At 26.2% G+C, this 104,813-nt stretch overlaps 4 protein-coding genes across 7 annotated transcripts; 3 read left to right on the plus strand and 1 right to left on the minus strand.

Annotated features, from left to right (window-relative positions):
- The first annotated feature begins 4,638 nt into the window (after window positions 1-4,638).
- Window positions 4,639-24,326, plus strand: LOC145837387 (uncharacterized). Its single transcript, XM_082945114.1, has 8 exons — window positions 4,639-4,747; window positions 6,715-6,847; window positions 9,724-9,883; window positions 11,192-11,351; window positions 11,822-11,945; window positions 21,726-21,881; window positions 24,020-24,243; window positions 24,312-24,326. The coding sequence occupies exons 1-8, from the start codon at window positions 4,745-4,747 to the stop codon at window positions 24,324-24,326; spliced, it is 975 nt and encodes a 324-aa protein (XP_082801240.1). The 5' UTR covers window positions 4,639-4,744.
- Window positions 24,327-30,196: 5,870 nt separating this feature from the next.
- Window positions 30,197-51,748, plus strand: LOC145837403 (uncharacterized). Its single transcript, XM_082945115.1, has 20 exons — window positions 30,197-30,211; window positions 32,656-32,896; window positions 33,254-33,341; window positions 34,117-34,222; window positions 34,467-34,604; window positions 34,799-34,876; window positions 35,057-35,172; window positions 35,555-35,675; window positions 35,844-35,973; window positions 36,037-36,114; window positions 37,579-37,706; window positions 38,082-38,303; window positions 44,943-45,043; window positions 45,235-45,349; window positions 45,450-45,530; window positions 45,770-45,968; window positions 46,382-46,470; window positions 48,615-48,834; window positions 50,984-51,072; window positions 51,396-51,748. Exons 1-20 carry the CDS (start codon window positions 30,197-30,199, stop codon window positions 51,573-51,575), a joined length of 2,535 nt encoding a protein of 844 aa, XP_082801241.1. The 3' UTR covers window positions 51,576-51,748.
- Window positions 51,163-62,529, minus strand: LOC145829415 (uncharacterized). 4 transcript variants are annotated; one of them, XM_082937471.1, is made up of 8 exons: window positions 62,059-62,529; window positions 60,078-60,217; window positions 59,753-59,933; window positions 59,449-59,580; window positions 58,963-59,022; window positions 58,516-58,707; window positions 53,646-53,783; window positions 51,163-51,738 (listed from the first exon to the last, which is right to left on the minus strand). In XM_082937471.1, the coding sequence occupies exons 1-7, from the start codon at window positions 62,408-62,410 to the stop codon at window positions 53,665-53,667; spliced, it is 1,176 nt and encodes a 391-aa protein (XP_082793597.1). In that variant the 5' UTR covers window positions 62,411-62,529; the 3' UTR covers window positions 51,163-51,738; window positions 53,646-53,664. The 4 variants fall into 4 exon arrangements, with proteins under 4 accessions (XP_082793597.1, XP_082793522.1, XP_082793442.1 ...); XM_082937396.1 differs by having other exon boundaries at window positions 59,753-60,160; XM_082937316.1 differs by having other exon boundaries at window positions 51,163-51,696; window positions 59,753-60,217.
- A 27,421-nt stretch (window positions 62,530-89,950) lies between these two features.
- LOC145837419 (thrombospondin-type laminin G domain and EAR repeat-containing protein-like) lies at window positions 89,951-101,262 on the plus strand. Its single transcript, XM_082945116.1, has 14 exons — window positions 89,951-89,983; window positions 90,459-90,583; window positions 90,843-91,011; window positions 91,320-91,513; window positions 92,142-92,336; window positions 94,724-94,814; window positions 95,782-95,899; window positions 96,149-96,280; window positions 97,588-97,820; window positions 98,280-98,484; window positions 98,882-98,892; window positions 99,591-99,787; window positions 99,879-99,986; window positions 101,109-101,262. The coding sequence occupies exons 1-14, from the start codon at window positions 89,951-89,953 to the stop codon at window positions 101,260-101,262; spliced, it is 1,965 nt and encodes a 654-aa protein (XP_082801242.1).
- Window positions 101,263-104,813: the final 3,551 nt, after the last annotated feature.

Genomic DNA, 104,813 nt, shown 5'->3' on the forward strand with positions numbered 1-104,813 from the left:
GTTTTTTTAGAACTTTTGTTTATGTTAACCACGGATGAGCTCTTTTAGCGAAACTTAGTTTGCCAAATAAACTTTTGAAAAACTAAAAAACATGTCTTAGAGTTATTTTGCATAGCTTTTAACAACAAGTATTATAAAAAACTTTGAAATTAAAAGAAATAAATTTCAGCAGAAAAATAAATTTTTCTCAGGTTAAAAAAATGTACAAACGAATCTTGTAAGTTTTTTATTGATTTTTTAAAGTTTTAATTTTCAAACTTAACAACATAACAAAAAAACAATCAAATGATTACAAAATGTATACTTAGACTTAAACAATTATTTTTTTGGTTAAACAATTATAAGAGTTTCTTTAGTTAAAGACTAGCGTTTTTTCAAGTAGGATAAAATTTAAAAATCAAAAAATTAGTAAACCATTACATACAGTAGCTTCTCGCTTATTTACGCACATTGTGTCCACATAAAAAATGCGTAAAGATACAAGAGATCGTAAAGATACGAGAGGTACCAAATATACTTACTATAATGGCTGTTTTTTGATATTGCTTCAAGTTAAAAGCGGACTGGGGACTTTCCCTGTTTTTAACAATTTGTTTACTTTATTTAAAGTATGAAAACAAAATGTATAACTTTACATATAATAAAAAAAAGATTAAAGTTTATATAAAATAATAATACTTTTGAAAAGTTTTACTAACTTTAATAATAAGTAGATTTTATCTTTATCTTTATTTATATGTGACTTATTTGATACTCAACATTTATATTCTTTTCTACTTAGCAAATTCAATTATAATTAGGCATTTTTTTACATTTAAGAAATGGTATGGTATTAAAATTTAATTCTATAGCCTTTTAAAAAATATGCATTTAGTGCTGTAAAGGGTTTCTTCTTTTGAACAAAAATATATAAAATAATAGAAAAATAATTAATAAAAATTGTTTATATTATTAAAAATATTAATTTCATTAAAAATTATCTCTTATATACTCTCACTAGTTCACTATACATTCATTATTTAACACAGTCATATTTCTTTTAGAATTTAACTTTAATCTTTTATTGTTAGCAAAATTTCTGATATTCTATGGTAGAATTAAATGTTTATCAATTAGTCAAGGAACATAAGTTTACAAAGTCTAAAGATACAGAGAGGTGAGTTAGCATTTAAAAACATATTTTAAATTAAAATTAGACAACAAACCTAATTTGTGAAATATTAAAAAAACATTGATATTTTTTTTTTTAGAATTCTAAAATGCGTAATTAAACGAGAGTACGTAATGTCACGAGTGCGTAAAGATGCAAGAGGTTACTGTAAATTGAACTTTACCAAACACCTTAGAACAAAAAGCATATAAATATTAAAAACAATAACTTTAGAGTTTTTATCTTGTTACTTAAACCTACAAACAATCAAAAAAAAAATCTATATAAGTTCATAAAATTATCTTGTACAACTTTTTTAAGATTTGCTTTTTTGTCACATAATCTTAATATATATATTTTTTTAAACTAAAAACATCTAGTAAAAAGAAGTTCTTGACTGTGTTTTTTGTTTGTAAAATATAAAAAGTAAATAGTTTCTGTCGGATGTTTAAGTTTAAGTTAAAAAAATTTATTATAGTTAAATTAAAAATTTGAAACAAAATTCCTTGCGTTTTTATTAATCGCTAACAAATTTTATTAGTATCAAAATGTTTTACTTTACAAAGTGTAGCTCCAATTATTTTTTTTGTCTTTAGATTTGTCACATAAAAATACCAGTGAAGTGACGTTTAAACTTTTTTGGCTATTGTGGTCTTTGCATGGTTGTCTTTTTGGCGACTAGCGTGTAGATAAAAGATAATGAATTTGAAAGTTAAAGTCAAAAAACAAATAGTTAATTCAGTAACAAGAAATTTTAATTTTAAGCAACGCTGCTCTTAAGGGAAGCAAATTACATACAGTTTACAAGTCTTGAATGTTTAAAAAAATTTAAAAAGTTTACAAGTAGTTTGCGCCCAAATATATACAAAATTTCAAACAAATTAAATGCATTTAATATATTTACAAAATTCTCTAGTGACAGAATTACTCAAGCATTAAAGCGTGCCAAGATACAAACAATCAAGATATATTAGTTAACAAAAACATATGCATGCTAATAAAATTTTAAATATTTATTAACAAAAAATATTTGCATAACTTGTTTTTGAATTACTAAAAAAAATAGTTCAAGAAAAAACACTATAGAAAATATAAAGTTTAAAGTTAACTCTAACTTAGTGTATCAATTTACTTAAAGAAACTGACTTTTTAAATGATTATGTCAAGCTATTTTTAGCTCTTAGTATATTGCTGCTGTTAAATTATACTTGTAGAATTAGTTACTTGTAGTTTTGGTCCTTGAAAAGACTTTAAACTGTATCCATGGTGTGCAAAACGATAACCAAAAGGTTTTTTGTGCTTCAAGTCCTTTGACAAAATAAGTTGAGTGCTTTTTTGTTGTTCAATAAACTAGCACTTACTTTGAGATTTGGATTTAAAATTTTATCTACACTTTTTTTTTTTTTTTCAAATTTTGTTCAAAACAACACTTCATGTAGATTATTATATTTTATTGTTTATTAAAAATCAAAAAAACCACTTGAAATATTTGGTCTTAGGACCTGGTGCACAAAAAAACTAGTTGGTTATCTAGTTTATAATGGTCTAGTGTGTTTGGTTTTTTTTAATGTGTAGTGTTTAGTAACTTATAAAGGTTTTTGAAGCATCATATCTTATTTTTTTATTAACTTTATACTGTTTTTATACAAATTATTTTTTTTCATAGTTAAGAATACTATTATCAACTATACTTTAAATCTAAAATTGTGCATACTTTTTTCATTTATAAAAAAGGGATGTAAATTGTAGAGATTCAAAAAGTTGTATAACTTTATAAAAAGCAAAGTTTTTTTTTTGCATAAAAAAAGTGTTTACATGATTTTTATAATTTGTTATGTTGTTCTCTGTTTTACACAAAACAACACTTCTTCCTCTGATTACTTTCTTACAATAAAATTAACAATGTTATACTATTATAGCTTGATTTTTTTAAAACAATACTTAAAAACTTTATTTAGAATTTTATAAAAAAAAAAGAAAATTTTAGATTTGTTCAAAAAGGACTAGACTAAATAACTGTGAAATTTTATAAAGAAGTTTTAATTACCTCTTTTCTATAGCTAGGAATATTTTCAGCTAGTAAACTATAATTAAAAAACTGTATATATTATACCAACAACTATATAGAGGGTTGCCAAAAAAACTCAAATTTGAAAAAAAAAACCTTGAGTTTTGAACAAAAATCTCAAAAAAACCTGGAATTTTAGACTATGTACTACAGTAGTGAAGTTTTGATTTTACACAAAAAATCTATCACATAGGTAAAAGTTTTTTATCATCATTAATTTTTTTATTAAAAAAATATTTTAAGTAGCTTAGTATCTTTTAACTGTTGTTGTACTATTTAAGTCAGTTTATTATCTTTAACTTAATTTATACTAATAACAGACCCAAATAACTGTTATTTTGAAAACCTGAAATTCAGAAAACCTGAACAAAATTTTACAACAACCTTTAGCAACCCTTTATTTAGAGCAATATGTATATTTATAATAAAATTAAGTTAAGGGCATAGGGGAGGTCCAACATTTTTTACTAAAAATAACATTGGCTCTTATATAAAAGCTTTAAGTACAAACTACAAGATAGTATTCATAAAATTAAAAAATCTTATTTAACTTTTGAGATATTGTAATTTTTGTAAACAGTTCCAGACACAAACGTATAGACAGCCAATTTTTTGGGGTCAATTTTCTTGGAAATTCAAAAATTATTAAAAATATACCTTTTCCTTCAATTTTTGAGTTAGAGACGTCAAACTTTCAGAAAAAAATTCTTTTTATAGTTTAAAAGACTTTAAATGTTACGATTTTAAAAGTCTTAAAACATATAAATTTTATGTAAATGGACAAAAAAATAAGGTATTTTTTTTATAAAAAATTTATTTTTCAAACTTAAAAAATCCCTGCATTCAATCTTTTTTTAAATTAAAATGGACTTTATGTGAAAATTTGAAGAAGAATGGTCAAAAAATGAAGGAGAAGATGAATTATTAATGAAATCGTTTTTTTTTTGCGTCATTGGTTTGCCTTCCATTAGGAACCTATTGAGGTCACCGACTTTGATTGCTTATACCTCAAAAACTTATTTGAATTTTTTTAAGCATTTAAAAATGTCTGATAGCTCAGATACAACTCTATAAAGTAAGATCAACTTGTAAAAATCAAGGTGCCCTCCCCTATGCTCTGATAATTTTTGTGATCGTTATATAAAATATAAAAACTAAGCTGATATTAAAATTAAAAGTTAATTAAGTTTGTTTCTATTTGTTTTTGACTAAAATTGCATTATAAATAATGAAAACGGATATTTTAACAGCATTAAGTTTTTATTTATAACAAACTTTTTCACAGATTATTTAATTTTTATACTGTTTGTTCTTGTTTTGTAATTGTTTTGTTTTGGTCTGTCTTAACAATTCTAAGTAATGCACAAGCTTGTTTGCAAAGTAAAATGAGTTATGGAAGTCGTGTGAAGTTAGAAGATAAAGTACTTCATTTTGAATTTAATTTTCAACAAGTACAATTCAACAAAAATGGAAAGTATTTCCTAAGATTTACTGTTCAAAATTTTCATCGTGAAGATCTTCTGTCTATGGTAATATTTATTAGATATAATCACTATACAAATTTGTATTTCAAAAAAATAAATAAAAACTCTCTGAAATTTCTTAAAAAAAAGTTATTCTTTTAATAATTAAAAATTTTTAAACAAGTTTAATATTAAATAATAAAAATAATGTTAATTTTTTTGATAGTATTCTTATAAATTAAAGCTATAAAAAAAGCAACAAAATATTAAAAAAAACCTGGCCCCTTTTTTAAAGTAGGTTTGAACTGAGGGTCACTTTTTATAAAATGTATTAAAAATAATATTTGAGATAATGCTAATTTTGTAAAAAACATCTCATAAAAACATATGGAGCTCAATTTATAAATTGTGCTGTTTTCTTAGAAAAATGATAATTCACTTTTTGTTTTAGGGCTAAATACTTAAATTTTTAGTCAACATTTCTTAAATAATTTAAAATAGATAACATGTTGAAAAAAAATTACAAATAAATATTTTAGTTCTAAACATCTAAAGATATCCTTCATTACAAAAAAAGTCTCAAAAGTAAAAAAATTACTCATGTAGTTGAAAAAAATGTTAAAAGTAAACTGTAAAGTTCTGAAGAAGGTTAACAAAAATGAGTGAGAAAGTATATTTAAAGTACAATATCTTTTTTTTTCGCTTATAGTTTGTCCTTCTATAATAAACCTGTAAACTCACTATCTTTGGTCCCTTATATCTAAAAAATTCAATTGCATTTTCTTAAGGGTTTTATAGTTTGTAATATATAAGTCAAAAATCACAAAAACTGTAGGGCTTTGATTAAGATATTTTCAAATTTAATTCTATTTCTTCTAGACTTACATGGTTTTTAGAAATAGGGCATGGGGAAACCCTATTAAAAAAAACATTGGCTCTTATATTAAAGCATATCAACTACATTTTTTATTTAATAAAGAATTTTAAATAATTTTTTGTAATAAAGACAACTTTGTAAAAAGTTTCCAATACAAATGTATAGACAGCAATTTTTTCATTGTCAATATATTTAAAATTAAAAAATTCATAATAATCTATCTTCTCTTTCATTTTACAAGCTAGAGATCTCAAATTTTCAGCAATCATTTCTTTTATACTTTATAAGACTTTGAATGTTGCAATTTTTAAAATATTTAAAAATATAAAATTAAAAAAAAAAAAGTTTTTTTTTTCAAAGTTAAAAAAATTCCTACATTAAGTCTATTTAGATATTAGTTATGGACTTACTGTGAAGATTTGACAAAGATTGGTTATAAAATGAAGGAGAAAATAGAGTTTTAGTGAAATAGTTTTTTTTTGCGATTTTAGTTGAGCCTTCTAAAAGTAACCAATTTGAGGTGCTTATATCTCAAAAGTTACTTTGAATTATGTTAAGCAGTTAAAAATTTCTAATAGCTCAGATAAAACTCTACAAAATAAGTTCAACTTGTAAAAATCAAGGTGGAACCCCTATGCTCTTAAAATGTTCCAGTATTTGTTAATTACTCAGGTTTTAGGGAAAGTCTGTTTATATTGAAACTTTTAGTATAAAAAAATATTTCAGCATTGTTACAATTTAACATGCAGAGCCAAAACATTGCGCACACATTTACAAACAACAAGGTTATCAAAAAAAACTTAACTTTTGAAAACCTAAATACTACTTACAAAAATACTTATGCTTTATTAACTCTTTGTTATACTTAAATTAATAATATTTTCTTATTTATGTTATGTCCTAAGTAATAAATTTAAAAACGCTGTTAGTGGTTGACCTTTAATGTCTTTTTGATGAATTGCTTACATAAAATAGTTTAGAAAATTTGAGAACTAGATTGAAGAAAAAATATTCAATTTAAATTTTATTTATTCATTGCCTTCACTCTTTATTGCACAACTAATTAATATAAGTTTTTAAGAGTATGCTGTTATGAAAACAACTTCTAATTTTAAGTTTATTATATTTAGCTCTTATTTGCATCTATTAATGATAGGTCTACTTAGAGGAAAATAATAGTGGTCAAGTAGCTGCATACCGACCTGTGAGTACTGAAGTTATAACATGGGATGGTAGTAGCCAGTCTGTGACTTTCAAGCTTAAGAGTTTACGATATTTATTTCCTAAAGGTAATAAAACGTTTACAATATCTTAAACTTTGTTTATGTATTACAGTTTTGTATTTAAAAAAAAGATGTTTTATTTATTTTAAAGTAGGTTTAGGTTTATTAGATCCAAAAATACCACACTTGAATGAAGTATAGTAAAATTGTTCATAACATTACTTAGTACAACAATGATACTACTGCTTTATAATTTTTTTAATTAAACAGTTTTGTTATTCTAATAGAATTTTTGTGCATTTAAGTGTTCTAACTTTGTATTGATTAAAGTTACCATATTTTTTGTAAATACTAAGTAACTTTTTATTTATGTTAAATATTTTTGTAATTAGTATTTGTTTTTTGTTTATTCAATACTACAAGTTAAATTTTGAAATTGTACGACTTTTATTTTATTTATTTATTTACTTTTTAATTGCTTATTGCAAACATATATTTACGTCTTAATTTTGTTCTAGAGTTTTTCCGGGCTGAGTAATACTTTTTGTTTTTTATAAATTTTTATGAAATTTTTACTCGGTTTAGTTGTTTAATCTTTTCATCAGCTTTCTGTTACTAGCTTAGTTTAAACTTGTTTACCTCTATATTTTGTTATACTTCAAAAAATAATTTTCTCTTGAATCCATTTTAAGAAAACTTTGTTAATAACTAACCTTTTAAACATTTATTTACTCAAGTTTTATTGATTATATACTTTTGTGTACGGATATTCAAATTGATCTTAATGAAAGTTAAACTTATAAGTTTTTTTTAACTACTAGTTTATAGTTTAAATGTAAGAAAGATAGTTATCTACGCATATAAATATAGTTTGTTTTATGAATGATAAACAGTGTGAATGTTGTTGTGCGTTTTTATTTTTTTTGTTTTTTTTTTAAAGTAAGTACTTTTAGCTACTAATATCTATTTCTTTGATTAGTTTTTCAAGGTTTTTGTTTACTTTATAGTTCCTATAACTTTAAAATTATTCTACAGGTTTCTGTAAAACGCCTACCTCCTAACTGGTTGAAATAGACCTTTCTGGTGACTAAAAATTAAAATTAAGTGTTATACTTCTTTGTGTAGAGCAGGGTTTCCCAATTTTATTCTAAAGTCCCCTTTGAAAAACTTTAAAAAACTATAGCCCCCTTTAATAAGATTTCTCAAAAAACTACCCTTAAACACCCCTAAAACCTTTTATATTTTGTTCTTCATCATCAACTCCAGAATATCTAAGGTAAGTTTCAAATTGTAGCCTTGTGCCCTCCTTCCTTTTACAGCTTATGGCCCTCTAAATTTCTGAAAATTTCCCGTAATATTTAGTAAAAGTTTTAAATTTACCCTTAATACGTAAATAACATTTTTTGCTTTTCATCATCAACCTAAGAATATCTGTGTAAGGTACAATTTTTGGCTTCATGCTCCCCCTCTATTGTCGCTTTACTACTCACACCCCCTTTGCAGTTTATGGTCCCTAAATTTCTGAGATATTTCTATCTCATATATGAAATAGTTGTAAAAAAATGTGGTTTATTGTTTAACTAAATATATATATACTTATACATGTATATTGTATATTTTAAAAATCCCCAGAATAAGTACATTAAAAACAAATAAATAAAACATTTTAAATTAATGAATGTTTTTATACCATCTTGGCTGATGTATTCTTTGAAAACACCAAACAGAACTTATATTTTTAATTTTAATTGAATAGTTTTAGTATTAAGTGTTTTAACTTTTTATGATAACTTTATAATTAACAATTACTAAGTCTTTACAAGCTGTTACAAAAAAAATATATCTAATATAAGTTTAACCTGTTCAGTTTCCATTAGTGAATAAACCTATTAATTTATAAAAAAATACTTAAAACAAAAATATTTTAGAGAGCTACTACTTAAAGTCTGATAACTTTTGTTTTAATACGAATTTTTTTATTCAGGTAATAAATTTTATAAATATGTTTTTGAAATACATTAAAACTTAATCTTTGAAAAAGATTTTCAAATATTGGTTTTTTATAAAATTTCATTCCTTATTTCCATTTAAAAATGATTTAGGCCCACTGTGTGGCTTTTTATTTACCGTTTTATATGATATGGTTAAGCCTTAAAAAAAGTATAAGTTTATTGAAGACTTAAAACAATTAAAAGTATATTTTTTACTTATAAAATTTTATTTTTAAGGAAGTTTTTCGTCAGTTTAGGAGTATGGGTCACATAACTCAAATGTTATAAAGTAAAAATTCACTTATTTTTTCTTCAGCTTCAATAAGTTTTATAGGTAAGCTAAAGACAAACTTACAGACAGTTCTGTCTGAAGAACCAACATTTTATTTATGTATTTGTAAGCAATATTTTAAAAACTATTTACGTTTTTTGACAAAACTATCTATTTCAGTAAAAAAAGATCTAAAATATAATATTTTCAAACAAACAATTTTATTTTCCAGTAAGTACTATATACCACATGAAGAAAAATGGTAAAATGAAATTTTATAAATAAGTATTTCTAATGGACTAGTTTGTTTTTTCAGACCCTAAAAAAAACTTAATAATAAACGTAATTTCAAAAGTAATCAACACTTGTTGGCAAATAAAACTTCTGAAATGATTTAGCACATATGAAAGAAATCTAGTTTTAAAAACAAAATAACTATTTCTAACGAACAACGTATGACACTTTGTTTAATTTTGTACTAACCAAAAAAGTTGTTGGCCGCCTGACCTCCCCCTTTCAACCCACTGTGTACCATCAACTATTTATGTAATTATTTAGAATTAAATATTAGAAAGCAGTAAATCTAGTTAACTAGTAAATCCAACAAAAATTCGAAATAATCTCATTTTTAGTTTTCAATAAGTTGCATATAATGTATCTCTAAAATTATTATAAAACAGGATTTTGTAAGAATGACAACAACTATGATGTAAACTTAACTATTGAAGCATTAGCACTAGAACAAGCAGGTAGAAAATTTAAGCAACCTAATAAAGTGGGTGAAGCTAAATTTGCAATTTATCCTAGAACTGATGCACCAAGAGCAAATCTTCTTGTTGAGTAAGAGCCTGAAAGTTGTATTTTTTGTAACTGTATATATATATATATATATATATATATAGAATTAAGTTATTTTACTTAATAAATTAAATTTTACACACTGAGCCCACCTTTGGGGCTTTATTATTATAATTTATTTCAATTTGCATCTTAATTTTATCTTTATCTCTTTCAATTATCTGTCCTAATATATAGTTACTCACTGAAGTTATATGAATTTTTGCTAGCTTATTGTCGATTGGTATATTAATTTTTGCACAAGCCGTTTTGCATGATTTTTGATAGTTTCAAAATTACGTCATAATCTATTTATGCAAAAAATTTTTAACTTTCATTAGTGATTTTGTTTTGTGCTTTATTTTAAACTTGTTTTAAAGCTGATGAGTGAATAGTCACGAAACTCGAGTCCTTCGAGTTTTGCATCTTTAAATAAACCTTATATATATATATATATATATATAAAATAAGGTTAATGTTCAAACTTGAACACCTTCTACTGAGCCCACTTGAAGGGCTTTTAATTTATTTTTAAATAATTTATATCTTTGTTTACCAAAGTGCTTTTTATTTTAAATTTGAACTGGCTGAAGGTTAGAGACAATCTTTTTTGTCTTTATGAAAAGTATGTTCCAGCATTTTTAAAATGGTCATTTCAATAAATTATATATATATATATATATATATATATATATATCTTTAATGCTCTTTTTCATTTGTTTTAAATCAAAATACTGTTTAAGGTAATAAGGTGGTAAGATTTTTTTTTGCAAAAGTTAACAATGACTTTTTTATAAAATCATAAAGTGTAAACTACAAATAATTTTTATTTAGTATAAAAATTTTAACAAAATGTTTAGTTACAATCATTTTTATAAAAAGTTTGTGACACTGACGTAAATTCATGGACTGTAATTTTCATTTTATATTATCAAAAAAACCTATCTACATTTTTTGAGCTAGAGATCTCAAAGTTTGAGAAAACATTATTATATGGCTTACAAATTTTCTAGAAACAGGTTTTTAAAAATTTAAATTTTTTAATAAGTTTTCAGTGGAATACTTATTTCTCTACTCTTTAGTGTGCTTTATTAGGAGCCTATTGAACTCACCAAATTTAGTTCGTTATGTCTCAAAAGCTACTTTAATAAATTTAATAAAGCAATGATTTTTGTCTAAAAAATTACCACAGTTTTTAGTGAATAAAAATACTTTATCTATGTTTGAGTGTTCAGTGTGTTAGTAGGTTTAAATAACTAATGTTTTTTATTGGTTATAAGTTTTTTGTAAAATTTTAATCAAATGTTACAGCCGAGGAGAAAACTATTACAAGTATGCTGGTATTATAACACTATTGCGTCCTTTCACAAAATCTTCTATATCAATGCATTGTGGAAGAATATCTTATTCAGTAGCATTCAGAGAAGATGTAGAAGCTACAAATTTAGCTGATCAAAATGGTGAAATACAGGTATAACAATATAAGAAAAGCATCTTTATGATGTAAGAAATACTATTAAAACTTTACTTTACATGTAATTTCGTCTTGATGCTACAAGTTTTACTTGTTTAAATTTTATTTTATTTTCATTTTAAAAATATAGTTACTAAACATAAAGTTTATTAGTTTTTTAAGTCTCTTTGTTTATATTCGATTACTTTAAAACCTTTGAGTTAAATGATTATAAAGTTCGATAGTAAATTAAATTTTTATTTTCATTACTTTTGTTAGTTTGGTTTTCTTCAATTATACTAGATACTTTGAACTAATAAATGCTACTTTGTTTTATTTGTAAGCGAGTACTTCTTGGTTAAAAGTTAATGAATTATTAAATTCTAGGGTACATTTAAAAACAAAATTTTATAAAAACACTAAAAAGCTTGTTTTAGACTAGGTAATTATGTTTTGCTACATAAATATTATTTGAACGCTATTAACAGGCAAAACCCATGCCAAAACCGCGTAACACATCACGTAAAAAGACTAAAACTCCACCAAAGCAGACACCTTCTCCTGAGGTTATTGAAGACTTCAAAGACGATACTGTGTCAGAAACGCTTTCTGGTTTGTTTATTGTTTGATTAAAAACTTCAGTTCAGTTTAAATGTAGTGGTTTGTACCTTAGGTAAGTGGAGTGCAATAAAATAATAAATGTATAAATTAATTTGTTGTTTTTGTTATGTTTAAAACCGAATTACGTTTTTCAACAACTGTTAGCTTATTTAAAAAAAATATTTTTTATACTTTTGAAAAGTAGATAACTTAAAAAGTTTTTATGACTTTTCAGCTTAAATATTATTAACAAGTATGACAAGAAAACATTAAAATTTATTTTTTGTACTATAAATCGAAGTATTTATTATAAAAAATAAAAACAATAGATTATAATAGATTCATTGAATAGTCCTTATAATTAGATAGATTCTTTTTTTGCTTAAATGACGTAGTAAATAATAAACCTTCAAAAATATAAATTGTTAATACTGTATCATAATAGAATATTCAAACGCAACAAACTTGTTGGAATACAATAACAATAAATTAAAAAAGTACTTAATTTATTGAAGATTAACGACGTTTTTCTATTATTAATTAATAGAAAAGTTCTACATAGTTTTCATAATGTAGGTAGTAGTATTAATATTGAAACTTTTATTGCAAATAAATTGTGAAAATCCTAAGCTGAATTATTTTAAAACGTCACCAACATTTATCAATATTAAACTTTTGTATCAATTTTTTAGGATAATGTAATATTTTCAAAATATAAACACAAATTAAAAGACAGTTATTTATTTTTTTAGCTTGTTATAAACTGATTTATTTCATTGAAAACTTTGTATTTATTTAATTTATTATAATTATTATTTTCATAATAGTTTAGAAAAGTTTTTAAATATTGAAAGTTATTGTAAACACTTTATTATGAAATTGTTTATATGCGTATATTGTAAAAATAGTATTTTCTTGTTCATGATAGTTATTAAGTATGTTTACTGACTTAACCTCAACAACTTTTTGTTTGCTAGTCATCAGTTATACGAGTATTGGTTATGTTTATGCAAAAAGTTGTATTTGCCTTCTAGTTATTACTTTTATGTAAGGTTTTAAATGTACTTTTTTAATGACAAAATTTTAAATCCACAGTATTTTATAGTTGATTTTTTATTTAGTTTTTGTGTCAAAAACATTAGAGCTTAATGGTCTAGTGTAAAGCTGTTTATGCATGCCTGAATATGAATCGGTTTATTATTTTAACCGGTTTATTGCTTACTTTTGTAAAGAGACGAACATACTAAGGGTATAGATGGGGTCCACTTTGTTTTTTACGAGTGGGTCTTATTTTATAGACTTTATGTTACTTTTTACAGCGTAACAAAACTAAGTAGTAAGGGAAAATTGAAATTATTTTAGAGATATGAGGGATCATAGTTGGTAAGTTCAGTAGGTTCCGTATTAAACTTCATACTAAAATGGCGAAAAAAAACTACCTTATTATAAATCTGTTTTCTTCTTAACTTTCGAAACAATGACACTTATTTTTTACACTTTCATTTAGTAATTAAAAATATACTTAAGGAAACTATAGATTTGAGAAAAACATACATTTTTCTTAAAAAGGAGTTTTTTGTGAGTTCTGGTTAAAAAACTTTTATTTTACAACTAAGAAAAATCCAAGACATTTAAATTCTTTTTATTATAAAATAGTATTTTGGGAAATTTTTAATCCCTAGCTTAAAAGAAAATAAAAGTGTATAGTTTATTTCAAATTTTAAATTTAATTATAAGAAAGTTGTCAATAAAAAAAGAGGCCCATCATACGTTTTTATCAAAACTTTAAAAAAACAGACTTTTTCTCAGAGTTTAGTTTAAACTTCTGCATTTCATTAAAAGTATGTATAGTTTATAATTTAAGTTTTTATATAAAAGCGTGTGTTGATTTTTGTAAAACAATGACACCCTCTATACCCTCAAATGAGTTATAAGGTTTTACATTTGACAAAAATAGAGTATTTTTATCAATTAAAGTTATACAAATTAAACAAATAAATATTGACAATATAGATAATTTATAAAACACAGTGGTCGACTTATTTTATTAAGCTATTAAATTAAAAGTAAAATATCATTTATAAATAGAAATAATTCAGAATACACACAAGCTTGATAGTAGGTTAATATTAATTTCTGTAAAATATACAAGTTATTTACTGTTTTGCTCACTATTAGAATAATTTACTACTATGACAAAACTTATCTTTATTGCTTTTGACTATTGCTGTAGTTATAAAGTTTTTCAAAGATATGGAATGAGGTTAATACTTGTTTGATTTTAAGCAATTAGTGCTAATTTTTTAAGTGCTATAAATGCTTTTTGTGACAAAGATTACAGTTATTTTTATTTATTTGAGAATAAACTTGTTTTATACTAAATATATATTTTAAAAATAGTTGATAAATTTAATTTTTTTAAAATTTTTGTTTTGTTTGTTTAGAACAGGATGTCCAAGCTCATTTTCATAAAATCCCCTTAGCAGAAATGTAAGATGTAGTCGCCCATTTTATTTAACATAACCCATTTACTAGTAAACTATTCGTTTACTCTTCACTGCCTTATTAGTTATTACCCCAGTTACCCAAAATCACCCATAAAGGGCAATGTTGCCCACTTAGGGAAACCTTGATAAAGAATAATTAAAAGAAAGCATAGATTAAAATTGTAAATTTAGTTTTATTTTTAGTCTAAAAATTTTATTCAATAAAAGGGTGTATTTTATTAATAGCAAAAAAAAAAACAGATCGAGAAAGCACAATTCCATTTTCTATCTTTTCACAAGATGAGCAGGACGTTTTAAAGCTTAATGATAAAAACTGTCATGTCCAAAGTATTCAGTATCAACCTACTGAATACTTTCTTGACCGTCTTAAAAATTTCATTGTCAATTACTTTGGTGAGAATACATTACATTATTTAGCAGAGAACGACATAAAAAATTTAGAAATTCAAAACAAGGACACAAATCTTGCTTTAGAGTACAGTTGCCGCCCGAACGATATTTTTATTGATGAAGGTAATGATCTTAAAAGTTGCAGTTCAATAAAGAGCAAAGAAAGATCAAACTTTTCTAAAAATAAAAATTCACTAAATAAATCCTTAACCAAAAAAGTTTACAAGGCGTCTGATACAAGTTTAAACAGTTTAAATAGGTTTAGTACTATGGGAGAAATTAAATCAAAGTCTTCGTTAACGATAACATACAAAAGTGAAAGTAACTCAGGCAGTAATGATTCCAAAAGTGTTACTAGTTTAAAGTCCGATTATAAAAGTTTCTTAAACTCTGAGACAAAGGAGAAAAATAATGTCAACAGAGTTTTAAGATGTTCAGAAACGACAGTAGAAAATAGTCAAAGTAATTTAAATAGTATTTTTAGTGGAAGTGATAAAGTTAGTAATACGTCTTATAGTGATTTGATTTCTAATTTAAGTAATGAAAATGATGATGAGCTTTGTATAAACAATAGCTTGTCTGAAAATAGTGATGATGTTTTATACGAACAAAATGCTCCTATTAAAATTAGAAAAAAAATCTCAAACATAAAAAACACCAGTCAAATGAAAGATTTAAAAAAGCGTGTAATTGCAGTATCTAAGAAACCTAAAAAAGTTGTATTTAGAAAAAATGTTAGCTCCACTGATATTGAAAGTATAAACAATATACCTAAAAGTCATTCATCAAATTTGAGAAGTCATTCTTTAAATTTTACTAGCAGTCTAATTGGAAGTCAAGTAAACTTTGATGAAGAAGAAGAAGCTGTAGACCTCAGTAGTGATAATGGAAATGAGATACCCGTTCCTGATGGTGTGTTTGGCATAAAGTCAAAACACCCGCCAAAAGTCAAAAACAGTAACGGGTCTGTCTCCTCAAGTAAAGATACAAAATCTAGTAAATCCTCCAAAAGACATTGGTTTAAAAAGGATAAGTCTGCGCCTGAAAACAACGGTGTTTCACACGAAGATTTGAAATCATCTGAGACGTCTCTGGTATCAGCCATATCAGGCAAAATACATTGGTTTAAAAAGGATAAGTTTGCGCCTGCAAACAATGTTGTTTCACACGAAGATGTGAGATCATCTGAGACGTCTCTTGCATCTGCAAAATCAATAAAGTCTATGACAAAGTATTCAGAGGATGACCACGAGTTTGTTCAGAGTTTAACACATATCTTTATGCCGTCGTCAAAAATAGAAGACGAAGATTTGGGACCAAAAGAAGTTTTGAAACGACGCATGGCTTCTATAATGACAAAGCCTATAAATGAAGACGGTACTAGTATACATAACACCCGGTCGTCAGCTAGCACTTTTTTGCCTCCATTTACAGACTCACCTGATAATCAGTCTACTACACCTCCAAAAGTAACAGTCTTTGACCCAAAAGTTTCTAGTCTAGTTTTCGAAAACTATAATGGTAAGAGACACACTGTACCAGGTCAATTTAATAAATCTTCGCTCGATAATAAAAGACGAAGCCTTCCCGCATCTTATAATATCAATGCAAAATCTCCTTCAAATAAAATGGCTGAAAAAATGAATTTTAAAACAAATTATGACGGTAAGAGACATACTGTACAAGCTGTATCTGAAAATCCTTCGCCGGATATTAAAAGACGTAGCATCCCTGCATCTTATAAGATCAATTCAAAATATCCTTCAAGTAAAGTAGCTGAAAAAATTAATTTTAAAACAAATTATGATGGTAAGAGACATACTGTACCAGCTGTATCTGAAAATCCTTCGCCGGATAATAAAAGACGTAGCCTTCCTGCATCTTATAACATCAATGCAAAATCTCCTTCAATAAAAGTAGCTGAAAAAATTAATTTTAAAACAAATTATGACGGTAAGAGACATACTGTACCAGCTGTCTCTGAAAAACCTTCGCCCGATAGTAAAAGACGTAGCCTTCCTGCTTCTTATTACAACAACGCAAACTATTCATCAGATGAACTTGCTGAGCAGCAAAGTTTAGGTGAAGTAGTTTCATCGAAACTTCGAGAGACATCAACGTCTAATGGTAACAAGAGAAACAGCTTAGATGCCCCTGAAGAAAAAATAAGACTAAGCAGCTTAGAACCGCCAGAAGGTGACATCATAACACAGGAGTTGCTACACAATTCTTTGGTGTCTCTGATAGAGCTTATCGACGAGTACACCGGAAGAAGAGCATCTACTGCACAAGTAGACCAGAATGATAACGATGATGAGCTTGTAAGAGTGGTTAGAAGGTCTAGAGCGGAAAATGAAGAATTGAATAACAATTTTGAAAATGACCGTAAATCTAGCATCAGAAAAAATTCCGTCCCTAAAAAGATATCTCAGGTTAATGAAGAACTACAACCTCCAAGTTATAATAGAGAAAGTACTAAAAAAGAGTCTATCCTTGATAACATGAAAAAATCTAAAGTTTCAAAAGAAGAACCGTTTGAAGATAAAAATGACAGAAAGCATTTTTCACTTAGCAAAACTAAAAAGGAGAAAAGTTTTCTGAGAGAAGAGTCTTCGGAATTTTCCTTTGGAGAAAGGGAGGAGTCTCAAACAAGTGTTGAAATATCTGTCGATAGTTATTCAGAACAAAGTATCGTAGTCAAAGTATCAAGCTCTACTTTTAAACAAACTCGAAAAAGAAAAAGCAGTTCTAAGTCGGACGACGAAAACCTTAAAAATAGTGATAAAATAGTTGAAAATACTTCAGCTGAATCTGCTCCTGTAATTAAACGCCGAAAAATCGATAAAACAATTAACAGCTTGCAAAAACCTCCTTGGAACTCTAGTACAAATTTACAAAGTTTGTCTGCGTTGTCGAAGTCATCACTTGTGTTGAAGAAACCAGATAGGATAACCAAAAAGTTTGAAAAAAAAGCTCAAAAAATGAATAAAGATACAAAGTATAAGCCTAATCTTAAAATAGTTCCAGAAAAAGACACTAATTTAGTTGAAACAAAAAATAATTATTTAAAGAAAAAACCACCACCTGTTCCTAAATCCAATACCAAAAAAGACGATGTTGTCGAAAATCAACAAAAGCCTAATCCACAAAACAAAGTACCACAAAAATTCAATACTACTAGTGATAAAGATCCCGAAAAAGAAAAAATGAAAAATAAAGAAGAGGCTAAAAGCGAAAAAGTTAAGGAAACATCTTCACAACATAGTTTGAAGATCAAGGTTGCAATCAATAATCAAAAACCCCAAAAGAGTTTAGAAAGAAAGAGTATAGAAAGAAAGAGTTTAGAAAATAATAAAAGGCCAAGTAGAAATACTGTGAAACTAAATGATGACAAGTCAAAAATTGTTTCAAACAAAGTAGACGTTGATGTTTCATCAAAAATTCAAAAAAATAGTTCACCAGAAACAGCTAATACCTCTTTAAAAGAAACCTCTGTAAAAGCTAAAATTAAAAGCACCATTTCAAGCAAAAGTGATGTAAATAATTTGAAAAAATCTATAGGTGAACCAAAACAAAATGTTACTGATTTCAATATGCCGAAAAAAAGTGTAGATATGAATAAGTCAGAGTTTAAAGCAAATGTGCAAGTTAATCGAAAACAGACAGAGAGTTTGAATAAAAACAAATCAGAAACTAAGGTAGGTGTATTATTAGCTTCAAAAAATACAAGAAAATCTCAGAATTTGAATAAAAACAAATCGGAAACTAAGGTAGGTGTATCATTAGCTACAAAAAATACAAGAAAATCTCAGAATTTGAATAAAAACAAATCGGAAACTAAGGTAGGTGTATCATTAGCTACAAAAAATACAAGAAATTCTCAGGGAATTAGTAGTCAGCGAAAGTTAAAATTTGATTTAAAAAATGTTGAAAAGAATAGTAATACGAAAAGTGAAAGTAGTGTAGAAATTAAAAGTACGATTCTTAACCGTTTGAATTCTCAAAACAAAGCTAAACAACGAACAGAAAACTTTAAGGTTGACGTTGGAGTTTTTGCGGAAGTAGACAAACGAACTGAAAAAAAACCTGAAAAGGTTGCAACATCACCAGTACCAAAACCTACCTTTATAACACAAGACCCAAAGTTTAATCAAGTAAGTACGAGTACTTCTGATACAGAACCACAGTTTAAAACGCACAAAACCCAAACAAACCGTCGCGGCATTGACGTCACAAACTTCTATCACCCTTATCAGAGACTGGCGCTTCGAAAAGAAAGTCCAGACTTTGTTGGGCTGATAGACCAGATAAGAGCAGACTTGCGTCGATCCTTGAAGTTCATACGGCAGCAGAAGAACCCTAGCGATCAAATACGAATGTTCAAAGAACTGATTTCAAAGTACATTCCGACTGAAAATGAAATTCCAACTCAAACCTCTGATACAGACGCTATAGCTTTATTGTCTCTAGAAGAAGGTCTGAGCACCACTGTCGTTTCACCTATTAATAATCCAAAAAAATTTCCGGATGAAAGCATCAGGGCTATGACAAAAATACTAGAAAGTTTTCAAAAAAGCAATCCCAAAGACAACAAAATGTTATCTAGTCTGCATCCGGTGCTAACTTCACGCGGGTTGGAGTTAATGCCAGTTGAAGATGGTATTTCTAATATTGGACCAAAAAGACCAGTGCCATTTGAGGGTAGTTATGATATAATGACTAAGAAGTATGAACCTGTTCTGATGTCAAGTCCAATTAAGTTTCAAAAAAAGCATCATACTTACAGAGTAGACCCTTATGAAGTAAAGTTCAACTTTTTACCAAATAGAGAGGAACGAGTTCTATCTTCTTATAAGCCTGGTAGAAGAAGATTAAAACCTTCGTCTTCTTCGTTTAGAAAGTTTTTTAGAGAAAATCATAGAAGGGCAGCTATTGTACGCCAAAATAAAACCAGTTTAAGTTAGTATTGTTTTAAGTACGTAACTATGTTTTTGTAAACTTTTCTAATATGTTCTATATTTATTTTTAGTACTTATTTTAATAATTGCATTAATAATATTAGATTACTTTTTGTTTTTTTTTAAACTTATATTTTGGTTATAAATTTTCTTAAACATAGTTGTTAAACAAGTAATTTGAGTTGATTCAGATTGGTTGATAGATTATATTAGATAGTTAATTGTAAATTATTACTGTTGTAATTTAGTTTTGAATATTCAGAACGAGAAGAAGCTAAGTTACGAGAATTAGCTAGTATTAGGTTAAAAGAACAGCAATATGAATCATATATAAATGAAAAAAACAAAGCTCAAAGCTATACACCTGCAACCAAACTTCCTCCAATTCATGGTTTGAGTCATTAACAGTTAAAATACTTTTTCTATAACTTATAGTTTTTATTTCCTACAAGCAGTCTACACTTACAATTAATTTTTATTAAATCAATATTGCAAATTTATAGATTTGTAACTTTTGAGTCAAAGATTAAATAAACAAATAAAAAACTAACACTTTAAACTTATGATTTTGTAGTTTCACACATTTAAAAAAATTATTTGTTAAATAGATAAAAAAAGAATTATAAATCATACAATTTCAGTACATAAATTTTCACTGTACTAAATTTTGGTAATTAGATTATTTCAAGACTTTTTTTTTATAATACTGTAAAATATACATTGTCATTATATATAAAGATGATGAAATGAGAAGGCGTGACAATTTGTCAGCTATTGAAAGAAACCCAATCTTAGGATTTCTTGGTGAAAACACTTTAAAAAATACCAGCACTATTAGACCCATTATTGAAAGAGCTTGTGATAGTATGTTTTGATAGAGTTGTAATTTTTAGTCTAAGTTGTTTAGTACAGTGAACACTTTAAAATAATTTTATTATCCGTAACTTTAAAGATTTTTAAATTTTAAACAAAAAGTTTTTAATTTAAATTAAGTTCAGGATCAGTAACTTAATTGTTTACTAATTGATAGTAACTTAACAGTATTTAATTTCGAAATTTTGCAATTTGAAATTTGATTTATTATTTTTTTGAAAGTCTTTTATATTTATTTGTTTTTACAAAGTTTTGTTTAAGTAAACTTTGATTTATAGATAAACAAAAATGTGATCTCATTTTTAGTAATGAATAAAAATATAATGATCTTTAAAATATCAAAAGTTAGCTGTGATTTTTTTCAGTTATATATTTTCTAGAGTGTAAAGCTCTGTTATGCTCACTTTATTAATTTTGTTTAAATGTTAGTGTTTTAAACAGTGACAGAGTCTGAAGAGCATATGTTGAAACACAAAGAAATTAGTAAAAGGTAGTTGTAAATAAGACTTGTTCATTTGAATAGTTAAATGAATTTATTTTTGTAGTTTTTGTTATATCGAAAACCAGTAGTTACCACAGCTAAAATCTGCTTTTACCATGGTTTTGATATTTATTTTAAATATAAAGCGTATTAAAATAGTTTTTTTGATTCAGAACTTTTTTCAAAATTTATCTAAATTTTTTTATGGATAGTTTTATATATTTTTCTTAAGTTAAAAGAACTAGAAATATTGTTTTTTAATGAATTAAACAAAGTACAAATCCATTGGTTCAACAAAGCTTACACGAACTACTTGTTTGGATGTCCTGTTTTTATAAATTGAGCGTTGAATTAATTTTAATAGTTTAAATTTTACATGTACTTTATTTGATCAAATGTTTTTCAAGAAAAGTAGTCTTTTTTCTCAAGCTGTAATAAATTTTGCAACACACCTGTCACCGTCTTTACATTATCACATTATTTATTTAGTTATTTTACGCTTTGTAATTGCTTTGCAAGCTTGAAGTGTTTGTTTACGTAATCAAAATATTTTAGTCAACATAATAAAGTAAATTTGACGCAGCATTAGAAAGGAGACACGCACCCAGTAGTCCTCCCCAAACCATCACCCATGAAGACTCTGTTGTCAAGGAAACGAGGACGATCGAGGTGCAAACGTCCACACCAACTCCATCGGAGTTTTACCTTGCAAATAGTCCAGAAAACACTACAGTTAAAGGTGTGTAAGTGTATTGCGATGTACTTAATTAAACAATGACAAAACTCATAAGCTAATCAAAACGATCATCAAGCATTGAAAATGTTTATTTTAAATTGTTATTAGAAATTAATCTTGTATATTTTTCGTAATTTAGATTAAGTAATCACATACTTTAACAAGCACACTAGACGCAGACTTTTAAACTGTTACGCTGTGAAAGTATAATAATGATGTGCCATATGTCCTAAAATTAACACAAAAGTCATTACAATAATAAGTATTATTGCTATGGCAGAAGTAAAAAAATGAAATTATATTGTGGTTTTTATTAAATTTTTCAAAATGTGCATACTATAAAGTTTATACTCACAACAATGTAAGTATTAAAGATATTAAATAGTAATTTAACTGTTGAGGTACTTATTGCTTACAGCATTGTATTTACTTATTGTGGGTAGTTGAAAACACATTGAATAAATAAGATAAAAAGTAGCAATGTATAACCTATAACTTCTTTATTATTCTTAGAAAATAATTGATGTTTGGCTTGTATATAACTTAAGTTCATCGTACATAAAAAAGACTATTAAGTAAATGATTAAATAAAAAAAACTTTAAACCTTTTTTCAAACGTTAGCTACTCATCGTTTTTTAAGTAAAACATCACTTTATATTTGTCTTGTTACCTTGAAACAGTTAGTTATTTTTCGTGTGTGTTTTAACGTTTAACTTAATAAAATGTTTATCAGTTTTTATGGCTAATTTTTTGGCTGGGATTTCCACTAAGTTATTTTTATTTGTCGTAGCTTTTACAAAATTTTTTATTATAAGAATATAATTGTAGGTTTTAAAAGACATATTTAAATTTTCTCAATGTACAGTAGTCTGCTTTTTGTGTTTGAACTTTGTAGCCAAAAATATTGTGCGTAAAATGAAGTTTTTAAAACTTAAAATAAAAAAAAGTATTTTACTTTGAATAATAGGTTAAAAAATTACTATTATTTAAAGCAATTTGAATCATATTTACTGTAAATATGTACACAATAATACAAAGGTAAAAAACATACATAGTATATATTTAAATTTGTTAAAAACTCATGATTGTTTATGTATGCTTTAATTAATTCACAGTTGAATCATAAAAATAATATAATAGAGCCATAACAAAAAATGTATTAAACAAAAATAATGAACAGTAAAATTGACAATTACTAAGAGTTTGATGCTCTCTAAAAGCATGTCTGTTAAAGTATCTTGTCGTTTGGGTCTAGCAGATTCTTTTTGTTGATGACAAGTTTATTTCAGCACTCGTTAAAAAATATCAAATTGTGATTGGATCTTTCCAAAGTTGTTATCAACATCATCAGCTTTTATTTCCGCTAAATACAATTTTTCTCCCAGAATGATAGACTTTTCGTAAAAGTCATCAAGAATATTTTTTTTTGATTGTAATCTTTGACTAGTAGTACATACATCTACTAACTCATCCACCTCTGATGTTCTCATCTTCATTAACTGTTTTTGTTTTCTGTTTGCTTCTGCTGATATTTGAAAAACATGACTACTTTTATAATCAATAGATAAACCAACTACAATTTAATGTAAAAACTTCAAAATGTATAAGTAAATATTATATATACACCATTCTTAGAATAAATTATTTTTGTTTTTAATTTAGATGTTTTAAATTAAAAAAACTCGTCAAAAAATAAGGTGTAGGAATTTAAAAAAAAATATTATCCAAAATAAAGCTTTTAGTATGAATATTGTTTTAGTTTTGCACATCATTGTGTTTATTTTCATAATGTGTAACAGCATACAATTTTAAAAATAGAAATGAAACTTGAAAAGTCATTTTAAATAAATTTGTGAAGTTATACTGTTTATTTAAATATAATTCGTTCTGAAAACTGTTAGCATAATTTATATTAGATAAGCCTCTAGTTCAAATTAAATCATTATTAATTTAAACGAGATTTTTTTAACCACTTTACATAATAGTACGTTAAATATAAAATAGCTGTCCAAGTAAAAAAAAATAAGTATGCCGCTAGTATGTATCAGAGCAATGAATAAAGCGTACCTAAATAAACGAAAAATACAAACAAATATCAATAAAAGTACTTTTTAAAACATTTTCAATCATCATTGACTAGGCGGTGCGTTAGAGCCTCTCGTGCGAGATCAAACAACATCAACGTTTGAAGACAACATGATGTTGAATGGTGACATCCACATCAGTGTGGCCAGCATTCGTGAGCACGAGCTGTTGGAAAGGGAGCGGGCGAAGCTGCAGAAACGCCAGTTGACGCCGACTTCTGTCAGGTTGAAAAATCACACTTCTCCCAATGCACAAGCCAGCATGGCCGATAGCGAGGAGGTTCGTGTTTTTGAGCGAATGTGCCGAATAAAATTTATGGACTGTAAAATGATTGTTTTTTTTTCTAGGCTGTAATTGATTAAACGCGGATTGGTAGTTGCATTAAATTTAGACTTAGTAAATAATAAGAGTTAATTTAATGAAAAGAAGCATAATGGCTCTCAAGAAAAAATGCATGGTAGTAAGTAAAAAGTTAAAGGTTGAATTAACAATATAAGTTGAAAAATAATAAATTTAGATAAATTATGTTGTAATTTTTAAAATTCTTACATCTTAAAAAATTATAGCAGAAAAATAAAATTGTTTGCGTGTAGGCATAGTGATTACTGTTGTATTAAGCATGTTGTATGAGTAATCTTGGGTTAGGTTTCATTGTTTGCTGTTGGAAATATATCAGCTCATACAATTGATAGTTCTAAAGCGCTTGTAGTCTTTAATATTTTTTCTCATTACAAATGTTATTGTTTGTTTTTGACGAAGAGATTGTTGTATTTACGTTAAAAGGTATTTAATTTTGTATGTATTTGTCGTCAAGTACTAAAGCTTACTATTTCTGAGTTAAATATATAGCAAACTTTATTATTATTTTTAAATAACACAGTTTTATTTACTACGCACATGAAAAGATTGTAAAGCTAAACAATACTGATAAGAATGATATAAAAGAATAAAGTTGATGAGTTATTGTTAATCGACCCATAAAAAATTTAAACTATATATAGATGTTTTTCAACACTAATTTAAAAAACAGGATATATAATATAAAAGGAAAAAGTTACATCTCTACAAACAATACAAATGCATTTAAGCTTTGTAGGCATATTATTACATTTTTATCTTTATCCTCTATTCAACTTAAATCCGCTAAAATAACATTATTGTAAAATGTGTTTTTAAAGTCACAATAAAAAGTAAATTGTTGTATATAAAAATACAGACTGTTTGTAAATTATCCTTAAAAATAGTTTTTTAGTTTTACTTTGTATAAATGGAGGTGTTTCTATGTAAATTATTATAAAAAAGTTTAGAAAAGCATGTACTTTTAACTTTGGCAAATTTTTTCAAGTCATATTCTGTAACTATTAAGTTCTTCATATAAGACAATAAAACTGTTGTAAACTATAGACAAAAGAAATATTTAAAACTTAAGCTAAGTAAGGCTTTTAGCTTTAATATATTTAAACTATAATGAGTATAATTTTCTTTAATGTTTTAAAGTAGTTCTATAACATCTGCAACAACGATTTAATTAAAGGTTACTTTAAATCTTTATTTTTTTAATAAACTTTTTTTTAAGTATACTTCAAAGCAACAAGTCAAAATAGAATAAAAAAAAGAACAAAGGGTAAGTAAAAAACAAAAAAAAAATTCACAAGATACTAGTAGTTAAAAATTTAACACAAAATCTTTACTTATTAAATGTTAGGTATAATAAACAATATTTTGTATTAGAATTCAAATAGAATAAAAAACTCGATAGTGATACAAAATCAGTTTAGAAAAAAAAGATTTATTACCACAAAGTATTTTAAGCTAATAATTATTTAAAATATGTTATTCATTAGACCACAAATTATCAGACATGGTTCAAAACTCTGCCATCAACATCTTTCTCCCTCTACTCAAACATAATGCGTCAAAAAGTTTCACATTATTACGCACGTTTTGCTTCGTTCCTCCAGTTTTTTGTTTTCAGCAGCTAGCGTCAACTTATCTAGTTCTCGATTTAAAGTTCTCATTTCTCGTTCTATCTTCTTCCTGAACTGAGCTTCCTTTGCGTCTATCATATTTATAAACTGAGCTTTTCTTTCTTGAGAAAGCTCGTTAACCTTGGATAAGCTTCGTCTCAAGCAAATCTTCTTGTATTTCAACTGATGTCTGTTTTTTTTTCAAAAAGTTTGCACTTAAAAACAATAGATAAAAAATCGAAGCTAACACACTAAAACTACAACTGTTGTTATTATAACTTATAAATTTAAAAAAGTTTTAGGATATCTTAGTTTGTATAAATTAAAACTGAAAAGACAAATGTTAAAAATTTAACTTCACTGTTATGTTCAAAAAAAAATTGAAAAATAAAATCCAGGTCTTTTTGTATGCAAATTTAAATTTATAATCATCGTTCCAAAAATTTACTATAATTAAACTTAGATATTTTCATTGTTATTTATCCCTGAGTACACAGGAAGAAAACATAAGTATCACGATTTACATTCGTTTAATTTAAAAATATTAGTTATACGTTAACAACCAGTATTTTAGCCATGGTTTTCTTAAAACAGGCCATTAAACTTTTATTAAACTTATCAAATAAAACAAAAAAAAATTATACAAAAATTTTGGGAGTTCCGGAAAATATTTCTAAACGTGCTTTACATGTTCAGAAGCTAAATCATAATTAATAATTTTTATATTTATTTTACTAAGAATTGGTCTAAATGTGCCTAACTTTCTTATTTAGCACAACTTTTAGAATTTTAAAACGTTAATAAAACTAACAGTTTTATTAATATTTAATTTTAAGGTAATGTTTCTGTGAAATCTATAAAGTTCTTGTAGTCTGGAGGTCATTTCTTCATTTAGTTCATTTTCTAAATCATTAAGAATTTCTTCGGCATTATCATTAGCAACATTTATGTGCGAGTCACAGTGCTCATTTTGTAATGTCTGTTGGCATTAGAAAATAAATAAACTTTAACTCAAAATAAGAATTATAAAAAAACATTCTTAATTATCTTGCCTCTTAGATCTACAGTGTTAAAAAGTGCGACGCAAGTAGTGGTTTTAGCATAATACTTCACTTTAAAAACTATTTTTTTTTGTAATTTTGTATTTTAACCTGTAAAATTTATTAACATTCATAAAATAAAACGTAAATAGAGATAGGTTCTAAAACGTATAGTTATTTTTATTAAGCAATTCATTTTATTTAACTTATTTACGAAATTTTATACATTTACAACATTTTGGATATTATCATACATAGTACTGTTTTTGTCAGGAAATATATTTTCATTTTTAAATAGTCATCTTTTTAATGCTCATATGTAGAAATTTTTTAAGTTCAAGCAACTAATTTGATAAAAATAGTTCTTCATGTATATTTAACCATCTAAAATTTTTTTTATTCTTTGAAACAGCTCAAAAAAAATTAGTAAGCTAGACTAAAGCTGTTAAACAGTACAAGTAGATGTATGCAGAACAATTGGTAGATATGGGAATATTTTTGTGGGAAATAAGCGAAAAAAAATATTTATAAGTAAATAGTTTAACTAATGTGATGAAAATTAAGTGTGTATAAAATATTACAGACTAAATTTTATTTATTTTAAACGAGAAAACATCAGATTAAGACTAAAAAGTACAAGTAAAAGCAGTGTCAGTGACATTTTGTACAAATTGCCCTTTTAAAATATTTTCATTGTTTAACAAAACTGGCATCGAATCTAAAAAAATAGAAAAAAGGAAAACCTCTATTAAATTTTCACGTTGTTTGTTAATAAAGTTTTCATCAAACTGGCCAGTAATTAAACTTTTCTTTGCAATTTTAGCTTCAGTTTCTAAAATGCTCGTCAAATTATTTTGGTGAATACTTTGACATATTTTAAGTATATTTTCATCGTTTTCGTCTTTTATTATTGAGAGAATTTTTTCTAAGTATTTTTGTAGCGACTCCTAAAGTAGTTAATTATTAGTTAGATTATATTTTATTAAGTTAGTAATTAGTTTTTTAACTTTTCTTTACCTTATTTTTTTTAGTAAAAAAAAGTTAATAAAAACGTTAAAATATAAAAGCTCATTGAAAACAACAAAAAAAAGGCGCTCAAAATATTTGGTCATAGAAGCAGGTGCATGAAGAACCTTTCGGTTATCGAGTCGCACTCGACGGATACTTTTTAACGTCTTGTCCAGGACAGTATATATAACATAAAGTAAAAACATTATAATAATAAGATATATACTTGTTATAAATTTAAAATAAAAGTTTAAGAAACGTATGCGCTATACTTAATAAAAATGTATTTAGATTATAATATAATTTATTAAATTTTGCTTTAAATATATAAAAGAAGAACCATTAGACCATCAAGATTTAAAACGAGTTACGAATTAAAAAATTTATGTGTACTATAATTTTGGTTAAAGTTTATCATAGTGATTCGAAAATCAGCATACTACAGGCCGTTCTACTTCAAATGGTTTCAGCATTAACCACATACTTTTGTAAACGGTTATAAAAAAATCCCATTGTAATATATATGATATTTTAATGTGTTGTAAAAATTTTGGAGTCAAAATTAATATTTATTCACAATAAAAACGTCTAAATATCATAAGTAAAAGTATATAAAAATAAAAAAACGTTAATTGTCAGTTATTTTGGTTAAAAACAAATTACTTCATGTAGTTTTTTAATTAGATGATATTTTTCATCTAGTCGATTTGCTAATTCATTTGTTTTGTTCGCAAAGGAAACCTTGCTCAATTGATATTAGTAAAAACAGAAAATAAGTACAAGTTTGAAAAACTTTAATGGATGACTGCATTTTCAGAGAGATCGAAAATGTCTTTGTTCTTATCAAACTTAATAAAGTAAATTAAATCACTTATACAAGTAAAAGTTTCAATCAAAACAACTCAGTAAGAAAGGAAAATATTAATTTTTATTGTTGATGCAAAGAATATTTCTACGTTGCTTCATCAAAAATTTTAGATATCATAAAACAAACAAATACATTGAAATGTAATTTTGAAACAAAATAAGAATTATAGATAAGTTTTGATGAGCTAGTAGTAAAATATTCCCATAAGTTCGAAAACAAAGTAAGTAAGTTGAATAACCTTCAAGAAATTTACTTAATTTAATTCTTTTTTTTTACTTTTACAGTTCTTCAGTAGATACATAGCTTAGTGCATGCATTTTCCCATAAATTTAGCTATTCCATTTAGTAAGTTTCGGGTTTCTTCAAGTATTGCTATTACCTTAAAACTAAGCATATCTTGCATGTTGTTTACTATGATTAACATTTAAAAAAACCTATTTATTTCTCTCGACAGTTTTGACGTACTTCTGATATTTTTGGTCTTCCGACTAGTTTTTCATTGTTGCATTACATACTGCAATGCAATGTTTTATATCGTTTTCACTCAGCCTTATGTAGATACTTGTCTTGTTGCTACTTTTTATGTGGACTCGGTAGAATATATTTTCTTTCAAAATTTACCTTTTATAACTTTTTTTTACTCATTGTTTACTATTGATATTTTTTAGTTTGTTTCGGAACTCTTTTTAATATGCCATTTCATAGATGTTTCCACATTTATTAAGAAAGTAAATTGTTTTGACGTTGTTATTATTTATGATTCTATCGATCACACTTTTTGCTTTCCGTTGTGTTTATATTTTTAAAGTATAACACTTTTCCTATATTTGTTTTTTTTTGTACTAGCTGTTTTTGTGATTTATCTGTATTGTTGAATAGTATTTATGAATAGGCTGTTTATTGTGTCAGCTAGCACATACTTTAGTACTTTTTTTTTTCTTATTTAGTTATTTGGTCTGTTATTTCTTTACTTTCTTTCTATAGCTTGCTTTTATAAGTTTTAGAATTAGTGTATTGTAAGTTTCTTTAAATGTTAGTGTTCTTAATGATGGCTGAAATAACTAGTACTTAGAGCTGATCAAACGAGCGTAGACTATAATCTCGCAATAAGCTGACAATGTCTCAGACGTTAAGCTCTGAATAATTTATCTGCGTAGATTTTTGTTTTACTTAGTCCACAAACGGTCTCTTCAGTGCTTATGGACTTTATCACGCTTAGTTAAATATCAACATCGGTTTCTCGCAAATATGCCTGCCTGATGAGTCCATATAAGGACGAAGCCGGTCGTGGGTTGTCTCGGATGCTGTTGTTGTTGGTCGTGTGGTAAAGTTAATTATTTATACTTAAGATGATTTGTAAACCTGTTGGTTTTATTATGTTTTTGATGTGGTATATTCATTTTCGAGAGTTTAATTCTTGAATTATTATTTTACTATTCTAAATGTTTAGCTAGATAAAACATATCATTTTCAAAGCTTTTCAACTCTTCGTTTAATTTTGATAGAAAATTAGACCAAAAACCTTTGTTTTTCATTATCAGTATCTATATATTACTTTCTGATTTAAAATACTTCAACGAACTCTTATGAGGTTTTTTTAAATTTATTTTACTGTTCGAGGCTAATGGGTATACTTTTTCAAATAGATTAGACTAAATGTTTCTAATTGACTTAGTTATTTTTTAAAACGCTCTAAAAAAAACATTTCTAAAATAAAATAAAGACATAACGATTTTAAGTATATCACTTTTTATAGAAACTCTTGCAACAGTTTTGTATTTTGTTAGAAGGTTTCGGGTCGAAAATAAAAATAAGATACTTTCTTGAAAAGTTTAATAATATTTTGTTAAACTGAACAGAATACTAAACCATTTTTATGATTCTAAGTCATGAATGATAATTTTTATACATCAGTTTTTAAAATTATTTAAAAGTGAAATTAAAAACTCAACAGTTTTTAAGCTTTATTGAGCTTAGTTTAAATTATTTAGCTAAACAACTTTATAAAACTAAAGCTTACCATTTGTGTTTCTTATTGATAAATATAAACAACTGATAGTACCTTATATGATTAAGTGTGCGTTTTTTCTTAAAAAAATTGTCAGTATTAACTAGTTTAAACTAACATTAGTTTTGGATAGTATATCATCTTGAATTTCTTTTAAGACTTCTTCACTTATTTGTTTGTTGTCACTTTTAACCTAAATTTTTTAATTTTAGTTTCGAAACCAGTCTGTTGTAAGTTTAAAGTATTACTGAAAAAATATAAAGTCATAAATTATGCAACTATTATTCTTGGCAAAAATCTAAAAAAAAAAATTAAGATTGTTTTAGGTTTTTAAGTTAATTTAGTAAGTTACAAATTAAAGCGTAAATAGATAATTAAAATAAAAAAAATCTTGATAATTATTAAAATCTTAATTTTTAAGCTTATTTTTAAGCATTATTTATTAATTTTATCTATTGCTTAATAAACTACAAAAAAAAATATTTAAAAATACGACACTTTTAATAAAACTATTTATAGCCGCTAACAAATTTAATTATAAAGTGGTGGAAAAAAGTCAAAAACTTTAAAAACAAAATTTTTTTGTACTTGAACAACCTAAGATAAAGAAATGCTGGATATAAAACAAAGTGTTTATAATGTAAATTTGAAATGTCTTTAAGAAAAATTTAAGCTTACTAAACAAATAGCTTTTAAGTACTTGAAACTTTTTTAGCGATCTAGTAAATATTATATACTTATTAGTCTTCGTATGATATAACGCACATACTAGAATCTAGGAAGTTTTAACGCACATGTAAAAAAACAATATAAGCTTATTACTTTAAAAGGTTGTTTAGAAAATTTAAACATACTTACAAAACTCTCAATCGATCTGATAGACCTTGTTGAGCTTCTGCTTGACAAAGGGCTTCTTGATGAAGCAGTGCTTTGACTCAGTATTGAAACGTAATCTTTCGCCATTTAGCATTTAGCTTCATGCTTTGTAATGTTACAAAAGACTTTTAAAAATATTGCAAACTGCTTCGTCAGAGTATTTTTTTGTAAAGCAGAAACTTAATTTTACTACTATCTTTCTTTTCTAAATAATTCATGACTTAAATTAAAATTTGAGAGAGCTTGTGTGTTTACATCCTTTATAGCTAAGTGTTGCCGTCTTTCAACCAGTAGACACTCGAGCCTCAATATCAATTCATTAATCATTAATAGTAGTGTAATAACATCCGATCTAAAAATAAGAGGATAAAAATACTTTGTTGAGAGACCTAATTTAAATAGTTTAAGAAATTATTAAGTGAACTTAAGGTTATATCCGTTTAATAGCCTTTGTGTAACTGTATATACTATTTTTGTATGAAAAATTTCGCTAAAAGATTCATATACCAAGCTTAGAAGTCATTCAAGAAATCAAAACCTTAAATTTAACAGTACTTTTTTTAAAATTTTATAAAAATACTCATAACATTTTTTGATTAAAACTTGTTTAGAGGTTAAACAAACAATGGGAATTGCATAACAAAAAAAAAGGCTAACTTACTTTAAATTTGAACTTTCTCATTAGCCTGGACTCCTAAAGCCTTGATAAAAGACAGGTAGTATTGATAAACTTAAATTAGTTTTTTTATAACATACAAGTCAGTTTAGCAATAAGTCTTACGATTAGCAGTAAGACACGATGCCCATTTTTTATTAATAATGTTTTTACAAATAGTATAAACGAAAAAGCTTAAGTTAAGTTTGTCTAACTTTATTTTGAAAATATGTATGTATTAAATAAGTGGTTTATTTGTACATAAACAGGAAATAAAAAGAACAATAGACACACCTGCTGGTAGACATAGGCCTAAAAACAGGGCAAATACAGACTCTAAAATTCCTAAATTAAACAAAAGTAACGAAAATTCAGGCAGTTTTTCAAAGCCAAGAAAAGAGGTTACAATAAAAACGAAAGGAAAGTACAAACCTCCACGAAAAGCTTTAAAAAAAGAGGAACAAAAAGTTGATTTGCAAACAATTCCTATCCGTCATGTTTCCAAACCGGGTAAGTAACACTTTGAAAACCATCTTATCTAAAAAAAACAAAACTAGTTAAAGTTGTTTTCATATATAATTTTTTTGTATTTTGTAAGAATGAAAATTTAAACATTCATTTTAAATGTATTTGACATTAGTAAAAATTTCTAGAGTACAGGTTGTGCTATAAACTATCAGTTAAACTAATTGTTTAAGCTTGGTTTTGAAGTGTTTATTATATATATATTTTAATTTTAAGTATGCGATCTAAGTTTTCTTAAACTCTTTTTTTATAAATAAAGTAACAATATCGTATTGTAACATATATACTAAATCTAAAATGAAAAATAGCAGCACAAAAAATAAGTAAAGCTTATAACAACAGGGTACGAAGACATTTTTGTCTGTTTCCATGGTGCCACTTCTCTTCCGTCTTGCAATGATGGTACCGACCCGACACCATTTGCTATATTGTTTGTTTTTTTTTTCTTTGACTATACTAGTGTGTTAACACAATAAGTATTTAAAGTATTCAAGTCGGATTAAACAAAGTTTATAAACTGTCAGTAACTTTAATAAAAATAATTGAATAACGTTTTTTTCAATGTGAAAGTTTAATTTTAATTAAGAGGTATTAAACTATCTCAAAGTTGGTAAAAACATAAAAATTTAAACAAAAAGTAGTAATTCTTCTTTTATTTGCGTAAAAATAGTTTAATAGAAAAGAAACCAACAAACTTTTTTTAACCATAATTATTTATTTGTTTAGTTATTTATTTAAGGAACCAGTTAGTGAACTAAAGTTTTAACTACAAAATAAAACATAAAATTGTTATGGCAAATTAATTAAAGTACGTTTTTGTAAATATGTTTTATTATTATTATTTATTTAATAACTGTTTACATCACATTTTTAAACTTTTAAGATAAAACGTAATTTTTAAAGTTATTGTTTAAGATATCAGCTAAAACTAAAAAAAAGTAACATCAATACTATTTTTTTTTGTGTGTAACTTTTCAATGCTAAAAAATATACTTTAGAAATTTAAATTGAGACAGAATATCTTTATAAGCTACTAAAATAATAAGTAATTGTTTTAAAAAATGTAGTTAGCTAAAAATTAAACAGTATAACGTCATTAACACTTTTCAAATTTCCTTTTAAGTGTTGGACATGTTTATCTAAGAAATAAAGTAGTGTTGTAATTTTAAGATTTTAACAATTCTCATTAAAAGTTATTTATGTAGAAAAACAGCTACCGAAGACAGAATGGGAATAATGTCAAAATGTACAACATACACAACGTTTCAACCGACGCACTCTCCTTGTTGGGAGGAGGCGTTTACTTTGCAGGTTTGAAGTGTGGCTTTTTAATAGCACTTTTGTTAGTTTTCTTTAAAATGGTTGGTTTTAAAAGGAAGTTTAACTTTAATTGTTTATAAATATACTAGTTTGAATTTGCGATACTATATGACCCATGCTTGATTACATGTTTTAATCAGTGAAAATGAAAAAATATAAACAGTTTAAAGGATTTTATAATTCGGTTTACTGCGAATAAATTAAATACAAACGTAATAAGTTATTAAAAATACAGATTCTTGAGAAAGAAATTGTAAATGACGATATTGTTTTGGCAATAGCAGATGATATAACCAAGCAATTGTTAGTATCATATAAAATTCCTATAAAATACTTTGAACCCTTTCACACGTATCACTTGGAATTAGTGCAAGTTTGTTATATCAAATATCCTACTTTTAGTATAAGAATAAACTGTAAGAACTTAATTCTGAACACACTAGAAAAAAAAATTAGTTATACAGAAAAATAACTTAATTGAACATAAAAAATTTAATTTTGCAAATTTTAACTATTAAGAAAAAAAAAACATTTTAGAAAAACTTATAACAATATGTTTTTTTACAGCCAACTGATGCTATTCCACACGGTATTCGATTGTATGTTACAATACAACGTAAGCTAAGTCATCTCAACAGACTAAAAGTACAGTTTGCGTTAACTATAAGCAACCTTTAAATATTTACTTAATAAAATTATCTAGAAAATGTTTAGACATGTGATTTCATTAACTGTAATTAAGATTTTAATTGTTTTATGATTCCCTATTTCTACTTAGTTTTTAAGCATACGCGAAATTTAATGAAATCTCTTTTTTTTTGCTAGGAATTCGGGTACTGTGGGTTGGAACTCACTGTGAGAGACTTTTACCAAGAACTTACAGGCTCCCCTGGAAACTTGCTTGCTGTTGCTAGAATTGTTCCTGATTACACTAACTATAAGTAGGAGTTGTTTTGTGACATTACTACTACTTTAATATAGATGTTACAAACAGTAGTCAAAAGTTATAAAAAGTAATTTTTATACGTTAGTATTTCTAAACAAATAAACTTTCAGAGAGTTGTACTTACGGAATAATTGATTTAAGTTAATGAGGTAGTTCAAAAAAGTTCATTGAGTTTTATTTCTTACCACTAAAGAAGTTATAATCATGAAAACCTTATGCTTTTTTAAATATATAATTTTTTATAAATATTTTTGAGGATGAAAAAAGTTTGAAACAAACATTTGTAGCTTATTTAGACTTATAAAACTGTATAAAGGTTACATTTTAAATAATACATGAAATTAGATTTAATATAAAAAACATTTCAAAACATGCAGAGATGAAATGTTAACGAACAAACCATTTGCTGCAGGAGTAACACCATTAAAAGTATATTTCCCTTCTCCTAGTAAACATCATTTTGAGAGGTCTGAGCCAAGTATGCAAGGATTCCCTCAGGTTTACTTTTTAATTTCTGATAATTTACACGCTTATCCGAAACTAAAATAACCCAAAGCTTTTTGATCATTCGTAAGTATTTATTGTAGTTTCATGTGATTTTTGATATAGAAAAAAGTATCCGTTAGTAGTGTTTTACAACTTTTTTATAATGTCTTTATTGTTTAGCTATCGCAACCATCTACAGCGAGTAAGCGACCCGATTGGAACTACACTTACTTGTTCAGTGATTGGGATGCAGCAACCATGTTCTCCCACCACGCGGCACTTGTCATCGAATATTACAATGCATCAAACAGTTTGTATTAAAATAAAAGCTCAATTTTCGATACACATATAAATAAAACTATTATTTAAACAGTGATTAATCACATTTCATGGTCTGTAAAGTGTCCAGTTGGATTTTCCGTCATACACTTAGATGAAGACACTTTGCAAGGTAAAACTATAAAGAACATAATTTATTAAAGTAGTTGATTTGGTTGATTTGCTTTAAGTGACTAATTGTTTTATAGAACCTAAGTTTTCAAGTTTCTCTTTATATTTTTTAAAATAATTGTTTTAGTTTATTTCTAATCTAACGATTTTTATATTTTGTTTGTTTATTAAAATGAATTGATTATCTGAACAATATGGTTACACTTCTTCCTATAAATATATTTCGTTATGCGTTGTGTACTAACATTACATTTAATAGCATTTCATATAGTACTATTATAAGCATTCAAACTTTTAGTAACATTTAAAACTGTTTATTAAATACAAGTTACAAATTTAAACAAGGTGAAAATTATTTCATTCCGATATAATAAATAGAGTTTTTTTTGTATAAAATGATAAAAAACAACGACTGTTATAAATTTTATAACAAATAGATAATAAATTTTATAACAGTCTAAGTGTTAAAATACTACAAAATGAATAAGCTAATCAAAAAAAACTCAATTTAAGTTTATAAGTTTACCATTTGTTTTTATTTTTAACTTTTTTCAGTCACTTTTTTTAACTTTTTTCAGTCAGGTAGTTTTTTCTTGAAAATTAACGTTTTTTCTGTTAAAAGCTACTTAATTGCTAAATTAAATGAAGATAATCAGCGGCAATGTAAAAAGTCCTGCATAAAAGTTATTTTTTTTTAGTAAAACTATGATAAAAAGATCCTGTCATATTTTAAACAAATATTTTGTTTTAGAGTTTTTAAACGTCTTTTGATAAGTTTCAAACTCTTATAGCTATTCTAAAATTAAGAGGTACAGATGTGTACATTCCGTTTAGATTTAAAGCTTAAAAATCAGGTCAACTAATGTTGTAACATTATGTAAACAAATTAAAGATTGAAAAAATAGTTTCAACAAAAAATCTTATTTTTCTTTTTTGTGTTATCTAAGAATAAAAAGGAATTTTTTAGACAAACAAGCATAAAAGTATTTCGTTAGTGATTAGGGTTGGAAAAAGTAAATATTTTTTGAAAAATATTAAAAACCAAATAACAACTTAGTTTTTTTCTTAAACTAAACCGCAGCTTCGTATAAATTGATTAATTATATCTTAAGTAAATATTTTTATAAACAAATATACTATCATTTTCTCAAGAAGTTTAAAAACAAAAAAAACTTCAAGAAGGTTTTATTTTAAGTTTTGTAGGTATAGATGCTACTTCAGTAGATACAGATATTAACATAAGATAATAATTTAAGATGTTAAAAAGAACAAGTTGTTGTTTTGTTTCAAAAAGCTAAAAGCGTTATGTTCTTTACTTAATTTTTTGTTCGCTTATCTTTTATAAAATTCAATTAAAAAGTTTTTTTTTTATGAATTTTTACTAAATGGCAATAATATTTTTAAATGTACTCTTTTGTTTTAAATAACTTAAAATTTAAATTCTAACATCTGAAATAAATACCAGTTTTAACATCAAATGAGGGATTATTAGGAGTTAGACTGGACAACCTCCTTATTCAACAATCTGATTTTAAAACGCAAGTAGGAACTGATCCTATGATAAGACTGATATTAAGACTTATTAATACTGAGGTAAGACGTTACATTAATCTTATTACACTTAATTAGAAGCATTAGTTAGTTTGGTAACATCAAATTTTGTTTGTTTAGTATTTTAAATGTTGTTATTAGTTTCGACTAGAACTTTTTTCTAAAAATAACAAACTTCACTTTTAAAATAAATATTATTACTATTGTAAACTTTTATCAACTAATTAGAGTTCAAAAAGTAATGTGCTACTCAAAAAGTTTTAACGAAATTTAAGTTAATTACTCAGACTTAGGTTTAAAATGCTTGAAACTTAATGAGATAAAGATTTCAGTTGTACAAGCTCAAAACAAAACTGAAATATGCAACCAACATTTTTTAAGTATGATTAATTTAAACAACCCGAACTGTTTTGATAGAGACCCGATACCATGGTAACAACAAGTAACGTTGAATCTTTACCAGTATTAGACGACTTGATACCGGATGTAAACCCGACACTGGTGTCTTTTACCCCAACGCCCAAGCAAGTCGCTGATGAATATTTTCAACTGCCCCAAACACCCCCTGAAAGTATAGGCGGACTGTCAACGTTTGGAGGTCTTTCAGTTGTTACACCTAACCCTGACAAACCTAAACTTGTTAGTTGATCTTTTTTACTTTTGCAAATTTTATGAAACTCGTCATTGTTTCAAATAGTTGCTCGAAACTAAAGCTAAAAGTGCATAAAATAAAAACTTAAAATATTTATGATGCTTATGGAATTGAGACTTCAAAGAAAAATATTAAATGTTTTACAAAAGTTTAAATGACAAAAAAAAAGATAATTAAGTATAATTTTGAATTCATAATTTTTTTTTTCATTTTGTTAAAAATAAAAGTTAATATAAACTAAAATGTTGAACAAAAATATTTAAAGTCTTGTTATATTTAAAGAAGTCCAAAATCTATTTTACAGTTTTAAACAAACTGATTTTAATTAAATAAAATATAATCAAATAAATATAAGATTATATGGCTTCTGACTTTACGTTATGTTATAAACCTTTGACTTAAAATTTCTTGTTTGATCGTTCTTAAGATTTAAAAAAATAAAAAGTAATATAAAAAGCTAAAATAATTTCGAATACATATGTAGTGAAAGCATTTCAAAGTTTATCATTTTACTTTTAAATTATTTTAATGTTCAGGATTTTTTACTAACTAAATGTAAATACTATTTTTAAGGTATTTATTGATTTTGTTTTACTTAAAAATCTTCTAGTAGTACACTTTCTAGTATTACTGTTTTTAACATTTATTTTTTTCTAACTAATACTTAAAATAATTTCATACATGCCAAATAATATTTCAATAAAACTTTAATTAAACATATGATATATACAAATAATGATAATTATCTACTACGATTATGTTTCTAAAATTTTCTTAAAGTTTCATTTACACATAAGAAAAATATCAATAATTTAATGTAAATAGATTAATTCGTTGGTAAGTTTTGAAAAATTAAAAATGTATTCTCAATAAATAGTTCAACGTTTGGTAATATAGCTTTATTTATTTATCAGGTGTATCCATTTTCTGACAAAACTTTGAAATATTTAAATAGTAATTAAAGTAAAATATTATCCAAACAAAAAGAAGTTTCTAAAATATTACTTGTATATTAATCTAATTAATTTAAATAATTATTGCTGAGATACAACTTTCAACTTTTCTTAAATTCTTTTATTTTCAGTTTAGAAAACTTCGACTAAAAAAAAAATAATTCAACATAAGTTTTAAATTTTGTTTGCTTATAATGGGTACATATAATGTACATAATTATTTCTTTTATAAGATAATTAACTTGTGTATAAAATATGTCTTAAAGCAGGGGTCGGCAGGCAGTTGGTGGTCGCGGGCCAAATTTCAAGTTTACAAAGTCCTCGCGGGCCGCAGTTTTAGTTTTAGTGACATTTGAACAATCTTTTGGTTTTAGTTTTAGTCACACTAGAGAAAAGTTTTACTTTTATTCACCTTATCATTTTAAATAACTTTTAGCTATACATAGAATGACTATTTAAATTAAATTAATTAAAATTGGAATAAAATTTACATTGACTAGTATACTTAAGTGTTAATAAACTATGTACTTTCATAAGCACTAACTAAGTTAAATTTAATACTTTTGTAATTTTACATACAATTTAACTCTCTATAAAAACCAAACTTGAAAGACAATTTATTAGTTACTTTTATATATTTTTTATATTATTAACCCCTTTTTTCATATTTCTAAGAATATTAACTTCAAAAAAAAGTCTTTGCGTGTTAAATAGTTTACATTCATTAAAAAATTTATTAATTAATTAATTTAATAAAATTAATACCTGTTTGTATTATAGAAAGCTAGAAAAAATTCTTTAACATAATAAATTCTCGAATACTTAAATAAAAAATCTCATTAGTAACTAGTCTTTTACATGGTTGTCACTTAAAAAGCAAAAATGTCTGAGTTGTATCAAACCAGCCTAAGTTCATTAAAAGTTTAAAAAGCTAGTAAATCGTTGTAAATCAAGCTCAAGTACCTAGTTAAAATATTATCATCATTAAAATGTACACAAAGTGTAAAAAAACAAGAAAAAACTACAATTAGTAAACTAAACTACAGTCATAAAAACTATTCTGGGAGTTCTAAGATTTATTTTAAGTGTTTGAAATATAAGTTTCACACACATCTGAGTTTTCAAGCTTTTAAAATAGCCTGTTTGTGTAGCAACCTAGTTAAAACAAAGTTCACAACATAAAGAAATAACGAAACTTATTAACACTAAACAAATTACATGCCAAAAAAATATAAGTCAGCTGGAATGGACAATTAACTTTCTTAAACATTTTTAACAAAAGTATAAAACTTAATTGAGTCATTAGCGAAGAGAAAAACCTCTTTTTTATTAAGCATTACAGCAATTCTTTATCTGCAATAAGAATTTTAAAATATTAGTTATAAAATAAAAGACGAGCAACAAAAAAAAACGTTAGTTAGGAGTTATTGCGAGAAACGATAAAAAAACAAATCACCAAAGTCAGTTCCAACAAAGCACGTGATTATCTTCAGTAACTACAGAATTATCAGAAAAAAGTTGTTAAGGCAAGTTATAAAGTAGCAAAATTTATTATTAATAATGAGATACCGTTTATAATTGAAAACTTTTTTTAAAAATTTTTGTTGGCAGTAATGAAAAACTTTTGTTTATTTCTTCAATGACAACAAAAAGTCTTATATAGGAAATGCATTAAGGTTATAAAGTCGCATAAATCAAATTATGACTTTAATCAACATGTTAAGATGAGAGCACTAATAGAAAAACTATTGCTCATCTGAAAATTTTTATTAGAGATGTTTTTTAAACTTTGACACTTTAGTATAATTTCTTGGTTTAGTTCAAACACGAAGCACAACAATCGGTGAAATTTTACAAGTAAAGGTGCAATGCACCAATGGTACTGAAAATTTAGAAGTACAATTCCTTCTTTTATTTTTAGTAAAAAATTTAATTAAAGTTTAAAAAGTGTCTTATAAAGTATATCAATATTAAAAAACACTGTTAAGCTACTTTAGTATATTTTTTAATAAAGAAATGTTTATTTGCTAAATTTTTTGTGTCAAATCGAAATGTCACTACTTTACATGTAAAAATTGTTTGAAACTCCAGGCATTTTCAAAAATTCTCAAATTCAAGTTTTTTTCAAAAATTTTTAGCATAATTTTCAAGTTCAAAGCTTGAACTTGATATATTATAACATATATTATAACTGAAACTAACACTTTGGGTTGAGCAAAACTTACATCATAAGTTTAATTTGCCACTCTTTTAAGCAAAAAAGCCAGCCTGAATTAACAAAAACATTCCTGATATTTTTGTTTACAAAAACAATTCTAGCAAAAAACTTATAAAATGACTTAGTTGGCCTGAGATTTGAAGTCTTCAAATAAAGATAGTCTGAGTGTGTGTCAATGTTTATAAACTATCCCTAAGTCTAGTTTATATTAAATAGGTAGCTCCAAAAAACAGCAAATGTGTGTATTTATATGCAAAACATAAAAGTTAACTTAGTTTGACAAAATCAATGTTTGAAAAATGAAAATGCATACCTAACAAAAACTATATTAGTTTATGTTATATATATTGTTTTAATTGTATCTGTACAAATTTAGATATTACATGTAGAAAAAACAAACTTAGAAAATTATGCATAAACTAAACTTACAATTATGACAAAAGTTAAATTGTTAAAAAGTTTATTACTTAACAATTGTTTCACGCTAGTGCGATGATCACAAGTAAAAGTAAACAAACTAATAAGTTGCAACGGACAAACATTTTATATAGTTTTAGATAATGATTTTTTAATTGATTAGTTTTAGATGGCTCCTAAATTGTGAAGCTCTTTAAAAATTTATTGTTAAAACAACTTCAATATAAACTAAACTTAAACTAAATAAAGTATTTCATAAAAAGTGGTTTAAAATATGAGCATTTTTTTAAGTTGGTGTGCATATAAATTAGTTCAAGTGCAAAGAAAACTTCTAAAAAATTAAAATGTGTCAAAACAAAACTTAAATAAACCTTTTTTTTTTATTACTATGTTATTTTAAATGTTTTTACACTAAAACATAACATTTACAAATATAAAATATATAGAAGAAACTTAGGTATAAAAAATATTGGAAAGAATATCTAAGCTATAAAGAAATGACATTTTAGTTAATTACTGTGCATTGCTTTTGTACAAAATGGAAAACATTTGCATTTAGTTTATTTGATAAATAGGTATAATAAAACTAACTTTTTAGCCTTCTTTTTATCTTAATAGCACTCTTTTTTCAGATAATTACTTGCTGTTGTAAAATATATGTTATTATGAAACTCAGAAAAATATCCTGTTAGAATGCTAATCTGTCTTTTTCACATTTTTAAATTAAAGTAGAAACTTCTTCTAATTATTTTTAAATGTTTTTACAGAGACTTAAAACCAAACTAAACAAATTAAATCGAATTACCGAAAAAAATTTTACTTGAAATATATTTTTGCTCAGCGGGCCACTTTTACATGCTCGCGGGCCACAAAATTTTCTTTCGCGGGCCGCATTCCATTCAAAAAAATAACGTGCTCGCGGGCCGCAGATCTACCCTTCGCGGGCCGCAATTGGCCCGCGGGCCGCAGTTTGCCGACCCCTGTCTTAAAGATTAAAACTCAGTCTTTATTTACCAAAATTATGTAAACTTGAAATTATAGCTTATGTTTTATAAAATATTGTAAAATTATTTCTTGTTTTTTCACAAATATCTTGATTGACATTTGTGGGAATTGTAATAAAAGGTGTTTTTGTTCGCTATGACGACTAAAGGAGCGGTCATATGTTCAAACATTGTTTTTATCCGACAAATATCCTATTTGTTTAACTTTTTTCTACATTCATTCTCTTCGGACTTAATGCAAACATTTGAAAAATTCATTGGTATATTATTTTACAGCTTATGTTTTATTTTGTTTAAAGTATTGTCGCAAGTTATAGTACAGCGAGATTTTTTTCATTAGTCTGAAAATAACTAGACTATTTTGTTTTTAGTACAGTATTTTATGCATTTAAACTATTTTTAAAAATTTTATGACTTGAATATTTTTATAAGGAAATACAGCTTAAATTTCAGAGGCTTTTTTATACAAATTATTATTTTTTGGTTGTAGAAATAAAGCTTTGCTAACTAAACATTCATTTATGTGTAACACAAACTTTCTAACATTGTATCTGAAAATCTTAACAAAGTAACAATGGGCACTTGATATGCTTTTTTATTTTCAATAGGTGTTTGTTGTTTTTCAGGGATAAAACTACATTTTGTAATGGCTGTGTCTTATTATAGACCAGAGTCTGCAAAGGTTAGAGCAAGTTGTTTTATAAAGATGTAATTCAAAGTTTTTGTTAATGTATTCATGTTTCTAAAGTCTTAATTATTTAAATAATATACCTTGGTCAAGTTTAAGTTAGTTTTAATAAAAGAATTAAATTAGCATAAAGTTTTTTTTCTATTTAGCTGTTTTCAAAAGCTAAATGTTTAGTTTGTTTGCAAGTTTTTAAATACCAACGGTTTTACTTTTTTTATTGTTTAAATACTATGGTAGATAGATCCTTTTAAAATTTTAACTATCCTTAAAAACTTTTGGAACACCAAGTTTTTAGTAAAAAAAAAACTCAATTGCTACTAACAATGTTTGCGGATATACTTGGCTTAAAACACTTTCTTAGCTTAATGCCTATATAGGGAAACCTAAACTTACTGAATGTTTTATGATAAGAGAAAATTAAGTATAAGGTTAATTAATGGATTTAGTGGGCACGCAACATGAAATAGGAAAAAAAAAACAAGAACTTTTGTTTGAAACTTTGTAGTAAGAAAGATAAGATTCTGGCGCCTTTAGAATTTTAAACCAAATAAAAAAATGAGTCCACCAGTTATACCAGTTTGCGCAAGCTGGTTTGAAGGGACTTTGCTAAAATCAGACTGTTATATCTTAAAAATAAGAAAACCAACTGTCATAGAAAAAAATATTAAATTAATTTTTCATATAAAAGTATTGTGTTAAATTTTTGTAGTTTAAAAAGGCATTTTAAAGCTTTTTTTTTAAGTTATACTTGAATTTTGTTCTAAATGTTTCAGCTTTTTTGGCATAAAAAAAAACAGTATGTACTTTCTTAACTAATTTTTATCGTTACTCTAGTAAATATTCAAATATACTAAGCATAGCTAAAATATATATGTGTATATTTTTGAAACCCTTAAATTTAGTAGATTAAAATAAAATTATATAAACATTCTCCAATAATATTCAATTGTTTTTTTTTGTACTTTATCGAACTTCTATTTCAAATACTTAATTTTATTTTATATATTTAAAACCATAAAGTAAAACTATTTCAGCGAGCTACTACTTAAAGTTTAATAACTTTTGTTTTATTCGGTACTTTTAAAATTTAGTTTAAAAAATTTGATAAAAATAGTTTAGGGCTACATAAAAATCTAATATTTTCATTCTCTATTACCAGTTAAACGCGATTAAGGCCCATTGTGTGCATGAAGTAAAACGCCGTTGATCAGAAGTTTTTTATTTAATATAAAAATAAAAATATATCTTGCTATAGAAATAAAGTTGCTAAGTATGAGGTCCTTGCTTAATATTTAAAGATAGCAAACAAAAGTGTTTGAGTTATTTAAAACTGTTTTTTCAACCAGCTTGTTAAAGAAGACGAATACCCACCAGATGATGCAATAAGGAGCATACTACCCGAGTACAAGTTGTCAAGAAATCTTACTTTGTACAACGTACCGACAAAGTAAAAAAAATTTATATTTAAAATATTTTAATATTCCTTAACGTATAACAACATTTACAAAAAGTCAAAAAAATAATTAAACGTAGTTTATTATAACGGTAATGGTAAATGTTTTTATTAAAGTCACCAACAACATATGTTTAAAGTATAGTAAGAGCTTAAATCAAAATCTTAACACTAAATTTTGTTAGTTCTACAATTCCACTTAAAGAAAAAACTGATGTAAGCACAAAAAAGAACAAACAAAACGGAAGTCCTGATAACAAAATGAATAACGCTGAGGACATTTTAAGCCACAGAGAAAAGGTTTAAAGCAACACTATATTACAGTGTTTGAAACTTTCTTTTTAGATTTTTTAATAGTTAGAAGCTTTTTATTATTTAACTAATTTCAAAAAAAAATCAGGAGTTGGATCGATACAAAGATGCTGTAAAGAGAATGTCTCATGACATAGTTAATTTACGTCAAGAAAATCTGACTTTAAAGGTAAGCTTCAAAAGAATTAAGTATAGTTTTTTTATTTGTTATGCAGTGAAAACGTTTTTGGTACACATAACTTTATTGACTTTTAATATAAAAAACTTAAAACTAAATCGTAGTAAGTTTTTTTTTTAGTTTGTAAATTTTAAATAACTCAAATACTCAGCTTAAAGGAACTTTTATAGTGAAAGTTAACAAAAAATTACGGTTCTTTTGAATGCAAAACAGTATTATTCAACAAACAGACAAACAGCAACGCATTGAAACAATCACAAGCCGACAACATCAACAACTTACCAATAAATGTCTCCAATCAGGAAGTTCCTTTAGATACTGGATATATCACATATAGGACCAACAATGGTGTAGTCCCAAACGGGCAGACAAGTAAACAAATAATCCCAGAACTAATCGACTCTGATGAATACCATCCTCTTGAAATAGGTGTGTATTAATTTCATTTTAGTATGTATTTAACTTTAAACAACCTATTTTTCAGAAATTATTAATAAGCCTAGATACTTTATTGTAAGTAATTGCTTTGTTTAAGTTGAACTGTACATAAATTTCGATTATAAGTTATAAATTTGAGATTATTCTTAAACTTCTTAAAACTGCACAGTACTTTCATTTAATTTTAGTTACTTTAGTTAATAAAATAAGTAAATCGAAACATAAACTAAACTGTATAAACTTGCTGCAGATATTATATACAGAATATTATACCTGATCTTAAATTATTTTGATATTGTTGATATAGATATATTTAAGGTTGACTCTAAGGGATAAACTAAAAGTAGAATCCATAGATAGATATTTTTTTTAATTAAATAGTATAAGGTTATAAAAAAATACAGATCAAATAAATCAAAAACTGATGAAAGACTCCGTTGACATTCATAGATACAAGGCTAAAGTGCAGCATTTACAAAACCAAGTGATAAAGGTAAAAATCATATTTAGATAAACTCTTGTTTTTTTGGGACTTTTAGACGTACTTCTAAGATTTTTGTTAAACCGAAAAGGAATTTATAACAAAAAGTAGTTAAACCTTTTTTCATCGCTTCTTCAATATTAGTTAGTGGCCTATAGCCTTTTATAAAAATCGAGCTAATTTTACCAGAAAAAGATGCTTGGAGGCCGCAATATATAGATAAAAGTCTTCCGCGTGGCTCAGTTATTAATAATTATCATTGTAGCAATCATGCAAAAGTACAATTTTAACCAAAAACTGTGACAAACTACGCAATAATTAAGCAGAAGTACATAATATTTATCAAATAAATACCATAATCTTATTGAAAGTTTTGGTCGCAAAAATACTTAATTTCATAGTTTTTCGAAAAGCTAGTTTATTTTTTAGCTGAAAAGTACGGGCCGCCTTTTGCCGCGCTGTTTTTAATAAAGATTTCGTTATAGTTTAATGTAGATTATAAAAAAAAATCCAAATACAATTATTAAGTGAGGAAATTTTCATGTGGTGTTAATTGTATGTTTGTGTCGTAATAAAAAAAAAACTTATATGTCAAACAAATAGATGCTAGAAATAACTTTACACTTATAATTAACTAACTCGTATTGTTTTTACAAAAATGTCAGAAACTTCTTCGTCTACGAATTCTTTTGTAAGTTTAATATTTTTATATCTTCTGACTGAAAGTTTTTTATAACTACAATTGTAAACAAAATTTAATAAACTCAATATAAAACTGTTTGATTAAAATTGGTACCAAATAGTAGAATATATAACTTAAAGTTATACCATTAGCTACGGAAAAACGTTTTTATAAATTTATAACTAGAAGGTATTAAATGAAACTCGATTATAGGTGTAAATGTGAATATTTCAAAAAAGGTTTCAAGTTTTCCCTTAAAGTATGTAAACGAGAATAGAAAAAGTGTTATTTATACAAAACATTCATAGAATTCAGAACGAAAATGACGTACAGATGTTAAGATTCGAAACTTGTTTTATAACATAAAACAAATGAGTAAATATTATTTTTTTTTTTTTCAAGTTTATTGTCCATATGATGGACCTAGGCATCAAAACCAAGGCCACTTAAACAGAAAGACACATAACGAAATAAATCAAAATTAAAAATAACACAAAAAGTTCATTGTTTAAAAAAAAAGTGAAAACATGTTTCAGTATAATAAATAAATATATAAATTCATATACTAACATAAAAAGCAAACTTTTTAACCACAAAATTATACTTATTTATGCTTTGATGTCGAACGATCAATCATGAAAAATCTAAATGCATTGACTAAAAACAAAGATAAAAACCTAAAGCCCCAAGCACACTAAAATGGACTGGCCAGATAAATAATCATTTAATTTTAACATTTACGGCGACAGCTTTTTTATATAAAGCTGATGTATTCTTTTTATGAACATGTATTCTTTTTATGAACTATATTCGGATCTAATGACAAACTTACAGTACAGTAAGAAACCATAAATCTAATTTAAAGTATTTTTGTTAGTATTTTAAAAGCAACTTGCAAGCAAACAAGTGTAGATAGATACATATGTAAGTAAAGTAGGTTTCAACTGTTATAACAATTTGTTAAGATTTGTTTTATCTTGTATTTACACTACTATTTACTTTGATGTCTTAGTATACAAAGTTTCCAAGTTTGAAATTAATTAGATAGTTCTACGATTAAAGTGTACTTAATCATTAAGTGTAAAAAAATATCAACAAATTTATATTTATTTGTTGTGTGTTTTTATCAGTTTATTCTTTAACAAAAAGTCATTACTAGCTGTATACTATAAGACACAAACTAGACAAATCTTTTGTAAATTGATAAATACTAAAAAAATATTTAATTAACAAATGTTTATCCGTCGAACTGTGTTAACATATTTAACTAAGAGAAAAATATGTTAATTGAATAAAAAAAAATAATGTGCAACTTTTTTTAATTATTGTAAAACAAAATCAAAGCATTTCAGTTTTAACTAAAAGTTATAAAAAAAACACAATGATATAAATTTGTGAACAACTTAAAACCGAGTTATAATTAACCAACGTAGTCTTAAGTTTCTTAGTTTTATATACATACTTTTTTATTCAGGCAAATGACAGGGAAACCGACTATCTGAAAAATGAATTGACCAGAATGCAGATGATCGATAAAATTGAACATCTGCAAAAAAAGGTTGAGAAAATGCACAAGCTGGAAGAAACCGTGCTTAAGCAGGAAAAAGTAATACAAAAGATGGAAAATGTCATGAAAAAGTATCAATTGAAAGAAAAACAAGAAAAGCTTGCAACTAAAAAGGCGGAAGATGACGGTTAGTTGTCATATTATTCTATTTATCTCAATGCTCTTGATGTTAATTTTGTTGATAACAGAAATGTGAACAAAAACAACTTAGAGGTTTTATTTTATGTATTATTTAAAACCATACAACAAAGTTTTTATAAAGAGGGTTGCCAAAAAACTTGGAATCCTGGAAAAACTAAAAAACACCTGGAATTTGAAAGTTTTGGATAAAAACCTAGAAAAACCTGGAACTTTAAAAAACCACTAAAAACGCTGGAATTTTAAACATTTCTTAACTTAACATGTTAAGTAGTAAACTTTTGATTTCACACAAAAAATCTATCATATAGATAAAAAAAGACTGTCATCATCAATTTTTTAATTAAAAAACACATTTAAAATAGCTTTAGAGTATCTTTTCAATGTTGTTATACTATTTAACACAGTTTTTAACTTGTTCTTAATTTTAAACTAAAAATAGACCTTAAAACTTGTACTCTATAAAACCTGGAAGAAATTTGGAAAACCCGGAAAAAGTTTCTTAAAAACCAGTGGCAACCCTGTATAAAGCAGATAAGTGTTCAATAAAATAGAAAAAGACTTTTTGTAGTCTTATAATTTGTACTTATAACGTATTTAACTAGGCTTTGAATGTTGAAAGAAATAATTTAAATATAAACAGCATACGTAAACAGTTAATTTATTTATGTTGGGTTTCAATGGTTTAAAGTAAATAATTAATTATTCGTTTATTCTACTTAATCGAATAACAGACGACTTTTTTAGAAATTCATAAAGCTATCAAGGACTTTCAAAGTTTACTTACTTTTCAAAGTAGTTTTTATATTAAAAACAATCTTTTAAATAAAACTAGAATAAATACAACAAATAGTAACGTATATTAAGAGCTTATTTAGTAATTTTTTAGTGGTACGTTTGTATAAAATTTTAATGACAAATCTGACGTTTTCATCTGTATCACTAAAGTTTATGTACTTCATTTATATTTCTATACAATTAGAATTCATCACCTAGTCATCCTTTAAATGGGCATTAGCTAATAATTTTATTCATTAAAATGTGTTGCACCAATACTTAGTTATAGAACTTTGTAATTTAAAGTTTTTATGGTTTTTCTTATACGCATACATTTTCCTTGTTAAGTACCTTTTCGAATAAGTTGAGTTATTTTTTCATTAAACTGTTTATTTTATGTATTTGGACTACCTTAGTGTAAGCTCATTCGTTTTTTACCATCGTTTATCAAAATTAAAGAGATCTTCGAACTTTTGCTGAATAATTAAAAAATAAGCTTCTAGTATGTCTTCAAAGTGGCCATATATAAAAAATAAAACCGAAATTTAAAAAAATCTGCGTTTCATTCTTGGATTATCAGATAAAGGACAGTTGAAAAATTTTACATATATATTTATCTAGTGAACTCTATTTTCTAAAGTAAAACTATTAAAAGGAGAGTAATTTAATTTGATTTTTTAGTTGCTTGATTGTCATTAGTAGAATATAAAATTACTATTGTACTTTACTTGTTTTTATTAAGCATTCATTGGTATCTTTTTAATTGTTAAACGATTTTTACGTAAAACTCTATTTTTATCTGCTTAATTTTTATTTTTTGATAATATATTGTCTTATTTGTCATCATTCTATTCTAGTCTTTCAGTTTTAGATAAATAGTTTTGTTTCTTTATTCAACTTCAAAAAGAAAAACAGTAGTTTTTCAGACTAAAAAAAAAGCTTTATTTCAACTTTAATGCACTTTTTTTAAAACTGTTAATGAACATTAAATCAAATTAATCATTTGTTTATTTCTAGAAATTCAAAAATTTCTTACTATGTGTCTACATACTTATTTCATAATTTTTCTATTATTTCAATGAAGTGTCACGATCTAAGAAAATTGTTTATGTTTATTATAAAAGGTTTCTTCTTAGCAATTTTGTTTATTAAGCTTATTTTTTTCGTATAAATGAGTTTAAATGATTATTAATTGAAATTCTAAAAACTTATAGAACGTAGCGATAGTATCCGGAATCTTTGAAATAAAAACACTTAACACATATTGTTAAAAACCATCATACCCTGCTAAATAGAAAAAACATTTAAAAACAAAAAATAGTTACTTTTATTAAACAAATGTAATGAAAAATATTTTGCAGCGAAAAAAAATGAACCAGCAAACGAGGATATACTAGCATCGCTTACTAAACAGAACAATCGACTTCATCTTGACTTGCAAAGAATTAAAGTTAGTTTTTATACTTAAAAATCAGTTTCATACAAAATAATTTTAATAAACGCTTTAAACAAACGTAAGTTTTTAATCTGGTTTCTTAAAAGTTTGTTCGTTAGTGTGTAACCTCACGTTAAAAAGTTATGCAAAAACAAATAAAAAAAATTTAATAATAAATAGACTTTTAATAAACTTGAAAATTATTTCAGGCTCATTTTTGTTTTCTTTATTTTGAATTTTTTAATAAGCAATAGATACCTCTATAACATTTTAGTATTTATTTTATAACAGAAGTGTCTTATGTTAAATAATTACTACAGTTTACAATGTCTTAACAGGAAAACGTAGACACAGAAAAAAGCAGTTTGCAAGCAAAACTTGAAAGGGCAGAGAACCGGGCGTCCACTCTCGAGCAACAGATGGTGAAAAATGCCAGAGAATGGGCGAAAGAAAAACAAGAACTGACTATTAGACTGCAGGAACATAGAAACGGCATAATTAGGAAAAATGCATCTTGACCTTGTTATTTTGGATCTCTAATTTTCTTTAAATATTTTCGTATTCTTACTCGTCGAGTAGTTTATCATACTACCTTTTTTTTTTTTTTAATTTTTTCGCTGACGCCAATTTGCAATCCGGCTGTTTTAGTCGTTTTTTTTTTACTTTTCAATTTTCCTATGACTGTGAATAACTCAACTGTGATCATTATGCTTTTTACCGTTTAGTTTAAGATATAGTAAAAGTATATACAAAAAAAGTATTAATTAAAATATTTAAATTTATTATAAGTTTAAATAAACGTAGTAAATCAACTGTTTTTGTTTAATTTTTAAAATATTGTTTTGATATTTTTCAATTCTCTCTTAACTTTTACTGAAATAAACTTCATAAAAATGTAGATAGTGATCTTTTAACTCTTAGCTTAAAACCGACTCAGTGTTAAGCTATTAGAATTAAAAAAGGTGATACAACTGTTGAAAAATACTCTTAGAAATTTGTGAGTTATATTTTATGTTTATAAAAGTTTCTCACCAAGTTAACTTCAAAAATACTAAACTAAATAATAAAATTCAGTAACTTGTAGATAATTTTTGGTAGTTGTTTTCACACCATAAAAGAATAAAAATGTTGTGAAATGAACGAATGTTGAAAATATGTTGATGGTAATTAGATTTTTTTTACAAAATTTCTATTTTTTTTCATTGCTTTTAGTTTAAAGTTGCTGCATAAAACAAAAGTTTGGCATTTAATGTATAACAAGCTTGTTTTTCAATTTAAAATCTATAAAAACAGTTTTTACAATTTCCTTTCATTTACTAAAAATAACTCAACTTTCAAAGATTTCAAACAAAAATAAAAAATAATGGTACAAAAACTTTTGTAAAATAAATTCCTTCAGCAGAAACAGTTGTTCGTTTTGATAACTTACCTTGAATCAACAAGTATTTCGTAACTTTATTTAGAATATTGTACTTTTAAAGTTTAAACAAAACGGATTTTTTTTTATTAAAATAAAAGTACAACAAATGTCTATTACGGAAAACTAATAGTTCTTCTGAATATTTCTAAAAACGTTCCTTACTATTACCCTATTTTACTATTTCTTTAAAACAGATTATAAACATTGTTGGTAATTTTCAAAGTGTTGTTTTTACAACACTATGGTGTAAATAAATTTTTTAAAAGTACTTAAAATGTAGTTAATATTTATTTTTATATAACTATTCAAAAGAGTTTCAATACAATTTTTTGCTACTTAAAAGAGTCTGTTGAAAAATTTCAACATAACAAAATGACCTATGATATTTTTAACCTTTTGAAAAGTATTATAAAAACTATAAAAGTACTTAAAAAAAAATTTAAGTATCAATTAAAAATAAAATTTTTGAAAACACAGGTAATACAAAAAAAATATTGTTAGTTAAAAGTATTTATAACATCATTAAGTTTAAATCTTTTTGCCTAAAACTTATTGGTTTTGCATAAAGGAAAATTAATTTTACATAAAAAAAAAGTATAAGTAGAAATACCATATAAAATGTTTTTTATTACATTTTTCTATAAAGAGTTTACTTTCTTCCTTTAAAAGTTTATTTGTAAAAAATACTTGACTAAAACTACTTGCGTATACAAACAGTTGTTTAGATTTTCCGACTGACTTTGCTTGTTTAGATCTTTAGTATATATCGCCTTATTTCGTTATCACTGATATGTAAAAATAAGAAATATTTCATTTGATAGCTGTATAACAAATTATTATTATTTTTTAAATTTAAAACAACTTAATAACCTAAGCTTTTAAATTTTTTAGATAAATAGGTTATGGAACACGGAATGACTACTTATCCTAACAAAAACGTCCTCCAAACCTAAAAAACTTTGAAACCCACAACCTACCTTGTTCAGTGCGAAAAAAATTACTTAAGTTTGCTTTGACTGACAAAACTATTCGTCGTAACTATGCCTGCCTGATGAGATCAATGAAGACAATATCAGGCCGCAGAATGTCGCATGAACTTTTGTTTACGGTCGACGACAATCGGTCTTGCGGTTCAGTTTATAACGAACATAAAAAACTCAAAAAAAACCTTTATACAACACAGCTTTTTATTTCATGTTATCTTTTTGTGATTCATCATTTGTACTAGAAGCTGTTGAACTAAAGCTAAATTTTGTAATTTTGAACATGCTTGGCTGATGTTTAATTTTGGGTTTTCTTTCTTGATCTTTAAAATTTTGCTAGAGTTAGATTATTATTTAAAATACTTAAAATACGTTTTACGTAAAAATGATCTCTTATTAAAAATGGAGAAATTTTTAATATTCAGTTTAAAATACTGTCATTGTATTTCATGTTAGAAGATATTTATTGTTTTTTTTTTAATTTTTAATAAGTAGAAATTTTACGACTTACTTGTTAAATATTGAAGTGAAAATGCAAAACAAAATTAAATTACTTGTTTTATAAAAGTACTGACATTATATTTTATTAGACACACTTATAAAATGTTACTTTTTTTTTTGATTGTACTTTTAAAAACTTATTCTTTAGTAAATTTATGAGAAAATAATGTAGTTTTGTAGAAATGTCCTATATTAAGCTTATGTATTACAAGAGTTATTGTTTTGCTTCTGTATACTTTATTATAAAATTTTAATTTGTCTGCTCATTTGTATTATATTTAAACTCAAGCCTTAAAAGTTTGTATATTAAAAACATACTTATGTTTTCTGATAAACATCTGTAGTTTAAAAAGTGTTTACTATAGTAAAAAAGTTATGGAAAACTTGTTTATGTATAAGTATTTACCTAGCTTTAATTATGTTTTGTATTACAGACTTTATCATTCTTGTAATTAGTTTGTGAATAAACTGTAGCAAGAAAGATATATTTTCTTATGATAAAGTCTAGCTGAATTGAATCAACAATGCCTGTGGTTAAATGCCCTCTTGAGAGTTGCACATATGAAACACCAGACGTCGATGCTTCTGTAGTTGCTTCTTTGCTCATCATCCACAACAATGTTCACATTAATGCAGATTCTTCAAAACCAAAGCCTCCAAAGATGGACCATCCTCGAATAGGGACAGACTGCAATGAAGAGGGTTGGAACATATTTGTACAAAAGTGGACTATTTTTAAAGATAGCATGGAGATGACAGAGATAGAAAAACGCCGTCAACTGTACCAGTGCTGTGAGGAAGATTTAGGCGATGCTATTCTGAAGGGACATGAAGATGTAGTAAATTCAAGTGAGCAAGAGCTTTTAAGGATGATCAAGCAACTTGCAGTTATTCCTGTTTCAGTTGTTGTATGACGATCAGACTTCCTTAGTGCAAGACAGGATTTAACTGAAAACACTAGGTCATTTGCTGCACGTTTAAAGGGAAAAGCCAGTACATGCTCGTACACATGTAAATGCCCAAAGGATGGCTGTAATCAAATGATAGATTTTACAGACATAATCCTAAAAGATGTCATGGTAACAGGTTTAGCTGATGAGGATATCCGTAAAGAGGTGTTAGGATGGGAAAATCTAGATGAGAAAAATGTAAATGAGACAGCCGGTTTTATTGAAGGAAAAGAGATGGCACGTGATGCAATGTCAAAACCCGCTGTTACAGCCTCAGTTTTCTCATACAAATCCTCAAAGAAAACCACACAAAAACCAAGTGGTAAAATAACTTGTGGCATATGTAATAAGTTAACTGATAAATTTGTTTGGAGCAGTAAGAATATGAGGTATATTGAGTGTTCTGCCTGTAAACAATGCTGGATAAAGTCCTGTAAAAAAGTTTATCAAAGTCACCAAAATTATACCGATGAGTCAAATGCACTTCTAGTTGGTGGATTTTATACACCAAATGTAAACACAGCCTTAAAGAAAACCACACAAAAACCAAGTGGTTAAATAAATTGTAGCATATGTAATATTATAATTGATAAATTTATTTGGATTAGTAAAAATATGAAGTATATTGAGTGTTCTGCCTGTAAACAATGCTGGATAAAGTCCCGTAAAAAATTTTATCAAAGTCACCAAAATTATGCTGATGAGTCAAATGCACTTCTAGTTGGTGGATTGTATACACAAAACTTTGATGGCTTTTGCAGCCGAGGTCGTAGGAAAAATATGTTCGAGCGTAAAAACGTAAAGAAGAAAAAGGAGGTACAGGGACACAAAAATGTATTTCAACACACTGGATGGCGACGAAAACCGCAGAAATCCCAAAGCAATCCTCACCTACCTCAAAATGATAAGAAGTCATTACCTTACGTCAAAAAGAGTCTTATGACTTACAATAACCCACAGATCTCAAAAATGTGGCGTGACGTTTGGAATAAAAAGAAAGAATCTCTCAGTATTCGTTTTGTTAAGTCTCTGGAAAAAATAAGTGAGAACACAAGATCGTTGCCACCACTGAATTGCGGTGATCATGTCGTGATACTAAATCAAACAGGCAACTTTCCTAGCAAGTGGGGGAAAAGTGGAGTGGTGGTGGAAGTGAAGGACTGCCATCAATGTGTTGTCAAGGTTGATGGATCAGGTCGCTTAATTGTTCAAAATTGTAAGTTTCTAAGAAGATCTACCCCTCCTGTTTGCAAATCTCTAAGTAGTATCCCTTATCTGAGAAAAGCAAACATACCACTGTAAAAAATTGTCTTTTCTGGTAAAGTTGAGAAAAAATATGTCAAGAAAAGTTTTGATGTTCTGTGTTTTTAGAAGGAAGATTCTTTTTGAATAAGCATTGTGTAATTTCCCTATGTACTAATGGCTTTCTTCAAAATTGATGTTCAACCGGAATGGCTCAGATTTGCTTTGATCTATACTTTCTTGACTTATACTTTCTACAGAAAAGCAAACAGACCACCAAATGTCCGGGATGAGTGTGTGAAATTATCGGATTATTTGCAGCGTTTCCGTGTAAAACTTTATGATGCTTTTCAAAAGCTTCGTGACACCGATGTTGCTGATATTAATTTATTGTCAAGATGGAATGTTAACTGTAAATTAATGTTTTATGGTCTAACTAATGTATGAGTTTCAGTCTTATCGTGACGTCATAAAGTTTGTAATTGACTTTGCAGCAGACTTGTCTAACAGCCATCTGTTCAAAGTAATCTTGGATGAGGACGCAGAGATTGACTTTCAAAAATTCGAACTGTTGGTTGGTATCGAGTATTTTGAAAATAAGTGAAGTAGTATTTCCTAAGTGTTTAATGCAATCAGTATGATTATTTATTATTATAAGTATGATTTACTTTGTTTGAAGTCGAAATTATGATAAAGATGTTTATTATCAAATTAAGTGAAGTTTCAAGGTAATTAGATAAATGGCTTGTGGTTTCGTTCTTCAAAGCTGGAAAGTTCAAATCGGTGAAGCAATTAAGTTTTTGAATGCTTGTATTCAGAAACTGAGTGAAGAAAAGTAAAGATTAAGTCTCAAAATTTTTGTTATAGTTTGTTCGTTTAAGTTGTAGTTTGTTTTAACAAATCATTTAATAGTGAACTAAGTTAATCGTAATTTTTTAAATGTTTTTGTCTTTTTGAGTTTAATTTCGTTGAATTTTAGATCTGAAAAATGTGTTTAAGTTGTAACAAATTGTTTTAAAATAATTTTGTTTCGCTAAGTAAATTTATCGTTTTATCTCTTTCGTAGATAAATCTGGGGGGAGATGTATAAGTATTTACCTAGCTTTAATTATGTTTTGTATTACAGACTTTATCATTCTTGTAATTAGTTTGTGAATAAGCTGAACCAAGAAAAATATATTTATTTAGTTTATTTATAGTACTTTTGATTAAGATTAATCAATAGAATGTTTAGCAAAATTAAATGAACAAAAATGTTTTGATAATACAATTAAAATGTAGGTACCAGAATCACGAATAAACCTAGAAAACTAAATGAATAAAACTTAAATTATATAATTGAATAAGTATTTAGTTGAAATTTGATGTTAAGTAGTTGAATATAGTAAAAAAAAAATAATACTCTAAATTTAATTAACAAACAATTAAATAACTTTGTAAAAGAGAATGTTATTAAACTACATAAGAAAAACAAAACATTATTTTTAATATAAAACAACTTAGTATAAAGGCTTTTTTGCCTACTCTTGTGGATGTTTTTAACAGCGACACTGAATTTAAAAGCTTCTTTTTATAACGGTTTGCAAATATATAGCTTAAACGAGTTTTTTGCTCTTATCACCATAGATAAAATATCTTAATGTTTTTTCCACAGTAGGAGTTATCGACTAAGCATTGGCCAAGATTAAAAAAATTAAATAGACCCACAAAAACTATTTTTATGCAGTTAACCAATACTTAAACGACAACTAATAGTGTGACAAGAACTTTAAGAAAAAAAAAAACTTTTGTTATGTTAAGAATAAAAAACTTGTTTCAGCTAATTAAGAATATAATTATTTGTCTATCAGGGAAGGTCGTTAAATTTGAAATTTTTATTTAGACTCATTTAAATATAATTTAGTATAATTTAAATTTTATAGCTTTTGTCCAAATTTAAACATTTAGCAGTTCGTTTATTTAACTAATCAACTGAAAATAAACTAAGGTTTTAAGACTAGTCAAAAAAGTTTTTCCATTACAAAGCTACTTTATTATCAGGTAAGGTACAACGTATCAATGCTTGAAATTCAAAAGATTCTAACTAGCAGAGCAGATCCTAAAACAACTGCTTTTTGTACCAAAATACTGTATTCTTCAGTATATTTTATATAATGCTGATAGTTTACTTTAGTTTCAATTCATTTTGCTATTAGTTTTTACAGGTAAGTCTTACAGGAAAGTACTTTAGTTGTATGCAGAGTACTATTTTGAATTTTTTTTGAGTTAAAAATTGAAAACAAAGTTTTCTTAAAAGTACTCTGATAAAGTTTTTCATACATGACAACCTTTTAAAAAATAGGTGTATGAGCAGTAAACATACTTAAAGAGCCAATTGAACTGTAGTTATCATTCTGATTAACCATAGTTTTTTGTTGGTAAGTACTGTTTGCTATTTTGTCAACCATCATTGAACGAAATAGGTCATCGTTTTTATTTTGCCCTCTACTATGAATTGGTGATTCAAAGTTATCAATATCGCTTGTATGATATGAAAATTCAGATATATCTTCGACTGATTGTTTTTTTGAAATATATATTTAAATTTATAAAAATAGCTATAATTATGTCTTTTAATCAAAACCTTTACTAAATTAAAGTTTCCAATATTTAAGAACATTTTATAAACTTGGATAAAATTTATTTATTCTAATACAAGAGTGGCTTTAAGTTTTTAGAATCTTGTTTGCTTTACTAACAAAAAATGTAATATTGTACTAAGTACCTTATAAACTTATATAAATACTAGTAAAAAAGAGTTTGAGCTTACCACGGTCAGTCTCTTTTGCTTCTTCATCAAAGTTAGGTGGTTCATCGTAATCATTTTCGTCTAAATAAAATTAACGTTATAAATGTGAAGTTTGAAATTTTTATTCATTATTATTTTTATAATTCATCTTAAAAAATAAAACTATCAAATTAAATCTTGTTTATTAAGTAAATCTTGTTTATTTAGTAAAACTTTTTTTTAGATGTTATTAAACGTTGTTTAAAAAAAAAACTCTTTTAAACTTGACAAAACCTAAAAAAACTAAACCTTTTAGATACCTATTATATTTCAAGAATAACGTTTTTTGAAATTTATTTAGCTAAAACGATCAAAATAGTTTTTATTTTGTTAATACTTATTTCAGGCACATACTAAATTTCAATATGAAAAAGTGAACGTATAAAAACGGCTTATTAGTAAAACTAGAAGTATTGAACAATTAATAAAAATTTCAATTTAACTTTTATTTTAAGATCTATAACTAACAGCTTTTATAGCTTTCTTCATTAAACTCAGGCGGATAGTCATAATCATTTTCTGCAGTACTATAAATGCAATAGTTTCTGTTTTGCTTGCTGTTACTGATTTGTGTTCTTTGTTTCTGATATTCTTTAAAGTCTACATATTCAGTGTTAATACATTATTATTTAAAAGTAGAACCTATATTTTAATATACTTATTTTCATTCAATAAAGTTTTGTAACAAGTTTGTCTCGTAGCAAAAGACCTTTTTGATAATACTTTTTTTTTGATTAATTAGTATAAGCTTAGTATACATAACAGTTCTTACGTATGGCAGACTCATAAGTTCTGTTGACAATATCAGTATACGACTCATTTTTTTGTTGGCAGCTAATTGTCGATACGCTCGATGATGTAGGCACGAACCAATTAGGAGTTATTTGTTCTTGCTCTCTTATTGGCGACACAAAATAATTCTCACGGTGCTTCTTATTTAAACTTTTCTTCTTCTTTATGTAAAAAAACAAAAGTACAGTTACTAATAAAAATATAAAAACAGCAATTGCTATTGTTATGCCGTAAATCGACTGATTACTATTCTGTTTGAATGTTGTTGTTGAGTTTAATGTAAAGCTGGTGTTGAAGTTTCTAACTGTAGAATGGTTGACTTTGTTTTTTGTATAGATGTTTTCAAATGTCGAAAAGTTGACTTTGCTCGTTGTATAGATGCTTTTCACTGTAGAATAATTGATATTGCTTGTTGTATGATTGTATTCTTTTGTTTGAATCAACTCTGTATAGATTTTATTTAGTAACAAACTTTAACAAACAAGTCTAATATAGAAATCGGAAAATAAGTAACTTGGTTAGCATAACTGTTTTTTGATCTCGAAAAACACTTTAAGTTAGGTTTGAAAAGTGAAACTAAAGACTAAATTAGTCAAATTTAGAAAAATAATGTTGGTTTAGTTTTTGTTTACACTTGTAATTATTTACTGTTTAACTTATGAGACAGGATAACATTAAACTATAAAATTAGATAATTCAAATTTCAGGATTCTTATAAAATATCTTAATTGACCTTTTTTTTTCCATTTGGTTGTAATTTTTTCGTAATAAGTTTTAACATTTTACTGTGTATTCAAAGAACCTATCGATCCCTTTTATACCAAGATTTTACGTGAAAAAGTCAGCCTGAGTGACCAAAAACTATCCTGAGTTTGCCAGAGTTTATGAGAAAATTAAAAAAATCGCTTAATACTACTATGAGCCCAAATCTATAAAAAAATCTGTTTAAACTAAAACACCTAAGAATACTAAAAAAAAAAACACAAAGTTTACATAAAAAATCATTTAAAATTGAAAAATTGTTTGGGATTTAAGAAAATATTCAAACTAGTCTTAGTTGAAAAAAAAATCAAATAAACCTGAGTTTTTAAAAAAAGTTAAAACAAGCCTGAGCTGGCCTGGAATCAGTCTGAGTTATTTTTTTTTACCCTTAGTTAATCTTAGTAGCCTTAGTGTGTCGAAAATCTGTTTATATTCTCAATTATTAGCTTTAAGTTCTAGAGACCTAAAGATCCATACAAGCAGAGCTCAATTTGTCTAAGAGTCAGTTTTTTCTTCTAAAATACTTAATATTGCCTATAGTTTTTTTGTTTTTGTTCTCATTTGGTTTAATTATTTTGATAGTAATTAATCATAAAGCCTTAAGGCTATATGAAAGCTTGAAACAAGTAGTTATTGTTTACTTTTTTTTTCAAAAATCGTACGGTAAGTTTTATAAGGTTAAACAGTAAAAGTTTATATTAATTTTTTCTAAAAAATAAATTCATCAGAAGCTTTTGAATGGTAATTTCTATTTATTCCGGCAGCGTCAAAAACTTGTGTAAATGAAAGTAAAAAGTTGAAAATATAACTATTAAAAACACTAAAACTTTTTAAAGTTTTTAAATTCTTTATTGTTTTTTATTTTGACTAAATGGTATTACATTTTTTTTAATGGTTTAATAATTTACTTTTGTAAATATGGCAACAGACAAAAAAAAAATGATACATATAAATTTAAATGAAAAAAAAACATTTTGTTAGAACAAACAAAACTTTATTTGTAGACTGGAAAAAACCAATATACATGATTTAACTGAAAGAAAGTATAATATTTTTATTTAAAATAATGTTTTAGAATAATTAAAAAACGTTATTTTTTAAGTACCTAAATTTTGATAAGGGGTTCGTACTTTGATTCTACAAATTAAAAAAAAAGATTAAATATACAATTAAGTTATAACCAATAAAATTTGTTAAAGGTTTTTATTGTTAGTTTTAAAAGTTTGACTTATATTGAAGTTTTATTTAATTTACTTTAAAAAATTTAAATTCTTTAACAATAAAAACTTTTGTTATGGATATCAATAACTAATCATCTAAAAATATGATAAAATACAAATCTGCTTTCTTCTAGATTCTTAGCTGACTTAAAAGAATTATATTGTATTTTTAGTACTATTTAAACTAAGCTGATTTTAAAAAGCCGTTTTCAGAGTTTTTATGAGTATACAAGTAAGGTTTTTAATTAAAACTCAAGCTTAGTAAATTTGTCATAAAGTAATTTTAAGAACTTTGAAAACTTACTTTTCATGCAAATAAAGTAGTTTTTAAAATTACATGGTTTATTTAGCCAGCCACCAAAAGAATTATAAAATGTTTTAGTACTGTCTTCCGACTTAAAGTTGTAGGTGAGGTTGTCAAAAGGATACAGATACATGCAGTTTGGACTACTATATTTCAGTGGTGAATATCCCTTCCAGTTATTAAATGAAGATTCAATAATGACTTTTAAAAAACTATTTTCTGTAGACCAAAACCATGTTCGGTTATTAGGATTATTAACTCCTGCAGTCCACCAGCCTTTCAAATACCCAGAATTGGTTGAAGAAACTTTAAAAGGAATATCTCTCATTTTCTCATTTATAAAATTTTGCATGTTGGCGTTTTCAATGATTAATAAATGGGAGGAGTCCTGTTCGCAAACATTCTCTGCTTCATTTCGTTGAAGTTGATTCAGATAAAATGTAATTAAACGATCACCGCTTATCACAAACGAATAGCCTGCAACAAAACCATAACTTATTACTTGAAGATAGTTATTGATTATTGTTGCGTAATATAGTTATTTAAAACTACAATTGATAGGTTTACGTATAAATTAAACATAGGGTACGTTACATTACATTAGTTTTTGGTTCCTACAAATAAATTGCAAAATAATTGTTTTAATTACTAAATTAAAATAGTCCATTCAAAACTGATTAAGTTATAAAGCATGTATCAGTAAAACGTTTAAAAAGCACATATAGAACTAGGAAACATTTTGAATCATATAACTGTCCATATTTTTTAAAGTAAAACTTTTTATACAGTCAAATAATGTTCTTATTAACTTTAAAAAGCTTTGTAAATGTGTTTTTATTGGTGTCTAGACAATTTTAAATGAAAAAACAAATTAAAAATACCTATTTTTTATACTTTTTATATAATAAAAATATGAACACGTAAAGAAAATCAAACAATAAATAACGTATAAAAAAGTAGAAAAAAAATATTTTTTTTAAACATATTTTATTTGATTAAATGTATGGATCAAAGTTGTTAAATTATTTTTAAGGAAAAACTTTTGAAATCTAAGATAAATAAAACTATCATTATTAAGTATGCTAGAATTATAGAATAAAAAAAAATCTAACTTATGTTTTCTTCAAAGCATGCAAAAATCAAAAAACTGTTTTACAACCAATGCTATGTATCAAATAATACTGCTTCAATTGTAACATATTATTTTCAACAATAATGTTTAAAAATTATGTTTTACAGTCTAAAACACGTTTAGCGTTTCGACTTTAGGAGACAATTTAGCTATTAAAAGGTTAAAGTTGTTTATGTGTAATTTTAATACATTTTTCAATGTGATCAAAGAGAACATCGGCGAAAGTCTACAGAGCCCAAGCCTGGACTTTCTTATGGCGTGAGATAAGCTCAAGTTAACAAAAAGGTTTCATCATATTATTTTTTTCAATATACGATCATTTCAACAAATTTGAAACTACTGTTCAAAATAAAAATAACCAAAAAAAATATCTCGAAAATCTGTCAGAGCAGAAGCCTGGATTTATATGTGCCGTGTGACAAGCTCAAGTTAATATAAAAGTTTGATCAGATCACTTCGATCGTCAGACCACATGCTTATGGTAGACTAAGACACGGGTTTTGTTTTTTCGAAACTAGTTAGTCAAACGCTACTGAATGAACCTGATGCAGTCAATCTATGTACTTTATAAAGTTTTACCATGAAGCTACCGTATGCTGGTATTATCAGTGACGTCAGCTTTGTCTTATTTCCGTGGAAAAAAACCGTTTGTAGATTGGCGACTGCAGGTTTGTTCAATTGACAAGCTTCAGAAACAAAGCCAAGGTATCACTCTACCGAAAGTTTGTAGATTGATGATCAAAGTGTTATGATCAAACCTTCGTGTTAACCAAACAAAATTATACATTATAACTTGGTTTGACTAAAATTACCAATTTTATGCGATCCTTACCCTAGATAAGAGACATTAATAAGGTTAAAATATAACAGTTTTTTTAAATCTAAGCATACAAAAATTTTTCAAACGTTTGCATAAAATAAGTATCGACTTGATTCTTAACATGATTTTACTTCGAATGAAATAAGCTTTTTGCAAAATTTCAATAGTTATTTCAATTTTTTTTAAGTTTATAAAATCATTCTTACTTCGACGAACACAAGCGTTAGTAATTTTCAAAAAAAATCTTTATTGGGTACAAAAATAATAAGTTGAAAAATCTTTGAAAGATTAAATTAACTTACATACAGAAACAATAAATTTTACTAAAGTGTAACCAAACAAAAAAACAAAAACTAAACACAAAGTATTGTATATTTATTTCTAAAACTAATTTATTTATATTGACTTTTGTATTCTTTTTTTAAGTTACTTAAATCGATGTGTCTGTCTTATTTAGTCATATAGAATTAAGTAAATTTTTGAAATATTATTATTTTTTAATAAACAACATAACTTATTTAAGTACCATTCTGATGCAAGACATTTTTTTATTATTGTTAAATTTTATTACAATTTCAGATAGCTTTCGGAATTTACTTATTCCCTTGTCAAAAACAACTTAAATACTAACAAAGATTTATTATATAAACATAAACAGAGTAAGACTTAATCAAAAATATACAAGTAACAATCAAGACAGGTAGCTAACACAAAAAAGATTGTTTGTTCAAAGAACTAATCAAAACAAAACGGATCACTTTAATATGAGAAATTAACTCTTGGTCCTTTATCAGGACCGAGCTGATTAATTAAATTTGATTGAATTTTTCTAATTAATAGAGCCTCTGTAGACAAAAAAAGTATTACAAGAATTAAAAATTTTATTAGTTTCAAAACAGTTAGAGATGTTATTGAAACTTTTACAATATGCACAATTCTTAATATGTTTAAACACTGCAATATTAGTTGGAGTTACATGCTCTTTTATTCTTACAAATAGTTGTCATTCAGTCTCGCCAATACACTGATTGTTCAAATTACCTGGACACGTGAGTTTTTAACCAAAACAATTTTCATGCAAACGATAAATTGAAACCTTTAGAGAAAATTACTAGCCTAATTTTTCAGTTTTAAACGCAATACGTATTTTTTTACCCAGTATCTTCGAACGTTTTTGTGGTGTTTCTAGAAAATTTTCCCGTTGTCTTTTTTACATATGGTATTGTTATATAGTGTTTGTTTTGTGGCATATATAGTTTTCTTATTAAGTCAGATTCAATCATTTTCTTTTGATGTATATGAAACAAACTCTGAAAACATCACAAACATGTTCGAAGATATTGGGGTAAAACTACGTATTGCGTATAAAACTTAAAAATTAGGCTAGTAATTTTCCTTAAAGGTTTCAATTTATCGTTTGCGTAAAAATTGTTTTGGTTAAAAACTCACGTGTCCAGGCAATTTGAACAATCAGTGTATTGGCGAGACTGAATGACAACTATTTGTAAGAATAAAAGAGCATGTAACTCCAACTAACATTGCAGTGTTTAAACACATTAAGAATTGTGCATATTGTAAAAGTTTCAATAACATCTCTAACTGTTTTGAAACTAAAAAAATTTGTAATTCTTGTAATACTTTTTTTGTCTACAGAGGCTCTATAAATTAGAAAAATTCAATCTAGTTTTAATTAATCAGCTCGGTCCTGATAAAGGACCAAGAGTTAATTTCTCGTATTAAAGTTATCCATTTTTTTTTGATTAGTTCTTTGTACAAACAATCTCTTTTGTGTTAGCTACCTGTCTTGATTGTTACTTGTATAATTTTTAATTAAGTCTTACTCTGTTTATGTTGTATCAGTTATCTTTGTTAGTATTAAAGCTTTTTTTGATAAGGGAATAAGTAAATTCCGAAAGCTAGCTGAAATTGTAACAAAATATAATAATAAAAAAGTGTTTTGTCTTTCAATAAAATTGTACTTAAAATAATTTAAAAGTTTTTCTATAGTAGAATTATAATTTTTTTAGTTTTAGGTTATTTATAAGTTTTAATTTTTTATAATCAATAACGTTTAATAAGATAAATACCGTTTTAATCACTTACTATTTGTTGATGAAGTTAACATGACTCTTCTTATTAGAACAAATATTATAAGTGTTTTAAAAAACATTTAGAAATTTTAAACTTTAATTAAAAATATTTCTAAGTTGTTTTATATAACTTAAAAAACAATGATAATTTTTAAATTGTTAGATTTCTTGTTGAATCTTTCAACAAAAAAAAAACAAATAAAATCAATATTTCTCAAATCTATACATAATGAAAATATTAAATTTTTGTGGTCTTAAAAAAATTTCTAGAGCTAATTATTTTTTTTTACTTGGATAGATTTACTAATACGGTTATTTTACAATTAAAAATGCTGGCACTTAGTGTTAAGTTAATCGTGATATACCTATAGTTTACGTCATTTGTTATTTACGTTATTTGGTTCGAAAAATAAAGTTTTTTTAACTGCACGATTTTTTAAGCATTGAGACCTCTAATATCACATTTAGTTACAAAAAAATTGATTCTTTATCTAATTTTTAAAGTTTGTGTAGTTGAATTTGATATTTTCTTTAAGGCTTATCTTTAAAAGTATACCTATCTTAGAAATTATAGTGTTCGAAGATATCTAATATGTAAGCTATAATAGATTAAAAAGTGTGTGGAAAACTGTTTTAAATGATATTTCATCGTATTTTGTCAGTTATTGAGTTACTTTTGTAAAATGTTTAACATAAACTAGATGAAAATATCTTTTAATGTATAGGATTAATTTTAATTCCAAAAAAAAACAATGGTAGTTTTTTTATATTAGTTCTATGACTTTAAAAATTAAAACAAAACTATGTATAGTGTATTCAAAGTATATTATATATCTTACTTGCAAAGTACATTTCATCTCATAAAACTTATCAAAAGTTTTACGAATAATTAAGCCATATTGTTTTTTGGGAAAGAAATAGGGTGTATTTATTTCTGTATAATATGTAACAGTATAATCTTTCATAAATTAAAACTTAAACGAAAATAAACTAGACCTAAATAACCTTGTTATATGTAAAATAGTCGAAAACTACTAAGTTTTAGTTTACTTTTTAATTTAGGTTATTTTAAGTTTGCCTTTTAAATAAGTGGATATAATTAGTTTTTTGAAATTTAAACCACTATAACATGTTTTCAAAAAAGGGAAGAACGTTTTATAAATTGATTTAACAGAAACCTTACTCTAAATCAGCTTATTAAAGCACTTTTTACCAGATAACGGACATCAACTTGCGTAAAACTTGATAGTAGTTTAATTTATAAACCTGTTTAAAATACTTTAAGTTCTGTTATTATTACTAAACTGTTTTTAAATTTAGGCATAATAATTATTTTAGAGTATATTTGTTTAATAATATATCCTTATCATAGTTCATAACATTTAAAACCTTAAGGACTTTAGTAGACAATAGTTATTTTAGAGATCTTAAAGATGACTTGTAGAATATCTTTTTAAATCTCTAAATTAACTATTGTCTACAAAAAAACTCATAAAAATTCAAAACAAAACTGTATTTATACCAAACATACTGATTGATACTTTTAATTTATAGTTTTAAATCGTTTTTTTTTTTCAAGTTAGCAAACATTTTTAAAAGGTTTATAAAAACTAATATCAGTGCAAAAATTAATTTTTTTCATTTAGTGAATAGAAATTATATATATTGAACAAAAACAATTTTAAATATTTAAGAAAAAAAAAATTAATAAAGTTTTGTTTAAATACTAGTAAAATAGTAGATTTTTTTTTTAAGAATTCTATGTTAGTTAATATAAAGCTAATATTGTTAATTAAACGAAAAAAGAAGCTCTCAAAACGTTTGGTCCTAATGTACCTTGTGTACGAAAAAACCTTTCGGTCAACAAGTCGCACACCACTGGGATACCTTTTAACGTCTCGCTAGGACTAATACTGTTATGTAGTTCATTTATATTTATATTGAAATACGATGCATAAAAATAACTGTAATAATACTTAATATTATACAGATAAAAACTAATATGAATACAAGTTAACTTTTATATGTTTTTTTCAGAGTTATGTATTAAGTTTATTGACAAGGTCTTTGAGCAGAACTTAGTTTACTGAATAAATTTTCGAGAAAATAAAAGTATAGTTCTATGTTATGATAAATAGAGTCATACTAACAAGTTTAAGACTTTTTTAATTTTTATACAAACATACTCAACAAATAAGATGTAAAAGTTTGTTGTATTTTTTAAATAGTAAAATAAAGATTTTTAAGCTTAATATTTTTTATATTTTAACTAAACATTTAGCTAAAATTTATCCTTATTACTGTTTTATTTATATTAAAGAAAACTTTACATTTTATAACGTTTTGAGTTTTATTAAAGGGAGGTTTTAAATTTACAACTTCTAAAGCTATAAAAAAGCTTTGATTACTAACCAAATGTTTTATGACAGCTATAAATTTATTAAAAACATTAATTACCTAATTGACTTATTTTTATTAGTTCGAACAAAAATGAAGTCGTAAACTTAAACACAAAAAAGTAGACTTGGTTAAAGTATACTTATCCAAGCTTCATAGAATTTACTACTTCAAGTAATTTTTCAGCATTGACTTTTTTCGTGTTAAAAATATGTCTTTAGTTACTAAACTCCAAAAAAAATGTGTAAACTTTTAAGTAGTCTTGTATTTTTAATCGACTATGTTTTTGTTTTTGAAACTGCAAAAAAAAGTCTGTAAATTTGGTTTATAAATTTAAAACTAAACAAAAATATTAGTTATTACCTTTCTGTTTATTTATTAAGTAGTCGTTAAACAAACATAGACAACAGAGACTTCAGGTAACTTTAATTTGTTTTATATGTTTCATAAATCAATTGTGTTCAAATACAACTACAATTGGCAATAAATTGATCTGCACGACCATCAAACTATCCATGTGACATTTTGCTACCTAATTTTGTCCTCATGGGGCAGACATAGTCACAATAGATTGTTTTTCAAACCTCGTTAAGTACTCTTGCCTTGAAAAATTTATTTGTCCATTGTGGTATTTGACGCAACTAGATCATCACAACTCCAACGTCTTATTTGGAATAGTTAGAATTAAAGTGAGCTTATTGCTAAAGTAATTAACTATATATGTGTATATAAGTAGCTAAAACAGTTAATAGAAAAAAAATAATTATAAACTATTGCTAAAGATGTTTAGTGAAGTTAAAAACATTTGAAGATATTTCTAAACGAAATAATTCAGCTTGTTTTATACATTTAACTTCGACTAAAATTATAGAACTTTTTAAACGAGGTTTAGTATTTAAACTTTTTTTTAAATACATTAAAACAAGTTCCTATAAAAAAGAGAACTGTAGCTCATATAGTTGAATATACTTTTTACGCATTTTCTTTATTTCAAGGTGGATAGTTCTTATGTACAAACAATTTTAGTTAAATTCTTTTAGTAAGTTTAACCAGATATGTAACAAACATAAACGTATTAGTGTTATTTTTTATTTACATTCAGACTTTTAAAGGAAACTAATGTAGAGTTTATACTTTAATTATATACTTTTTTTCATAGCACTTAAACACCAGTTTTATTAACTTAAACTATAAAATAAGTAACTTAAAGCATCAGAAAAAAAAGTCAATAATTTCTACTAGACATAGTTTTAATATAATTTGCCAGTATTGAAATGTAAATTTTATGTTTGTTTATTGTTTTTTGGTAATACTGCGTAATATTTTCTTTAACTAATAGTAAAAATTAAGAAAAAAAACCTTCATAAATTGTTTTCATGTCTACCTCAATTTCTTATCGGTGATAGTGTCAAGTTTTATAAATAAACATATTTTGATAAATAAGCAGTATCTAAGCGCATAAAAAATTGCGACTAAACGGCTAGACAAAAAAACAAACGCTTTCTTTCTGCTGAATACAAGCATAACATTGCGAACCGGCAAAAAACTGATTAAGAAAACAAAAAAAAAGTTCACAGCAAAAGAATAGTAGCTTGTGCTTTGGTTATAGTAGAAACTTTATTTTGCCAAATCAGCAGCGTTTATGAGCCTTTTTAAAAGCAATCGGCCGATGAAGGAATTAACTGCTTTTGTGTGCTGGTTATTATTGCTTAAGTAAACCTCTTTAAAATTTTGCTGGAGGTAAACTATCACCGTAAACAGCAATTGAAAATAAAACAGTTATTCAAAGTTAAATTTCAACACTTCTTTGAAGTTGTGAGATCTACAAAATTTCAGCCTTCGAAAACTTTAACAAATCGGTAAATTTGTGTAACTTACTACACGCTGCTTCAATAAATTTCAACAAGTCTGTACTACTTTACAAAATAAAATGTTTTATATGAACAAAAACTATATTATTCTTCAAATATCTTAAATGGTAAAATATTATAACTATTTTTATTTAATATTTTTTGTTGACAAAAATTAAATTCATCGTTAAACACAACCAATTTGAGATTTAAACAATTTAAAAAGCAATAAAAGTGACATGAAACAAGTTAGCATTGAAGAGGTCAAAATCGGCACGAATTCTTTCTGATTAGCTCATCAGCTTTGTAATTGCCGAAAAAAAATCAAATGAGCTTCATAATCATTAAAAATGAATATAAAGCGGAGATGGACTCTTCATGTGAAGACTTGTTGATGACCACCGTTGTGTCGCAGTGGGAAGATGATTCAAAACCACCCGGCTAAAGCATCGGCGATAAAAGCGGACTGAGTTGGTTCGGAGCCAAATTTAAATTAGCCGCGCTAATGGAAATTTTGCTATTACCGATCCAAGTTCGAAGATAACTTTATGAAAATATTTTACGACCTTTGTTTGGTATTTTAATTTTTGGTAAGTTTAAAAACAACTACTTTAAATATATATTTCAGGAGTTTTTAATTTTCGAAAAAATACACTGACAAGAACTATTCATAGTAGCGATGAATTTTATCTTAATACGTTTCAAACTGGTAAGTTTAAAATCTAAAAAATTAAATAGAATTGGTTTATATGTGATTTAAGTAAACTATATTTTGATGATAATTCTATGTTCTGTGTTTCTAAACAAATGCAAGTATACTTTAAAGTTTAATAAAACCAAATTAGCTATTACTACCAGCGTAATGTTATTTTAATATTGTTTATGTTATGCACTTGTTTTTGTCTTTTATTTGCAAAGTAAACATGTTTTATTTTCATTATAATTTTTATACGTTTGTGTTTTGATTTGTAGCAACATTTGTTTATAGTTGTTATTACTTTTATAAATATTTGTATGCTAAAATAGTTTATATAAAACTTACTGAAAACCATGCTAAAGATCAATTTACGTATGTAATATTCCTATTAGTTTTTAACCGTTATATTTAAATACAGGGAGTTAATCTTAAGGTCAGACTGTCAGATAAGACTAATTTTAATTTTTTAATCAAAAATGTGCTTAGACGTTACAGAAAAATTTAAGTATCTTGACTGATATCAAAACAAGTTTCTTTCAAAAGTCATACTATGTGAAAGTGCCAGATATAAAATAATTAATAATTTACACGTCGAAGTAATTATCTAATAATAGAGTATGACCGATCTACTCTTTCTTTGTTTACGGTAACTTTACAGAAGTCTTTGTTGTTTAGCATTTTTCAATGCCGGAACTACAAACGCGCATAAAACAAAAAGTAAAGCGTGCGATCGGCATTCATCTTTCAAAAACAATTGCTTGTGGTCATCAAGTATCTTTCAGGTCGATGTTACCTTTAATTACTACGAAAGAGGTGTTTAAGATGTAAACAAATGCCGCTGCGGTAAATTTCTATTCAGTGTACAAGTCAGTTATCAGGAGTCATGGCAGGTTGTCATCTCATCTGTTGTTTTCCACCCCACTTTCACAAAAGCCGCATGACGGAAAAAGGCGCGCTAAAAAGAGTACATCAGCGTAACGCAGTTCACCGTCTTCCTTTCTCTAGTGAGAGTTAGCTCATTTAGTCCCAATGTGGTGGAGAGAAAGAACTTTTTAAACGTGAAATGGGCCGTAGACGGAGTCTGGCCGAAACCCAAGTTGCATAAAAAAAGGCCGAAAGTTTTGTATGGAAAAAATAACCTAGGTCATGGCAAGTTGCACTGCCGGATTACCAGATTTAATAGCTCAGTATTAACGCAAGCTGTCTGCCTTTTGTCTCTTCGGTAGTTTAGTTTTCAAAATAGAATAGAACTCACTGTGCCCCCAAATGAGTGTTGAAAGAAATTAAGCAGCTAATTTGTGCTTACCAGCCATGTCTTTGTACACTTTTCTATTTTAATGTTGTTGTATTTGTTTAAAAAATTTCCCATAGTTTTTGCTTTTCACATTCATAAAACGATTGTTTCACTAGTTTTAGTCAATACATGGCATTTTAAAATGCCTTTTAAAAACAATAAAAAAATAATAAATAAAGATATTTTTTTTTTAGATAAATTAAGATTTTCTTGTAAGGATTAGTATAAACAGCTTGATTAATAAGCATTGTAAGTTTTTCTCCCTAAATAACTTGAAGAATACTATTTTCATGATTGATAAATTTTAGATTAAGATTATTTCTTATTGTTTTGAATAAAAAATATTATCAAGTTTTTAATTTTTTTAATTGTTAAAAAACTGCAAAAAACAAACTGAGAAAATTTTAAAAACATTATTTTTTTTTTATGTTAACTTATTATTATTTAATAATTCAGAATAGGCATATACTAAATATTCCGACCTTTTTAGTAGATATTGAATCTATAGTTAAACATTAATAAGTCAAACTAATCTTAATTATACTGTAAGGAAGAACTTTAAGTTACTTTTTTTTTATCAAAATAACTTTGGGTATTCTAATAAAACAAGTACTTTATTTCTTTCACAAGAGTTTATCTTATAAGTAGATACAACTACTAAAAAACTTATACAATTAACAAAGGTAGTTTATGTTGGAGTAAGTTAAGAATTATGTATGTGTTAAACGTATAAAAATAACACATCTTTTTTTTAATTACTTAACACGCTAAAGTCAAAAAATATCTAACTTAAACATAGTTGACATTGTTAAAAAATAGATTGAAAATTAAAAAAAAGATTTCAAGGTTTTCTTATTTTACCAGAGTCTTGTTATCTGATTACTTTTGTCTACACCATTAATAATTTAGATAGTTAAATAGACAACTATTAATTTGTTACCTTGTACTTAGAGTTAAGAGACTGTATCAAATGTTTAGATTTATACTGAAAACTACTAACTTTTTTAAATAGCTATATAAATAAGTAAAAGTCCGTTTTCTGACTTCCAAATTAACAAAAATCTAAGAGTTTTTTACTAAAAACGGTTAAAGTTTTCTGATGTTAATTATAAAATACAAATTTATCATCAAAAAAAAAAAAACTTCAGTCAATTTGAAAAATTTAGATAGCATAAAATATTTTTGTTATTTAAAGATAATTTTAGTAAATGTATGTACAAAAAAAAAATTTCATTATTTTCATGCTTCTTGCTATAATACAGTAAAAACATACTTTAAATAAAAAGCACTTCTCTTAAAAAATTTATTTATAATTATTAGTACATATCTTTATTTAGTTTATTTTACAAGCTCGGTTTTGTTTCTTGGTTTAATATGTTTATTGTTAAAATAAATATAAATAAAAAGAAATAAAAGTATTAATAGTTCTTGTTTTAACAGTAACATTTTAACTACGAAAAATATTATTCATTTAAGCTGTTCTGAAAAAAACTAAAGTAATATTATTTAGGCAATTTATTATTAAGTTTAAATTGCATAGAAATTTTACTTTAACTAAAATCCAACATGAGCATTTGTTAAAACTTTTAATGAGCAAAATATATTTATTTGTTTTTGAAAGAAAACATGAAAAATATTAAAAATAGAAGATCGAATTTTGTTGTTTATTACAATTAAATCACATCTTAACATCAACACAAAAACGAACTTAGCAACTTTTATTTTCGTTATTTTAGAAAATTTCAATGCTAAATGAATAAAAATTAGGTGTATAAAAACTAATTATAAAGAATTTTATTTGTTATTTAGAAATGAAATTAAGACAATATCTGTAGGAAAGAGCTTTGATATCTTATACCTTAATAAGGTCAAATAACTGTTGTTTCATAAAGATCTGATTTTATATTAATTTCAACACCTTATTTTTTACATCTTGTTTTTAAAGTATAAAATTTAATATTTTACATTATAAACAAATACGAAAAAATCTCTATTAAGCGTCTTAAATATTATGTACTTTAAAAAAAAACCTTAACATACTTTTTTCATAAAATAAAATACAGGTAACGGAAAACTAAAAAAGTATTTTTTATGTTTGGAAGTGAAAATTTAGAATATTTTATTTAAATTGTCACTTTGAATTTATAACTATATAGTATATACATCGGTTGTTTGCTTATTATAAAGTTATAAAATAAGCATATATCTAAAAGAAATTACCTTATCATCTCATACTGTTTTTATCTTAGTACGAACTATTAAAAAAATTTATATAATAAAGTATTATGCATAGTCTTTTAAAATTTAAACAAACAGATTATGATAAAACTTAGAAAAAAAAAGTTATTATAAATTAGTTTAAACGACTACTATTATTATCTTTGTCACAACTATATTAATAATACTATTATCAGTTACAGTTCTAATTTTCTAAACTTAATTAAATTAGTTTAGTTATAATGATCACATTAAATATTATTTAGTATTTGCTTATGGAATTTGAAGCTGTTAAAAATAATAACGTTAAAATTTTTTATTATTTTTATAATATAACTTTTTTGTACTACATATATTAAACTGAAGTTTGAGACATGATTCATTTAAAAAAGTTTTTGTTAAACAAACAAACAAAATCGTATACAGCTAAAACTTATCAATTACTTTTGTTAGCAACTAATTTTAGAATTAAATATTAAGTAAATAAGAGGTAGAGGTTTCGTAAGAAAACATTCAGTTAATACCAATTAGCATAATTAAGCAAAATTAATTAAAGATAAATTACAGTTTATAATAACATAATAAAAAAAAAGTAATTTAAGTATAATAAGCAAACTTATAAATATAAAAACAAAACAAACAATAAATATAATAATAAAAGCCAATCATAACAACTTATAAAGGTTAGATTTACAAAAGCACTGTTGCTTGCATAAATTAGGTTTAAACGTTTTTATAAATAAAATTTCTAAAACACTTAGATGATAATTGTTACGTGCTTTACTTGTAATTGAAAAATAACTATCACTGTAATTCTTTGCACAATCAGAATTGTTTAATAAGTGTTTGGCAATCGCCGATGGCCTGTTAGGTGGTTTTTTCATACCCGTGTCTATACAACTTCTAAGGGATTTTGAAATATGTTGGTCTCTTCTCTCTTCTCTCTTTAAATCTCTGGGACGTTCTGCCGATATACACACTACCACAGTGGCATTTAAACTTATAAATTACTTTAATTTTTTCTAGATCGGCAGTGACATCCTTATAAATTCCGTTCAAAGGTTTTCTTGTAAAATGACTTGTTCTTAATTGTACAGATCTAATAGTAGAGTTGACTGTGTTTTTGACATTCTTTTCAAAAGCTGTTGCTATTTAACTTAAATATGGTAGTCTTAAATATATAGGGCACTTACTCGGCCCTTGTTTAATAGGTTTTCCGATTTAGAGATCGTATGGTTAATTGTTTTACTGATGATTTGTGACGGATAACCAAGAGCTCCAAAAATACTTTTAACTTAATCTAATTCTTCCTAAAACAATTTCTTTAAACAAATCTTGTACAAAGAAGTTGTTTTAGCAACAGCTTTTGAAAAGGTTGTCAAAAACACAGTCAACTCTACTTTTAGATCTGTACAACTAAGAATTAGTCATTTTACAAGAAAACCTTTGAACAAGATGTCACTGCCGATCTAGAAAAAAGTAAAGTAGTTTATAAGTTTAAATGCCACTGTGATAGTGTGTATATCGGCAAAACGTCCCAGAGATTTCATATTAGAAGAGACCAACATATTTCAAAATCCCTTAAAAGTTGTATAGACACGGGTATGAAAAAACCACCTAACAGGTCATCGGCGATTACCAAACACTTATTAAACAATTCTGATTGTGCAAAAAATTATAATGATAGTCATTTTTCAACTATAAGTAAAGCACGTTTATCATCTAAGTGTTTTATAATCATCTAAGTATTTTAGAACCTTTTTTTTTATAAAAACGTTTAAGCCTAATTTATGCAAGCAATAGTATGTTTAAAATTCTAACTTTTATAAGTTGTTATGATTGTCTTTTGTCGCTAATTTTATCATATTTATTCTTTTTTTGTTCTGTTTTTGTATTTATACCTTTGCTTATCTTAGTAAAACGACTAACTAATTTATTCGTAATTATGTAATTGTAGGCTGTTAATTTATCTTTAAATGTTTTGCTCAGTTATGCTAACTGGTAAAAATTGAATAATTTCTGATAAAACCTCTAACTGTTTACTTACTCAAAATTTAATTCTAAAATTAGTTGCTAACAAAAGTAATTGATAAGTGTTAGCTAAAATCTATTTTATTTGATTGTTTAATAAAAACATTCTTGAACAAATTATGTCTAAAATTTGTATTTAATTGTTTTTATTGCTGTTTATAGTACGAAAAAAAAAAGAAAGCGCTTCAAATATTTGGATCTAGGACCCAGTGCACGAAAAAAATTTTTGGTTAATAAATAATAAAAACTAATTTTAACTTGCTACATTATTTATTTTTACTTTAGGACAATACTTAGTTTAAGTTTTTCGAAAATAATGAAATTAAACTTTTCAAAATTTTTATATTATACTATTTTTACTTATTATGATAGAGTTACATACTAATACAATGCTCTTTCACTGTATTATTAAAACCAAACATTCTTAAAAGAATAAAAATTCATTTTTTGATCATTTTCATAAACAAAATTACTTGCAATTAATTTTAAATCGCAATCTTCTTACATCCTAGTTTCATACATTGCTAATAATGTTACACTTGTTAGTTATATTCAACTAAAACTTTTATTAATGTGGTTTATTAATGTATAGTTTTGTTTCTTATGTAAAAATACTGTGTATTATTACTTTAAAAGTTATATTTATTCTTGATTCAATTTTTTTTTACTTTTTTATCTAACTTAATTTAAAAAGTGATGTGTAGTGAAAGACTTTTGTTTATACACTGGGTTCTTTGATTATATTTTTAGTTTCGATTCCATTAGAGTGTTTAATAAACTTACTAACTAATAGTTTTTATAATATCATATTTTAGAAATATTTAAACGATAACAAATTAGCTTTGGATACTTTTTATGTTTTTTAAAATTTAAATAAAACCTTGTATAAATAAGTAAATAATACTAAAAGTGTACTATAAATTTAAAAACCTTATGCTGTGTTTTACTTATTTAGGCTTTAAAAAGAATTTAATTTGATGATGAAAGTTTTGACAAAAAAGATTATAAAACTTAAAAAATAACAAAAAAGAAAAAGTTTCTTTTTGATGTTCCAAATTACTTTTTACAACACAAAGTTACTTTTGCCTGTTCTAAAACTCGTTCTCATAAAAATAAACATAACATAAGAGAAAAATATTTTAGTTAAAAAAAATCTGAACTTTCTTTGACGTATGTAAACTGTTTTCGTTATATAGCTTTAAAACAACCAACATACATCAATTTATATACAGGCTGAAAAAATTATTACTACCAAATTTTAGTAACTACAGTGTTACATTCATATTTATGTTAAATCTCAGCTACATAGTTACGTCTTAGGTAGCAGTCGACTCAAAAGTTTGAAGTCTGTACTAAAAAACTTCTTTGTTTACTATTTTTCACCCAAAAACATGTGTTTGAACCGAGCTTCTTGACTCTACTTGAACCCAGCAGGCTAAATTCTAAATGGCTCTCATAAACTCATTCTTGGTAATCGCTGTTATTGATGATGATATTTTTGCTTTAAGTAAGGTGTTTTTTTTAATAGACCAGGGTCTTAATGTATTCCCACTAATAAAATCCCGGGGATAAAGTTCAACAAATACAGCAATAATCGCAAGTCACAATTTCAACTAGTTACTCGATAAAGAAAGTACTGCTGAGTTCATGCAAATAATTCATTTGAGGTGTGAGGGTGGTACCTTCCTGCTGGGACCACTAAGAATCCCGGCTATCTCTCTTCGTCAACCAAATGCTGTTCAGAACTGACTCCGACTGCCGCTGTGTTATGCGAATTTCTTAGTGATTTCGTTCAGCCACAGAATACCTTTTTGCTAGAATCTGTTTTTTTATTTAGGTTAAACACTGCACCATGGTCTCTGAAAATGTTGACCCATTTGTAAAACATTGAATAAACACGAACTTCGCGACATCTAAACTGTTATTTAATTCAGTTGAGTTACGTGGATTGATATTTCTCGTAAACATGTCTCATTTATAAATACCTTTTGCTCAATAGTGCATAGCGTGTCGAGGGTCAAATGAATACACTTTGTAACATTTTACTTTTTGTAAAAATACATAATAAAAGAGTTCACTAACTTCTTAGAATACTAAAAAATTTTAGGTGATTCCTTTTTTGTGTGACCTTGTAAATATTTTTTAGTGTCGAACATTATAATAATTTCTAATAATTTATAATTTTAATAAATATACATAATAGTAGAGTTCATTAGTAATAAAGTTTTAGGTGATACCTTATTTTGTGTGGACCTGTAAATGTTTTTTTAGTTTTGAAAATTTTAATAATTTCTTACTTAAGTTCTATCAGAGACTTAAAATTAATCAAAATATTTAGTTGTATTTTTTAATTATAAATATATTTCTTTAATGATGTTCTCATTTATCATGAGTGTTAATACATATAGTTTGTCTTAAACAATTATTACAACACCATTAAAAAACTTTAAAGACTTAGTTTTGTTCAAAAAGATTCATAACTTATGGAGAGTACTTTTAAAAATATAATATTTAAATAAAGTATTCTAAAACTTGTGTGTTATTTTATTAATTACTATTGTCTGCTTTGATTAGGTAGATAAACCTTATATTTTCTTTCCGTTTCTAAATCATATGATCTAAGATTTTAAAAGTTAATAAAAAAGCTTGACACATTTAGTATTTAAAAACTTTATTATTATCTCTTAATAAAAAAGTTTTGCATTTAGATTCAAAAAATGCTTTGCGTAGTTATGTTTGTATTAAGACTATTCTTATAACTTTAGAAAAAATTTAGTTAAAGAACTTAACATGAACAGTAAATATTTGCAAGCCGATTTATAATATTTTCATAGGAAGTAGTAAAACCAAAGACAAATTAGTTATTTAGTTTTAAAATTATACTTAAAACACTAAATTAATAAAAAACTTGTTTTGTATTAAATTGAAAGTAAACAGACTTTTGAGTTTTTGAACCTAAAACATGAAATAACAGCAAAATATGTTTATATATATTGTTTTTTTTTGCTAATTTGTTTAAAAAAATTATAAATAGCCTTATTTAAGGTTTCTTAGTACTTTTAGCACTTAATGCAAGATACCTTTACTTTGCTATAGTTGCAATTTAGAAGATCATCATTTTACTTTTATGCACACAAAAATGTCTCCCTTTTTTCAAAAAGAGAGAAAAAGAAAGTATAAGTCAACTTCAGAAATTTTAGTGAGTTTTGTAGTAAGCTGGCACCGAAATAGAACAAAGGTTACTAATTAAATATGCTGATTTTAACGTAAAACAAATTCTTAGAGCAAAACAAAATTAAATAAACATCAACAAATTACTTTTTTTTCTAGCAAGTTTTAATTTTTTGAATAACTATATTTTACGTCAGCTATTCTTTATTACTTTCTTTAATTAATTAAATGTTTAGTTTATTGCTAATAGTTTATGGTAAAATCTATTGGTCACTACAGATATTAGTTTGCCTTAGGGTAGTTTGCTTTTAACATTTTCGACAGCCGGCGTTTAGACGAGCGACATTGAAGAGAGCACCGTACATTTTCATACTTAAATCTTAAGCAATCAAAGGTAGCTTATTAAGCTTGAGGTTGGTAGAGTACACTGCATAAAAACCCTTTAGTGTGCTGTGTAAATTTAGTAATAAAGCTTAATAACAACTTCAAAATTGAGTTTTAAAGATATTTTTAGACGTAGCTAAGTAAACTTTTACTTACTTTAGTTACAGTTTAAGCGATTTTTTTTATAAAATCTTTATATAGTACAAAAAAGATAATCCATTACAATAAATAATTATGCACTATTTATCTTAAAAAAATAACTTAACAAAATTCAACAAAATTCCAATTACCATTTTAATAAATTTTTTTAACTCGTCATTTATAAATTTTTTGTCTCAAAAGTACTTATTTTAAGGAGTAAAAACTTTTTTTGCTTAATTGTTTTGATTTAGTTTGTACAATATTAAAAAAAAGGTTTGCAAAACTAATAGTAGAGTAATTGTTTTAAATGATTGAGTAATTTTATTTCGCAACTAACTAAAATATTATTATATAATGTATATATTATCACAGTTTTTGAATTTTACAGTAAACTTTAAAAACATTTATTGCTATTTTTCCGTTGTCATTAATCTGCTTAGTAAAAGTTATTTTGTACAAGTCATAAATATAGTTTTAAAAGTGAGCAGTATGAGTATTAAAGTTTACTAATAAAGTATACATTACGCAGTTATAAAAAAACAAACACTTCAAATTAACAGAGAGACAACTTGCATTTTTATAATGTAAAACAAAACAGAAGTGATTTTTATTTATCTTTAAAATGCAATGAACTTTACCTGTTTTAGCTTAAGTAGTAACTTTTAATTGAAAGTTTTTGCTAATCATTTAGAATCAAAAAAATAAGAAAATAACTTAGTAAGAAAGGAGTTACATTCAAGCTATAACTATTCATGTTCAGCAAAAAACTATATTTAGCTTTTTTTAATAAAATGTTGATTAAACATTTTTTGAAGTTTGTGAAATATAACTAAATTTTATTATTGAAATTAATAATGTCAAACTAATAAGTAACGAAATTTGTAGTTATCTTAAAAAAAAAGTTTACAAAATTAAAAGGAGAAGAAAAATAATTTGAATTATCAAATAAAAAAACAATTTCAATAATTTCATATTTGATCAGTAAAAAAAATTGTACAAACACTCTTAAAAAATGCAAGACACATTAGCGTTCCCATATTTCTCAGCAGCACACACTACACCTTTTCCTATCTAAGATCTATCAACTGCCGTTTAACAGCCGAGAAAAACAAACGAAACACAAGCCAAACGTTAGCATAAACAATCTTAAACATATCAAAACTTTGTCGGCTGTTTATGGTTTTTAGTTGATAACTACCATTACTGCAAGCCGGCTTTTGATGTCAGGGTGGCTCGAATCGTATCTGTCTCAATTTCAGGACAGCACGTGCCGCTATTTCAAGATAACGCAAAACGCAGCACCGTGCTTTCTGCTCTGAGTTCAAGTGCTGTTAACTTGAGAGTAACTGATGATGATCTGAGCGATGTATCAATGCTGATCTAATTGATTTTTCGAACAAGGCATTTGGCTGAAACAGATAAAAGTATGCGAGAGCGAATATGTTTGTGTGTGTGCGTGAGATTGTGTTCAAAATTTCTAAAAGGTATGCCGATGCATGCTGGATAACGTCGCTGTGTGCTTTGAATGCATATCATCGTCTCGTCCACATATGTAAAATGACAATTTGGGCTGGAGCGTTCGTTCGGCTTAGTTTCTCATTATCTGGTATTGATCTTTTTCTAAAGAGAACATAAAGGATAAATGACCTACGAAAAAAGCGGTAACGATCGTATTTTGCTGTGATAAATTGCTAGAACATTTTTAACGTGCAAGAATGAAGCCATAAAACTACTCTTGATTTTTATTAAACCACTTTTAGAACATTATTTTTTCTTAAACTTCGATGTAAAAAATGAATATTGTTATTATTTATATAATATATGTGCTACTGTTATATAAAACTTTTAAAAGTCAGTATTTAAAACAAGCAACATAAATTATCTTTTTTTAAGAAACTTATGTATTTTTAGCTCAAAAGAAGTCTTTAGGTAAACATATAATACTAGTTATAATCGTTTTCATGTAAATGCAAGCAATAAGCAAGTTTTACTTTATTATAATATTTTTTTTTATAAATTAAGAAATTTAACTATTTATTTAATTATTAACAAATTACTCAAAAATTAATTTATAATTATGTCTGTAAAATCTTTATAAAACTAAAAAAATGAGTTTATCTATTAATATCTTTTTAGATATTTCTTGTTTAAAGATTCTATTTCTTTATTAACTAGGTTTTAAATATTTATGCAAAGAAAAACATCATCGCTTTTTATTGCAGCTTCTTAGCACAAACAGACAATTAAACTTCTTATCAGTAAACAATATACGACAAACTTTCAGCCCACAGAAGAGCGGCAAGGCATTGGAAATAGGGCGGCGACTACAGACGTTGAACTCCCTGTTTAATACCTTGTCACCATGACGACGTCGGTAGAAAATAATTTTGTCAGTGCGCCGTGCAGCATAAGTAAACACGCCAAATGCCAACAGCGCTTTGAAGGCCGGAGAAAAAAGCAGAAAAGGGCTGAATTCGAAATGAGTTGTCAACCGCTGATTTGTGCACGTGACATTTACAACAGCAATGTTACGTCACGGGTCACGTGCTCTTTGGTTCGCGACTGTCACAAACGATTCCCCCGTCAGCGTGTGTCAGCTTTGTGTGACGCAGACGTACCCTCGGCGACGCAGTTGCCTGATTGGCGAAAGAACTTGCCTGGTTGTCGTCACAACAAAGAGATTTCAAAAAAAACTGATTTTTCTGCTGCCCGTCAAATTAGCAAAAAAAAATGCTGTCGAGATCGAAAACTGACAATTATTTTGTTTTTATTACTCCTTTTGTTGTGTGTATCAAAAGCAGCATCAGACAAATGCACAGGTTTGTTGTTTAATGTAAAAACAAATACAAAATTGAAGTTAAAGTTATTTTCATTAATGCTTTTGGTTAAAATATTTTTTGTTAACGTTATACCTAAAAACTTATTTTAACACAAACTGGCTGTTTCTTATGACAAACTAATTAAGTTACTTTTAATCTAGAAAAAATTATATTAATTAAAACAAGCACAAAATTACTTTGAGGCAAAGTGTCTTTATAAATCTTACTTAACGATTTACTTAAAGATTACTTCCGATTTCAACTTCTAAAATGTAGACAACAAGTTAAAACGATAGTCGGTTTGCGTTAGTAACCAGTAATAGTGCACTCTACAGTTTGTTTTGTCAATTTAGACTTTTTGAAATCTAACATCGCTTTAAACTCAATTTTAGAAACGACAGTTTTATAGTTACAAAGGAAGCTCATCATATTTTTAGCAGTTTTGAAATTTGCTTTTTTTATCAGTATGTTATGAACATGACGGTATGCAGTTTTATTTTTAGAGTATTTTAAATTGTATTTTGTAGTAAAGTTTGCTTCAACACATTTGTTACTGTTATTCAACTTAAATTGCTCATCTAGTAGACAGTTAAGACAAAAAGTAAGACTGGTAACAAATTACTTTCAATTTTTGAACGTTTACTTAATTTTTAACTTAAAAAGACTAATTTGATAGTGAAAAAACAAAATGATGTTTTTTATATTTTTAATCAAGAATGGTTTTAAAGTAGTTTAGTGAAATTTTTTTAAATCCGCTGCAAACGAATTTAAGATGTTTTAAATATAAGACGCTCTTAAGTGTACTATTTATTGTTAAATTGATTCTTTGAAATAACTAATTTAAAGAATATGTAACTTTACAAAAGGTTGAGCTATCTGACCGGACAAGAAAAAATAAATTTAATGTTACCAAAATGATTTCTCAACAATGATGAAGCCTTGAACTAGCTATACAGCTTTACCCGTTTCTGATTTGGTTTCCGGAAAGGCACTAAGTTAGCACTATACGTTAAAATTGGCAGCATGAGCTGTTTAGGTTAGCTTTTCTCGTTTAATCACTCTCAACAGCAGTTTAAAGCTCCGAGCCAACGTTTAACCATTGTTCCAGTTAGATTCCCTAAGTACACAGTTTTGTACATGAATGTCTTAAATAAAAAGATGCATCATTTTGTAGCATTAAATTGCTTTTAAGAAATTTGATGTACAAAGTTTCTGGATTTTTCGAATACTCTTGAAAGCAATATTATCACAAAACTTAACCTTGAGTTTTCGAAATGGTCTAGAGGCTTTTTTTTTCTTCGAGAACATAAATTTATTTTATACTACAAGAAATGTTATACTAGAACCATTTTTTTGCTAAACCCATTTGTTTCAGAAAATAAAGTTTTTTAGGATCTATACTTTTAAATGAATAGTACGTTTTTCTCAAACAAAACAAGTATATTGTGTTTAAAAAAAATAAAATTTTTGTCGGTTAAATATTATTACAACAGAAAATATTTCTTCGGCCGCTTTGAAAGGAGCTAGATACTCTTAGTTGGTTGAAAAACCAACGTTGAGAAAGCATCCACCCTTAAAGCCTTCAAGTATCTTGTTACTCAAAAGAAAACAAAAAGCGCATATAATTTCAATACAGTGCTTTCTGCGAAACGATATACTTACAATAACCTTGCCTCTCGCGGTGGCGATAAGCATCGCTTTTCTCTTTTCTGCCGCTATTCTCCAACCACAAACATTCCACCGACTTGAATGTGTCCAATGCTTTTTTCGGCACTTTGCTTTGCTGCGGTGCCGACCCAGTCGGGCTTCAGCGAGCCGCGTCAAAGGGAATGAGGGAGGCGGTGCAAACCACAATAAGAGGGTTTGAGAATAAGCGCGAGCTAAAAGCCGGCGAGCGGAGCACAGTGCATGGGAACTGCGATAAAAACCCGCTTGAACTTTGAAAATGGAAAAATTCCGTAATGCAGTAATTAGCTACAATATATTTTTTATGCTAACAAGATTTGTTTGCAACGCAAGCGCATGGTTTTTTTAATTTGCGCCGCTCTTCACCTGAGAAAACATGTGTTTAGTTTGAGATTAGAAACAAATTAATTACTTTTTAAAATATTTATTTACTATAAGAGTTTAATTTTACGACCGTTTTTTATCTTTTAAATGCAATATTTTTTTTTGATAACTCAGTTGGTCTATTACAACTTTTTTTTATTAAATGAAGTATTGCCTAAAAATGTATGTAGATAAATAAGCTTAAATTAACAAAATATGAAAATCAAAATAACCTGCTTAAATTTTCCAACACGCTAACTATTATCTTTAGAAAGTTCTACTTTCGTAATGTTACTTCATTCAATTTAAGTTTATTTATATATTAATTAATTTTATTAATCTAATTATTTTTAACTTATATTGATCCGTGTTAAAATTGTTTCGTACATTAAAATTTGAATATATAAGTAATTTTTAAGTATATATACAGAGCAAAACTTTAAAAAAATAAAAGAAAAATAAAGGTTTCAATTGTAGACTAGTTTTTTTCATAATTCGCTAAAAAATTACGTTTTCTACTGTATAGTTTAAAATTCAAATATATATATATATACAGCATTGCCTTTAACTTTGAGTTATAATTTAAGGAAAAAAGAATACATTTTAAGTCATTAATAAAGCTGAAAGCACACTAAAAAATTATAGTAGTATTTAATAAGTTTATTATAATTTATATTTAAAGCTTATAAATATATTTTATCTGTATAAAACTCCATTTTTTGTAAGAAGATTATTATAAAATTATAAATTTAAAACAAAAACTATGGTATAAAATAGTAACCTTAGTTTTAAACTTAGTTAAATAAATACTTACAAAAAAAAATAGGCAAAGTTTTTTTTTAATAAACTAAGCAGGCGGCGAGGTGCGTCGGATATTACTAGACTATTTACTCTTTAAGGCATTGATAATTAACTTCTTGAGAGCATAAATAAAGTTCAAAAGCAACGAAAAAAGGTGGCTATTCAGTTGATAAGGGTAGCTAGATAAATATCAATCAATGTTTATACAGCAAGTACGCAGCACTTTTCTATTATGAGTTGGCTATTTCTAACGTGGTAGATTAGTTTTAAAAACGCAAAAAAATCAAGTATTTGTTTGATGTTTATTGTTTAATTTTTTTTCTATACATTAATGCACTTTTTAGTTTTTATACAATAATAGAACTTCCTACTAAATTTTAATAAAACAAACAAACTGAATAAGTTTGTTATTTATTTAGAAAAAATTGTATTATAAATATTAGTACTAATAATATTTTTTGTATCATTCATTCTTAAATAAATTATCTTAAGTTTAACCTCTAATACTACACGTAACTGACAGTAGAGAGTATAAAACAAGATTAAGTGAGCTGAGTCATTTAAAATACACAAGTAGTTTCAGATAATCTAAATCGGCCAATCCTGTTTACGACTTGTAATTAGTGTTTAATATCCTGTTATCTCCAATCTATAGCAAGACGACTTTTTATCTATCTCGTCGCAAAAATCAAAACTAAAGAGAGACTAGTTCACACGATAGCGAGTTTTGATCAGTTAAAGAAACGTACTTGCCCAATGTCTGTCTGCGCAAAACAAAAATTAATTACTTTAGGAAATCAGGTAAATCATACAGAGCGGTGAGTCACACAGAATAATGATTGATAAAAAACTGCCTTTAACATTTTTGTTTCTTGCTATCCGTTTGTAAAACTATTTCATTGAAAAAAAGGTTTAATCCATTATTTGTTGCAGCTGCCAATCTGTAAGATTAAAATGACATTACATTGTTTTGATATACGTTGAGAAAAACGGATTTAAAAACGTTTCACTTATTAAGCTAATTTCTTAAATTAAGAATTTTGTAAGCTTTTTACTTTAGTTATTAGATACAATATTTTTACGTTTTAGGAAAACTTTGAAAATAAATAGATATATTGTAATCTTTAAAAACATCTTTAGTCTTTTTTAGTTATGTTGATTTTCACCACTTATGGTATATTAGAAAACTAAAAATCTAAATTACTTAAGTCTACTTCTATTTAGAAAAAAAAAGCTAAGTTTTACAAATAGTTTTTAAATTCTTAAAACACAATTTTCTGAAGAAAGTTTTGTCAAGTTTGTGTTGGATTGAACTTTTTTCTGCTGATTGAATACACCATACCGTAATTTGTTATTTTTGTGTGTTTTAGTGCTGGAGCTAGTAAAGTGTTTATATATTTGTGTCAGAAATGTTGACTACAAAATTAAAGTAGATCAGCATGTGCTACTAATGTATTGTTTTTACGTAAATTCTTAATCATTTAACATTAAATTTAGGTTTTCTTTTAGGTTAACTGTTATTTAGCTTATTTTCTTTAACCAACAAAATATCTGAACCAAATAAAAAAGAAAAAAATATAATAAAATTAATTCTACTAACTAATTTTATTAGTGCTTTCTATTAAGTTTTATTTGCATATAAGTATTACGCAGTAACTTAAAAATTAAACGGTTTTCTAAACTTTTATCTTTCTTAATATTGTAATAGATATTTGTTTTACTTATTGACGTATTAAAAAAAAATAGTGTTTAAGTCATTCATTATTAGAGAAAATATCAAAATTTATTATTTCTAGCTTAATAAAATTATGTTTTAAATTCAGTTTTAATTCAGTTTACTCAAAGTACAAACTAATGTTAGAAGTTTAGCAAAAAAATTAGAGAACAGTAATTGTACATGCCATTTAGATTAACTTTTAAAACTTGATAAGTTATAAACTGGTTTTAAGTACTAGTTGCTAACAAAGTTGAACTAGAATACTTTATGTTCGAGTATAGACTTAATAAACTTTATAAATAAAAAAAAAATTTATAAATACGTTTAAGTAGTTTTTTACTCAAGTTTAGAAACAGAATTCAACAGTAAAAAAAAACTTTTAGTACTTTCAAAATTCCAAGTTTAAAACCTTTAATAAAGTAACGGTTTTTAATAAATATATCTTTCATATGAATTAATTTTACCTATCAAAAATACACTATTGAACAGTGCTCTCTAAATAAAGATTTTATTTTAAAATATCCATTTCTTGCCTAATGCATAACTATATATATATTTTAGGTAGATCAAAACTTGTAAATAAAATTACTTTCAGCCAAACATTACGTTGTATTAAACTGATCACAACTTTTATAAATAAACTTACAAGTAAAATTACTTAGTTTGTGTGTATGTGCGTAAAAAATAAACTGTTATACTAAAAATATGAACTAAACTGTTTAGTTTTTGTTGCTATGAGCGGCCAGATACGGTACATGCTGACCAGATTAAAAGTTCATAAGTTTAATATAGATTAGATTAAAGTGGCACGATCGGCCGTGTGCTTTGTAATGCTTTTGAGCTCTACCTAACAATTCATTACCACTTATTTCGCTGTATTAACTAAATAATAGGTAATTTAATACCTCCTAAATTGTTAAGGTTTGAAATTCTTTTGAAAAAACTTTTGCTAATTGCTAATTAAAACGTTTGTACAGTCTTACCGTTGAAAAACTTCTTAAAATTAAATACTCTATGTAATTTTTGATTAATTTCATTTAAACTAGTTTGTAAAACGCATGCGGTTGCGTAAGACTTAATTAAAGTAAGTTACTTATAAAAATATCTATATGCAAATAATTGTTTAGCTTTAAACATGCTTACTCTGTTGCCGTTATATTAAAAAGCAAAAGGCTGATCTGAACTGCTTAAACCTGTATTCTCTCATGCTTTAATTTAGGTTTCATTCAATTTTAATATATATTCTTTTTGATTTTAAAATTGGTAAACTTAGCTACAAAGAAAAAAAAATGACTCACTAGAATATTTAGTGCAGTTTTTCATGCCAGTACAAAAGCCAAAAGTCAAAGTCCGACCCTAAACCAACACGTAAGCGTCACAAAGGATCGTCTCAATAGCAGAACGGAGAAATAATAACCGAAAATAAAGTATATACACTCAAAAACTTAGTTAAGAGCCGAGCTCATTCACACAAAATTAGTTTTACGAACTCGTACGTATTTAGCGGCACTGAGGGTGGCCCGACAATGCACTTGGCTGCAACAACCGATCGGCGTCGGTCGTTTCATCTCGGCTTGATAACGATTAGACGGCTAGAATAAAGCGTATTTTCTCTAACACTATTCAGAGCGTTTGGGCTAATAAAAAGCAGACTGTCTTACTGCCGGTTTTAGGTTTATGTATGTGCATGTGAACAATTTTAGGGTTTGTAGTACTGCGCACCGAAACATGCATCGAGGGTAATTGAGGGTTAACTTTTGTTTGCTTGTTTGGATATGATTTATAAACACATTGCAAAAAGATGTGTTTGTACATGATTTTTTAAGTTAATCCAAATACTTCAGTAGGAGGTTGTGGTAAAATGTTGAATAAAATTAATCAACCTTTTTAATCATAGAAAGACAAATTGTTTTTTATAAAACTTTAAAATTTCAGGAAATAAACTTTTTTCAAGTTTATATAGCTCCTTAAAAATAATCAACCAAATAAAATGTTTTTGTATCAAAGAGTGAAAAGCTAAACAAGCAAATTTATAAATTATAATTTTCAAAAGATTAGCTTCTATAGGCATATTCAAAACCTAACTACTAAAAATGTATGTTTGGATTTATAAAAATCTTATAGCTTCATACAAAAAGTATTTTAGTCAACACTATGTTCTTCTACATACAACTCATAAAATGCCCTCAAAAACAAGCTTCTGCATTTTAAACTAATTTGTTTATGTCTGAAGACATAATAAGTAGATGACAAGCAATTTAATTAAGTACCTTGTACTTACAATGCCGGCGGACAACCGCACCGAGGCAGCCAAAGTAATCGTATAAAAACATTACTGTGAGACAGCTTGTGAATTTTCCATATACACTGCTTTTTGTTGTTAACCTGGCGAACTTAAAGAAAGTTTGTACTCAAAAATAACTTGTTTTTTAGTTTCTCCAGATAAAAATACATTTATAACTTAAAGGGTTTTATTTGTTCCAAAATTTCTTTTTGTTTTTTCTTGTACGTATACCATACTAAAAAAATCAAATATATATAAAATTTGATGCACTCAAACTGAACACAAAACATTAAACTGTGTGTATCGTATCTGTATTAAGTAAAATATATTTAGTTTGGTTTTTAAAACGCAATAAAACAATCGGATTATCATACGCTTACTTAATAAACCTCAATCTAAAACTGGACATTATTTTTAATTTTTAATTAAGAACAAAAATAATATACTTAGTTTTCTGAAAACCATTAAAATAACTTAACTTTCTGCAATTTTAAATTTATATTTAGCTTTTAAAAACTTTTACAGTTGGAACACGTCCTTTAAATATTTTTGCTCAATCGATAGCGACGTCGTCTTCAATATCGAAAAGCATGAATATTGTTGAAGATGAGGACGGTGTTAGAGGATACGAGTTTGTTTAATAGTGCTAGCTAATAATTAAAATAACCTAACACTTGAACAGTAATATTCAATTTTAAAAATAAACGTTTATGGTGTACTAAATAAGTTTTATGTTAACTAAAAACTTTATAAGTCTTTTAGTTCCTAATTTTTTATTACACTTTTATACAGATTTTTTTTTTTGCTTACTATAAGCTTTTAATCATACATGGTTATCGTTCACTTTTGTTATGTAATAAGTTTATATCTCTTTAACCACAACAATTTAGGTTCGATGCGTTTGATGACGATCTACGCATGCTTTATGTGAACAGCGATGTCGTAATGCAAAACTGCTTGTACTTTCCGTCAGAATTTTCTATAATAACAACGTTCAAACGTTCGAAGTTTGACAGCTTTCAAAACTCATCAATGTATCTAGTGGCATTGATTGCACAGGTTTTTAAAGTAATATATTACTGTTATATATATTAGAATAACTTATACTTTTCAATTTAGACAAACTAAGCAAGACTCAACCACAAACTTTTACTTTTTTTATTTCTCAATTTATTAATCCTAACAAGCTAGCTGAACTGTAATTAAAAAATTCATAAAATGATTTTTTTATAATAAACTATTTCAATTTTAGTCTTAATAAACTAGTACTGATTATATTTAACTAAAACTTTTTATTTAGTTTTTATGTTTACTAGAACTATTCTGTGAAAGAAAATAAGATTTTGGTACTAAAAATGTTATAACAGGACAAGAAAACAATACTGATAGACATTCACTTAAAAAACAATCATGTGGTTTTTGGAGCAAAGCTGAAAGGCAAACGTGTTTCAACTTCAATATACGATAAGAGGCTTGGAGATGGAAGTTGGCATACAATTATAGTTGCGATTAGTGGTCCAGTTGTCAATATTTACCTCGACTGTGATAAGATAAAAACAAAGTAAAAAATTTAATGTTTTAAGCATTTAAAAGAATTATTCTAATTCAAAACATTAGTTTTTGAAGTTAGTAAAACGGAATGTTTTAATTAATGTTTTTAACCTTTTTTTTCACATATTGTTCAAACTGGTCTCACACTTCTATATAAGAGCTTTAAATAATAAGTATAATGAGTATTAATTGTCTAAGTTAGTTTATTAATTTATCAAAATTTTAGTTACAAGTTACTTGTACTATCTAGAACATAATCTAGCAATTATTAAGCATGATCTAAAACAATTTTATTTAAGTAAAACTCGAAGTTTCAAATACAGATACATTTTTATTGTTTTTTTTTACTAAAAAAGGTTGTATTATTTAGGTTCAATACTTTTTGACTAAGACTTTTAAATTAATTTGTCTCAGACATTTTACTAAAAAATGTTTTACATATTAAAGACCGATTTTTAAAAAGTTTATTTTCAGCTTCTTACTTTAAAATTTTACAATGTTGAGTTTAAAACAACTTTACCTTTGATTGCACTCACAAAAAATTAAAATAAACTGCGGACACTTTTTGTAAAACAATGAAACTATCCATGTCATAAGTTCTCACAACTTTTGTTTTTAAACTTGCTGAGACGCTCAAGACTACCAGCTCTCGTTAGATGTAAATCAGGCACCCACGTGAGACATGCAACAACAGATGAGCACCGCCAGTCACGCGTGAACTTCAACGTCAAGTGCTCCCGATCTGGTTCAAGGTGCCTCCACCACGCTGATCGTCACGCTCCACCTGAGCAACAGTCTCGATGCCGCTCTCTTAATCCCAAAAGTTCCGCCTCGTACGCACGACGGTATCCGGTGCAAGATTCATTAACATAACTCGTGTCGTGGGAGGTCGCCTGCATTTGTCGTCAGCTACTTTTTCAACGTTTCAACGCAGTTTTGAGCGTTTTCGGTTGAAAAGTAGCTTGAAAGATTTCAAAAGCACCAATGCTCATGTTTTTACGGTCTCTCTTACACGTGTGACATGTGGCCCCGATGGCAAACTTTGAATGCTAATATTTGTTAATTAACTCTCACTCTATTATGCCAGGAATCACGTTCATTGTGCTCGGTTTACGCTTTGACAGCTTCGCGGCTCCTTCAACCGGGGGCATTGAAAACGTTGCACGTCGGAAACAGCGTGTCTAAAGAACAAACTCGCGCATAAAGGCTGAAACAGGCCTCGCGGCACGATCAAAGGACCAAAAATTAAGCTTACTTGAGTAACGTCATAACGCTCGATTGTCATTTTTTCTCGTTCAATTTGTATTTGCTTATTGGGGTAGGCCGCCGACACTTTTTTATTGCTTTTTTGTCGTTTGCCTGATTAAACAAAGCGCGCTGCAGCTTTGAAACAGAGAGCGCTTGGACTCTTGATTTATTGAGTCAATATTTGTTTTTCTGTTAAATCTACATAGAAATTTTGATGTTGTGTTTTTAACTTTGTTGTAATTCATCAAGTTATTTTTAATTAAGTTATGGTAAGTTTTTCTTCTGTAACCAAATAGAAGGCTCTTTTTACTTACTACTTTAAAACATTATAAGTATATTTGTAAAACTGTATTTTAAAGATTTTTCTTTATATTCCATAAGAACAAATAATAATATTATTCAAAAAACTTAGTATATATAAAAATAAATCTTTTTTATTCATAGGTAAACTTTTGAAATAGTATATAAAGCACAATTATGGTAAAATAAAATTTGTTTGTTTAAAACTTTAGCTTACTAAAGTATATAATAAGCCTAAAAGTTTTATATTAAAAGTATTTAATTGTATTCATTAGTAAAATAAATAAAACAAACACTTTCCTAAACACGCGTTTACCAACAAATCAAACGTTAAAAATTTAAAGTAATAAAGTTTTACCTTTCACGATTATTTAAAACCTACAAGACGTCTTTTTGAAAAATTAAAGCAATTTTTTAAAGTAAAACAAACAATATATAGCTTTAACGTCAAAAAAAGGCTTTAATTACCCTAAAAATGATTGTGTCTAGGAATTTAAAACACCTAAAACGCTCTCTTTGAAGATTTATAATCACTACTTTTTTTGCTTTTCAAATGTAAAAAAATCAAAGGAAAAACTAAAAAGTGGCTGCAAGTAGCGACACCTTATCGTTTTGTAAGTCAAGCGTTCACCGTATTAAACGAGCAACTTACTTATTCATCCAACACAAACAACAAAGAGTGTTTACAAAAGCCATTCGTATACACAACATTCGTGGTATGAAAGGTGTTGAGCTGATGTTAAAAGCCGGCGCATAAGCCGATTTGAAGAGTGATTGAATTCATCTAGCAGCTTATTACTGATATAAAAGTAAAACAAGCTCAAATCTTTACCTTCCCCTGTGCCGTCTTTAGTGTGATGTCTGCTGTTTAAGGCGTCTGTGAAGCGTGGGAAATTTATATGGTGATGTTAATAGTTAATGTTAAATTAAACATTGCAGATAAACAAGGATTTTGATAAGGACTTTTGAAGGCTATTTTCTGCATTAAGATTGCTCGTTGGCAATGTTTTTATATCATTTAGTACTGATGCTTATACTCTATATCTAAAACTGCTCCGTTCAATTTGTATCATGCAGATTTTTTATTTTATAATAGTAAGCACGTACTATAATCACACCTATACAAAATTTATCGAATTTATTTATTGTTTGATTTAAGTTTTTTGAATAAAACTAATGCTTTCAAGGCATGAAAATTTTAGCAAAACAGCATAATGAAGAAAAAATAAAAAGTATTTTTACAAACGATGTTTTTACTTTTAATAAGTTTATATACTGAAAAAAAATACTGACTATTTCCAAAAAATAGCATAGCTTCGTATAAAGAATATCAACTTAAAACAGCAGTAATTTTTTATTTTTAAATTTTAATAAAAAATAAAAAACTTTAAAACTAATTTTTTATCCATTAAATCAAGGGTTAAGAAAGATAGTTATAAAATATTAAAGTTTTTTAAAAGCTTCAATAAGCATATACAAAAAAAAAAATTTTTTCGATACCTTTTCAAGTTTTTTTTTTCTTAAAATTATCAGAGTATATATCAAGTTTCTAAAGTAAGTTTTAGTATACTAACTTTCATTATTTTAATTTAATTTATGTAGGTTTTATTTAAGTTTTTAATAAATATCTATATAAGTTTCAGACAAGTCTTCTAATAAATATTTCAAACAGGACCATGGAACGCAGGTTTCCTTCCAAAATGAGAATCAAAGGAACAAAGTTCCATGTCGGCAGTTCGTCCCGTAAACACAAGCGTTTCGTGGTGAGTTAACAACACGTATGTACTTTAGTTCCGGTGAAATCTGTTGACAACTGATTAAGACAAAAGCACTAAAAATGTTGCCACTTAAAGCTAGCACGTTGTAATTTAGAACAATTTGTTATGCATACACAGCTACGTAGTAGTTCTGGTGGTTATACATGGTGTTTGTATTTGTGATACTGTCTGTTTGTGTTTGGTAAACATAAGATTATGAGCTTTTTGTTTAGGATGTGTAAGTTTGTTTGAGGTAACAGGATTGTCCGATAACAGGCTACTAGTTTTTAATCAAACAAATTAGACGGTTCATTAAATGAAAGAATATATTTTGAATCTATTTTTATATTAGTTTGTTAAATTTTTATAAGATAAATTAATTAAAGTGCAGCAATAAAATTTCGTTATTAGTTGCAAAAGTACATCGGCGACCAGCAAACACTAAGTACTAAAATTACTAAAGTAAATCAAAATTTTAAAATGTTTTCAAAAACAATGTGCTAATAGTTGTTTTTAAACTTTACTGTTACTGCAAAAACAATAACAGTTTAATTTACACAAAATTGTCACTCAAAAAATACAGATTTAAAGCTTTAAAAAATGTTTTATAAAATTAATATTAAGTACAAAATAAAAAAATAAAAATTGAACTTTATGGGACTTTTTAATCTCATAATTCTGAGCATCAAAAAGAACTGCTCGGCTACTCAAAACAAACAGAAAAAACTTTGAAAGACATAATAACCGAGCATAAAGTTGATAATAGTTAAAATTTGAAGCGGTTACTTTGCCGTTGCCGAACTTTGCAGTTTTCGCTCACTAATGATAACCACTCACCCGATTATTAATTACCATCCCATGCTTAGTATCGAGCAGGCGGCGAGCTTGACTTTGAAGCGGAAAGTATAAACAACTGCGAGCGGAAAGAAAGGCCACAACTTAAAATAGCTCGAATACTTTTGAAATTTTTCAGGGCACGATGCGGCAACTGATGGTCATTCCGGCCTCTGACGCCTTTCAACTCGTCTGCCCTTCGCCCGCGCCTCAGTTGGCCTCGATTTTTCAGAGCAAGAAGTCTTCGTCTTCGATAGGTAATTGAAACTTGAGTTTTTAGTTAAAATGTTTAGCTTCAAAGTTTTTGAGTAAACGACTTGACGTAATTTTTGTTAACTAACTTTTATTAAACAAAATAAAAAAAGTTTAGTGCAATTTTAATCTTTAAAAAATATAAATGCTAGAAGTTGTTTACAGTTTATTTTTTCTTAAATTTTTATTATACTCATTGTTAACTTTTTTAATATTTTTGAAATATGATTAAAAACAAAAATTACTGTCATTAGCTACTATATTTGTTGAGTCGGCATCTTCAAAAGTACCTAAATGCACAAGTTTGAATACTGGCACAATAATGGTCAATAGAAAAAGTGTGCTCAAAATTTGCACAGGAGAAAAGTATGAAGCTGTGAGAACCGGTTAGTTTCTTGGCATCAGTTTTAAGAAATTTAATCTTTTCCAGTTTAAGTTAACTTGAAACACCATTTTAATCTAATTTAAATTATTAATTTAATCCAGTAGCTATGCTAATGAATTTGTTTTTTGTAACATTATAAACTTTACTGACGAAAAAATCACTACATTGATATATTACTCATTTAAATATATTAGTTATGGTTTGAAATTGGACGAAAAAACGCTCTAGTAATCAATTAGAAAAACCAGTTGTAAAACCGTGAACTGCTTATAATTTGATAACGATTTCTCTCTGATCTCGCCGCGCGCTTTCGACTTCCGGTCAACAGCGTCGAAAACTTTTCTACCTCTAAGCAGCCGAAATAGAAAAGCGATGACTCACCGAGGAGATAATCTTTTAAATGATGACGCAACAGGTGCTCGTTGCTGTACGGAAGGAAACATCATCGTCACTTTGCTCTTTGCCTCCGCGCACCTGTAGTGTTGATCTTTTTTGTCAGCTATATCCTCCTTTCATATATAAATAAATATATATATATATATGTATATAAGAGGTTTTGTTTTAAAATCGGAGCAACGCAGTGCGCCGCGCCTGCACTGCACTGCGCAACAGTGAAAGTGAATGGCTTTCAAGCATTTTTGTTTCCGTATGGTCAAGTGAACAATAATAATTTCTTTTTGAGGCTTTGAACAGATAAATAAAATAAGTCTTTAATTTTTCTACCATAACTTTTTTGTAGACTTGTTCCAGTAAGTTTTATTTTCATCCATTTTTAAAATTTTAGAAATTAAAAAAAAAAATCTCAAGTAGTTTTACAAAGGTGGTAGTACTTATTTTAAAAGTTTCGAAAATCTAAACTGTTATACCCTAAGCCTTGATCGTTATTGTTACTCTAATTACAAAAGTATTTAAGTTTATTTAGTTACAAATTTTGAAGTTTAAACAATATAAAGTCTAAAGCTTTTTTTAAAGACATAAATTTTTGATACAAATAAAAGTATTTGAATATACCTATTAGTGTTTTCATAATTAGTTAAACCAAAACTATAATATAACAATAACTGTTTTATTAATCAGTGCCAATCAATCACAAGTCAAACTAACAGTTATCTAGTTTTTCTGAATTAATTCTAACTAGGTTATTTCTAGTATAAAATATACTTCAAAAAATTAAATTTTCATAAAACCAAAATATAAATAAAACTATTCTTTTTATGTATTGAGTACACTTGTAAAATAAGTCCTAAAATGTCAATATAAGTAAAAAAATATAAGTTTCATATTAAAAAACGAAAATGATTTTTCTAGGGAGTGAGCGTTTAGACTACGTTGTTGACTTTGAGGACATACTAACTGCCTCGAAAACAATTTCACTTGAGTGGTTTCATATTGAAGGAGACGGAACTTATCTAGTAACAGCTAACGAAGGAAACTTTTCACATGTTTTTGCATGGAACAAAAGAGATCGAAGGTGGATCGAACACCAGAAGTTGTTTACTAATCTCGCTGCTTGCTTTAAGTATTTCAAAATTGGCAATCGAGTTGGTTTGGTTTGATATGTATGTAAAAAAAAAAACACAAAATGTATTTGAATATATATTTTTATTTTTTTTTTTACACTTTAATTTTGTTAGAATTAAATGCTTAACTCTAATATTGGCGAAAAAATAATAAAGCAGTTTTTTTTCATTTTCATGAATTTCTTAAATACAATTAGATTTTACGAACTTTATTCACACATGGTTGTTTAAAAGTAGTTAAAATTTTTAATTTTAGATAACTTGCTAGCTTTTAAATTGTTGTTAACAAAGTTTACGAATTACATAACTCTATTTTCAGGTAAACGTTTTCGTATCTTTTTTTTAAACTTTTATATAAAATTTAGATATTAAATGATGTTAAGCCTTTAGCTACGGAATTGTTTTGAATAATTAAAACACATTCAAACAAAGTCCAGTTTTAAAGCTTATACAACTCTTACCACTGTGAAAAAATTATAGATTTTTCTGGCTGTTGCGAATAAAGGAAAGCAATTTAATAGCAAAAGAGAAGCTAAGCCAGTTTCTTCTGTTATATATCGTTGGCATTCTAAACGTAAGAAATTTATATTTTTTCAAAATATAACAACTTGGGGTGCTAGAAATATCGAAGCTTTTCAAGTGGAAAGCGAGTTTTTCCTTATTTATGCTGATGGACGAAAAGCAAGTTAATATTAACAATTTAGTAACACATTTAAAAATTCATAAGTTATAGAGTATTTTTTAATGTTTTAACTTATAAAAAAATTGTAAATTATAGTTAATTTTGATTATAAGTTTGTTTATTTATTTTTTAGTAAGCATTAATTTTCTTTTTGAACTTAATTTAGCATAACAAAGTGGGAGTTTTATTAAACAAATTGATTTTTAGAAGAAAAAAACGTGTTTATATGGTCAAAAAATCAAAAAAAGTTCCGAAAGCATCAGTATTTGGATTTAAGTGATGCAGAAGATATAACTTTTATGTTGATACCTTATCTTAGTACGAAGTTTTATTGCTTTGCTGTAGCCAATGCTATCAGAAACAATAACAGCACATTGATGTCAAAAATTTATTGTTACAGTTTTGGTGAAGGTGAATTCCAGTTAAAACAAGAAATCAAAGTAAGTTTACTTTGTATTTCAAAACATATAAAATAAAAAATAGTTTTATTTACTAATCAACAAGCATTTTTTCACTTTGTACGATACACTTTTTTTTGTAACTAACTAGATCCCAATATCTTTATTTTGCCTTTAGTTCAAATCAAGTAGTAAAATCGTTTATCGTTTTCTTAAAGTTTCAAACATTTACTTAGTACATTCACCGATTTTATCATCAAGAAAAACAGTAAACTTAAAAATGCAGTTAAAAGGTCACAGTCATAGTTACAAACAGGTGTCAATTTATATATCTATTGTGAATTATGTTTTAAAACTGAGCAATTATAAATATACGTTAAGCCGTAATGCAAAACGCAATAAAACCGCTAGATTTTTAAAACACTAGTTTTTGAAGTTATTATTAGAGTCATAGATCATAGAAAACTGAAAACTACTTTTTCGCTACACTAGATGTTTCTTAGATGCTTGGTAATTCTGAAAAGCAAAATAAGCAAACAAAGAACTAAAAAAGCTTGAACCAGTTAACCTATTCTAAAACAACCAACTTTGCAACATTCGTTCATTGTTTATAAAACTACAAAACAACATAAATACAGCTTTCAAAATGACAATATTACTATAAACTTAAATAAAAGTATACATTAAATAAATTTTTTCGTAAAAATTTAGACAGAAGGAGCTCTTGATTGGGAGTTTTTTAGAATAGAAGATACTGAAGCAGATACTTGGAGATATTTTTTAGTAGTTGCCAACAGTGTCAAATTTTTTAAAAACAACACAAGAAGTTACATTGTTGAATCTAATATATACGAGCTCAACTATTATCAACAGAAGTTTAATGAGTATCAAAGAATTCTAACAAATGGGTAAGTTTTATTAAATAAGGATATTTTTGAGTAAATGAACTTGTTTATAACTATTTATATAAATTTTGTATAAGACTTTCTTTTTTTTAAGAGCAAGAGATTGGGAATTCTTTAGAATTGGTAGTCAGCAGTATCTTGTTTGTTCTTGTACAGGAAGTAACAATGAGTTATCAAGCGAGCTTAGAAGCACTCTGTACAGGTATAGTATAGTTTCCTAGATACGGTAGTTTATTAAATTTTAAACACTATTTTTATGTTATGTACTAAAAGTATTTTTTTGAATTAAAACAAATAGAAAATATCTTTGCTTTTAGATTTTGATCTCTCAGGGTAATTTTTTCATTAGATAGTTTTACTATTGCTTTCTCGTTTAAATGTTAAATAAAAAATTAAATTTAGAAATGAATATTAATGAAACTGATAAGCTTTGTATACCTTTTTTTTTAATTTAGATAATTAAAAGTTGATTTGATGAATAACTAGAAGATTATAGATTTTATTCATTAAAGAGTTTTAAAATGTTTTCCGTACAAAAGTATTTTATTAACCTCAACTAAAATACTAGACCACAACGATCAATAATAAATCTCTTTTTAGTTTTACTCAGACATTTCATTTATAACAATATGTTAAGATTTAATAAAATTTTGAACATATTTTTATACTATGACTTTAAAAATATATTTAAAAACTTATAGACTTAAACTGAGTCTTTCTTTTGTATTAAGTTTTTAGTATTAAGCTATACGATGCAAATATAGAACAGTAAGAAACTTAAAAAAGTTATTGTTTTTATAACTTTTAAAAAATCTTATTAATTTATCAAAATATTTACATGTATAAAAACTTTTTGAATTACTTTGTGGTTTCTTATTAAATAGTATTAATACTGTTCATAAATAATTTTAATACAACCTTTTTTTCAGTTTAAAAATTACAGTTTTAGAATAGTTTTAAGAATAGAAGAGTTTAGGTACAATATTTTTCCTTTAACTAGAGCACTTTTTGAAAATTTTAAATAACTTTCTTCAAGTCATGTAATTTTATCATACCAAAAAAGGGTACAAAAACTATTTATTCTCTTAAATACTATACTCAACTGCAATAGTCAATTCTTGAAAGCAAAAAACTTACAAGCGATTAATACGACACCGTGTGATTGACAAGTTCACGACCTGCTTCGCTATGCATTTTACTACATCATAAAATCATCATGGCAGATAAGCGAAAGATAAAGCAGTTCGTCACACATGTTTTCAGTCGCCGGTGTTTTTGAAGTTGTGTAGGGTAACGATATGAAATAAAACGATAAAATGCACAGATGGATGGGCGTAGAGAAATTTCAGAGGGTGCATGAGCTTCCGTTCGAAAGAGTTTCAGACATTGATTATGTGAACATCAACAATGTTCACTACCTCCTAGCTGCTTCATACACCAACAACCGTTCAAAAATGTACAAGATAATTACTTATTAGAACTAAATGGATATCTGGAGAATGGATAATTGTTTATTACGAACACTTAAGAAACATTTAGTGTTGAGCTCTGTATTTTTTAAAGAAGTTTTTCTAAAACATAATCAAAAACAGCATAAGAGAATCATTTTTTGGACTTAGTTTTCTTTTTTCTTGTGATAACTAAGGATAAAAATAATTTCATTTTTTTTAATCTTTTTAGTTCTAAAAAAAAGTGTTTTTATTAGTTTGTTTAACTATTCCAGACAGTTATTTTTAAAACTTCAATTCAGTTTTAATTCAATCAGTATAACTTTTACCTCATTTTAAACATTTAAAAATCTAGTTAAAATAGCTTAATACTAATTTTGTTTGTAATGCTTTCAGTAAGAGCTGGATCTCTAAGCTATTTAAAAGTTTTTTTACAAAATATTAGTTGAAAACATTTAAATATTTAAAACAAATTCAGTAATCATTCCTGTAATATAGCCTTTGTATGTCTCGTTTACTTATTTAAAATTTAAATGCTTAATCTTCGCAGTCAAATACTTTTTATACCTCCAACGCTTTTTTTCGACTGGATAACACCTCAAAATTATCCGGTAATTGGGCAACTTGGTTTTAAGCTCTACCTTTTATTGCCAAGTGTTTATTTCTAGTCTAAATATGTACTAATACTAATTATATAAGTTTCTCAACCGGTTTTAAAACTAACAAAAAGACTGTATTTAGTTTTATGTATTGCAATGATTTTACATCGAAGCAGCATTTTGATAAAAAATATTACGTATAGTTTTGCAAATACTTATATCTAATTTTGAATTAGCTATGGTTGATTATTTTTTGTACAACTTTTTATTAATGCTTTGTTGATGGTTTTCGCTGCTGATTAAATTTGTGATATTATAAAGTTAAAGTTAAAACCAAAGTATTTTAAGCTTTTTAAACAAAAAACAATAAAAGAAAGTTCTACTCTACAAGCTAATTCAATTTTTGCTGCTACCAGCCGAACTTTTTGTCTTTCGCTTGTTTACAAAAAACTGGCAGGCCAATTTCGGCAATGATGAGTTTAGTTAGTTTTTTGCTTTTATGTGCATTTTTGTTGAAATTTTGAGCTGGTACTCTATTTTTTTAATTTTCTGTAATAAATCACATTATCATACGTCTGTTTTGTTCAAGTTTTTTGTATGAAAAAAAAATTGAATAAGTTTATTGAAAATCTTACAACCATTTTATTTTTACGTATTTTTATTTATAGCTACAAAAAGAATCTAACCATAACAAACTCTATTATTAAATATGAAAATTCTAAAGTGATTCGGTAGATCGTAAATAACTGTTTTTTCAGTATTCGTATTGTTACATGGAAATAGTTTTTTTATCAAAAAAATGCGTTAAGTTAAATATAATCAATAACGTTTTTATAAAGCTAAGCAAATTTTAATAAATTTTTAAACTATGTGATTTGTACTTAAAATTAGAGAAAACATATATACATATATATATTACATATATTAATAGTTTTTTTTTTAAGTTTTGGTCGATAGTGCTCGACAAATCACATTGGAGCTGAATATTTATTTGATTATATAAAAACATTATGTTTTCGTATATAAGATATATTACCTCATATTCTCATAAGTAAAGCTAAAGTTTATTAACAATGTTTAACATAAATTTTGAGTTTGAAAATATTATAAATATCATGACGTAGTAATTATCAAGGGTTTTATACATTACGTTAAGTTTGAAACAATACGCTGATCTTGTTAGTTTAAGAATTTATGCATTTTAAAAAGTTTGGAAAGATTATATTAAAAAATGTTTGAAAGTATTCGTGTCTGCGGCTTATTTTTGCTTTGATTTGATATTTAGTTAGGTTTAATTTTGCTAAAAAAGTATTTTTGGTACTGAATGCATATATTTTGTCTTTCGTTTTTCTTGTTTAGTGTTATCTTCTTGTCTGATTTATCAATTTCTTTTTTTTCTAAGTTGCAAAGTTTGCAGCCGAATTTAGTATTGAATTTTGATTTTGTCCTGTTTAGTATTTCCCGTTTAATTTGGTAGTCTGTATTGTTATCTTTTAAATTCAAACTAACATAAATTAGTTGATATATTTAATATATTAACATGTTGCCTAAAATAATTAAGCAACACAAAAGATAAACTTTGCAATTGCCGCAAAGAACCTTGCCCCATAAACAATTTCAATTTTCAATTTAAACAAAAGTTGCCTAGTTTCAAACATAATGTATAGAGCAACAATAACATCCAACACAACAACCAAACAGTACATAGGAACTACAGGAAATACTTTCAAACAAATATATAGGAATCACAAATCTTCATTCAACAACATTAACAAAAGACATACAACAGAGCTGGCAAACTATATTTGGAATTTATAAGATAACAATACAGACTACAAAATTAAATGGGAAATACTAAATAGGATAATATCAAAATCCAATGCTAAATTCGGCTGCAAACTTTGCAACTTAGAAAAAATAGAAATTGATAAATCAGACAAGAACATAACACTAAACAAGAAAAGCGAAAGACAAAATATTTGCAATCAGTACCAAAAACACTTTTTTAGGAAAATTAAAACTTACTAAATATTAGTAAATATAAGTCGCAAGCACGAATAGTTTAAAACAATTTTTTAATACAGTTTAAAATATTTTTTCTAATACAACCTTTCCAAACTTTTTAAAATGCATAAATTCTTAAACTAACAAGATCAGCGTATTTTTAACTTAACTATTCGTACAACTTAACTATTCGTACAACTTAACTTACTGTACAAACCCTTTATTACTATTACGTCATAATAATTATAAAATTTTCAAGTTCTAAATTTTTGTTAAACATTATATAAGACTTTAGCTTTACTTATGAGTTTATAAGGTAATATATCTCATATACGAAAAGGTCGTATAAACCTATCGTTTTTTATGTAATCAAATAAATATATTACATGGGTAGCAGTCAAATTTGCACGAGGAGACAAAATTGCACGAGGGTACAAAATTGTACGAAGACACTTTTGCACGAGGGGGTAAAGTTGCACGAAGATACTTTTGCACAAGCAAACAATTTTGCACGGAGAAATTTTTGCACGAGTTAAATTTTATTAATTTTCAGTTTTTTCTATTATTTTTTTATTATCACTGTTACCCCTTACCCTTACCCTCGGTCGGTAAGTTATTTTTATTTTAGTTTTTTTTCTTTATAATTTATTTATTTTTTTTTTACTATCACTGTTACCCCTTACCCTTACCCTCGGTTGCTAGCTTTTTTATTTTTAAATTATTTTTTTTCATTTTTACTTTCACTGTTACCCATAACCCTTACCCTCGGTCAGTAACTTTTTTTCTTTATTTTAAATCTTTTTTTTTTCTTTTCTGTGTTTTTTTTCATGCAAAAATGTAACTAGTGCAAAATTGACCCTTCGTGCAAAATCTTCTTCGTGAAATTTTTTTCCCTCGTGCAATTTTGTGCCCTCGTGCAAATTTGGCTTCTAGCAATTTTGTGCACTCCTTCAACTTTTTTCTCGTGCAATTTAGTCC

This window comes from Thalia democratica, chromosome 1 (genome assembly GCF_965202585.1).
Source record: "Thalia democratica chromosome 1, ktThaDemo2.hap1.1, whole genome shotgun sequence".
NCBI lineage: Eukaryota > Metazoa > Chordata > Thaliacea > Salpida > Salpidae > Thalia > Thalia democratica.

Bases quoted from the DNA above. Each gene is read 5' to 3' on its own strand.
- LOC145837403 (XM_082945115.1), top strand. The intron at 45,531-45,769 runs GTAAGCTTCAAA...TTCAACAAACAG, and splicing joins AAGAAAATCTGACTTTAAAG to ACAAACAGCAACGCATTGAA. The intron at 48,835-50,983 runs GTTAGTTGTCAT...AATATTTTGCAG, and splicing joins TAAAAAGGCGGAAGATGACG to CGAAAAAAAATGAACCAGCA.
- LOC145837419 (XM_082945116.1), top strand. From the start codon at position 89,951: ATGCCGGCGGACAACCGCACCGAGGCAGCCAAA. The intron at 91,514-92,141 runs GTAAAAAATTTA...GAGACGCTCAAG, and splicing joins TGTGATAAGATAAAAACAAA to ACTACCAGCTCTCGTTAGAT. The intron at 99,788-99,878 runs GTAAGTTTTATT...CTTTTTTTTAAG, and splicing joins CAAAGAATTCTAACAAATGG to AGCAAGAGATTGGGAATTCT.
- LOC145829415 (XM_082937316.1), bottom strand. From the start codon at position 62,410: ATGCAAAATTTTATAAATGAGAAAATGAGAGATATTCCTTTTAAAGTT. The intron at 59,581-59,752 runs GTAAGAACTGTT...CTGAATATGTAG, and splicing joins AACTTATGAGTCTGCCATAC to ACTTTAAAGAATATCAGAAA. The intron at 58,708-58,962 runs GTAAGCTCAAAC...AAAAACAATCAG, and splicing joins AGCAAAAGAGACTGACCGTG to TCGAAGATATATCTGAATTT.
- LOC145837387 (XM_082945114.1), top strand. The intron at 9,884-11,191 runs GTAAGAGCCTGA...CAAATGTTACAG, and splicing joins AGAGCAAATCTTCTTGTTGA to CCGAGGAGAAAACTATTACA. The intron at 21,882-24,019 runs GTGTGTAAGTGT...ATCATTGACTAG, and splicing joins AGAAAACACTACAGTTAAAG to GCGGTGCGTTAGAGCCTCTC.